The following is a 144,179-nucleotide window of genomic DNA, read 5'->3' on the forward strand; positions in this document are numbered from 1 at the left end:
CACTTTCAGCCACAGGGTTAGATTAGTGCAGCCCTTAAAGGCAGGAATAGCAAAGGCAGAAACCAGGGCCAAGCCAGGGCCAGCACAACCATTACCCACAGGGTCGGCAGGAGAGAGGGGCATACCTGAACGCGAAGGTAAAGGAAAGTCAAGAGCCTACCCGCCACCGCATTCACAAACCACTCAAAGCCGCACAGGAGAAATGACCTTTAATGTCCGACTTTTGTTTCCAACCCCGCCAAAGTGACACCCTTCAGGGAAGTACAGGAGGGGCCTGAGAGGTAAGAAATCAGGAGACAGACAGCGCCCCGGCGCCTCCTGGGCGCACGCACACTCGCTCTGCCCCCCTCGCGGGCGGCCCCACACACGCACACACGCAATATACGCACATCGCACAGACACACGCACGTGACCCCACAGTTAAATACATGTACAGAGGGACTCGTTTAGATATATACAGAGAGAGAGAGAGACGGAAATCCCGGCCGGCGTCGGGTCCCCCAGGCTCTCAGCATGCTCGGCCCAGCTCTCCGCGCTGTACCTGGCACCCATGCCCCTGCCAGAAAAGCAGCTGCCCCTCTTCCCGCCCCCCTCCCCCCGTTTCCCGGTGGGGCCCCGAGTCTACCGGGCACCGACACTCCCGTCCCCCCTCCGCCTGCCCTCCCCCCACGATGATGGGCTCCCCAGGGAAAGGAAGCGGTGCGCGGGGACCCTAAAACTGCCCGGGCGCCAGGGGCATGTTGCTTTTGAAGCCGGGCTGCCCGTTGGCCACGTCGGCTGCGGCCTCGTGGCCGGCGTCCCCGTCAGTCCCGGGGCTCTCGGGCTCGGCAAGGAGCTTGAAGGTGAAGAGCGGACCCGAGTCGCGGCGGCCGCGGCGGCCCGGGGGCTCGGGCGCGGGCAGGCTCAGGAGGGCGCCGGGCGCCTTCCACTCCGGGAAGGCGCACAGCTCGACGGGCGGCGGCGCGCCGCGGCCCAGGTAGCCGGGGCTCGGCGAGGCCGAGGGCAGGGTCCGCTGGCTGCCGCTGAGGCAGCTGCCGCTGTCGTCCAGCGAGTCCTTGCGCGACTGAGAGCGCTCCAGCGAGCTGCCGCGCGTCCACGGCCGGTAGGTGTAGCCGCAGCCGCCCAGGCGCCGCCTACGGCGGCGGCGGCGGCGGCCGCGGCACTGGCACCCGAGGATGCGCACGAAGGCGCGCTTGAACTCCTTGCTGGAGCACGGGTAGATGATGGGGTTGAGGCAGCTGTTGAAGTAGCCCAGCCAGAAGACCACCTTGAACACGGCGTCGGGGGCCTTCAGGGTGGAGAACAGGGAGCCTGCAGGGGGAAGGGGTGGGGTGGGCACGGGCAGAAAGACAAACAATCGGTGAGCAGTCAGACCCTCTCTTCCATGTGATTTGCCCACAAACTGTCAACCGGTGGATTCCTGTCTCCTGCCTCCTTTGCCCAGGCCAGTTCCTCTGCCTGGAATACTGCCGTTCCATCTCAAAATACATGACTCCTACATGCTTTTTTTAAGTCCAAACTCCATCTCTTCACCTTCGCCCACAAAATCTTTCCTGATTTAGCTAAACAGGATTCAAACAACTGTATCTATAACGTTCTTAGGATAGCGCTTACCACTTTCTTCGTGAATGATAATAATAACAATTATACATAGCTCTTGTACAGCTGTTGGAACGGCACTGTGTTGGTTCTTCACCTACTATTTTATCCTTCACAGAATGCTATGAAGTACTTCCATGGGAAATATGAGATGTATTAAAGACCTAAAGGTGAAAGGTAAATCTTTATAAGGTAAAAGAAGACAAGGTAAACGACAGTCTTACCGATGGAGAGGTGAAGAAAAACGACTTAACACTTCAAAAAGATAAACTATGGGGCAAGAGTCGGAGAAGATATTTACAATGTCTTAAGACTGTCAAGGGATTGGTATTTAGAGTACATTAGGACTCCTGCAAGTCAACAAGAAAAAGCATTCATTCCTAGTAGAAACGTGGGCAAAGAAAAGGAACAGGCAATTTCAACAAAATAGAAAACTGGAGGGCTAATGAGCATATGCCAAGGTGCTCAAAATATTAGGCAGTCAAATTAAGTGAGAGCCACAAAGTGAGAGAACATGTCTGTTACACTGGCAAAAATTAGAAAGCTTGATAGTGCCAAGTGCAGGCAGGGGTGTGGAAACATGAGGAGTCTCCTGCTGCCGGCGGACACAGGCTGTGAAGACCTGATCCCATTAAGTATACAGATACCTCCTGACCCAGCAATTTTGTTCCAGGGCAGGGATCTGAAAGAATTTTCACACAGGTCACCAGGGGCCATGTGTGACTATGCTCAGGGTGATGGTGGTTATGGTGTTTATGGTGACAGAGTTGGAAAACACTTGGGTGCCCCTCACTGTGAATTATGGAAAAGTAGAGTTTGGACATGCATAGCAGAGCAATTACACAGTACCTAAAAGTCCAAATAGCAATATGGAAAGATCTCAAATACCTTGTTCTTTGTAAAAAAAAAAAAAAAAAAAAAAGGAAACAGAATGAGCTTTATAACATAACATCTTTTAAGTAACACACCAAACAATCAAACTCATTTGCAAAAACACTTTCAAGTTAAAAAATACATATCAAATGCAAAATGGGTGTCTATGGGTGAAGCAGAGGGAAAGGGGAATAGGAGATAGGAATAAAAGGAAACGAATCAATAAAATAAGAGAGATGCCAGACTTAGACCTATGATGATGGGATGCTGATAACTGAGAAACATGACTAACTCATGTGTCTGAATCGAGGTCCAAAAGCATTTAATGCCTTCCATTTTAAATGCAAGGCAACTGAGACTTGGAGAGGTTAAATGACTTGCCCCAGGCCACATAGCATGTTTGTAATATAGCTGGGATTTAAACTCAATTCTGTTTGAATATGAAACATTTTTGTTTGTTTGTTTTGAATGCTATTAATTTCCCTTTGTGGAAAAATGAGAAGCTATTAAAAAGCAAAAAGAAAAGAAAAAATATTTTAAAAGCACAAATAAACCCACAATGTAGAGATACCACATTCTGGTACATAAACTTCCAGATTTTTTTCCTGTTGTATATACTACACATGTAAATACATTATGTAAATGTTTGCATATGTACATGTAAATGTTGTAGATATGCATACATATGTAAATGAACATATATTTGTTGTATATACATATGTAAATGTTTTAAAAATGCAATTATACTTCACAGAACATTCTGTAACTTCAAACCATGTCCCTAAACCAGCCACTCTACCTGTAGCACAGTGACTTTCATATTCCTGTCTAACCTCCTCTGTTACACTGTGAGCTTCCTAAGAGCCTGGTCTTTGGGATCACCTTTGAATCCATTTGAAGGAAGAGCGTATGAGTGGGAGAAATCTTAGCAAATCTTGAAATCCAACTTCCTCACTTGATCCATGGAGACACGGAGACTTAGAAAGTAGCTGAAGATCCCACAGTTGTTGCATAGATGCCATAAGAATCCCTATTTTGGATTGCACTTGAGTTTTCCCCCTGCAGTACTTGACCTTCTTGATTATTGAGCTCTGGCTTGTTGTTACAGGGAGCCTCCTGATTCTCTGCTTGGCGATAGAGGGATGGTGGCTGGCCAGGGTTCCTGCTGCAGGGTTAAGTCAGAGAGGGATTAAACTTGGAAAGAGGGTTATCCATACTTGGTGCATGCACGCCAAGCTGCTTCAGTCGTGACTGACTGTGAGCCTATGGACTGTAGCTCACCAGGCTCCTCTGTCCATACGAGTCTCCAGCAAGAACACTAGAGTGGGTTGCCATGCCATCCTCCAGGGGATCTTCCCCGACTCAGGGATCAAACCCGCGTCTGCTACGTCTCCTACATTGGCAGGCGGGTTCTTTGCCACTAGTGCCATCTAGTGTTAACTATAAGTATGTTGACGTCTCAACTCTGGGTTAGGGCTAGGTGAGGCCAATGAGGGCGCCACATCGTGGTCTGATTCGTGAAAAGGTCTGCACCGTTGGGTTTTGGTCCCACTGTTGGCATCACCGACTCAATGGATGTGAGACTGAACAAGCTCTGAGAGTTGGTGATGGACAGGGAAGCCTGGCATGGTGCAGTCCATGGGGTCGCAAAGAGTTGAACACGACTGAGTGACTGAACTGACTGTCCAAGATTATCCTTTGGATAGAAGGCTCCAGTGGAAATGCAAATATGATGTGTGGACACCCAGTATCCATGATGGGGCGAGTTCTTTCTGCCCATGTGGATGGTCTTGTTTCTGTCACAGAGTCTAAAGGGAATAGTTAAAATGGTCTTGAAAAAAATGGGAACCTGGAGAATAAATCTGGGAAGTGGAGAGAGGGAGCTAACAGTTGGAAACCTTGTGCATTACTCTGGAGGGTAAATGTTGGTGAGCATGTGCACAGGTAGGCACACCATCCATGAGGACATGTTAAGGCCTGGGATTGAGTTGCGGGGGAACAAACAATTGTGGCAAAGGTGGGGAGGGTCCAGAGCAGGAGAGCATCCTTGCTGAAGACAGACTTGTAATTCTGCTTGCCAACCCTGTTGAAGATGGTAGTAAAATGGCCTAAAGGGGCTGTATCTTGAAGAACCAGCTTTTAAAGGATACACAAATTACAATAATACTAATAGCTAATATTCATCAGAACCATCAGTCACATTGTGTGTGCTTTATGCACATCCTACACTAAACCCTTTACGCCATTCACCTGTTTAATGATCACAGTAATTTCTAGATGAAGGGACTATAGTTGGTCCCATATTATGAATCAGGACACCAGCATATGAGTGGTAGCTTTTTACATTTTTATACATTCATTCTTTCATTTGTTCATTCATTCATTCCACAAATATGGAGCTCTGCTAAGTGTCAGGCATGAGGCCAACCTGTGGGGATACATTAGGGGTGCTTCTGTCCTGTGGCAGTCCACAGGCTTGTGAGGGGGCAGCTCACTGCACCGGAACACACATAGCATTATGATAGGGGCATAAATGCCATTCTCTCCTTCTGTGCCATATGGCATTTCTCCCCAGGTTCTTCTTCACCTGCATCACACTGAAAGCACCTTGTTAGGGATAAAGATGGGCTGGAAGTTTGTCTTTATTTTTTTACCAAGCACTCTCCAAGGACGAGTGGGCTGAGATGTGCTCAGCCAAAGGGAAGGGGGATGATGTTGATTTTCTCATGGCATTCACTTACAGCCATAATTTGAGCTTGGGCTCCCTGAGATGCTTGTTCCTCTGAGAAGAAGGTCATGCTTTGCCTTTAGCCAATTTAGGCAATGTGGTCTGGTGACTTGAGCTCAGAGTTTGCGATCACAGAGGCCTGGTTTTACATCCCTTTTTTTGGAGTATTGGCTGTTTGACTTTTGAAAAGTTAACTGGCTCTCTCAGGCTAAATTTTCTTATCCATAAATTGGGGATAACATCTGCTTCATAGGATTATTCTGAATACATGAAAATATCCATGTTAAAATACTTGATATGGGATCCGGCACCTTGAAAATTGATAAATGGTGGCCATTTTCCAAATATACTTTATATTCTGGCCCATTCATTGCCATCCTCCAGGAACTCTGCTGATTAACCCTACCTGACTCAGAGTGACTCCTTTATTCTGTACTCCTCAGAACATATACAATCAGATCTTATTCTGTTATTTTATTGTTTGTCTGCTAATGTTGCTGAGCCATCCCAGGGCTGGCTAAGTCCTTGTTTACCACCCAGACTGTAAACTCCTTCTGGGCAGAAACCATGTCTTTATTTCTTTTCCATTCCAGGGAAAGAATATTTTTATTACATTTTATTAATATTTTATATTTTTATTATAAAGGTGACACAGTGGAGAATGAATAGGGTGAGCACAGAGAATTTTTAGGGCAGTGAAATTTTTGGTATGATACTATATTGGTGGATATATGTCATTATACATTTGTCCAAACCCATAAGCTGTACAACACTAAGATTGATCCCTAATGTAAACTGAGGACTTCAGGCAATTATGTGTCAATATAGGTTCACCACAGTACCCTCCTGTCAATTTGGACGTGAACCTAGAACTGCTCTAAAAAATTAAGACTATTAAAAAAACCTCACATCCTTAAAAAGTGGGTTTCCCTGGTGGCTCAAATGGTAAAGAATCTGCCTGCAATGCAGGAGACTCAGGTTCAATTCCTGGGTCAGGAAGATCCCCTGGAGAAGGGAATGGTAACCCACTCCAGTATTCTTGCCTGGGAAATCCCATGGACAGAGGAGACTGGTGGGCTATAGTCCAGGGGCCACAAAGAGTTGGACACGACTGAGCGACTAACACACAATACACATATCTTCACAAAGCTAAAAATAGAGTTTCCATATGATTCAGTAATCCTATTTCTAGGCATATATCTGGAAAAGATGAAAACTCTAATTCAAAAAGATGCCAGCACCCCAATGTTCACAGCAGCACTGTTTACAATAGTCAAGACATGGAAGCAACTCAAGTGTCCATCACCAGATGAATGGATGGAGAAAATGTGGTGGGCGCACATGCACGTGCACACACACACACACACACACACACACACACACAGAGGAATATTACTCAGTCATTAAAGAAAATGAAATGATGCCATTTGCAGCAACATGGATGGACCTGGAGATGGTCGTATTAAGTGAAATAAGTCAAAAAGAGAAAGACAAACACCGTATGGTATCACTTATATGTGGAATCTAAAATATGATGCAAATGGGACTTTGTTGGTGATTCAGTGGCTAAGACTCTGCACTGTCAGTGCAGGGGGCTCGGGTCTGATCCCAGGTCAGGGAGTTGGGTCCCACGCGCTGCAAGTAAAGCACCTGCATGCCGCAACTCAGACCCAGAGCAGCCAGGTAAACAACAACCAAATGAGCTTATTCACAAACCAGAAACAGACTCACTGACACAGAAAACAAACGTGGTTACTAAAGGGAAGCAGGGGAGGGCTACATTGGGAGAAGGGGACTTACAGACCCACACTACCACATATAAAATAAACAAACAACAAAGATTTACTGTATAGCACAGGAAACTATATTCAATCAGTTCAGTCAGTTCAGTCGCTCAGTCGTGTCCGATTCTTTGGGACCCCATGAATCACAGCACCCCAGGCCTCCCTGTCCATCATCAACTGCCGGAGTTCACTCAGACTCACATCCATTGAGTCAGTGATGCCATCCAGCCATCTCATCCTCTGTCGTCCCCTTCTCCTCCTGCCCCCAATCCCTCCCAGCATCAGTCTTTTCCAATGAGTCAACTCTTCGCATGAGGTGGCCAAAGTACTGGAGTTTCAGCTTTAGCATCATTCCTTCCAAAGAAATCCCAGGGCTGATCTCCTTCAGAATGGACTGGTTGGATCTCCTTGCAGTCCAAGGGACTCTCAAGAGTCTTCTCCAACACCACAGTTCAAAATAGATTATAATAAACTATAATGTAACAGAATTGAAAAAGAATATATATATATAAACAAATCACCTTGTTGTATACCTGAAAGTAACAAATATTATAAATTAGCTAAACTTCTACTAAAAAAACCTGTCACATTAAAAAAGTGACACCTGTTAAATTACACACTACAAAAAAAATCTATATAATATAGAGTGAAAAATTCTTTCTCAAGTAGATAGGACCAGAGTTACCAATTCTGTTTTTATCCTTTCAGATGGATTTTTTAAATGGGGTCATACACATACCTTTCCCCAAATTTATTTCTTCACTTAGAATATATAAAAGACATTTCTTCATGTCACAGCATTACATCCTGCTGTCTGGACATATAGTATTTCACTTAACTCTTTCCTGATAGTAGTCAAATAGGTGATTTTCAATTTTGGGCTATTACAAACTGCAGTAATGAAAAAGCCTCGTGCATCTTGTGTTTTTGCATACTTGAGTGTTTCTGAAGGGTAACATTCTTCATGAGGAATCACTGGGTAGGTTCCACAGTCAAGTCCTGACAGCTAGCCAAACCGCCTTCTGACTGGCTGTATCAATTTACTATCCCATTGACTGTGTAATGAGTGATATTTTCCCCACATCTCCACAACTTTGTGGTGTGGTCAGTTTTGAATCCTCGTGTATCTGGGAGCTGAATAATGACCTTGCCCGCCCTCTTGTTCCATTTGCATTCTCCTTTATTTCATCCTCCAGCAGACCAGAATGGCTCTCCCATCTTGAGCAAGCCCTCGGTGACTTCTGCCAGGGACTGCCCTTTTCTCATTAGATTCTGACTCTTGGGATGGAATCCTGGCTCTCTCACCAGACCCATGACCTTGGGCAAGCTTCATACTATCCCTAAGCTTCTTCAGTTTCCTCATCAGTAAAATGGGTCTAATAAGAGTATCACCTTCCCTGGGTTATTTTGAGGATTAAACAAGATAAAACATGTAAAGCTCTTATTAGCATGCTGGGTACCAGGTTCCTGCCACCTAAATCAACTCTGCATTAATGCTAATTAACCAAATGATAATTATTCCTATAAACCACTCATTAGGCTAGAAATCTAATTACAGGAAATCGATGTTTGTTAACTTGATGTATCATTTTGGGTCAGTTGCTTTCCCTTTCTGGGCCTCAGTTTCCCTCCTTTAAAAATGTATTTATTTATTTTACTGAAATAAAGTTGATGGACAATATTATGTTAGTTTCAGGTTCAGTACCTAATAATTTGACATAGTTTCCCTCCTTTAGTTGAGTGGTTTGATCCAAGTCCTGTCCAGCCCTATCATTCACAGTCTCTATAAGCCCAGCGCTAGAAACCCTGCCCATCCCTGCTTCTCCAGACCCACCACAGAGGGGCAGTGCGGGTCAGGGACTGGACTGCCACGCGCCTCAGATTCCACACATATTTCGGCCCCTTCCTTCCTCTCTCTCCTGCCAGCAGCACAGTAGCCATGGGGATTAGGGGCTCTGTTTGCAACACCAGCATGCCCTGGTGGGAGCCAAGAGCCCTCATTAATTAGGGAAGGTGCCAAGCCTCCTCGGGCATGAAAGCATGTTGGTGACAGGAATCCTTTTTTCTCTGGGCACAAAAACGGACCTTTGGGCACCAGTGAAGATGCCAAGGGGCTTCCCTGATGGCTCAGTGGATAAAGAGTCTGCCTGCAATGCAGGAGACACAGGAGACGTAGGTTCCAGCCCTGAGTCATTTGGAAAATCCCCTGGAGAAGCAAAGGGCAACCCACTCCAGTATTCTTTTTTGGAAAAGCCCTTGGGCAGAGGAACTGGCAGGGGATAGTCCATGGGGTCGCAAAGAGTCGGCCACAACTGAGCAACAAGCACGAAGATGCTAAAAAAAGGGAGCAAATATCAATGGGAAATGTAGGTTCCTGGAAGCCTGCTCTCTCTGCTGGAAGTAAGGCCGGTGTCTGCTCTTTGCCAGGGTTACCAACTCTCAGTGCATGTCCTTGAGCCTGGCTCCACATCTCCTGCCCATGAAATGTTCCCACGCGCCTTAGCCCTGCGTCTTAGCATCATGACTTGGCAGAACTGGGAAACCTTCTTCCTTAAGGGAAGGTCAGTCAGGGTGAGTGACTTTTACAAGGTCACTTGGCTGGTGAATGGCAGTACAAGAGCCAGAACCTGTTCAAGTGTCCTTCACTTGATCCAAAAAAACATTTATTGAGACAGTGGAGCTCAGTGATTAAGGACCTGTTCAGCGAACACAGGCAGGTACACCTGGGTTCAAGTGCTGACCCTGACTTCTTAGCTGAGTGAACTTGGAGAAGCTGCTTGAGGTCTGTTTCTCAGAACACAGGAATGGTGATCATTCTTTTCTGAATGGATGAGTTGAGCTTAGGCTTCGTAAGTGCTTGGCGTGTTAAAAGTACTCAATAAGTACAGCTATTCGACTACTGCAAACACAACTACTGTTACTACTGCCAATGCTAGTGCTATCAAGGTGAAGGAAAGGGAGAAGCAGATGAGATCTCCTGTGCAGAGCCAGTGTCAGGACTCTCACCCTGCTGCTGTTCCCAGTACAGGCCCGGGGATAGGGCTTCAGGTGGTTCTGGAACTTGATGAAACTGTGTGTGATACTCATGCAGTTTTCTGGGGGAGAATCCATAGCTATCATGGGCTTGATGGGGTCAGCACCCCTCAAAGGTTTAAGCCTCACCCGTCTCAAGTCTAGAGCTTCCTAAGCATCAGTCACTCTACTCCTTGGACCACCCATTACTTAATGCTTTTCTCTAAATCAACTCACTTTTGGTATCTACATTTTTTTTTTAAAGAAAACTTTTTATTACTGTTTAAAAACCTGCATTACTTGCTATAAACAGGATGCAATGGCAGAGAAAAAGAAGATGAAGACAAAACGTTATTAGTAGCTCTGGATGGCTCCCTAGTGTAGTGTGTCTGAGCCTCCTCTCTTTTTCAAAGAGGGAGATTAGCTCCGGTTGAGGGGTGTTGAAGACTTGCTGGCCTTAAATTGAGGGGCATTCATTCCTCTTTGAGGACCTGAAGGATTGAAAGAGAAGTGAACAGGGAATATTTCCTCACTAGAGAACCCAGCCCCTGGCACATAATAGTGCTAAATAAATATTTGTTCACTGATTGACTGACTGAATATGTGATTCAGTTGGTGCCATCTCTGGCTGGCGTTTCAAGCCATCTTGCACTGCCCTCAGATCCATAGTCATTTTGAGCAGCACTGTGGGCACAGCGCTGGGAAAGCACTTGTAGGAGGCCCCATGGCTCCATTAGGATGCCTCTTGTTGGTTTCTTACTGAGGTTTTTTTAAACAGATCAAATGAGACAACACCTCTGAAAGGGCTTGGAGGGGTTGAAAGCTTCACATCTGGGTGGGGCAAGTAAGAGGGAGAACTTGAGAGGAAAGGGATAAAGCAGCAAGCAGATGGTGCAGTGAGCCCACTCATATCACATGGGCTTTGCTTGCTGAAGGGTGACTTAGAGGGATGGTGAAGTACAAGGATCCAAAAGCTAAAATGAAGCAGGATCAGCACAAGGAGAAGTACTTCTTGGCTGGACCATGGTCCGGGTGGGTCATCCTTAAGGTGCTATTCAACGAATCTGAACAGTGAATCCCCACTCTTCAAAACCACAAGGTTTGTTTGTGGAATAGTAGCTACCATGAAGATCCCCTGGGGAATGAAATGGCAACCCACTCCAGTGTTCTTGCCTGGAGAATCCCAGGGACGGGGGAGCCTGGTGGACTGCAGTCTATGGGGTCTCACAGAGTCGGACACTACTGAAGTGAGTTAGCAGCAGCAGCAGCTACTATGAAGATCCCCTGGGGAAGGAAATGGCAACCCCCTCCAGCATTCTGCCTGGGAAATCCCAGGGACTGAGGAGCCTGACGGGCTACAGTCCATGGGGTCACAAAGGAGTTGGACATGACAGAGTGACTAAACAACAACAACAACAAATTCTGTGTCAGTCACTGGCCAAATGCCTAACCATCTCTACACCCTTTTTTACTTCTTCAACCAGCTCTGTTGCTAAGACAGCTGAGCATGACTGCACCCTGCATGGCTCTAGGGGGCACCATTCTGCCCACTTGGACTCGTGATGTCTGGGGGTCCAACCTAAGGGCACTCGCTGGAGGCCACGACTATTACACTTGAGGGAACAGAACTAGCTCCAAGTCATAGAGTGACTGGGGGCAGAGTTTGAATATGAATCCAGGAAGCCCTTACAGAGGCTGTTAATCACTTCCAATACAATTCATGGGGAAACAAAATACACATGCTGCTGTGTATAAAGGACTGGAAAAATAGACATGAAAGGAGACATCAACTGTGTGTATCCTTCGGTGTTGAAATTATGGGTGAAATTTTATTTTCTGGGCTTTTTGGTGTTTTCCAACATTTTCTCCATAAACATGAATTACTTTTGTGATTGGGAAAAATCCAATGAATATTATTTAAAAAACAAAAAAATGAACCAAAAGACACTTTTTTAATGTTCTATTTAAATATAATCCACATGACAGTTCTATGAGCAAAGTGGGATTATCTGTACTTTTCAGATGAAGAAACAGAGCTGTAACTAGGAGGCAGTGCTTGTTCAAGGCTCTCTGCAGGTAAGGGGGGAGGGGGGTTGAGATGAGACCTTTCGTTGTTAAGCCCAGCAGCCTCCTCTGTTAGTTCCTGATGTGTCTGTGGTCCCCTGATGTACCTTATTCTCTTACTATGGACCCTGTAATATTCCTTCATTAAATATTGGTTGAAGGAATGACCAGTGGGTGGGGATTGCACCAAGGCATAGAAAGATGCAGAGCATCATTTGTCTGGTCCCCCCAGGGCTGGGTGGTTTGTAACATCCTTCTGAGTTCTGACAATCTGGGTCTCTAGGATTAGAAATTTGATTTGACTTATTTCACAGTCAGCATCACACAAGCAGATGACCTCAAGGGAGCCAGTGGGTGGTAAAACCATTTTGATCAGCTTGTAAATAGAGTGGAACTCCCTTTCAATGGGGCTGTTATTAGGAGCATTTGGCTACACCTTCAGCCAAGCCAAGTCTTCCCAGTGCAAACCGTTTGCCCAATAAAAACAAAACAAAACAAAAAATGTCAAATACTAGTTACTAATTCTTTCAGCGTTGAGAAGGAGGTTTCCTTGGATTTGGAAATTCCCTTCGAGGTTTTTCCATTTTCAGTTGCCACTTAACCTTGGAAAGAGATCACAAAATTGTCCAACAAATACAATATCCTCAGGGCCAAACAGACCCATGTTAAGTTTTAAAGTAAATGTTGAAAACAATAATAATCACCAGAGCCACCATTTATAATGAACTAAGAACCAGTTATTAGGTACTATGTTTACAAACATTCTCTCATCCAATCCTTCCAGAAGCATTGCTATTATTGTATTTAATTCTATGGATGAGGAGACTGAGGTTTAAGAGATTAATGAAGTCACATATCTAGTAAGAGGTAGAGTTAAGATTAAAATCTAACTCTAAAGTCTGGGTTCTTACTCATTGCTTAATAATAAGAAAAAGAAGCTTCTATTCATTTCTTTAAGCACTAGGCAATTTCCCCCTCAACTGGAACAATCTTTCTCTTCACTAAACTGTCACAGTATTTTATCTGAAGCTAAAATATGGCATTTATCACTCTCTATCTTGAATTACAGTTGCTTAGGGCTATGCCTCATGTAAGATTAGACTGTGAGCTTCTAGAAAAGAGAGTTCATGTCTGATTCTTCTCTTTTTACTCAGGGCCTTGCACAGTGCCTGACACAGAATAGCTACTCAGTCAACATGTGTTGCAAGAATAATAATTAGTAATAAAGACAGCAAGCCAAAATATGTTAGCCCTTGGCTACTCAAGGTGAGGTTAATGGATAAACAACATCAACATCACCTGAGTGCTTGTTAGAAATGCAGAATCTCCATGATCCTGTGAATCAGAATCTGCTATTTAACAAGATCCTAAGGTGAGAAGCATTGCCTTAGTCCACATTACAATTTTATTTTAAAAATTGTTTTCCTGGGTATCTTGGAATTCATGGATGAGCAAAGGCTGGGCCGAAAGCCACCTCAACAAGGGACTGACTTCCTTGTCCCAAACCCTCCAGTGGCTCCTGTAGTTTATAGGATAAATTTCAAACTGTTTAGGTTGGAATTTAAGACCTGTTCAACCCAGCTGCAATGGACTGATTGTTCGCAACATAAGAGTTGACTTTTCTTGCTCTTTTCCTTTCATCTACTCTGTCCACTGCTCTGAAATGTTGGTTCCTTTCCCCTCCTCCTCTCCATCCCTTCTAGGCCTGGCTCAAATTCCTCCTTCTCATAACCTCAGCCCACAATGCCCAGCTTCCTCTTTAGTGTGAAAATAGAAGGAAGGGGCAGGCTGTGAAGACCTGCTCAGATCAAGGTAACTGACACAGCTTAGCTAATCTTGCTCTCACAGTGAGGCAGGAGGGAGCAGTGGGTTCTGTAATTCTCAATTTAGAGATGAGGAAATCAAGTCTTCATGTGTATAGAACTCACTCAATGTTACACCAGCTATTAAACTGTAGAGCTGGGATTCAAACCCAAGTCTGCATGAGTTTCTCTGGTGGTTCAGACAGTAAAGAATCCGCCTGCAATGCAGGAGTCTCGGGTTTGATCCCTGGGTTGGGAAGATCCCCTGGAGAAGGGAATGGCAACCCACTCCAGTATTTTTGCCTGGAGAATCCCATGGACAGAGGAGCCTGGAGGGCTACAGTCCACGGGGTCATAAAGAGTCAGACACAACTGAATGACTAACACTTCACTTCATTGCCTGTCCCAAAGCTGGGCATTTTTCATAACAGACAATACAGCCTCTGAACTCTTAAAATACTTCTAAGTTGGGGAAAGACCAGAATTATTGACTTTATTTGTAATGGTGTCTTTACATATATTTTATCTGGCCATTAAAACACAGAAACCAAGAATTTTGTGGCACTGTACCTCAGTGGTTCTTAACCTAAGTATTCTGGTTATGCAAGTAATTTAGCACTGCATAATTTCAGGAGTTCACAGACTCACTGAATCCCATCCATGGGTGCCCAGGAGATGCAGTCACCAGATTAAGAGTCTCTGCTATTCTCTCCACAGAATTCTATCACAACAGCTGCTGAACTTATTTAACAGTCTGTCTCCCTTGTTCACAAGCTCCTCAAGGCCAGGGTCAGTCTTACTTGTCTTGTTTTTCTAGCACCAAACACAGAGCTTGGGTTATAGTGAATGCATAAAACTATTTGTTGAGCACATAACCTCCTCTTTACGTGCCTAACCCAGTATCTATGTGATTCATGGTAGGTGTGGGGTGATTTTCTTACTTATTATGTGCTTCCTTCCTCTTCTTTATTTGTTTAAATGGTAACCACAGGGACTTCCCTGGTAGTCCAGTGGTTATGAATTCACCTTCCAATGCTGAGGACGTGGGTTTGATCCCTGGTCAGGGACCTAAGATCCCACATGTCATTAGGCAACTGAGCCCATGCACTGTAGAGTCTGTGCACCATGACTATTGAGCCTGCACACTCTGGAGCCTACAAGTGTGGCTGAGACTATGAGACACAACGAGAGAAGCCAGTGTGCTGCAACAAAGACCTGACACACCCAAATAGATAAATATTTTTCAAAAGGTAACCACAGGCCAATGCCCAGTTCAGTTTTTGTCCCCTTCCTGAAATCTTTCCTGACTGCTCCAGGCCTCTTCCCCTGTATTTTCCATCAAAACACAGGCCATATCACATAGATCAATATGGAATGTCATTCTTAAGAGCCATTCATCTCTTTAGACAGCATCAAAGCTGTTTGAAAATGGAGTCTGTCCTATATTTCTAGCACAGGACTGGGGATCAGATCAGGGACATCAATTGCCCACTGGTTAATTGATGGACCCATTCCCACTTCAAAGAGGGAAGCGACCTCTTGGCTTAGGCCCAGAGTTGGGAGCAGATGGGATGGAGTGATTTCTGTAGCACTTAAGGGTCTATCTTTGATGCCAAACTGAGTGTGTTCCAAACTTTGGCCTTAATGGAAATTTCCCAATAGAACCCTTTTAAAATTGAGCATTGATGGGATCTATGTGAAGGAAGCCATACGACTTTATCAATGGACATAAAAGGAAGACATGTAAAGGGAGAGACATAGCTTGCTTTAGTATGTTGCTGTTGTTCTGTTGTTAAGTCATGCCCAACTGAGACCCCATGGACTGCAACACGCCAGGCTTCCCGGTCCTTCACTATCTCCTGGAGTTTGCTCAGACCTGTGTCCACTGAACTGATGCTGCCATCCAACCATCTTGCCCTCTGTTGCACCTTCTCCTACCCTCAATCTTTCCCGGAATCATGATCTTTTCTAATGAGTATAGAAAGTCTCTATCCAAGACAACTTCAGTTCTCCTTGAATTCATCTGTAAATTCAAGACAATCTCATTAAAATACCATTATGGTATTTTTTAGGGACTGGGGTGGGTAGAGAGAAGAACCTAAATGATCCCAAACTAAATATATGGAAGAATATAGATGATAAAAGAATAACCAAGAAAAAAATATCCAGGTTAATTAAAACAAGAGGAATGACAGGAGTGGTGTAGGGAAAATGTGGAAACTTACCTGTATAGATAGTAAAACTTACCAAAAAGTCATCTCACATTATAAAAGTATTTAAAAGACTCTAGGGCACCTGACCTGCCTCTTGAGAAACCTATATGCAGGTCAGGAAGCAACAGTTAGAACTGGACATGGAACAACAGACTGGTTCCAAATAGGAAAAGGAGTATGTCAAGGCTGTATATTGTCACCCTACTTATTTAACTTATATGCAGAGTACATCATGAGAAATGCTGGGCTGGAAAAAGCACAGCTGGAATCAAGATTGCTGGGAGAAATATCAATAACCTCAGATATGCAGATGACACCACCCTTATGGCAGAAAGTGAAGAGGAACTAAAAAGCCTCTTGATCAAAGTGAAAGAGGAGAGTGAAAAAGTTGTCTTAAAGCTCAACATTCAGAAAACGAAGATCATGGCACCTGGTCCCATCACTTAATGGGAAATAGATGGGGAAATAGTGGAAACAGTGTCAGACTTTATTTATATAAATATAAATAATTATATATATATATATTTATATATTTATTTATATAATCACTGCAGATGGTGACTGCAGCCATAAAATTAAAAGACACTTACTCCTTGGAAGGAAAGTTATGACCAACCTAGATAGCATATTCAAAAGCAGAGACACTACTTTGCCAACAAAGGTCCGTCTAGTCAAGGCTATTTTTTCAGTGGTCATGTATGGGTGTGAGAGTTGGACTGTGAAGAAAGCTGAGTGCTGAAGAATTGATGCTTTTAAACTGTGGTGTTGGAGAAGACTCTAGAGAGTCCCATGGGCTGCAAGGAGATCCAACCAGTCCATTCTAAAGGAGATAAGCCCTGGGATTTCTTTGGAAGGAATGATGCTAAAGCTGAAACTCCAATACTTTGGCCACCTCATGTGAAGAGTTGACTCATTGGAAAAGACTCTGATGCTGGGAGGGATTGGGGGCAGGAAGAAGAGGGGATGACAGAGGATGAGATGGCTGGATGCCATCACTGACTCGATGGACATGAGTTTGAGTGAACTCGGGGAGATGGTGATGGACAGAGAGGCCTGGTGTGCTGCGGTTCATGGTGTCGCAAAGAGTCGGACACGACTGAGCGACTGAACTGAACTGAGGGCAGGAAGTGCAAGAAAAGGCAGATAGATCAATGCAATTATATAGTTTATAAAGAGAACCAAGTACCCAAGAGAATTTGATATGTCATTTCAATGCTTGTGGGAAAAAAGATTATTCTATAAGTGGTGTTGGGACAACAGTCTAGCTATTTAGAAACAAATAAAGCTGGATCCTTACTTTATTTCTTACATTAAAATAAACCCAGATGGATCTAATATATTAAATATTAAAAATTATTTAAAATATTAGAAGATACAGTAAACATTTTTATATGGTTTTGAAATAGGAAAGACCTTTTTAAGTATGACAGGAGTTCAGGATCTGTAAAGTATTGCTGTATTTGCCTGGACATATTTGCCTGGACATTTCTATAAGGTCACAAACTTTGAAAACAAAGCTATAAGAACTGAGAGAAACATTTGTAACTCAAACAACAGTAAAAGCAGTGCTCACTTCGGCAGCACATATACTAAAATTGGAATGATACAGAGAAGATTAGCATGGCCCCTGAACAAAGATGACACGCAAATTCGTGAAGCGTTCCATATTTTTAATATACAAGCAACTCCTGCAGCTCAATTCCAGAAAAATAAACGACCCAATCAAAAAATGGGCCAAAGAACTAAATAGACATTTCTCCAAAGAAGACATACAGATGGCTAGCAAACACATGAAAAGATGCTCAACATCACTCATTATCAGAGAAATGCAAATCAAAACCACAATAAGGTACCATTTCACACCAGTCAGAATGGCTGCGATCCAAAAGTCTACAAGCAATAAGTGCTGGAGAGGATGTAGAGAAAAGGGAACCGTCTTACACTGTTGGTGGGAATGCAAACTAGTATAGCCACTATGGAGAACAGTGTGGAGATTCCTTAAAAAACTGGAAATAGAACTGCCATACGACCCAGCAATCCCACTGCTGGGCATACACACCTAGGAAACCAGAATTGAAAGAGACACGTGTACCCCAATGTTCATCGCAGCACTGTTTATAATAGCCAGGACATGGAAACAACCTAGATGTCCATCAGCAGATGAATGGAAAAGAAAGCTGTGGTACATATACACAATGGAGTATTACTCAGCCATTAAAAAGAATACATTTGAATCAGTTCTAATGAGGTGGATGAAACTGGAGCCTATTATACAGAGTGAAGTAAGCCAGAAAGAAAAACACCAATACAGTATACTAACACATATATATGGAATTTAGGAAGATGGTAATGATAACCCTGTATGCGAGACAGCAAAAGAGACACTGATGTATAGAACAGTCTTTTGGACTCTGTGGGAGAGGGAGGAGGGGATGATTTGGGAGAATGGCATTGAAACATGTATAATATCATATAAGAAACGAATCACCAGTCCAGGTTCGATGCAGGATACAGGAAGCTTGGGGCTGGTGCACTGGGATGACCCAGAGAGATGGTATGGGGAGGGACGTGGTAGGGGGCCGTTCAGGATTGGGAACACGTGTACACCCATGGCGGATGCATGTTGATGTATGGAAAAACCAATACAATATTGTAAAGGAAAGAAAAAGAAAGCAATGGCAAAAAAAAAAAAAAAAAAAAAAAAACAGTAAAAGCAGTAATATTTCTAATACACAAAACTCTCTTTCAAATCAAGAAGAGAAAACAATTCAATAAAAACAAAGGAAACCATATGGATAAGCAAATAACAAGAGTAAGTACAACGGGTAGCCAGTGAATTCATGAAAACACCATAAAATTCCTTTACCAAGCAAATAATGCAAATTAAGAAGCAGAAAACTATTTCAGGTCTATTAGTTTGGCAAATATATGAAAGATTTTCATACATTCTATGTGGGAGTGCAAATTTTGGGTAAAAAAACCTGGTGTTATTTAATACAATTAAAATGATCTTAGCTTTTACTTTTGATGTAAATACTCCACATCTAGGAATATATCCTACAAAAGTACTTGTAAACAGAACAAAGGTAAAAGTACAGAGGACTTCCCTGGTGTTCCAATGGCTAAGACTCTGCACTCCCAATGTAGGGGGCCCAGGTTTGATCCCTGGTCAGGGAACTAGATCCACCTGCCATGACTGAGAGTTAGCATGCTGCAATGAAGATCAAAGATCCTGTGTGTTGCAACTAAAATCCAACACAGCCAAATAAACAAATAAATCTTTTTAAAAAGTACAGGATACTCCAGTAATGTCCCCCCAAGATGGGAAATTACATACATTCCAGCAATAGGGGATTGTGAAATAAACCATGAAGCATTCATGCATTGAAAAACCATACATCTATTAAAATGGTAAGCTAGGTCTACCTGGAATGAGGCTCATGACCCAGTTAAGTAGAAAAAAGCAAATTTCAGGAAAGAAAGTCTAGTATGATCTGATTCTTGTAGAAAAACATGTGTATGTGTGCACACATGTGTGCATGTATGTGTGTATGTGTCTGTGTGTATGTTCATAGGGCTTCCCAGGTGGCTCAGTGGTAAAGAACTCACCTGCCAATGTAGGAGGCGCAGGTTTGATTCCTGGGTCAGGAAGATCCCCTGGAGGAAGGCATGGAAATCCACTCCAGGATTCTTGCCTGGAGAATTCCATGGACAGAGGAGCCTGGCAGGCTACAGCCCAATACAGTTGCGGAGTTGGACAGACATGACTGAGCGACTGAGCACATATACACACATGTTCATAGAAAAAAATCTGGGTGGAAAAAACTTCGTAACGGTTATCTTTGGAGGAAGGCTTTAGGGGAAGATTTTCACTTTTTATTTAAAATTATTTTTGCAGAGAATAATCATTACTTTTGTAATTAGATATTGGGAGAGAGGGGAGATGGGAAAAGGAGAGACAGAAATAGAAGTTGAAAATATTAGCAAAAAGAGCTAACCTAGGGCTAAATAGCTGACTGACATTTATGCACGGTCATCACATTTCTGGGCCCCACTTCCTCATGTGTGAAACAGGGGGTTGCATTAGCACCCGTGCTCCCTGTTTCTTGGATTCTCAGCTGTGTTCACCCCACTGTCAAGGTGAAAGGGAGACTAGAGGAGAAGGCAGGAATATACCTGTGGCCAGAGCGCCTTCGAGCCTGTAACAAACAGGCGGTGAAGTACTGGAGCCTGCCCTCTGAGGAGCAGATAGCTTGCTGCCTGGCCGAGATGCTCAGAGCAGTGGGATGAAAGGCTCCAGAGAGAACAGGGACCATTATTGGCCTTGGGGAATCAGGTGGTAAAACGCTGAGATGGGACCACTTAGGCCATTAGGCACTGTGCGATGCCTTTCATCCCTTCTCTGAGCAGCTGTCTGCTGACCCCCACTGCCTTCCTCTTTCTGACTCATCCCTCTGTTCTGTCCTTTGGCTGGTGGGAGTCCAATCTTATCTGCTGGTTTGCCGGGTCCAGGCTGGGCAGGTCTGCATCTCCTCTCCACTGGTCTGGCCTGGTTTAGGACGCACTCCTCCAGAGGGGACCACACCCGGGCGTCTTGCCTCCCTTGTCACCTGCGGCCCTCAGGGTGCATGGCGCCAGCCCGCTCTATCTAGGACGTCTTGCCTTCTCACCAGAGCCCTCGCCTATCTTTCTGTATCCCGAGGGCCAGGGACATCTCTGGTGTCATGAATATTGTATGATGAAATGATTAGTCTTTGCTGCTGAATATGTGCTGCTGTCCAGATTTCAGCAAATCCTCGTCCTGCTCCTCAGTCCAGGTTCACAGACCTGCCATAAAATGACCCCCAAACTGCTGCCCTTTCTCACAGCTCAAAGGCTTTTCGCTGCTAGGAAACTTTGCAGATGCAAGTGCCTAGGAGACCATTCAGAGCTCAACTCAGAGATGGCCTGTAGGCCAGAGAGCTGGCTGGGCTTGCTGAGACCCTGGAAGAATGTTTTCTGAGAATTTCTGTGAAGGGACAGGATGTAGTTGTTCAGTATTTACTGCCTATGCTGTTTATATATATATGTGTAGCCTTGACATAAATTGGAGCCTTTCCTCCCTTGAAAGCTAGGCAAGGTGATCTTGAATGTCCCTTTTCCATAACCCCAGGATATCTGAAACTCTCCCTCAATGTTCCTGGCTCCTGGGTGGGGCAGGGGGGATAACTTCATCCCCGTCTCTCCTGTTTCTTGGCTCTATTTCCCTAGATGCCTGCTGTGCTTATAGCACCCGGAAGCAGTGCTTATAGCACCCGGAAGCAGTGCTTATAGCACCCGGAAGCAGTGCTTATAGCACCCGGAAGCAGTGCTTATAGCACCCGGAAGCAGTGAAGAGGAAAGTCATCTGCACCAGGTATTTAAAGCAGTGCTTAGGGCTTGGCTCCCTGCCCCTCTCCTTGCCCTCTCTCACCTCAACTCCTTTCCTGGCACATTGCTTCAGGGGTTCCAAATTCTTATTGTTTTTAAGGCAATAATTTCTTTTCTCTCTTCTGGTAGCTTTGGCATCAGCATTATTGAGGGCAATGAGGAAGACAGGATGTGGGTAGTGATGTGAGGAGATGGGTTTCATTTTCCACCTTCAGCTCTAATTAAGATATTTTCTTAAAGACAGTTCCTTTCCTCAAAGAACCGTATTTTCAGAAAATACAATTTCTTCACCTCTTTCATGTAAATAAATGCTTCTTTCTCAGTTTGATGTAGGTTTTTAGGTTACTGCTTGCAGTGCGAGGGCCCCAAACTTTGCTCCACTTCAAAAAGTCTTTATTGAACAACATCTCCTAGGTGTCTGGAACTCGTTGAGATTTTAATCCAGGAGATTAACACTGACTGGGAAAGCAAGGAGATTTAAGCCGGTGAGTTTAATACAACCATCATGCCCATTTTATGGATGAAGAAAACTATGGTTTAGAGCAATTAAAGATTACATAGTGGTGGAGATAGGATTCAATCCCAGGCATAATCCCAGAGCATCTGATCTTTCTGCATCTTAGTGCTGATTCCCACAGACCAGAGACTTGCTATTTCCCTGGAACATTCTTTGTGAAGGGGCCTAGAAGAAAACCAGGAGATGCTGGTTACTTACTAAAATGGAGAGGTGTTTGTGGGTGATAGTCTGGGAAAGGGTCATTAGATTTTGTGCTTCCCTGGTGGCTCAGCTGGTAAAGAATCTGTCTCTAATGCAGGAGACCTGGGTTCGATCCCTGGGTTGGGAAGATCCCTTGGAGAAGGAAATGGCTACCCACTCCAGTATTCACACTGGAGAATTATACAGTCCATGGGGACTGTATAGTTAATGGGGTCTCAAAGAGTTGGACATGACTGAGCGACTTTCACTTCACTTCATTAGATTTTGCTACTTTCAGAGAAATGCCCTGTAAAACCAATTCCATCTTTGCACATTTTGAGGAGACAAGAGCTGAAAAGACAGGGAATTGCTTCCCCTTTGTGAGTGAGGGTGTAATAGGAGTGGGGCAGGTGTGTTTCAGCGGGCAGGTGTGTTTCAGAGGGCTGGTGACCTTAGACTATTTAGTGCTTGAGTAGGGAGGTCTGATGTCCTATGCAGTGTCCTGATCACAAGGAAGGTGGAGAAGTTGGGGTGACTCTCATGATAGCTAGAAATGGACTCAATCCTTATGATGTTGCCCAAGAAGATACAGAAGATGGTGGTGATCTGAATTTAACAACAACAACAACAACAATAATAGCCGTTACCATCTACTGGGAGCATATAAGAGACAAGGGCTGTACCAAACCCCTACTACTACTACTACTAAGTCACTTCAGTCGTGCCCGACTCTGTGCGACCCCATAGACGGCAGCCCACCAGGCTCCCCCGTCCCTGGGATTCTCCAGGCAAGAACACTGGAGTGGGTTGCCATTTCCTTCTCCAATGCATGGAAGTAAAAAGTGAAAGTGAAGTTGCTCAGTCATGTCCAACCCTCAGCGATCCCATGGACTGCAGCCTTCCAGGTTCCTCCATCCATGGGATTTTCCAGGCAAGAGTACTGGAGTGGGGTGCCATTGTCTTCTCTGACTGAACCCCTAACATGCATTATCTCAGTACCCAAAACAACTCAGCGTGGGAGGTACATTTACTGTCCCCATTTTACAAATACTGAAATTGGGGCTTAGAAAAGAAGTTACTTCTTCAGAGTCACAGAGATATTAAGCAGTAGAGCCTCTGCTCTCCTATATTTTGCCATTTGGACCTGGTGAGAAAGGCCACCAAAACACCAAGGACTAAAAGGACATTTTAAAAAGCAGAGCAGATTCCACAAGAGGATACAAGAGGGTGCAGGGGAAACAGAAGAGCTATGTTGGGGTGTGAATATATTAGTTTTCAGATGACTCATATTCCCGGCCAAATCCAGGAGGAACTGTAATTATTTAGAATTGAAAAGTCATTGCCTGTCAGCTCCTGGCCTTGTGAAAGTAAGCCCCAGGGACCCAAAAAGGTGGGAGGTAAAGGGACATTTAACCCACAAACCCTTCTATCACCTGCAGTGCTGAGAACAAATGTGAGAGGATCGGGCCCAGGATGAACAAAAATTAATAAACAGAGATAAAAAGAAAGAGCTAAGCCAGACAATAAAAGGACAGAGAAGCTCCCTTTTCATTACCACTCCTCCTCATGTTTCTGACAAGAATATGGTTGTCCTGTGCAGAATAAGACCTCCAAGGTGGCCACGGACAGGCAGCAAGGGCAGGGAGCCCAGGGTTCAGCTGAGGAGCTGCCTGCAGCCTCTGTGTGTGCCTCCTGGTGGTCTGGTGGCCCCAGCCTGTCTATCCAGATGGAGCTAAACCTTCCACTGGGTCATCCCAAAGGGCAGTGCACTCAAGAGTGCTGATTCCTCTGTCCCCCTCCTTCCTTGAAGGCTGGGACCAGATGTTCCACCCATAATTCTGAAAGTGCCACTGAGCCTCAATGGATCATTATTAAAAACGGCCCCAAAAGCATGTGCTCTGGCCAAGGGAAGTTCCCAGAAAAAACCTTCCTGGCAGAGCGGCATCACAGCAGATGGGTGGGCGAGATCCTGGCCCTCATGCTCCCCTCCCCTCTTGTCTTCCTCCACTGCTGGTGATAGGAGAGGCTTGATGAATCTGGGATGAGGTTTTCCCAACCATAAAGGAGCAGGATGCAAGGGGAGATCGTGAAAGACACTGGTGTGTGAAGAAGTGCATTTGGCAGAAGGAGCCCAGCCTTGTTCTTCGGAGGCTGCTGAAGCACAGGGATGGGGGCAGGCCAGGGCTGGCCTGTCCATCTGCTCTGAGGTCTTGCTGGTTTGGTGGAGGACAGCATGACCTCAGAAGAGAGTTTTGACCTGGGTACCACCCCTCCACAGGGCAAATGGACCATTATTATGCCTGGGCATTTTATTCCAGCTTCTTCTGATCTGGTTCCTTACACTGCAGGACTCTTAAAAAGAATCATCTGGTCAAACCAGCATTTGACAAGGTTCATTAGCCCTGTTTTTAGTTTTAGTTTCACTGAAAGCATAGGAGTCCTTAATGGTGTCCGTGAATTCCCAAAAAGCACAAGGTCATCTGATGTGCATGTATGCGTTTTCTGTGTAGCTGCTTTAGAGCTTCCATTCGATTCTCAAAGGGGCCCACATACCAAGAAAAGGATAAGAATAATTGGTGTAAAGAAAATCAGTGTTTTGATTGGGAACCAGGTTGCATGCATGCTCTAAAGAGCATGAATAAGCTATCAGAAGCCTGGACTTTATTTCTCTAAGGACAACACAAATTAATAATGCCCAGTGTTGGTGAGGATGCAAGTGAGTGGGCATTCATATCCTGATGGTGGAAATATGAATTGGGACATGCTTTCTAGAGGGCAATTGGGCAATATGACTCAGAGACCTTACAATCTGATGTATTTAGTTATCCTGAAATTACAATCCTAAGTATTTATCTTAGTGATTAAGGGCGCTGCCTCTGGCAAATTACTCAATCTCTCTAGGCCTCAGTTTCCTCACCTATGAAATAAAGGTAATATTATTTATTCATAGGACTCTTGGGAGGGTTAAATTTGATAATACAAATGAGGTACCACCTCACACTGGTCAGAATGGCAGTCATTAAAGAGTCTACAAGTTACAAATGCTGGAGAGAGCACAGAGAAAAGGGAAGCCTCCTACACTGTTGGTGGGCATGTAAGTTCATGAAACCACTGTGGAAAACAGTATGGAGGCTCCTTAGCAAACCAAAAATAGAATTTCCATGGACATATACCCAGACAAAACTATAATGTAATTCAAAAAGACACATGCACCTCCATGTTCATAGCAGCACTATTTACAATAGCCAAAACATGTAAACAAACTGATTGTCCATCGACAGATCAATGGATAAAGAAAATGTGGTACTATACAATGGAATATACTTCCCTGGTGGCTCAGATGGTAAAGTGTCTGCCTACAATGTGGGAGACCCGTGTTCCCAACCTGAGATTCCTGGGTTGGGAAGATCTGGAGAAGGAAATGGCAACCCACTCCAGTATTCTTGTCTGGAAAATCCCATGGACGGAGGAGCCTGTAGGCTACAGTCCACGGGGTCTCAAAGAGTTGGATACAACTGAGCGACTTCACTTTCACTTTCATACAATGGAATACTACTCAGAGGTTTGACAGAAAACAACAAAATTCTGTAATGCAATTCTCCTTCAATTAAAAAAATAAATTTAAAGAATGAAATAATGCCATTTCCAGCAACATGGATGCAACCATAAATTATCATACTAAGTGAAGTAAATCAGAATGAGAAAGACAAATACTATATGATATTGCTGGTATGTGGAATCTAAAACATGGCACAGATGAACCCATCTACAGGACAGAAACAGACTCACAGACACAGAGACCAGACTTACGGTTGCCAAGAGGGAGGAGGGGGGAAGAGGGATGGCCTGGGAATTTGGCATTAGCAGATGCAAACTAGCATATATAGAATGGATAAACAACAAGGTCCTACTGTGTTGCACAGGGAACTATATCTAGTCTCCTGGGATAAACCATCATGGAAAAGAATTTTTAAAAATGTATACATATATATGTGTATAACGGAGTCACTTTGCTGTATAGCAGAGAGTGGCACAATAGCACGACATTGTAAATCAAGTATACTTCAATAAAAATCAATCAATAAATAAAGATAATACATGTAAAATGCTTAGTACAGAATCTAAGCAATAAATGCTCAATAAATGTTAGTTATTATTATTTAGATATAAGAATTTTATTGCCACATTATTTATCATAACTAAAATTTTGAACCAATCTCAAATATTCAATATAAGTGTTTGGTTTAATGATCTATATATCTCAACCATTAAAGATTAAATTACTGAATATGGTTGGAAAAATGTTCGTAATAGTAGGTTACAGAATAGCACGTACGGTATCATCCCATAGAAAAATGGCTGAGTAAATAAATATACATCAAACATTTCAGTGGTTATGTGTGAACAATGGCATTTTATTACCTTTTTGTTTTTATATATCTTCTAAAAATGAGCAATAAGATAAAACTACTTTGCCAACAAAGGTCCGTCTAGTCAAGGCTATGGTTTTTTCAGTGGTCATATAGGGATGTGAGAGTTGGGCTGTGAAGAAAACTGAGCACCGAAGAATTGATGCTTTTGAACTGTGGTGTTGGAGAAGACTCTTGAGAGTCCCTTGGACTGCAAGGAGATCCAATCAGTCCATTCTGAAGGAGATCAGCCCTGGGATTTCTTTGGAAGGAATGATGCTAAGGCTGAGACTCCAGTACTTTGGCCACCTCATGCGAAGAGTTGACTCATTGGAACAGACTCTGATGCTGGGAGGGATTGGGGGCAGGAGGAGAAGGGGACGACGGAGGATGAGATGGCTGGATGGCATCACTGACTCGATGGATGTGAGTCTGAGTGAACTCCGGGAGTTGGTGATGGCAGGGAGGCCTGGCGTGCTGCGATTCATGGGGTCGCAGAGAGTCGGACACGACTGAGCGACTGAAGTGAACTGAACTGAACTGATCTCAGTAAAAGTTACTTATATAAAAAATAAAAACCGATGACTAATCTTAGTTGAGAAATACTGTATGGCCTTGAGTAATTATTTCTGTGAAGGTTCCTTTCTTTGTGTCTAAAATGAGAGCTGTACCTCTTTCTTCCTGAGAAACCAGGAAACCCAAATGAATGGGTGGGGTGAATGTGCTTTGTGAAGGGTGATACCTGACATGCACAGAAAGGCAGGGGTTCTTAACCAGAATAGCTTTCCCAAAATAATCTGCGTTGTCATGCAGGAGGGCCCCGGAGACCCAGTTGTCTGGACTCTGAAAACCTGCCTCCAGCTCTAAAGTCCTGTTATGATTAACTCTGGGGAACTTGGTATGGATTGAGGATGAAAGGCACAGCGACTTTTAGCTACGAAAATTGGTCTGCAGTCAGGATCCCAAGTTTAATCTCTGTGAAACGGATGGGCAAGTGTGGCCATGCTTACTAATTAGGCAGCAGCAATGTAATTGATCAAATCAATTCCCTTCATGACGCAAAGCCAAAGAACCTAGGGACAGCTTGAGCTTGGAGTTTCCAGAAAGCCAGAGAACATGAATTGCTCTGCCAGAGATGTTAACGTGGTTAATTTAGATTGTTTGTAAATTGCTGGCTCCCTTCTCAATAACGGACACACTATGGCCCCTATGTTCCTCAAGTGGCCAGGCTCTGAGTTGGGGGATTTAAATTGTGCTCATTCATTCTTTTCCTGGATTTACAGCAAGCATTAAACTTCATCAGGCTTAAAGAGCCCTTGTTTTCTGGAAGAAAGCAAAGTTATAGCCAGGTTTCCCATTTCATTTACAAATTGTTGTTTTTGCCTCACCGTTAATTTCAAACTCAATGCATTAAAAAATGTAAATGGGAAACCATTAGAAGAAATGTGGTTTATTTCAGGAACAACATTTTCAATTTATTAAGTACAGATTGGAGGAAAAAAAAAATGAGAGAGGCTGCTTTGGTTGAGTGAAATGAGCATGGGATGTGGAGGCAGACAGTGCTGGTTCCAAGTCTGGTCAGTATGAGTCCTGAGAACTTGGCCCAATTATTTCGCCTTTAGCCTCAGTTTTAGGCTTCCCTGGTGGTTCAGAGGATAAAGAATCTGCCTGCAATGTGGGCAACCTGGGTTCAGTCCCCGGGTTGGGAAGATCCCTTGGAGAAGGGCATGGCAACCCACTCCAGTATTCTTGCCTGGAGAATTCGATGGACAGAGGAGCCTGGTGGGCTACAGTCCATGGGGTCGCTAAGAGTTGACATGACTGAGCGCCTAAGCATAGCACAGCACAGACTCAGTTTTCTTAGTTATTCAATGGAGAGAATGACTCCATCCTCAAAGGGTGGTGAAGGTTAAATAAGAAAACATACTCCAACACCTAGTTCAGTGCCAGAGACATAATAAGTGTTCAGTAAATATTGGTTCTCTGCCAGTGTCTTGTCCCCTGAACAAACCCCGGATATCATGGCTTTGTTCTATTACAGGCTCATGTATCCCAGTCCTATTGTCTGTGCTGTTAGATTTCCAGACTGTTCTAGACAATGGCAACTTGCAGTCTTAACAGAATTTGGACATGTGATTCTCAAGAGGGGGGCCTAACAGAATCTGGGAGTGGGAGTTTATGTCAGGTTTGAAAAAAGCACATTCAACATTATATTAGAATTTTTATTTATATGAAAATACTGTTGTTTTCATACTACCCCTCACAGAATGCAAGGCTCAAATCTCTTGGTTGGCTGTGTAAGAGAATCTCTGATGGCAGAGGGCATGCAACTTTCAGTTTGGAGAAAGGGGTCATGGGTTAGGCAAGACTGAGAAAATTGATTTACAGAATGTCATTCTGGAAAAACATACTTGGAATGCCAGAGACTGACAGGACAGGGAGCTTTGGGGTGTGGAAAATTTTTTCTTTCTTGGTCTGGGTGCTGCTTACAGTGATGTGTTCACTTTATGAAAACCAACAGGGCCCTGTCCTTATGATTGGTGTGCTCTTCTGTACATATGTCACACTTCAATAAAAAGTGTAAAGAAAAACAAGTGGTATATACTTCACACACATTTAGTATGAGATGGGACAAGGCCTAAAGATGTCTCAAGTCAATTTAGTATGGAAGGAAGGGTCCTCTGTAAATCCTACATCACGTTTATTTTTCCTGGATGGTTTCGCTTTTTATATATAAAAACAGAGCACAGTCCCAAGCTACCATCACTTCTCTCCTGGACCACTTTTTAAACTGCCTCCCAAAAGTGTCCTTCCTGCTTCCACTCTTGAGTCTCTAAAATCAATTCTCCATTTATGCACAGAGGTATTTAAAAAACATAAATCAGATGATATTATTTTCTGTGAAACCTTCCAATGATTTTTTACTACACTCAGAGAAAACTAAACTCTTTATCATGACCAGGAAGACCATACAAAATGTCCATGCTGTCTTTCAACCTGACATCCTTTGTCACCTCTCTCCTCTTTCTCTTCACTCTAGGACTCTGGCTGCCACTTTCTTGTACCCTTCTAGTCCACCACTTCGTTTTATTTCCTCTCTAGGAGTTACAGTGACTGGACATATTGTTCACTTACACACGGAGTATTTGTCCAGACCCACTCCCCAAGAATGATGGCTTCAGGAAAGCGGAGGCTTTGCCTGTCTCATTAGAGCTGCAGTGCCTGGAAGAGACTTTGACACAAAGTAGGTACTTAACATGTGAGCTGACTGTGTGATTTTTATAAGCCTCTCAATCTCTGAACTTCAATATGTCCTTCCTTCCTGCCTTTACAGACATCTGTAAAATTAGGTTACTAATAAGCCTCTCTTCTCCTCTCTAGGGTTGTTGTGGAGACTGTAGGAGATAATGTATGTAAGGCACTTAGCACAGGGCCCGGCACATCGTACAAACGGTGGCTGTGCTGGCTGGTGCTAACAGCAGGGTCTTGTCAAGCTGACACCTACTAGAGGGCTCTGATTCATTTATCATGAGCAAGCAGTCATCTTTTATTAGGGACACTTTGACAAAATTGTAACACGGTATGTTGAGGGACCAGGTTTCCCAACATCATCCTGATGTTTCTTTGGCTGTTTGCCATTCTCTGCATGTTAATCAATTATTGACTGATTAACAGAGACCTTGTGCTGCGATCATCCTTCAAAAGGCAGGGCAGATGAAATTTGTATCTAGAAGAATGAGCAGCCTGCGGGACACTGTGCCACGGTCAGATGTAAGAAATGAAAACACAGGAGCAGGAGACTCCAGCCAGGAGATGTTGGCCGGTGAGAAAGCAGATTGCCAAGGCTCTCCGCTAACAAATGGGATCATTTGTTCTTGGGACATTCTGAGTAAACTGGTATCTTTAGAAATGTTTTGTCAAAAAAAGGAAAGGCTGCTTGAAAGGTTCAGAGGAAACAGAACTTGTCTATTTTAAGAAGTTCCCAAAGGTAAACATGCTTTCTGTAAGATGATGATGTAAATAAATGGGCACATCTTGAGTAAAGATCCTCATTGAATGATAAAGAGCTACTGATCTGAAAGGAAGAGAACACACAGAAAAATAAAACTGGAGAATGAGAGTCAGAGAAAGTGAGAGAGAATGAAGGAAAATGGGAGCCAACTGTGGTCGTAAGTTAGTCACTCAGTAATAACATACTGATTGGAAGAGAATCACCATGGCATTTTAGCTACATAATGAGAAAGTATTCCTTTGTATTCTTTCTCATTTTACCTTTTTTCCTTGTGATTTGGGGAAGAAAAGATTGGGAAAAAAATTCAGAAAAATCGAATGAAAAGGATCTCTCTTCCCTAACTGTGGGGAAAAAAAAAAAATCCCCTAAATAGGGTCACAGGCAGTGTTCTCAACCATCTCAGCAGAGGCACAGGCTACAGGAAGCATGAAAGAATCTCAGGGTTTCACTGAGATAGACCTCTTAGTGAGAGGTGGTGACAGCGACACAGAGAGGGACTCACCCGGCTAACAAATCTAATCAGGTTGGAGTGCAGGCCCTTCAGGTCTGGGGCTCCCTCAGCAAGGAAACCAGAGGAAGGAGCCCCACAGGAGAATTTCCAGCCCTAGAGAGTTCAAGGATAGGCAAAGTTGAAGTGTTGTACACAGCAGCTTCCCATGAGTTATTTCGCACGTGGTAGTGTATATATGGTCAATGCTAATCTCCCAATTCACTCCACCGTCCCCTTCCCCCAGTGGGCCCTCATGTCCGCTCTCTACTTCTGTGTCTCTCATCCTGCCCTGCAAATATGTTTATCAGAGGGCTCAGCTCAGTGCTCTGTGATTACCTAGATAGGTGGGATGGGGGGAGCGTGGAAGGGGGACCCAGGAGGGAGGGGATATATGTATACAGATAACTGATTCACTTCATTGTATAGCAGAAACAACATTGTAAAGCAATTATACTCCAATTTAAAGAAAAAAAAAAGAAGTTTGCTTTACCTGGCAGAATATAAGAGGTTAATTAACAAACTATCTGATTACACTTAGGTAGTTTATTTCTTTGAAGCATGCTCTTTGTTATATTTCTCTTTATTCCTATAGGGATGATCTAATTTATGCTTTTATTTTAATAAAGAGAGCTTTAAAAATCATTAATTACACGCACAAATGAGCACTTTTTCTTTGTAAAAAATTAAGAACCTATCTTTGACAACTGCCCTCAATTTCAGAGTCCTTCCTTTATGTAGCTATTGATATCTTTTTGGTGAATAACCTTACAGTATTATTCCCCTTTGTACAGGTATTTGGAGATATTGCAGGTTTAGGTTCAGTCCATTGTGACAAAGTGAATATGCAGTAAAGCAAATCACCTGATTTTTTCCTATTGCATATAAAAGTTATGCTTATATTATATACTACACTCTTATTTATTTTATTTTTTTAATTTTATTTTATTTTTAAACTTTACATAATTGTATTAGTTTTGCCAAATATCAAAGTGAATCCGCCACAGGTATACATGTGTTCCCCATCCTGAACCCTCCTCCCTCCTCCCTCCCCATTCCATCCCTCTGGGTCGTCCCAGTGCACCAGCCCCAAGCATCCAGTATCGTGCATCGAACCTGGACTGGCAACTCGTTTCATACATGATATTTTACATGTTTCAATGCCATTCTCCCAAATCTTCCCACCCTCTCCCTCTCTCACATAGTCCATAAGACTGTTCTATACATCAGTGTCTCTTTTGCTGTCTCGTACACAGGGTTATTGTTACCATCTTTCTAAATTCCATATATATGCGTTAGTATACTGTATTGGTGTTTTTCTTTCTGGCTTACTTCACTCTGTATAATAGGCTCCAGTTTCATCCACCTCATTAGAACTGATTCAAATGTATTCTTTTTAATGGCTGAGGAATACTCCATTGTGTATATGTACCATAGCTTTCTTTTTTTTTTTTTTACGTTTTTTTTTTAAATTTTATTTTATTTTTAAACTTTACATAATTGTATTAATTTTGCCAAATATCAAAATGAATCCACCACAGGTATACATGTGTTCCCCATCCCGAACCCTCCTCCCTCCTCCCTCCCCATTCCATCCCTCTGGGTCGTCCCAGTGCACCAGCCCCAAGCATCCAGTATCGTGCATCGAACCTGGACTGGCAACTCGTTTCATACATGATATTTTACATGTTTCAATGCCATTCTCCCAAATCTTCCCACCCTCTCCCTCTCCCACAGAGTCCATAAGACTGTTCTATACATCAGTGTCTCTTTTGCTGTCTCGTACACAGGGTTATTGTTACCATCTTTCTAAATTCCATATATATGCGTTAGTATACTGTATTGGTGTTTTTCTTTCTGGCTTACTTCACTCTGTATAATAGGCTCCAGTTTCATCCACCTCATTAGAACTGATTCAAATGTATTCTTTTTAATGGCTGAGTAATACTCCATTGTGTATATGTACCACAGCTTTCTTATCCATTCATCTGCTGATGGACATCTAGGTTGCTTCCATGTCCTGGCTATTATAAACAGTGCTGCGATGAACATTGGGGTACATGTGTCTCTTTCTCTTCTGGTTTCCTCAGTGTGTATGCCCAGCAGTGGGATTGCTGGATCATAAGGCAGTTCTATTTCCAGTTTTTTAAGGAATCTCCACACTGTTCTCCATAGTGGCTGTACTAGTTTGCATTCCCACCAACAGTGTAAGAGGGTTCCCTTTTCTCCACACCCTCTCCAGCATTTATTACTTGTAGACTTTTGGATCGCAGCCATTCTGACTGGTGTGAAATGGTACCTCATAGTGGTTTTGATTTGCATTTCTCTGATAATGAGTGATGTTGAGCATCTTTTCATGTGTTTGTGAGCCATCTGTATGTCTTCTTTGGAGAAATGTCTATTTAGTTCTTTGGCCCATTTTTTTATTGGGTCATTTATTTTTCTGGAGTTGAGCTGTAGGAGTTGCTTGTATATTCTCGAGATTAGTTGTTTGTCAGTTGCTTCATTTGCTATTATCTTCTCCCATTCTGAAGGCTGTCTTTTCACCTTGCTAATAGTTTCCTTTGATGTGCAGAAGCTTTAAGGTTAATTAGGTCCCATTTGTTTATTTTTGCTTTTATTTCCAATATTCTGGGAGGTGGGTCATAGAGGATCCTGCTGTGATGTATGTCAGAGAGTGTTTTGCCTATGTTCTCCTCTAGGAGTTTTATAGTTTCTGGTCTTACGTTGAGATTTTTAATCCATTTTGAGTTTATTTTTGTGTATGGTGTTAGAAAGTGTTCTAGTTTCATTCTTTTACAAGTGGTTGACCAGATTTCCCAGCACCACTTGTTAAAGAGATTGTCTTTAATTCATTGTATATTTTTGCCTCCTTTGTCAAAGATAAGGTGTCCATATGTGCGTGGATTATCTCTGGGCTTTCTATTTTGTTCCATTGATCTATATTTCTGTCTTTGTGCCAGTACCATACTGTCTTGATAACTGTGGCTTTGTAGTAGAGCCTGAAGTCAGGTAGGTTGATTCCTCCAGTTCCATTCTTCTTTCTCAAGATCGCTTTGGCTATTCGAGGTTTTTTGTATTTCCATACAAATTGTGAAATTATTTGTTCTAGCTCTGTGAAGAATGCTGTTGGTAGCTTGATAGGGATTGCATTGAATCTATAGATTGCTTTGGGTAGTATGCTCATTTTCACTATATTGATTCTTCCAATCCATGAACATGGTATATTTCTCCATCTGTTAGTGTCCTCTTTGATTTCTTTCACCAGTGTTTTATAGTTTTCTATATATAGGTCTTTAGTTTCTTTAGGTAGATATATTCCTAAGTATTTTATTCTTTCCATTGCAATGGTGAATGGAATTGTTTCCTTAATTTCTCTTTCTGTTTTCTCATTATTAGTGTATAGGAATGCAAGTGATTTCTGTGTGTTGATTTTATATCCTGCAACTTTACTATAGTCATTGATTAGTTCTAGTAATTTTCTGGTGGAGTCTTTAGGGTTTTCTATGTAGAGGATCATGTCATCTGCAAACAGTGAGAGCTTTACTTCTTCTTTTCCAATTTGGATTCCTTTTATTTCTTTTTCTGCTCTGATTGCTGTGGCCAAAACTTCCAAAACCATGTTGAATAGTAATGGTGAAAGTGGGCACCCTTGTCTTGTTCCTGACTTTAGAGGAAATGCTTTCAATTTTTCCCCATTGAGGATAATGTTTGCTGTGGGTTTGTCATATATAGCTTTTATTATGTTGTGGTATGTTCCTTCTATTCCTGCTTTCTGGAGAGTTTTTATCATAAATGGATGTTGAATTTTGTCAAAGGCTTTCTCTGCATCTATTGAGATAATCATATGGTTTTTATTTTCAATTTGTTAATGTGGTGTATTACATTGATTGATTTGCGGATATTGAAGAATCCTTGCATCCCTGGGATAAAGCCCACTTGGTCATGGTGTATGATCTTTTTAATGTGTTGTTGGATTCTGATTGCTAGAATTTTGTTAAGGATTTTTGCATCTATGTTCATCAGTGATATTGGCCTGTAGTTTTCTTTTTTTGTGGCATCTTTGTCAGGTTTCGGTATTAGGGTGATGGTGGCCTCATAGAATGAGTTTGGAAGTTTACCATCCTCTGCAATTTTCTGGAAGAGTTTGAGCAGGATAGGTGTTAGCTCTTCTCTAAAATTTTGGTAGAATTCAGCTGTGAAGCCGTCTGGACCTGGGCTTTTGTTTGCTGGAAGAGTTTTGATTACAGTTTCAATTTCCGTGCTTGTGATGGGTCTATTAAGATTTTCTATTTCTTCCTGGTCGAGTTTTGGAAAGTTGTACTTTTCTAAGAATTTGTCCATTTCTTCCACGTTGTCCATTTTATTGGCATATAATTGTTGATAGTACTCTCTTATGATCCACCTCTTCTTTATCCAGAGAGGGCAATGGCACCCCACTCCAGTACTCTTGCCTGGAGAATCCCATGGACGGAGGAGCCTGGTGGGCTGCAGTCCATGGGGTCGCTGAGAGTCGGGCACCACTGAGCGATTTCACTTTCACTTTTCACTTTCATGCATTGGAGAAGGAAATGGCAACCCACTCCAGTATTCTTGCCTGGAGAATCCCAGGAACGGGGGAGCCTGGTGGGCTGCCATCTATGGGGTCGCACAGAGTCGGACACGACTGAAGTGACTTAGCAGCAGCAGCAGCAGCATTCCATTATGTATATGTACCACGTCTTCTTTATCCATTCATCTGTTGATGGACATTTGGGTTGCTTCCATGTCTTAGCTATTACAAACAGTGGTGCTGTGAACACTGAGGTGCATGTATCTTTTCAAATTACAGTTTGATCTGGATATATCCAGGAATAGGACTGCTGGATCACATAGCAACTCAATTTTTATTTTTTAAAAGGAATCTTCACATTGTTTTCCATAGTGGCTGCAACAATTTATAATCCTACCAACATTGGTAGCATTTCTCCAAACCCTTTCCAGCATTTGTTATTCATAGATTTTCTGATGATGGCCATTCTGACTGGTGTGAGGTGATACCTCATCGTAGTTCTGACTTGCATTTTTCTAATAATTAGCAACATTGAATATCTTTTCACGTGCCTAGTGGCCATTTGTATGTCTTCTCTGGAGAAATGTTTGTTTGGATTTTCTGTCCATTTTTCAGTTGGGTTGTTTTGTTGTTTTTGTTGTTATTGAGTTATACGAGCTGTTTGTATATTTTAGAAGTTAAGCCCTATTGGTCACATTATTTGCAAATATTTTCTCCCAGTCTATAGGTTGGTCTTTCACTTGTTTATGGTTTCCTTTGTTGTAAAAAAAAGCTTATAAATTTGATTAGATCCCATTTGTTTATTTTTGCTTTTATTTTTATTGCCTTATGAGATTGACCTAAGAAAACACTGGTATGATTTATGTCAGAGAATGTTTTGCCTATGTTCTCTTCTAGGAGTTTTATGGTGCCATGCCTTATATTTGAGTCTTTAAGCTATTTTGAATTTATTTTTATGTAGGGTTTGAGGGTGTGTTCTAACCTCATTGGTTTACATTTGGCTGTCCGGCTTTACCAACACTGCTTGTTTTAGAGACCGTCTTTTCTTCACTGTATGTTCTTGTCTTCTTTGTAAAAGACTGACTGTAGGAGTTTGGGTATATTGAGTATATGGGTTTATTTCTGTCCTCTCTATTCTGTGCCATTGATCCATATGTCTGTTTGTGTGTCAATACCGTGCTGTTCCAAACTTCTGTTAATATTGATATTTTGACCTCTTCCCATGAATCACGAATCTTCTCAATGGCATCTAGAATAGTGAATTTTTTCCCAAAGTTTTCAATTGACTTTGTCCAGATCCATCAGAGGAATTACTGTCCATGCTGGTTACAGCCTTATGAAATGCATTTCCTAAATTATAAGACTTCAAACTGAAAATCCTCCTTGATCCATGGGCTGCAGAAAGGATGTTGTATTAGCAGGCATGAAAACAGACATTAGTCTCATTATAGATCTCCATCAGAACTCTTGAGTGACCATGTGCATTGTCAATGAGCAGTAATATTTTGAAAGGAATCTTTTTCTGAGCAGTAGGTCTCAACAGTGGGCTTAAAAAATTCAGTAAACCATGTTGTAAACAGATGTGCTATTATCCAGGCTTTGTTGCTACCTTGATAAAGCAGCAGGCAGAGTAGATTTTAGCATATTTCTTAAGGGCCCTAGGATTTGCAGAATGAGAAATGAACACGGATTTTTAACTTAAAGTCACCAGCTGCTTTCACCCCTAAGAAGAGAGTCAGTTGGTCCTTTGAAACTTTCAAGCCAGGCATTGACTTCTCCTCTCTAGCTATGAAAGTTCTAGATGGAATCTTCTTCCAATATAAGATTGTTCTTTCTACATTGAAAATTTGTTATTTAGTGTAGCCACCTCCACTACAATCTTAGCTAGATCTTCTGGATAACTTGCTGCAGCTTCTACATCAGCACTCGCTGCTTCACCTTGTACTTTTATGTTGTAGAGTTGGCTTCTTTCCTTAAACCTCATCAATCAACCTCTGTTAGCTTCAGGCTTTTCTTCTGCAGCTTCCTCACCTCTCTCAGGTTTTGTGGAACTGGTGAGAAGGCCTTTCTCTGGATTAGGCTTTTGCTTAAGGCAATGTTGTGACTGGTTTGATCATCTCTCCTAGACTGTTTCACTTATCATTCTTGTGTTCACTGGAGTAGCACTTTTAATTTTGTTCAAAAACTTTTCCTTTACATTACAACTTGGCTAACAAAAGGCCAAGCTTTTGGCCTATCTTGGCTTTCTGCATGCCTTTTTCAATTAAGCTTAATCATTTCTAACTTTTAACTGAGACATGTGTGACTCTTCTTTTCACTTGAACATTTAAGAGGCTACTGTAGGGTTTTAATTGGCCTAATTTCAAGATTATTGTGTCTCAGGGAATAGGGAGGCCTGAGAAGAGGGAGAGAAATAGGGAAACAGCCAGTGGGTGGGGCAGTCAGAGCACATATAATATTTATCAATTAAGCAAGTCATGTATGGATGTGAGAGTTAGACTATGAAGAAGGTTGAGTGTCAAAGAATTGATGCTTTTGAATTGTGGTGCTGGAGAAGACTCTTGACAGTTCCTTGGACTGCAAGGAGATCAAACCAGTCAATCCTAAAGGGAATCAACCATGAATATTCATTAGATCAACTGATGTTGGAACTGAAGCTCCAATACTTAGGCCACCTGATGTGAAGAGCCAACTCATTGGAAAAGACCCAGGTGCTGGGAAAGATTGAGGGCAGAAGGAGAAGGGGGTGACAGAGGATGAGATGGCTAGATGCCACCACTGACTCCATGGAAATGAGTTTGAGCAAACTCCGGGAGCTAGTGAAGGACAGGGAAGCCTGGTATGCTGAAGTCCATGAGGTCGCAAAGAGTCGGACCTGACTTAGTGACTAAACAACAGCAATGAAGTCTTACACAGGCATGGTTTGTGCTTTGCCCCGCTCCTCACTACAGTAAACCTCAAAGGTCACTGATCATAGATCACCACCACAGATATGACAATAATGAAAAGGTTTGAAGTATTGTGGGAATTACCAAAGTGTGACACAGAGACACGAAGTAAGCAAGTGTTGTTGGAAAAATGGTGCCCATAGACTCAATGCAGTTTTGCCACAAACCTTCAATTTGTAAAAAGCACAGTATCTGCTAAGTGCAATAAAGAGAAATGCACCAAAATGTCTGCATTTTTAGATATACACTCATAGAAAATAAAATATTTGGGATTTAAAAAAAATGTTACATTTTACACTGTACGCAACTCTCTGAAATGTGTTTTTGCCCCACAGCAATTTGTCTTGCAGATCTTTCTTCACTAGATTGAGTCCAGTCTTTATAAGTGCTGCACTGAAGTTCACTGTATGGATGTGTCAGGGGTTTTTCCTCACTTGCCTACAGGTGGACATTTAGGTTGCTTCCCAATTAGAAGAGTATTTTTTTTTTCTAATTACAGCTTCACTGAGACATCACACCATAAAATTCATCCTTTTAAAGTGTACAATTAGTGGTTTTGTGTGTATGCACAGAGTTGTACAACTATCACCACTATTTAATTCCAGAACATTTTCATCACCCTCAAAAAACACCTAGTACCCATAGGCAGTCACTTCCATCCCCCCTCTCCTCAGCCTCTGGCAACCACTAATTTACTTTCTCTCTCTGTGGATTTGCCCATTCTGGAGATTTTGTATAATGGAATCACAGAATATGTGACCTATTTGGTTTCTTTCCCTTAGCCTTTTCAAGGTTCATCCACGTTATGGCATGTATCAGTACTTCATTCTTTTCTTTGGCTAAATAATACTCTATTGTATGTATTTATCAAATTTGTTTATCCATTTTTCAACTGATGGATATTTGAGTTATTTCCAATTTTCACCTATTATGAATAATGCTGCCTTGAGAGTTGACGTACAGATTTTTTCTGTGAGCATATAGTTTCAATACTTTTGCATATATGTCAGAAGTGGGATTACTGGGCCACAAGGCATCTCTATGGTTAACTTTTTGAGGAACTGCCAAACTGTTTCCCAAAGTCACTGCATCATTTTACATTGCAATGAATATAAAATATAAAAAATATGTATATATATATTATTTTTTAAGGGCTTCCCTGGTGCTCAGATGGTAAAGAATCTGCCTGCATTGTGGGAAACATGGGTTTGATCCCTGGATCAGGAAGATCCCCTGGAGGAGGACGTGGCAACTCACTCTAGTATTTTGCCTGGAGAATTCCATGGACAGAGGAGCCAAGCGGGTTACAGTCCTTGGGGTTCCAGAGAGTTGGATATGACTGAGCAACTAACATTCATGCATATTTTTTAAAGTAAAACGTAACATATTCATGGGGTAAATGGATGTGTTTATTCCCTGGAGATATCACCAACCACGTTGACAGCAAGCTGAGAAACACACTAACTCAGCGCTGCCTGGTAGAGCCTTTTGCAAAGATGTGCTGTCCAATATGTCAGCCACCAGCCATGTGTGGCTGCTGAACACTTGAAATGTGACACCTGTGACTTAGGAACTTTTAATTTTGTGAACTTTTAATTGTATTTACTTTCAGTGAATAAATAAAGTATGATTCATGTTTTATCACCAATGGCTACCATATTGGACAGCAGAGTACTTATTCTCTCCTTCCTGTAAAAACTCTAAGTTCCCCCCAAAATCACCTTGAAGATACTGAAAAAGTGACCTTCTGCCTGATCTGTACCTCTGAGCTCCAAACTAGCTCCTGTCACAGACATGATAGAAAAGAAATTCAGAGACTTCAAGGTCTTAAATCAGAATTGCACCACATTGAAATTCAGCAATCTCCCAACTTTTTCAGAGATATATTTGGAAAACCGGCCCTTTGCGTATCTCCTTTATGCTTTCAGCTCACTCAATTTGAAGAACTGTCTTTATTATTCAGTTCTTATTACAAGAGTAACACATATTTGGCATAGAGAAACATGAGAAGAAAACACAAACTACAGGTAATTGCTGCTAATATCTTGTGTGTTTAAGTGTGTGTGTCTGTGTGTGTGTGTGTCTGTGTGTGTGATCATGAGTGGAATTTATTTATATTTCAGTTTAGGGGACAGGAACAAAAGTGATAGTGGAACTAACCAATCTTGTTTTCTTGTTCACAGCTCCTTTTTATAGTTCCTGTGATAAGGTGCTATTCACTTACTGTGTCCTCATGTGTGCTGGGCTTGTGCTGGGCAAGACCCAGTCTCCTGGGGGAGAGGGACATCAAGAATCCATTCAGCCCAGGGTGACAAGGTTCTGATGGGGTGAAGCAAGGGTAGGGGAGCACAGGACAGGAGTGTCCACTACACTGTGGGGAGCTGTAGAAGATGGCAAATGCACATTTGAGTACATTTGAGTTGGAAGAGTTCACAACACAGAGAAGAGGGGGAGGGGTACTATAGGCAGAGAGAAGAGCGTGTGCAAAGGCTTTGGACACGAGGGAGCAGGCGTGTTCAGGGAAGGGAGAGTGCTCTCGTGTGGTGAAAGAGTTAATACCAGGGTCCCCTGTGGCTCATCTGCTTTACTGTCATTTAATTCTCCTATTTCCCTGATAAGTCAAATGTCATCCCCATGTTATAGGCAGAAGGTGGGAGCTGAGAGAGGAAGTAATTTTCTCAAGGCTACTTACTAGTGAGGGCAAAGCTGGGACTCCTGTTTGTTGAGCATAAAGCTTAGCCTTTTTTTTTTTTTTCTATTTAACTTTTATATTTAATATTTTTTAGTGAGGCATCTTTGTGACAGCAATCCTGGTGCATTTACTGGCAGTTCAGAAAATTCAGTCTTGAGTTCAGTTCAGTTCAGTCGCACAGTCATGTCCGACTCTTTGAGACCCCATGAATTGCAGCCTGCCAGGCCTCCCTGTCCATCACCAACTCCTGGAGTTCACTCAAACTCATGTCCATCAAGTCGGTGATGCCATCCAGCCATCTCATCCTCTTTCGTCCCCTTCTCCTCCTGCCCCCAATGCCTCAGAGCATCAGAGACTTTTCCAATGAGTCAACTCTTCACATGAGGTGGCCAAAGTATTGGAGTTTCAGCTTTAGCACCAGTCCTTCCAAAGAACACCCAGGACTGATCTCCTTTAGAATGGACTGGTTGGATCTCCTTGCAGTCCAAGGGACTCTCAAGAGTCTTATCCAACACCACAGTTCAAAAGCATCAATTCTTCGGCGCTCAGCCTTCTTCACAGTCCAACTCTCACATCCATACACGACCACTGGAAAAACCATGGCCTTGACTAGACGGACCTTTGTTGGCAAAGTGATGTCTCTGCTTTTGAATATGCTATCTAGGTTGGTCATAACTTTTCTACCAAGGAGTAAGCGTCTTTTAATTTCATGGCTGCAATCACCATCTGCAGTGATTTTGGAGCCCCCAAAAATAAAGTCTGTCACTGTTTCCACTGTTTCCCCATCTATTTCCCATGAAGTGATGGGACCAGATGCCATGATCTTAGTTTTCTGAATGTTGAGCTTTAAGCCAACTTTTTCACTCTCCTTTTTCACTTTGATCAAGAGGCTGTTTAGTTCCTCTTCACTTTCTGCCATAAAGGTGGTGTCATCTGCATATCTGAGGTGATTGATATTTCTCCCAGCAATCTTGATTCCAGCTTGTGCTTCTTCCATCCAAGCATTTTTCATGATGTACTCTGCATATAAGTTAAATAAGCAGGGTGACAACATACAGCCTTGACGTACTCCTTTTCCAGTCTTGAGTGGTGGAGCCCAATTGTGGAAAAATATTTCTGCTCAGAAGCTCAGAAGTTACCCCCTGGTAGTTCAGCAGGATGCTAGTGTGACTGGATCTGTGTTTTAGGAAGATCGTTGTGGCAGCAATGCACTGGTGGTTTTGGAGAGAGCTCAACCCACACTGTAAGTAGGTCTTCAATTACCTGAGTAGTTCAATTACTGAACTACTTTCAACACATCAAACACACACACATACAGCTTCAAAGGCAGGAGCCTCTGAGAAGCCAGTGCCTTTTGTTTCTCTCTCCCTTCCCAAATGAAAATCCATACTAGCAGCTTGAGTTCTCTGTCTTTTCCAGACCACAGCAGGAGGAGGTTGTGGAGAGGGGACATTGCTCCTGGCTGGAAGACCTTGGATAAATAATTTCTCAGGGCCTCTTTTGTAATATGAAGTTCTTAGAATTTCCATCTTTAAATGCCCTTTCCATCTTTTAAACTGTCTGGCTCCTAAGAGCACTGGGACCTATTAAGGGATTTCACTCTGGCCACACATCATGGTTTTTGGAGAGCTAAGATAGTCTGAGACCAGCTGCCCTCAGATTCAGAGTCTCTCAGCATTTTCTGCATGAGACTAGAGATCTGGCTTTCTAGGGATCATGGAGGATATAATAGAATCTTCTTTTGTTCCCAGGCTAGGCCAATGGCAGCAAATAACCCAATTAAGATCTCACAAGCAGCTTACCCAGTGAAAGGTAATTTAATTAGAGACTTATTAGTTGTTATAACTACTTTTTAATAAAGCTTTATTACATTCAACCACGCAGATACCAAGCAATTGTATTAAATGTTGGCAAACGGCTCATTAGTCTTTGATTTCACTTTTTTTTTTTTTGCATCATTCCCACCTACCCTGATATTCAGATGCCAGTAGCTCATTGTTTCTCTTCAAAGCCAGATGCAACCTTCAAGGCATACTTCCCTCTCTTGTCCCATTTCTCATTTCTCCAGGATTCCCTGTCTATTAGAGTTGCACTGGAGCAATATGAAGGATAGGGAAAGGCTCCCCTCTGGCCTTCCATATTCCCTAATATTTCTGTCCTTAATCACTCCCAAGCTGCACATTTTCAAGGACTAAGGGCCTCTGGTTGAAGTGTAAATGGTATGGTGGAGGCAAACACAGAAAACCATTATTATGAATTAATACCTTAGTGAAGATTAGCTCCTCATAGTAGCTAATTGGCCAATAAATGAGACTGCAATAGAATCAACCCTGGACTGAGTAGTTTTGATAGCTGTTGGTGTATAAAGCATGGGAAAAAAAAAAAAAAACAAGAGTTAATTAGTTTTTACTATGCAACAGGCACTGGGCTAGATGTTTTCATATTTATTATCTCATTTAATCCTCTTAATAACCTTGATATGAATGTATTACAATAACTGATCTACATATGAGAAACAGGAGCACAGAGAGGTTAAGTCAGCTTCAAAGACACACAGCTAGTAAGAGGAAGAGTGAGGATTTGAAGTCCCAAGATATGAGGCAAGGGCTAGAAGAACATGATAGTGTGGGCAGCCTTGGCTTCTAGGGGGAAGAATCAGGTCACTGGGGGTTAAGCTTCCCAGGGGATTACCTATGGTCAGGTGAAACCCAGGTGACAGAGGGTCACTAAAGACTAACTGGGCAAGGCTTACAGTTTGGCCCCAGCAGGGCTGAGGAGTTCGTGTTCTGTCTCTCTTCATCATCAGTGGGTAGTGTGATGTCATTGTTAAGAGGATAGGATTTGGTGGCAGGCTGACCTAGATTTAGATCCTGATTCCAGTCCTTTTCTGTAGCTATGACCTTGGGCAAGCTGTTTAGCTTTCTCAGCTGAAATTTTCTCATCTGAAAAAAGGGATAACAGTATCTCCCTCATATTCTTATGTAAGTTAAATATATGCGAAGCTTCCAGCCCAAGAGAAACTCCAATAAAGAGTAGCTCCTCCACTTCTGAACAAGTATTGGTGAGCTCTGTGAGCTTTGTTACAGCAGTGAGGGCCATGGGCGACAGGAAATGGACCCACAGGGAATGTGAGATGTGGCCTTAGTAGGTTGTGTGTATGCTCAGCTGTGTCTGACTCTTTGCGACCCCTTGGACTGTAGCCTGCCAGGCTCCTCTATCCATGGGATTCTCCAGCCATGAATACTGGAGTGGGTTGCCGTTTCCTCTTCCAAGGGATCTTCCCAATCTGGGGAATCCAACTTCGGTCTCCTGCATCTCCTGTATTGGCAGGCAGATTATTTACTGCAAGCCATCTTATTAGATTAGTGGTTCTTAAACTTGAGAGTGCATCTGAATCCCTTGGAGTACTTGAGAACCCAGACTGCCTGGCTGAACCCCCAGTTTCTGACTCAGTAGACTGGGGCATCATCTCTACTAGCTCCTGGGTGATGTGGATGCTGCTGGGCTGGGGACCACACTTAGAGACTCGGAGCAAAAGCCTTTCCTAGTGGGTGCTCTCTGCGTATAGCCCAGACCTGAGTGTGCGGTGAATCAAAGAAGCAGCCTTATGGCCTCTCTCCTTTTCCCCATATTCTACCCCGCTTCTGTAGTTTCTTGGGGTTTTGGGAGCCAGTCCTTGTGAACAGGAGCCAAAAAGACTAGCTTAATTATGATGCTTTAATTTTTTGCTATGCTAGTCCCTGGGCTTGCTTAGGTTGAAGGAATATTTGTGGTTTAAATGAACCCATTTTGTGGCTGAAAGTGCTGATACAATTTGTTCTTTACAGACAGCAAGGAAGGGTTAGAATCTGAGTAACAGCTTCCAGTTAATCTATTGGCCTGAAATTTTATATTTTAAGTAAGTTTACCACTTTAACAAGTAGAATAAGATATCCTCAGATAAGCAGAAGCAACAGTGTTTGCCTTCTATCATTCCTTTTGCTAAGAAGAAGCAACTCACTGACTACCAGTGAGATAATGCATGTGGAAATGTCTAATACAATATCATAACAAATAAAATTATAATTTATTATGTTTATTGAATAAATATTTTAAAGCCCTTACAAAATGATAGAATGCTTTCTACTAGGATTTCTCTACTTTGGCATAACCGAGATCTTGGGATAGGTTCTCCTCTGTTGTGGGGGCTGTTCTGTGCTCTGAAGGACTCTTAGTTGTATCCTTGGTCTCGCCCACTAGATGCCAATAGCACACCCCAGTCGTGACCATCAAATATGTTTCCTGACACTGCCAAATGTCCCCTGTGGGGCAAACTGATCCTTGATTGTGAACCACTGCTTTACATGAATAGTCTTATCTCATCCTCACAAAACCCAGTGAAGTGTTATTTGTCCCATTTTTAGAGAAGACAGGGGGAGAGGAGGAACAGAGAGGTTGAGCAATTTGCTATAGACTACCCAGCTAGTTAAAGGAGCAGGAGCAGAATTTGAACTCAGAACTGATCTAATCCAAGGCCTCATTTTGGACCACTCTCCTCCTTCCTTCTGAGAGGACCCATTTAGGAAAATGTAGAGAAGAGAATTTACTCAATCAGAGGCAGCCTGGTGATGGCCTCTGAGAAGGAGAGAGATGAATGGGACAAGGAGTGGGGCCTTTCAGATGTACTTGCAACATTTCATTTCTTAAGAGAAGAAAGAAGATAGGTAGCAAATTCAGTAACATGTTAACATTGGTTAAATCTGGGTATAGGAGTCATGTGTGTGTGTGTGTGTTAGTTGCTCAGTCGCATCAGACTCTGCGATCCCATGGCCCGTCCATGGAATTCTCCAGGCAAGAATACTGGAGTGGGTTGCCATTCCCTTCTCCAGGGAATCTTTCCAACCTAGGAATCAAATCAGGGTCTCCTTCATTGCAGGTGGATTCTTTACCATCTGAGCTGCCAGGGAAGCCCCAAGGAGGGCTGTCATAGGTATCAGTTTAGTTCAGTTCAGTCGCTCAGTCGTATCAGACTCCTTGTGACCCCATGAACTGCAGCACCCCAGGCCTCCCTGTCCATCACCAACTCCCGTAGTCCACCCAAACCCATGTCCATGGACTTGGTGATGCCATCCAACCATCTCATCCTCTGTCACCCCCTTCTCCTCTGGCCCTCAATCTTTCCCAGCATCAGGGTCTTTTCAAATGAGTCAACACTTTGCATCAGGTGCCCAAAGTACTGGAGTTTCAGCTTCAGCATCAGTCCTTCCAATGAACACCCAGGACTGATCTCCTTTAGGATGGACTGGTTGGATCTCCTTGCAGTCCAAGGGACCCTCAAGAGTCTTCTTCAACACCACAGTTCAAAAGCATCAATTCTTTGGTGCTCAGTTTTCTTTATAGGTATCATGGTGTCTGAAATTATTTTTGATCTCCTAATCTTTAAATGTGGAGAAGGCAATGGCACCCCACTCCAGTACTCTTGCCTGGAAAATCCCATGGACAAAGGAGCCTGGTAGGCTGCAGTCCATGGGGTCGCTGAGGGTTGGACATGACTAAGCGACTTCACTTTCACTTTTCACTTTCATGCATTGGAGAAGGAAATGGCAACCCACTCCAGTGTTCTTGCCTGGAGAATCCCAGGGACGGGGGAGCCTGGTGGGCTGCCGTCTATGGGGTCTTACAGAGTTGGACACGACTGAAGTGACTTAGCAGCAGCAGCAGCAATCTTTAAATGAGAAGAAACTGATCCCATTTTTATTTCCCCCAAAGACATAGCCCATCTTGTCAACAGATACTTATTAAATGTATTCTGCAAAGTTGATATTATATTAGAGGTTTCAAAACGTTAATAGCTGAAATATTAATAGTTAATATTTTTGAAATATTTACAAGTGTCTGGGACTCAGCTGAGTCCTTTTCATCTATTTTCCTATTTATTCCTCATTCCACTCCTATGAGATGGTCTCAGTCTCGTTTTACAGATATATTAACTGAGGCTTAGAGAGATGAGCTGCAGAGTCTGTTTCAGACCTGGATTCATCTGATTTCAATGTCCCTGTTCTTTCTAGTACTCTAAGCTGCCAGTCAAACAGAACTTGTGAAGGGCTAACAAGGATCTTGCAGAGAAGGAAAGGTGCCCGCCCTCTTTACTGGATGAGAGGGGTGCAATGGCCATGACAGAGACAGGTGACTGGAAAGGCTTTCCTGAGGTTCTGAGAATCCCTGGTTTAGGATCTTCTTGATCTCCTAACTTGGTGGCAGTGGGTCAAAGTTCACCTCCTCCCTTCCCTGTCTAGGATGCTGGTTCCAACACCTCTAGATTTAGTACAGTCTGAAAATAACCCTGCCTCTCCATCCCAGACCAGCAGTTCAAGGTCAAGAGTACATCACCACCCTGATGACCAGGGCCCCTGGACTGCCCCTCAAAAAGCCTTCTTCCCCAGCAGGATCTCCTTGACAGGCCTTCTCCTTGCTTCTTAAGTAATGCTCAATTCAATTTTCACTTCGTGAGGCTGGCATCTTCCAGAGTCAATTTGAATTTTGCAACTAAAATGTGGTGCACTTGCAATGCCCTCCTCTAAATATAGACTGGCCCTCATGGTCGGGTGTGGCAAGCTTAGATGCCCGAAGGAATCCTTCCGTATTAACTCATCCTTGAGTGCCTCAAAGCTGACTGTTTTCCTGGGGTGTGTGGGCAGGGAGGTGGGGGAGTATCTTGTTTAGTTATTGTTTTTAATGGGTACATAAGCCCCAGGGCCTCGAACCATTGATGTGGATCATGGTGGGTCTACCAGCCCTGTGAAAAATCAAATCTGTTTAAACACTGTGGGTGACTGCTTTTTGTTCTCGGATCCTGTATGAAATATACACATTCCAAGGTTGCTGCTTGCTCGGCCCCCCTGATGGATGGGATGTTGCATTCCAAGAGGGCAGCTTGCTAGCCTGAACTCTGGAAGGCTGACACCAAATTATTTGGAAGGATTTGAAACTTTCAAGCCATCTTATCACCTCTGAGGGGAAGCTGACTTGTCACACAGATGTCTGAAGCTTCCCCAGGCAGTGAGGAGCTATCAGCATAAAAAGTGGTTTCTTTAGCTATGCTGAAACACACTTAGTGGGAGTGCAAATTGCTACATCTTTCCCAGAGGGTAATCTGATAATGTGTCTGAGGCGTTTCACAGGAGTCTACCTTTGGATGCTAACCATTCAAAGTGGATTTATCCTAAGGCAATCCTGAAGAGCAAGTGTACAAAAAATATTAAAGGAAAAATACATGTATAAGAAAATCTGTCACAGCTAAAAACTCAAAGCAATCGTACATCAAGAGGGGATGGATTATCAAACATACAAAAAGACGTGTAACTTCATTCACAGAAATTTCACCTATCAAGTTGGCAAGATCAAAAAGTTTGATAGCAAACTATTAGGGAATGAGTGGTCACTCTCAAATGTCAGTCAAGGAAATACAAATTGGTACAATCACTATGAAGAACAATTTGAAAATATTTATAAAAAATTAAAAATTTCCTCAGAATAGTCCACTTTCAGGATTTTAATCATACAATGTGGGAAATAGTGAAATATGTATAGGAATATTCACTACAGTGTTGTTTGTAATAATAAAAGAGTTGAAACAACCTAAATGTTCTTCTATTGAAGTCTATTTGGGAAAAAAGGAATACTATGAAATTAACAAAAAGAATGAAGTTGCTCTGTTTATCTTGAAGTGGAAACATCTCCAAGATGCACTATTCAGCGAAAAAGCAAAGTGCAGAACAGCATGTTATTTATATTAAAGAGAGCATATAAATATATTTTTTTATGCATGGAATATTTCTGAAAGGATGTGCAAGAAACTGGTAATAATAGTTGCCTCCAGGGAGGAAAATTAGATAGGTGGGAGGGAAATTAGATAGGAACCAAGGAAGGGAGAGGGACATGTTTGCATTCTACACTCAGGCCTTGTGAATGTGATACCTTGTGTGTGTCTTACCTAGTAAGATAAATCTGACCACTACTGTCTTAAGTGGATTGGTTGATCACATTATGGTACTTCCTAGATGGTGCTAGTGGGAAAGTATCTGCCTACCAATGCAGGAGATACAAGAGACATGAGTTCCATCCCTGCGTTGGGAAGATCCCCTGGAGAAAATGGCAACCTACTCCAGTATTCTTGCCTGGAAAATCCCATGGACAGAGAAGCCTGGCAGGTTACAGTCCGTGGAGCCAAGAAGAATTAGACATGACTGAGCAACAAAACACACAGACTTTTCATTATGGGTTGCAAAACATCATTAAAAAGATGTGAAATATAAATTAAAAACTGACATGATTCAGATTTATTGAAATGGTAAGAAGTCCACATTTTTTTTTTTTTTAGTGATGCAAGCACTATGTGGTCTTATTTGTGTATATACACACAGGCACACAAGTGAAATAATGTGAAATATGAAGTGACACAGAGGCGTATAAAAAGTTAAAATCTACTCCTCCTCACTTCATGATACTCCTGAGGGTGACTAAGTTAATAGTTTTTAAAAATAAGATTATATATAATCCTGTGAATTACCGTTTTCACTTCAGGATCATGAACAACCCTCTTGCATGATAAATCTAACCTATTCATATTAACAACTTTACATTTTAATATATTTTAAATTCCTTAGATAGTAAATTTTTGAACATAATCAGGTTAAACCTAAAATACCAAATATTTCTTGCTCCAGTGATTCCATTTCTAGGAATTTATCCTGAGTACGTGGGCACAGACACAGAGACAAGAGTGCTCATTGCAGCACTGTTCATAGCATGAAAAAACCAAAATTAACCTAATGTCAATGAACGGAGAGAATGTTAAATAAAGTAGGATACTCCATAAATGGATTACACACCCATGAAAAGGAAAACAGTAACATAGAGTTCTGACAGAGAACTATGTCCAAGATATGCTATTGAGTGTAAAATGTAACCTCCACTATTGTGTTTATAAAATGATACCGTTTGTAAAAATACACAGGATGCACACACACATTCCACACACATACAACTCAAATATTTACACATACACACGTATGTATGTGGATGCTTACAAATAAATAGACTATTTGTGGAACTATATGCAATCTGGTAACAATGTTTGCTCCTGGAGAGAAAGACTGAGGGTGCTGGATACAGGGGGACCTGGAGTCTGGTGTGCTTAGAATAATTTTTCTATTTTTTTCTTCTTTCTGTTTTAAATAAAAGTTTATGTGCTATTATAGACTTTTTTTATTATGGTGCTTAAATAAAGAAACGAGATTTAAGAATTGCTATGAGTAAACATGCCAGATAGTTATAAAGCACGAAGGTGTACAAGTTCCCTGTGGTCCCAAGACTGTATAATCTGAAAGAACACAGCAATGGAAAACCTTATGTCCTGAAGTACATCTTTATCATGTCATAAGACAGTTCTTGTACTGGGGTTAGGGAGTCTCTGAATTAGGATAGGAAAAATTACCTCTCTCTTTCTTTTTTTTAAAATTAACCTTTGGTTGAAAGTTAGCATTTTCTTCAGCAGGAAGGCAGGCAACCAGCCACAGAAGAATTAGCAGGGTTTGTCACCCACAGAAATCAGATTTATGATGGTATATTACATTTGTTGCAGATATCTTGAAATATTCGCACTTGTCACTGCCTCAAATTATAGTAGTTATTTATTTGACTTGCTTCTAGGTCTTGTTTATTTAATATGTTAATAAAGGAGAACATTGTTTTACTCCACAATAAATTTGTTTTATCAACATTATAATAGCTATTTCAACATAATTGATTTTCTTTGAAATCCTGTGTATCTTATTTTATGTATCTATTGTGAGAGGGGGCTTCACCAGATTACCAAAGGGGTCCATGGAACAAAAAAGCCCAAGAGCCCCTGTTTAAGATAAATTCTGAAGAGTTGGGGACAAGGAGCCATAAATGACTCTCTGAGGGTGTACCTGGAAGCAGGTACCACTTTCTCATGATGCCAGGGGGTGATTGATGGCCTGAATATAGAAATCAGAGATGCAATTTTTTTTTGTTTGTTCCAGTTGGTGGCACCCCGTCCTCCCCCGCCAGCTGCCTCTCTGGATCTCTGCCCGGCCCTGTGCTGGTGGTGTAAGCCCTGGGGCCCACGCTTGCGAATGACAGTGAGCCCGGCTTGCCCTTGGTCCTATTTTAACCTCCTTCTGGGGCATGGCCAGGGTGCTGAGCTCAGCCCCTAAGCGATGCATGTTAGCTTGGCAGGAAACTGTCTTAAAGAGGAATTCTAAAAAGTGTGCTAAGCCAAGCCCCAAATGCATCCCAGCTTCAGGGGAACAAGACACTGTGGGCAGATACCCCTGGAAAAAATTAAATGGGGCTCTGAAAGGAATGGTCCGCTTGCATGTGTTAGGACATTCTGTTTCTGAACGTTTCAGTGTGAACTGTTCATTGGCGTAACTTTTATAGTGCACTTCCTGTGCTCACACCACAGAGGGGCACTTGAGTGCTCCAAGGGGGCTCACGTGTCCTGCCCCTGGGTGTGGTCACGAATGTGTTGTTGACAGAATTCTGAGAACACAAGCCTGCCAGTGAGGACGGCACTCTGAGCCGACCATGCTCCGTTGTCCCAGGATGGGCGTGAAGGATGGTTGGAGATGCCCCACCCCTACTGTTATTCCAGCCTGCTAAGTCCCTAAGACATAGCTCGCTTTTCTTCTCCTCCCTCAAATATTATTTTGGCCCACCTTATTTCTGTCTCCTCTATTCTGGAGACACTCATCATTCAGATAACAGCATTTGCCTTGTGCTGAAATGGATGCACTCGTGAAGTATTTAGGTCAGACAGCCATGGATTCAGATTCCAGCTCACTGACTCACTTGTGCACGCATGGTAAACTCACTGATAAAGACAAACATTTACAACCAACTTTTACATTAATCCGTTTCCCACAAAAACACACACATGAAGTTATGTCTTTCCTCCTTAAATTCATGCCCAGTTCATTCTCTCATTATTAATCTTTCTCTCTACTGCTGAGGCCTGGGTGCCATACTCCTCCCACCCCCATCTCAGGTTTCTCAGGGAAATCAAGGCAGCCTTGGCTCTTCTACTGTAAACACTGTTACTCCCAGAGTTAAAATATCAAGGCACTTTTATCATTCAAACTGAGACACTTTTGAGAATAAGAGGGTTGGTGATGGATAGGGAGGCCTGGCATGCTGAAATTCATGGGGTCGAAAAGAGTCGGATACGACTGAGCAACTGAACTGACTGAACTGATAGTAATCATCAGAGCCCTTGGTAACAGACGTAAGTGGAGACTGGCCCAGGCAAAGTGGGATGTCTGGTCACCCCATTATGGAGCAATGCTATGTCACCCACAAACAGACTCAGTGTATCTTTAGAGTGTTAGCAGAGCTGCTGGGCACCTTCACTTTTTTAGGAGATGCTTTGGTTTGATCCCTGGGTTGGGAGGATCCTCTGGAGAAGGGAAAGGCTACCCACTCCAGTATTCTGGCCTGGAGAATTCCAAGGACTGTATAGTCCATGGGGTCGCAAAGAGTTGGACATGACTAAGAGACTTTCACTTTCACTTTGATGTTAAAGAAATCAAAGTAGACTTCTTGGGATAAATTAGAATCTTGGCCTTCTTCCCATTTATTTTAGGGCCATGTGTGTGTGTGTGTGTGACAGAATTTAGACTTTACATTTGGAAGTGAGGGCAGCATTCACTTCTCAGTATCTCGGACCTTTCTAAAGGTCTTAATTGGGCCCTGATATAGAGTCACCAGAATCGTGCCCTCCTCCCCCACTTCTGTGGTGATCAGCTCTGACCACAGCCCTCCCAGAGGTCAGAGGGAGGTGACAAGGGCTGAGAAGGTCAGGGAAAATGGGGACTGACTGGCAACAGACAGGTCTCCCAGAGGCAGTGGAATGGCAACCTTTCATAAAGAATTAAGATGTTGTCTAATTTTCAAGCTCATACCTTGTGTCCACTCTGGTCTTCACCTATCTTACCTTTCTTCATTGGCCCCATAAGCAGACCCATACTGACATTTTGGTTTCACAAAAGCAGTCAAGGCAGTTTCCTTTCAACGTGCTTGTGGTGGTCTCAAGGAATGGGACAAGTCACCTAACCTCTAAATCTGTTTCCTCAGTTGTAAAGTGAGCAGAACATTAATACCGATCTGATAGGTCATTGGCAGGTTCAAATAGTAGGTGAAGTCTGGCGCATACTGTACGAATCATAGCTGAAATTGCTGTTCTTACTGGGAGTCTAGCAAATACATGTCTCTGGGCCTGAAGGACAGGAAGATGAGTAAAACCTGGACCCTTTCCTCCAGAGGTTTGCAGTCTGGTAACACTGCTGAATATGTACCTGTCAGTCCTGATTCTCATGAACAAACGTGACAAGCACTATATACAAGGTATAAAGGCAACCATCACTGCCTGGGAAAGAGGTGGGGGCCAGGAAAGATTCCTAAGAGAGGTGTCCACAAAATCAGGGGTCTACAGATGGGCAGGATATGGATATTCAAGGGTACAGGAAAAGCATTCCTGCCAGAGGGGACAGTATGAAGAAACACATAGCGGGAGGGAAATGCAAGGTGTACTCGGGGAAACGACAAACGATTTGAGTCACAGCACTCACCTAGCACTCGTATTAGGCAAGATGGAAAGATGTGGTCCCTGCCTACAAGAAGTTCTCATGCAAGTCACGAGGTTGCTAGAGAGAGCATTGCTGCAGTGTTTGGGGTGGACCACGGGCACTTCCTTAACCTCAGGGCTCCTCTCTTCATGGGGCCCTCCAAAGCCCCAGGAAGGATCCCAGTGTGTCTCCTCCGGGTTGAACTATTTTGTAAAGTTCTCATGAATAAGATCTATTACCTGCAATGTGTTTGGACCACTGTCTATTTCCACTCCAACTTCCCTCTGCTGTATTTCCCTTCATGTGCATGTTAGTATAGGGGTCATGGACATTTTGGGGAACCAGCTAAGAGTTAAAGATATGTTTCACTTGGGTTCTTTTGAAAATACATATGTGGTGTGCAGTATTTTCTTTTTGTATGGCTAGGTTATCACTAGTCAGGATTACTGAAAAGTGGAAAACTAGCTTTTAGAAATACTCTCTTGTCCATGATGCCAGCCTTTGTGACATTAAGAGGTAGGACCAGAGGCTGATTCAAGGTAGGAGAGAGTCCTATGGTGCATGTGGTCTCAACCACACCTATGTGGTGCAGAGGTGAATCCAGGTCTGAAATGTATACAGCCAGAAATTAGGCTGTGAAAAGTGTTCTAAATTTTATGTGTTTAACCCCAGAGCCCAAATTTGATAAAAGCCTTAAAAGGTATATGGCATCAGTCATGTGTTGAGAAGCTGAAAAAACTCTAAAGCACCCATAATAAAAGAGAAATTGTGACTTAGCTTGCTAGGGGAAAGACCCAATTATTTTTATATTCTTTATGTTTTCACCAGGATATGATGCCTCTTGGTGGCTGAATAATAGGCAGCCACTCGCCCTTCCTTTCCACCTTCTCAGAATAGACTCTGCTTTTCCTAGGGCCTCTTTAAGCTTCCAAAAATCAGGGCTTAGAGTCCCACACCTAGGATACCCTTGGTAATGAACCCTTTTAGTCTAATCTTATTGCCTAGCTGTGAATTCAGGTTCTGGCACTCATCAGCTGGGTGAAAAAAGTGAAAAAGTAAAAATGTTATCCGCTCAGTCATGTTCGACTCTTGCGGCCACATGGGCTACAGCCCACCAGGCTCCTCTGTCCATGGGATTCTCCTGGCAAGAATACTGGAGTGGGTTGCCATCTCCTTCTCCAGGGGATCTTCGCAGCCCAGGGTTCGAACCCAAGTCTCCTGCATTGCAGACAGATTCTTTACTGTCTGAGCCACCAGGGAAACCTCAATCAGCTGGGTAGCTTGAGGCAAATCATTCAATCTTTGAACTCCAGTTTCCTCATCTGTAAAATTAGGACAACAATAGTATCCACTTGGTAAGTCTCTGGAGAGGAGTGAATGAGAGAATGCATGGAAAGCACCCTTATTGCGGTGTAAGCCAGGCACACGGCAAGACCTAATAAATGAAGCTATTAGTATTATTATTAGCAGACATGGTTAGGGAGCACAGTGACTGCGGAAACATCCTGCAGATGTGGGAGAAAGCAATTTCCCAGTGTGGCCTGACGGCCATCCGTTATTTTTATGAGCCACACACACTCAGGTAAAGGCATCGCCTGCATTACAGATCTTACGAGGGCCATCTGTGATGGCACTGCAGCTACACACACACACCCGCTGGCATTTCTGTGCTCTGTTTCATCCCAGCAGTACTGGGTGCTTCCACAGACGGCCCCCAGACTATCATATCTGACAATCATGACCCTACACACATCATCCTTCCCCGTCCCCAACCCCTGCCGCAGGCCTCTGACTCTTACAGCAAAGCTGAGGCTAATTTGTTTATCCATCACTGAGAGGATAAATCATCCTCCTCCTTTCTTCCACAAATACTTTTCATGTCTAATCATCACGGTGTCTTCCACGATTCTAAGACTTTAGGAAACTCACAGAGAAATTTCAAAAAGATTTTGGTGGGGACAAACATAGGGTTACCAACTTTTTATCTTGTCAAGTAGAACATTGCGCACACGCATACACACACACACACACACACACACACACACACACACAGAGTGACTATCATCACCACTTATTACCATCATTCCATTAAAGAAATGTTATTTCAGTTTCCCAAAATAGGACATAGTCTTTAGAATAAAAGAACAATCATTTATATTGAGTACATTTGGAAAAACACAGAATTTTCCTAACTTTTTTCTCATTTTTGTCATGAGCCAGTAAAAATTTTATCACTCATGGGCACTAGACCTCAGACAAAGGTCTGGAAGTACTGTAGTAATAGCAAGAATAATATAACAAACATTTACTGAGTGCCAAATATGGAGTCAGATAGACTCCATTTCCTAGCTGTGCAACCTTGGGAAATTTAATGAACCTCTCTGAACTCTAGATGCAGGGTGATGATACTGGCTCTGCAGAGGGGCTGAGAGAATTATAAGCTGTACAGAATATTCAGTGTTGAGCAGTGTACCCGCTACACTGGAGACCTTCTTCCACAGTGCTCATTCAACTCGCCTTCTCCAGGGAGACTCTAGTTTGAAGAGCCTCCAATCTTGTGCCATATGGACTGGCCTGAAGGACTGGGCAGGACTGAGGATACTTCTGGCTACACTGGGAGAAGTTTAACCAAACTTTCTTGGCTCCCCATGGAGTGTTCATTCCAGGTACCAGGCATGGGGAGGACTGGTGCTATGCTGGTGACATAATTGCCTATGGGAACTGGTTAAAAGTTGAGACTCATGGTCCCATATGAGAGAGTCTGATACAAAGGGTCTGTAAGGGGAATTCCAACAATCTATGTGTTTGAAAGCAGTTCCCTGCCAGATGTTTCTACTGAGCATCTGGGTTTGCTGATGGGTTCTGACTTTTGCGTTGGGACATTTTGTCTACTCAACTCATAAGTGCTAGTTGCTCAGTTGTGTCTGACTCTTTGGAACCTGATGGACTGTGGCCTGCCAGGCTCCTCTGTGCGTTGAATTCTCCAGGCAAGAATACCGGAGTGGGTAGCCATTTCCTTCTCCAGGGGATCTTCCCAACCCAGGGACTGAACCCTAGTCTCCTGCATTACAGACAGATTCTTTACTGTCTGAGCCACCAGGGAAGCCCCTACTCAACTCAGCAGAGTATCTGGCATATCACTCCTAGCATGGTGTCTTGTGAGCCCTGATAAATGGGGTCTGAGGAGAGCCTGGGAGGAATCTTCTCGGTTGTGTTTCACCTAGTAACCTCAAGGATATTCCAGATATATCTCTTGCTCTCCTGTATCATAACCAATCCATCCCCAAGTCTCTGAACCATCTTCCTTCCACCTTCACTGCCACCAGCCTAGTCTAAATTGCCATTAGCTCTCACTGGGATTATGTTCTAACTGCCCCATCTCTGCTCTGTGCCCCATATGGCTGCTTGACTCCTCTTTTAAACACATAATTCATACTGTACACCTTGTTGGCTTCAAATCCTTCAGTAGTGGCTGGTGCAATTTATCATAAAACCTAAAATCCTTAATGTGGCTTAAAAGCCCTGGCGTGGCCTGGCCTCTGCCCACACCTCCAGCCTTGACTTGTACCTGTGGGCCCTCTATTCTCCAGGCTCTATTAGTTCCTTACCAGCTCCTGCCTCAGGACGTTCAGGTGTGCCCTTCCTTCTGACTGGAGCTCTCTTCTTCTACCTGCTCTGTCACTGAATTAACTCTTGCAAACTGTTCAGGCTTCTGCTTAAATGCCACTCAGGAACCCCTGTGATATACTGATCCCTGGTGTATACTTCTAATAGCAGCACACTCCTTTTCTTCAAACCATTTATGTTTATTTGCATGTGTGTATTTTTCAGATTACCTGTGTTCCCCACTAGAACTAAATTCTATGAGAACATGGATTAGCTGCTTTGCTCACCACTGGATCTGCAGCACAATGCCTGGACCTAGTAGGCTTCCAATAAATATATAATTATTCACTGAATGAAGGAATGCATGATAAAGATGTGGAACCAGGTTTCCAGATGAAGGTCAAGATCCCACTTTTTCTTCCTCGTTGGGATGACTAGATGCCCAGCGTAGAGAGACCCATATCCTACACAGTACAGGAGGTAAGAGAAGGCCTAGCCTTGAACTAAAATGTGGATGATCTTCTCTAATATTTTATGAGCCAATCTTTTTAAAGGGTGAAAAGGGAATAGAAGGTTTTGTAACAGGGTTTTGTAACAGAACTAGAATAATCAGCTTTTGACAAGGTGGCTCTGGGGTTCCTGGAGAACATTTGCTATGAGAGCATGTTGGGACCAGAAAGCAAAAAGATCAGACGTCTCCTTTGTGCCCTGGGCCAGGTAAGTACCTGTTCTGACATATATGGATTCAAGTTTTGTCTCTATCATTTACTTGCTGTGTGAATTTGGGCGAGAAGTCTAACCACTCCGAGCTTCAGTATCTTCTGTCAAGAAGGAGCTCCCCTGTCAGGGCAGCTGAGAGGATTAGTGGGATAACATCTGTAGAGGGTCTAGCAGAATGCCTGGTACATAGTATGTGCTCTATGATAATATGACCTCACTGGGCTATGAGCCTCCTGCAGGCAGGGATCATGTTTGCTTTGGCACAAGAACCCAGGGATTAGTACAGTGTCTAGTACATACTAGGTGCTTTAGGAAGTCTTCATTAATGACTTCAGAGGTGGCTGAATATATTTTCCTTCAGTAAGATTTCCCTTTTCTAGGAAGGATTGAATGCATATAAGTTGCTTCTCTGGTGTCTGACTCTCTGCAACCCCATGGACTGTAGCCTACCAGGCTCCTCCATCCATGGGATTCTCCAGGCAAGAAGTGGAATGGGTTGCCATGCCCTTTTCCAGGGGATCTTCCTGACCCAGGGATCAAACCCATGTCTCTTATGTTTCTTGCACTGGCAGTTGGTTTCTTCACCACTAATTTCTTTGCCACCTGGGAAGCCCCTAGGAAGGATTCCCTGTGTATAAAATTTCCCCTCACTCAAACCCAGTTACTTTCCTTGTGAGCAACTCAAATCCCTGTGTTTTGAAACCTCAGAACCAGAAATTTCTTGTGTTTGTGGGGGTGGCTCCGTTCTGAGTCATCCCTGAGACCCCCCCCCCCCTTATGCTCCTGTGGGAGGTGGAAATTCATCAGGCCTGATCTGAATGAGAGGACTAGAGAAACAAATCAATGGACAGAAGGATTCCGATTTGGTTCCAGTACTACAGAGAGCACAACTGTTTCTTTGAAATTGACCTTCATTTATTTGGAGGGGAAAGCAGTTAGTTCAATAATGGCTTCCTGGTGCCTTTCAGCATTTTAAAAGACGGAAGAAAGATTTGGAGCGAGGCAAGGTTCCAGTGTTTTCTAAACAACACACCAAGCTCAGCTACCAGTTGGCTGCCCAGTGCTTCCTGCTACCCACCCCCACTCCCATCTTAAACCCCTCCCCCACCCTCCCCAGTGCAATGCATATCCCTCAATAGCCCAGGCACTTCTTGACCCTGACCACCCCAGGCGGTGGGAGTTGGCCTTCATTATAATGCCAGGCAGCTGAAGACTGCTTGGACATCTTGCACATGGCCCATCAAGTAGAAGTGCTGCTATATTATATTCCAATTATTTCCTGTCCCTCCATGGCCTGATTCCAGGGGCTGAATAAAGGCGTTCTTGTTTGGTGGATCCATCCCTGCTCCTGAGTAAGTGAGAGCTGGTCCCTGGCCCAACTCTGTTGAAGCCACAGGGAAAGGGTGGGGAGGAGATACAGAGGGTGTTACAGGTGGGGAGGGCTGCACAGGAGATAGGAGGCCTGTCTCTGCAGGCAGCCCAACCATGCTCTCCAAAATAAAAACAAGGGAGGAAAGAAAACAAATGGAACCCCTAACCAGGACCCTGTAGGGGGCAAAGCTATTTCCTTCCCAGGAGGAATCCCAACCCTACTCTCCCATGGAGAAGAAAAACAGAGACAGATATCTGGTGCCGCCCAGGCACCTGGCTGTCGATCACCACTGGAAGTTTACTCCTACCTGAACTTTGCCAGCCGCTGTCTCCCCCCAGATCTGCTTTCTCCTCTTCAGAGTGAAAAGCCTTTCATGGAAAATTTAGAATTTGGAATCTGCTTCAGATTCCAAAGGAATTTTTGTTCTACATCATGTTACTTTTATTTGGGTGTTATCTGAACTCAGAGGAAGTAGAAGTCCACATCTCCATTTTGCTCAGATGCTCTTTCTAAATTAGTAAGAGCATGTTAATCAGTACCTTCTCTGTTTGAAACTCTTGAGTAACTTTTGAAGTCCATCCCAAACTCAATGCCTGGAGTCCGCATTCCTTACCCTCCAGGGGTCCTCGGGAGAAGTGTGTGGATGGAGTCTGCTCAGGGACAGCACATTGGGAGATAATGGCTGGCCAGAAAGTGTTCAAGTCAAGCAGAAGAGAAACAAGCTCTGATAAATCTCTGGGTGGCAAGAACGCCTCACTTTCTGTGGCATGGAAGCCAAGGACCTGAGCTGTTAGGAAGATAAGATCTCAGAAAGAGATGGACAGAAAGAGGGCAGAAGTTGAAAGCGTATAAAGGGAGAGAAAACTGATGGTGAGCATGAAGAGCAGAATGCAGACAGCAGCCACATTGTCCTGCACCACCGTGTGGGTGGGGAAGTGCTAACCTGTGCAGTGTTTAAAAACCTTGGTGTCCAGGAGGCTGGAGGCTAAAGGGAACTCAGAGATCCTCTGGCTGGTGGTTCCCAAAGCCTGGTGGTGGGCTGGTTAAACATGTGATTTCTGGCATTTACTGAATTAGCTTCTCTATGTGTTAGGCCTTAGAAGCTAAATTTTTATTAAGATCCACAAATGATTCTGATCTTTATTCAAGTTTGAGAGCCCTTGATTTAGTTCAGCCCTCAGTGTTCCCTGGAAGTGAGACCTGAAGCCCAGAAGGTAAAGCAACACACCTAGGGTCACAGAGCTAATTGATGGCAAAGCTCACATACATACTCTATTGCTCCTGACCCTCAGAGCAGTGCTCTTTCCATTGGAACATGTTGGCAGCCTTTTCACTTGTTTCCCTTGCCCCTAAAGTGAAAGTCTGCAACTGTGATCCATTCCCGCATCTTGCTGGGACCTTGTCTTTCCTGAGGATGCACAGCCTCTGTCAGTTGAGGATCAGGGGAAGAAGGAAGAAAGGATAAGATCTAGTCAATAGTTCCCTTCTGAGCCTTTAATAACAGGCATAGGATTATACCTATAATCAAGCATTTGCTGTGTACCAAACACTGTATTAAGCCCTTTCCATGCACTAGTGCAAACCCCATGGAGCAATAGTAATTAGCCCTACTTTACAGATGAAGAAACTGAGGCTCACAGAGCAGTAATCATTTGCCCAAGGTCACATGGCTAATTAGTAGCCAAATCACCCCATGTGTGACTGTGATCTTTGTATGGTCCAGTGCAGTGTGAACTGTCATCCACTTGAACTGGACAGGCCTGCAAAAGGGCCCTGAGACCTCAGGAAAGAAAAGAAAGCTGGGCAGTGGGATGTGACCGCTACTGTGTATAGAGCTACAAAGCCTCTCTGCTCAGCACAATGAAAATATTTCCGAAAGGCACTAGCTCAAAAGCTAGCCTTAGAAATTACAATATGAGAGTAGGTTAAACAGCTTTTTTTCCTTGTCATTCTTAAACGGAAACTCCTGACATCTGCTTGCCCTCTTTCTATTTGGCTCTTTCTTTTGGAAGCAGTGTGTCTTCAGGATTTTCGTGACTTGAGGGATTGGTTATGTTCAGTTCCAGCCGAGTCGCTGGTGTGAGTGCAGCATTAGTGGTCATGGCACGTAGCAGCCGTGGCCTCTTCTGATATCACAGCACATGACTGCCATGATCACCTCCCTCCATTCATTTTCTGGAGCGTCCCCCAGGGACAGGAAAAGAAACTAAAGCAGATCACTGCCTCAGAGCAGGAACAAGTGTTTCTTGAGCTATGTGGACAGGATGGCACAGTATCCTTTTCCAGGTTTACCTCCTAACCATACCTCGGCTTCATCCTTAGAGGAAGTCAGGTAGCATTTCGAACAGCTCACTTAGTAGGACTCCCCAGTCAGATGAAGATGGGCACATGTTTATAGGACAGGAAGGGCTCAGTTTCATACTAGCAGGATTTGGTGTCTAGCAGCTGAAGGTGAGGGGCAACTATAATTTAATTCTGGGCATTCCATCAATCACCAGAGTTTGGGACATTTTGGGGTATTTTTGGATGACCCTCTGACCATCATTCTTCTCTGTCAAATCTCAAAGCTTTAGATTAAGTTTGGTTGGGGGTGTGAGGCATAAAATGCTCTTACTAACTCATAATGAAGAGAGTACGTGGAGGTGAGAGGAAGTGGTAAGGGATGGGGGCAGAATGCAGCCTCTGCAAAGCTTTAGAGGACCGTGGGTCTCTGCAAAAGCCCTGGAAATGCTGAATGAAAACTGCCTTCCCGTGTCCGAGCTGCCTCCCTGCTTCCCAAATGCCGTGTCTGCGGTAACTACAAACTATTTTGTATGCTGCATTAGTGACAGACACTGCCTTAGCCGACACATCATTACAACTGAAATAATGCTGGTATGATGTTCAAGTCCAGTGTCCTTTTTAATTATTAAACCAAGGCTGTTGAATGAGTCATTCCACATAACAGATTTTCCTCCCATGGTTCTATTTCGAGTAACTTGTACCTCCCCTTAGCATGTTCTGCTAACACCTGAGTTGGTTCTTAGCCAGCTACCCAATCTGCAAAGCCTTTGCAGAACAAACAATATTCCCCAGCCTCCAAACACACACAAACTGCATAAAAAACCAAAACCCATGAACTTACTTTATAGTAAGCTCATCAGTAATCCCCAAAGCTGAGGATGCCCAGTTCCCCTTGGCCAGTCCCCAACTTACCAAGTGGTAGAGCGATGAAGAAGGGTAGCCAACACAAGATGAACATGCCGACCACAATGCCCAAGGTCTTGGCTGCTTTCTTTTCCCGGGAGAACTTAAAAAGTTTGACAGCTATGGAACTCCTGGGGTTATGGCCCTTGGCCTTGGTACTGCTGAGGGTATCCTCGTGAAAGTTCTTGGAGTGGATCCTCAAGGTCAGCTCCTTGGAGTTGGACATCTCCTTCATGACTCCAGCCTCCAGGTTCTTGGTGGTCCTCTTGGCAACGATGTATACACGGCAGTACATGACCAGAATGACCGCCAGAGGGATGTAGAAGGAGCCCAGGGAGGAGAAGAGGGCGTAGAAGGGTTCTTCAGTGACCCCACATTCCCTGTCATCGTTGGGCGCCGGCTCCTTCCACCCAAGAAGAGGCCCAATGGAGATGACTGTGGACAAGACCCAGACACCAAGGAGCGCCAAGATGGCCTTCCTCCTGGTGACCAGTGATGGGTACTGCAAAGAGTAGCGCACCCCAATGTAGCGGTCGATGGAGATGGCGCACAGGCTCAGAATGGAGGCTGTGCAGCACAGGACATCCACGGCGGCCCAGATGTCACAGAAGATCCGGCCCAGCACCCAGTAGCCAAGCACCTCCAGGGCAGCAGAGAAGGGCAGAACGGTGAAGCTTAGCAGCAGGTCGGCAATGGCCAGGTTGACGATGAAGTAGTTGGTGGGCGTCCGCAGGTGACGGTTGCAGGCCACAGACAAGATGACTAGGATGTTGCCCACGATGGCAAAGAGGATGAAGGCGCCCAGCACCAGGCCCACGGAGATGGCCCTGGTGATGTCCAGCTGAGGCAGTGTGGAGTTGGTCGAGGTCTGGTTGGGGCCAGTGAAGTTGGCATTTTTCAACTCTCCCCAGTGGGCAGGTGCTGATGTGTTGTGGCCGGTGTCCAGATCGGGATTCATTTTAGAGTCCGCCCTCCATAGCCAGGGGGGTGACAGGGCTCAGAAGGCTGCGGGGAAGGCTCTTCAGCTGCCCTGAAACTTTGCTTCCCCCGTGGTCTTCTTCCCAGAGGTGCCCTCCTGGCGAGAAGTCATCTCCCCCGGGCAGCCCAGCCCGGCAGCACGTCTCCTGCCTGCACCGAGCCGCTCGCTCGCCTGTCAGAGGGAGGAGGAGGAGAGAAGGGACGAGGCGGCAGCTCCAAGTTTAATGGTCCACGTCAGGCGCGCCAGGCCGGGCTCGCGGGGAGCGGCGGGGAGGAGAGGGTGGCGGGGCAGGGGGCGCCCGGCTCTGCCCGGTCCGCGGCGGGTCTGCGGACAGCGGCGCCTCCGCCCAGCCAGCGCCGAGGAGGGTCTGCTTTCAATGAGCCGCCTCTGGGCTGACTGCACGGCGGTGACATCAGGCGGGGGAGCCCGGCGCCCTGACTCCGCGCGGCACTAGGGGGCAATGCGGGTCCAGCGAAGGCGCCCGCAGCCCCGACGCCGCCACCCAGTAGAGCCCCGAGGCCGGCTGCGCCCCCGCCGCCCCCGAGGGGCAAGCCGGTAGGGTGTGCAGTGAGTGGGGCGGGGTAGGGCGACCTCAGCGTGGGGATTCCCCCTGCCCTCCATCTACCCGCGGCCCCCCCCACCCCCCACCACGAGTGGCCCTCTGGGGTTCTTTCCCCTCCTGTTCACCGCGCAGTTTCAAAATGGGGGTGGGGGTGCTTGTTTTTAATGAGGGGGGTCTGAAGTGAGCACCCAGATTTAAGGGGCTATGCAACTTGCGTGGAACCTAAAAGGGGCAGAATTCGATGGTTAAGCAGGTTAGAGGGCCTTGAGTCAGGTCTGAGACCAACCCCCATGCTTACCTCCCTGTGCAGCCTTTCTGGTGGGAAGCTTTTTGTCATTCATTCATTCGCTCATTCACTGATTCATTAAACAGATTGTTCATCGGGCATCCACTGTCTGCCCTGGGTTCTCTTCTAGGTGCTGTGGGTATAGCAACTGAACCAAGTAGATAAAGACCCCCTCTGTCCTCGGGGAGCTTATATTCTAGTGGGAGGAGACAGACAAATAAGTCGGCAAATTCTGAGATGTGCCCTAGGTGGACAGGTGTAACAGAAAATAAAGCAAGGTTGGGGAAATGGAATGGTTTGGAGGCACATTTGAAATTTTATCTGGGTGCTCAGGATTTTACTGAAGTGATGTTTGAGTCATGACCTGAAAGAAATGCAACAAACTGTAGGCTATCTGGGGGTGGCAGTGGGGGTGGGGGTAGGGAGGGGACTTGGAGAATCCATATTATTTGTTGATTTTTTTACCCCTTTCTGCCTGATATCCATGTTGGACATTCAGCTATAGGGACACACTCCCCAAGGTGGATGAATAGTATGTAGGAGAGAAGGTGTGGCTAAGGATGCTGAGGGAGAGCCTCATGTTAGCTAACATTTATCCATATGTCCCAGTCCCAGACGGCGTGCTAAGTACTTTTCCTATTTTCTCACAACACTAGGAAAGATAGACTGTTCTCATAACCATTTCATTCTGCAGATGGGACACTAAGGTGCAGCAAAGTTGAACTCTTTGCCTATGTTCACATGGCCATCAAGCAGAGAATTTGGGAGCTGAACTCAAACGCATGTCTACCCAAAGTTGAGCCCTTTTAGCTGCTATGTCATGCTTTTCCTCCAGAAGCAAGAAGGGGGTGAATCCCACCCCCAGCTTTATGGAGATATACCTGACATAAAACATTATGTAAGTTGATTTGAGACACTTATAAATTGAAAAATGATTACTATCATAGTGTTAGCTAATACCTCCAACATGTCACATAATTACCATTTCTTTTTTTGTGGTGAGACATTTAAAATCTGCTCTGTTAGCAACTTTCAAGTCTATAATATAGTATTACTAACTACAATCACCATACTGTACATTAGATCCTCAGAACTTATTCATATTATAACTGGAAGTTTGTATCCTTTCACCAACATCTCCCCACCTGGTCCTTCTCTGCCAACCCATGGTAACCACCACTTAACTCTGTTTCTATGAGTTTTTTTTTTTTTTTAGGATTCATATATAAGTGATATCATGTAGTATCTGCCTTTCTCTGTGTGACTTATTTCACTTAGCACAATGCCTTCAATTTTATCCATGTTGTTGCAAATGGTGGGATTTCTTTCTTTATCTTGGCTGAATAATACTCCATTGTGATATCAATCTTCTTCATCCATCAGTTGATGGACACTTATTTCCAAGTCTTGGCTCTTGTGAATAATGCTGCATTGAGCATGGGGGTACAGATATCTCTTTGAGATCCTGTCTTCATTTGCTTTGGATATATACCCAGAAGCAGGATTGCTGGGTGATATAGTACCTCTATTTTTAATTTTTTCAGGAACCTCCTTATTGTTGTCTATAGTAACTATACCAATTTACATTTGAGATAAAGGTTAATTGATTGTTATAGATGGAGCTATCTTCAAAATAGTCAGTTTTGGGATCCGAGCCACTAGTGGTGGGAAGAAACTTAGATTTATTGAGTTTCCACTGATAGTCAAGCATTTACTCAATTTCTTTTATTCTTCACAACAACCTTTAAGAGAAACATACCATACTCCACTGAAAGTTGAGAAAACCATGATTCAGAGAGAGTTAGTGCATTCCTGAGGTTGTATGGCTAGCAGACATGCAGCAGAGCAATGGGTAGTGGTAGCTGGAGATTGAAAAGTAAAGCCCGATGCTTTCCTTTATTCTCATCCAGAATCCTGCATCTTCCTACTTCCTGCCCTTGATTACCACTATAGCCTGGTGTTCAGGGATGGGGAACCGGGAAACCACTCAAGATGATTTACACTTCAATTCTTCATCCTAGAGGTGGGTCCCTAATCTCTTTTGGGGTGTACACCTATCTAAGGATTTACTCTTCTCCCACCAAAATTTACAGACTCTCAAATGCATAAAATATAGAATTTCAAGGAGTTCCCTAAGATTAAGGAATCTGTGGTTGAGAGAACCCTGAAAACACTTTTTCTATTTCAATTAAACTGGCTTAAGTTGTATTTGAAGATTTTAAAATAAGAGATTCACAGGTTTATAGTAATTCAGGTCTTCCAGAGCTGGCAGAACCCTCAATTGCCCATTTTCTCATTTTGGAGGTAGTCCAGGAGGTAGAGGAAGTTGGTGAACTCCCATAACTACTCAGGTGTAGAGCTGGTTCTCAAACTCCATTTCCCTGGCCCACAGAGCAGAAGGAAGCCACACATGGCAGCCACTCATGACTTATACAGTGAGATGTGAGATGGGGACAACTTAGGCAGGCCTCTGCCAGGGGTCCTTGTGAAGAGAAGAGACTGTCCTTTGTCTTGGGTGGCTCGTGTACTAATGACTAATGGCTCATGTCTGGAGATAGGGCCTGAGCCCGATGGTCTTTTGAGGTTTTCTAGTTTCCAGTGGTCAGCTTCCTTTGCTGGATAAAGTGGCCTCTGACAGCAACCTTGCTGCCCTCTTCTCCCATGCATCATCCATAGTGGGGGTGGGAGCGGGGTCTCATACGCTCAGCTCCCATCATCTTCATGTATCTTCAAGTCTAGGATGATGGCACTTCTCTTGAACTGGTTTACTCCCAAGGCAGCGTGGGAGGAGGAAGAGAACACCAGTAAGTTGGCGGAAAGCTGGCGATTAGCACAAAGTCAGGGATGTGGGAGGGAAAGAGGGGGGCAAATGACGAGCAAATTTGAAGTCCACATTTTGATTGTGGCAGCCCATTTCCCACTTTCCTGGGCATTAATTTTACCAGCTATTGAACAGCCAGCAACACACACTGAATTTACAGAGACTGTGTCTACATAATCACAGTAACCAGCTGCAGTGTGAAAACTTAGCCTATCTGACATTTTTCTACAGTGGCAAAAGACCGGGTGGGTGGGGGAAGAGCAAGTATGAGATAAAGATTTGGTTTATACTTGTTACAAAAGAAGATAGTTTGTTACCTAATTGAGAACTTATGTCTTGATTTAGGTGTCCGGATGTGGATTTCAGACATGTTGTCATTTATCAGCATCTTTCACGAAAGCAAAACACACATCCCATCATAAGGCAAACAGGTATCAGCCTTAACAGGAACCATGTACCAGGACTCCACTAAGCACCGTGTTCATGATCTGCTGCTCCTTTCCTCCCTTCACTGGAGACGCCTCTTAACTGCTCTGGCTGATATTTGACCCACAGAATTGACCATTTGTTTAGGTGTCATGAGGATATTTCATTTTCTTGGTACTCCCCGGGGCAATGCCAGGCACAGAGCTCTGACTCACTCAAGGCTCAGGGAAGAAGAACCTTTTCATTATCTATCTGATTACATTAGAAACCTCTGATGTTGCAAACTCCCATTTCTGTGAGCCCTCTAGGAGAAGATGCCACTGTGTTTGACCTGTGGGGAGACCAAGGCTGTGGGAAATTCAGAGATCTGCTTAGAGGACCTGTGGGAAGAGACCTCTCAACTGTGGTTGTGCACTTTTGCATGGTACTCCCTCTCTACCTCTCTCCAGTTTTTGGTTCAGCCAGCCATACATAGGAGCATCTACTCTGTGTAAGGCACCATGCTAGGCACTGTGGGCAAATCAAGTTGAATCAAATCAAGCAAGTAATAAACTAGACTGAGCTAAGTGCCTTAGGAGATGATGATGATGGTAAAGCACCCTTCAGAGAGGACCTACTCTGTGGCAGGCACTGTTTTAGGTACTCTGTGTGCACTTACTCAAATCTTTACAACGATGCAAGGTAGGAAATATCCCCATTTTACATATGAGGAAACTGAGGTTCAGAGAGGTCCTGTGACATGGCCAAACCCATTCAATGAATAAGCAGCATGAGTATTCAAAGCATTATTATCCTGCTCCAAAGCTTGCATCCTTCTCTCTGCGTCAGATTGAGATTAAAAAAAAAAAAAAAAAAAAAAGGGAGCAGAAGGTTCAGTGTTAGCCCTGAAGGAACTTACAGTAGAAGATACAATGTAATCAGGTTCCTGAACGAGGCAGAGGTCAGGCAAGGGACGGCATGGCAGAGTTGTCTGGGTGAAAAGGTTCTGTAGAGGAGCTCCTTGGGTCAGGCTTTCTTGCCTCCCAGGCCAGCACTGAATCTGCTGAAGATCTAAGAGCCAACTTGGTGACTAATCCTGCTTCCTTTATTTAGTAGCTGCTAATGTGACCTTGGGCAGGCTAGTAAAGTAACTAAGAGTCAGAACACTGGCACCAAACAGACCAGGGTTTATGTCCCAGGCCCGTTAATTTATTAGTTGTGTGTCCTTGGGCAAGTCACTTAACCAGTCTGAGCTGTGGTTTCCTCATTTGTGACATGAAGATCATAATAGTGCCTATCTCAGAGGACTGAGGTGGGGATTAAATGTGATACTGTGTGAAGTGCCCAGCACAGTGTAATAGTCTATCAGCCAGGAGTTTAGTGCTTACCATGTGCTAGAGTAGACATTGTGCCCCAAATGCCTTATGTACATTTTCTGGCTTAATTCTGATAATAATATTATAGATGCTGTTATTATTGACATTGTAGAGATGAGCAAACCCAGTCTCAGAGTGGTTGCCCAAGGCGACAGCTGGCAGGTGGTACAGCTGGTATACAGAGTACCCAGTAAATGAAACTTAAAATGAAAAAAGAATTGGGAGGTGTGAGGCCTCTGCTTCATGAGGTACGCTAGGGTCTCTGGGGACCTAAAGGAGGATTTCTGTCCCTGCTGTGGTCCAGGAGGGAGAGGAGAAGCACCGTTTCTTCTGAGCAGGAGACACTGGCTGCAGTTGAGGCATCCTCTGCCTCCAAAGACAGCAGGTCAGAGGCTCCCAGGAGTGAGGGATTTCAGCTCCCTCGGGGCAAACTTGCTTTTCTCTCTGGTGATTATAGTTTGTCAGTCTTTGGTGAGCAACGATTTCCCCAGCCCAAATATTGTAGTTGCACCGGGTCTCCTGGTAAGCGAGTGAGTGAGTGAGAGAGAGAGAGAGCTCAGAGCAGCCCTTGCAGTAAGCTGGTGAAGATTAATTGCCAAGTCACCAGGAGCTAAAAATCACATCACATGGTCCAGGAGAGCCCAGGAGCCCTGAACTGGGAGAGGTGGTGGGGTTTAAGGGGGTGAAAGCACAGGGTGTGAAAGGCCTATTGAGTCTGGAACCAAGAACGTGTCCTTTCTTCCTTATGCCCTATGCCCTAGCAGCTTCTCCTGTTGGGACAAGGTAAAAGGATCACCAACACGCTCACGGTGCTGCAGAGGCGAAGGGGAGTGCATGCCATTTTCTTGAGAGATTCTGGTTGTGCCATTATCATCCATGGGCTTTGCCCATCACTTTGTTCAGAAATCTGTGGTGGCCCCCACATTTCTCAAGAAATGGTCTTTGGGTTGCAGTCTGGTTTTAAAGCGGGCACACAGCCGTGTTTGCACCGTGCTCTTCACAAGACAGATGTATTAATAGTTGTCCACATCAGGTGTCAATGGAGATTTTGGGGAGCTAAAGCTTGTCTGAGCTGCTTTGTATTGCCACTGCCAGGATTTACTTTTTTTTTCCCCCTGAACAATGGGTTTGCTTTCTTTCTTTTTAATGTGGGTGTGTGTCTACATAATTTCATTTATTTATTTTTGGCTGTGCTGGGTCTTCGTTGCTGTGAGGGCTTTTCTCTAGTTGCGGCAAGCACAAGCTACTCTCTAGTTGCAGTGTGCAGGCTTCTCATTGTGGTGGCTTCTCTTGTTGCAGAGCACAGGCTTTAGGAGGTGTGGGCTCAGTAGTTGCGGTTCCTGGGCTCTAGAGAACAGGCTCAATAGCTGGAGCACACACTTAGCTGTTCCATGGCATGTGGGATCTTCCCAGACTAGGGATCGAACTCGTGTTTCCTGCATTGGCAGGCGGATTCTTCAGCACTGAACCACGAGGAATCCCCAGGATTTACTTTCTAACCACACTTGTTGACATTGTCAAACATGACAAAACAAAAGTTATGGCAACAAGCTCTGTACAGCTGACTTTTCAAGGCATTGGTCCCTTTGGGCTCCACTGCTACAATCAGGACCCAGACTTCTGAAATGTCAGACTCAGAAGGACCCTACGGATCATCTGGTCCAGGGTCAGCAAAGTATAATCCCATGGACCAAATCTAGCCTTGTACCTATTTTTGTACATAAAGTTTTATGGAACACAGCCATGCCTGTTCACTTGGGTATGTCTCTGGGTGCTTTCACGGTACCATGACAGAGTTATGGAGCTGTAACAGAGACAGGCTGTCTTGCAAAACCTAAAATATCTTCTCTCTGACCCATTACAGAAAATATCTGTTGCATACTTTGTAAACACTGTTGCATACTTTGTAAACACTGTTGCATCAAATGTTTGTTTATTTAATCTCACTCTCTTATTTTACATGCAGGGATACAAAGGTCCAGAAAGGGGGAGGGATTTACCTAGGGCAGAACCAGGGTCCATAGCCTGATGGTTTGATCCTCCCCCAGGGCTTTTTATGCCACTGAGGTCATCAATTCCTGCAGCTTGGCATGGACTCAGAGTTTGAAGCCTAGCTTTGGTTGACCAGATGTGTGACCTTGGGCAAGCTACATAAACTCTTTCAGCCTTCGTTTTTTCATCTGAGACTTGGGAATAATGCTTTCTATTTCTTGAGATAATGCACAGCAACATAGGTGGTTGCAAGAAGTAAAGCAACTATAGTCTGTAATGATTCGGCCTGGGACTTGGCTCATAAAAAACACTCATCCAAAAACAGCACTACTATTATATTGATGTCCTCTGTAATATCGAGCTTCCCAGTGGTGCTAGTAATAAAGAATTCTCCTGCCAGTGCAGGAGACGTAAGAAACACAGGTTCGATCCTTGGGTCAGAAGATCTGCTGGAAGAGGGCACAGCAACTCACTCCAGTATTCTTGCCTGGAGAATCACATGGGCAGAAGAGCCTGGCAGGCTGCAGTCCATAGGGTCCTACAGAGTTGGACATGACTGCAGCCACTTAGCACGCCCACAATTTTATATGTATTAATCTTATTCCTTGCCCTCTCTCCAAATTTCAAAAGAAAAAGTGATTTATCTTCCCAGTTGTTCTTTATCTTTTTGGGTTCTAGACCTTATTGAGAATCTACTGAAAGCAGTGGACACTTTGCTTTACTCCACACTTTTTCTGAATCCCTAGTAGGGGCTCCTTCAGTGACAAATTCTTGGCAGGGCCCCTTGATCAGTTGATCGCCACCCTGTTGCTTCTTATTTTTGTTTGCTCCTTCTAACTTTATCTTGGTGTAACCTCTACTACTCTTGAGCAACAGAACGAATTCAGTGTTTTACCATTGATCGTGGAGGAGAACTTGCATAGAATAAAGTAAATGGACGCTGGCCTTCTTTGTCCTCCTGGAGTTCACAGTGTAAGATGGATAATGGGAATGTGCATCTGAGGATGTAGAGAGAATTGTGCCTGACATTGAACAGTAATGTGAGTTAAATAAGGAAACACATAAATATTTGACATAGGTCTCGTGTTTCTCTGACTTCCTCTTCTTCCTCATTTGGGTTCTTTGAACCAAACCATCAAACCTCTTTTGGGGGATTTTCACTTGTGGTGGCCACCAAGTTCAGAAAGGTCTAAAAGAACTGGTGGGAACCTTTTTCCTTGGGGGCATCTAAAAATTGTATCTGGACAAAGTGTTAGAGCCAAGCTTTGGAGTAGACAGACCGGGCCCCTAGGGAGCAAGGCAAGGAAGTGATGTCATAGAGTGATCTCTGGCTCCTCTGGCAGAGGTGACTGGGCAGGACCCAGGGATCGGGGTGGACATGTTTGGGAAATGTGTGTGAGATCACGTCAGGCCCCGTGGACATGGTGGAGGAGGGAGGCCTGTGAGAAAGAGGCAGTTGGCTTTGCCCATCTCGATCGTGTCCTGAGGAACGCTGGGTCAGGAAATGCCCAGCGTTTCTTTACTGTTTACTGGACGCCAGACCCACAGATTTGGAAGGTTGCCTTGGGAGTCATGAAAAGATGAAGGGAGAAGGAGGAGGAGCATTGGTTTTCTGCCTCTTGTGGGACTGCCCTGGTAAGTGCTCGGGGATAGGGTATGTGGAAGATTTTGTAGAAACTTCTAGATAGGGGGTTCCCTGGTGGCTCAGACAGTAGTAAAGAATCCACCTGCAATGCGGGAGACCTGGGTTTGATCCCTGGGTTGGGAAGATCCCCTGGAGGAGGGCATGGCAACCCACTCCAGTATTCTTGCCTGGAGAATCCCCATGGACAGAGGAGCCTGGCAGGCTACAGTCCATAGGGTCGCAAAGAGCTGGACATGACTAAGCAACTGAGCACATAGCACAGAGCAGTTAGGGCATGGTGTGAATTACAAGTTCTTGGAAAAGCTTCCAAATATCTCCCTAATTCTTTAGAGTACTATCCGTTTAGACATAAGCATTGCCCTCTTCCAATAGCCCTATGTTAATTAACTATGAGTATAGTTACGCATCAAGCCTGTGTCACGCTAATTCACAGGCATCATCTTATTTAACCCTGTAAACAACACTTTTGTAGAAGATTCTGTTGGCTCTAATTCACAGGTAAGGAAACTGAGGATAAGAGTGATTTATTAATTTGCTCAAGATTATTCAGAGATGGGATTAGAACAGATATGGTTTGACTCAAAGGTGGCACTTTTCACCTCTCAGATAACCTGAGTTTGACTGTAGGCTGACCTCACAGATAAAGTGACAGGAATGTCTGGGTATCTCAGCAGGTCAGAGACCTTGGTCAGAGAGACAGAATTTGTTCTGGTCTGTGTGCTACCACGCAATGTGGTCCCTTCTCTGGGTGAGATCTGAGGACTGCATCTTTCCTGCTAACCCCTCCCTGGGAACATCAAGTGAGGGCAAGAGCTTGTATCAGGCTTGAGCCTTACTTCTTCCAAGAAGAAGCGTAGGGGACCTGATTTAAAAATTGCCTTTAAGGACTGCAAAAGTTATTAATCTTATGATGGAAATCAACTGTTGTCTATTTGTCTATCTCAGAGAGAGAGAGAGACAGAGAAAGCAGATATAGCCTCCTAAGACAGCATGAGAGATAGCATTTAGACCTAAGGAAGTAGCTTATTAAACATTGGATTAAATTCAAGTTGCTGCCATTTCCTAGCTTTGTCACTTTGGGACTTTGTTTAGTTAAGCTTCTGTTTATTTGTAAAATGTGGATTTTAATACTTCTTATGAGGATTAAATGAAACTTTGCCTGGTCCTAGAAAGCTCTCAGCTAGTTATTGTTGATGTTCTGTATATCTTAAAAACATACAACAGGATTCTCAGTATCTGGACCATGTAGGTACAGATCTTCCTAGTTGATCTCTCACTGATACTTTCAACCTCTTACTTGCCAGTTGATATAGCTGATTTCTTTTTTCTTCCCTTATAAATACCCCTAAACAAACAGTGGCTGGAAAAATAACATAAATATAAAGGACACTAACATTTGTTGAGAGTTTTCTGTGTGCTAGGCTGGAGTTAAGTGCTTTATATGCACTATTTCATTTTAATACAAGCATTTTGGCCAGTAGGTGGAAATAATATACCTGGCCTTTGAAAGGCAACTTGTGAGACTGGCTCTACTACACCTAGAGAGCTCAGGACCTGCTGGAAATATTTCTTCACACAGAGACTCAAAATGTGGTTGGAGACCACCAGTATGGGTGTTGGTGCCTTGGAGGTGGGGTGGGCTTTGTGGGTGGTGGGTTCTGTGAGCTTGCTGTGCAGAGGGAAAGGGAAACAGCTTGGCCCAGCAGGCAGGGCAGCTCACATCAGAGGTGACCAATCATGTCCTAGAAAGGCAGGAAAGGAAGGGGAGACCTATGTGAAACTCCACTGGCTCCCAAAACTGCAGAGAACCAGAGTCATGAGAAGGGAAAGAAGAAGGGAGGGAAAAGGGCAGGGAACAGACTTCAGTAAATATATATTTTCAAGTAAATCCCAGGAGTGGAGTGGAAGGTAAAAAAAAAAAAATCAGGGACTTCCCTGGTGGTCCTGTGGCTAAAATTTTGCACTCCCATTGCAGGGGGCCCTGGTTCCATCCATGGTCAGGGAACTAGATCCCACATGCCTCATCTAAAGATACCACACACTGCAACAAAGATCAAAGGTCTCATGTGCTGCAAATAAGATCCAGCACAGCCAAATAAATAAACAAAAATACATATTAACAAAACACTCATAAACCTTAAAAAAAAATCAGTCTAGAGCTATTTTCTCTCAAGTCAGTCTGGGGAACTTGTCCCTAAAACAACTGGACCAACTCCAGGTGTAAAAGCTCAGACCTTTTGTTGCCACCTGAAAACTTTAGTAGGTTCCTTCTCTCAGTCTGGAGGACTGCCCACTTTACCTCTTCTTGGTGCTGCTCCATTGGGAACCTGGGAATTTAGAAAGAAACAAAGAGCCACTTAGCAGGTAAAAGTTTGCCTACCCAGATGCTCAAACTTTATTGAGCATAAGAGCCACCTAGAGTAGCCTTAAAATGCAGATCTTGGGACCTAGCACCATATATATATATATACACATATGTAATTTTTTTTTGAGTTGTGAGTTAAATTTTATTTAGGAAGACAGCATTTCAGACAGCTCTGAGAAATAGCTCCAAAGAGGTACAAGGGAAGGTCAGTACATATATGATTTTGGTGAAGGGGGAGTACATGCAATCAAGCACATATTTTTTTGCAAAAGGTTTCTGTTAGTCACAAGGAGCAGACATCACCATGAAGAATTTTAGTTCTTTTCTAGATATGAGGAGGTACAAGAATTGTAGCCCAAGATACTTTGATCCAGTAGGTATGAAGTGAGGTCCAGGAATTTATATTTTTCACAAGTAACCCATTTTCCATGTGTCTTCTGTTGCAGAAGATCAGCAGACCACATTTTGAGAAATGTCATTTTAGTCCATCATTCCCATTTTACAGATCATCAAATGGAGGCCCAGAAAGTGCAAATGACTTTGCTGAATGTCTCATAGGTGGGTTCTTGGAAGGTGTAGGTCTTAACCTTAGATTGTCTGAATACCAGTACTACTAGTTTTGCTTTGGCTAGACCCATTAAAAATGACTCGTCTCCACTTGCTGTGATTTATTCCTTGCCAGGGGCCCATGGTTCTTCACATCTCAAATCAGGGGTCAATTCCTCAGGGAAGATTGTCTTTCCCCTCCCCACCCCAGTCTAGATGAGGTTCCTTTTTTCTCTGCTCTCAGAAAACCACATCTCTCTGCTTCATGGCATTCCCCCTGGTTTGTGTTTTATACTCACACCTTCATGTGATTATTGGATCAATATCTGCCTCTCTCTCTAGATTTCAGACTCAATGAGCGCAGACACATTGTTTTTTTTTGCTCATCTGAGGAGCCAGTACACTGTCTGATGGATTCTATGTGCTCAATAAATATTTATTAGATGAGTAATAGAATGAATGAGTGAATGAAAAGGGCAGGTTGATTTGAGCCCTAACTGAAACACAAAATAAGGGAAAATTTGTGAAACTTTTGTCCTTCAATGGACTTTCTCTAGACATTTTTTTTTTGTTCTTGTTTTTGACCCACTTTTTTGATCCCAACATCTAATCCCATCCCTAAAACCAGAGCTTCTTATAGGCAAAATTGTGTAGAAGGAAGTTTGATTTGTTTGTCTGTCTTTCTTTACTCTTCGTATTTTTCCAGTGAATTTTGTGTTGGAAATCCACTCTCCTCCTGCAATCTTCCTTTCCTTTCAACTCTAACCCTTGTCCAAGATCCTAATGCTCTCTGACAGGTGTGAGGTGATATCTCATTGTGGTTTTGATTTGCATTTCTCTGATGATTAGTGATCCTGAACATCTTTTCATGTGTCTGTTGGCCATTTGTATGTCTTCTTTGGAAGAATATCTATTTAGGTCCTCTGCCCATTTTTAAACTGGGTTGTTTATTTTCTTGATATTGAGTTGTGTTAGTTCTTTGTATATTTTGGATATTAATCTCTTACTGGATAGACTGTTTGCCAACATATTTTCCTATTCAGTAGGCTGCCTTTTTATTTTACTGATAGTCTTCTTTGCTGTGTGAAAAACTTTTAGTTTGATATAGTCCCATGTGTTTATTTTTGCTTTTGTTTTCCATCAAAAAGACAACAAATAAGTGTTGGCAAGGACGTAGAGAAAAGGGAACCCTCTTGCGCTATTGGTAGAAATGTAAATTGGTGCAGCCACCATGGAAAACAGTATGGATCTTCATAAAAAATTAAGAATAGAATTGCCATATAATCCAGCAATTGCACTTCTGGGTATTTACCCAAAGAAAACAAAAGTGCTAATTAGAAAAGATATATGCACTCCAATGTTCACTGCAGCATTATTTACAATAGCCAAGACACAGAAGCAACTTAAGTGCCCATAGATAGAATGGATAAAGATGTGATATATGTATACACACAAACACACACCCAATGGAAAATTACTCATCTGATAAGAAAAGGAAATCTTGTCATTTGTAACAACATGGATGGATCTAGAGTATATTATGCTCAGTGAAATAAATCAGATAGAAAAAGACACTGCATGATCTCATTTATATGTGGAATCTAAAAAACAAACAAAACAAAAGGAAAACAGACTAATAGGTATAGAGAAGAAACAGAATGAAGAGAGATGACAGGGTAGACAAAATAGGAGAAACGGATTAAGAGGTACAAATCTCCAGTGATAAAATAAACAAGTCACAGGGATATAATATCGAACATAAGGAATATGGTCAGTACCGTAGTGATGGCTCTGTATGCGGACAGATGGTTGCGAGCCTTATTGTGGTGATCATTTCATAATGTATGTAAATAACAAATCATTATGGAGCATACCTGAAACTAACATAATATTGTACAGCCACTGTATTTCAATAAAGATAAAATTCCCAGTGCTCTCAGATTGCTTCCAGACACCCCTAATCCTGATCTTTCTAATCTGCTCCTGATCAAAGTCTACCTATCCAATGTCCTATTTCCTGAATGCCCTGTGCATAGCAGGACAACTCTTTAAAGTGACAGCTTCCTGTCAACAGTGGATAATCACCTAATCTGTTGTTCCTTATCCTCCTCCTTTAATCTGACCATCATTCTCTTAACCTAGGGGCTGGTCAAACCTTTGATATTAGGAATAATCCTCTATGGAGCCCAAAAAGCAGTGATAGGAGGTTTCTAATGATTAGCAAGTGTTTATCGAGCCCTGTGTTAGGGTCTGAGGGACATATGAAGATGAACAAAGAGCATTTCTTCCTCCCAAGGATCTTTATGGGAAGGCAAGCATTCAATAATGGTGCAGGAGACTTTAGTTGCTTGTCGAATAAATGATGGTAACAACATCATGAGTTTATATCAGATGATGTATATAACATACTTTGTATTAGGCTGGACACATAGTAGGCCCAGCCAGTAATGTTAATTCTTCTCCCTTAGGGAGGGAGAGATTTCTCAGGGCTGGAGTCAGCTAACTGGTCTCCACTGAGGAGGGCACTCTTTTAGGAGCTCTGGGAGCATGTTCAACTTCTGAAGAAACTCTCTCAACTACATAAATGTGCCCATTTTTATTCAGAACTGATTTCTATTAAGCAATAATTACAGAAAAAGAATATATATATACATATACAGTTGAATAACTCAATGACTTTGCTGTATACATGAAACTAACACAATGCAGTAAGTCTACTTCAGTTAAAAAAAAATTACAAACAAACAAAAAAACTGAATTTCCCTGGTGATCCAGTGATTATGAATCTGCCAATGCAGGGGACATTGGGTAGATGTCCACAGGCCTGGGAGCAACAAAGCCCGTGTGCCACAACTTCTGAAGCCCACTTACCCTCGAGCTCATTCTCTGCAGCAAGAGAAGCCGCTGCAGTAAGAAGCCCACGAACCACAAGGAAGAGTAGCCCCTGCTTGCGGCAACTAGAGAAAGTAGCAGTTGACTCTAGAACAATGCGGGTGGGGAGAGGGGCTGAGAAGGAGTTTAGGGGTCAAGACAGAGGGGTTTGCAGTCAGCCTTGGTCTCCTGTATCCACAGATCAATTGGGGATTGTGTATTTATGTTACATAGTACATATTCACTGAAAACAAATCTGTGTAAGAGTATCCACCGAGTTCAAAGCTGTGTTGTTCAAGGGTCTCTTCACATTCAGGCGGATCTCCTAGGACCCAGCTGATCTGCACCTTTTCACTTGCTGTATGTACACAGAAGGGGAGAGAATCATAACTGGAAGAGACTGCAGAGGTTGTGTGACCCTTCTCTCATTTACAGATAGTGGAATTGAGGCCAGACAAGTGACATGACCATGGTCATTCAGAGCCAGAACTGGGACTGAGGCTTCAAATATCCAGCCCCAAACTCTTAAAATTCAACATATCTAATATAACTATATATTATTTGCATTATTTAACCACTAAATAAAAACAGCTTTTAAAAGATTATCAAACTATATGCTTATGGTAAACCTCTGGAAGAGATAGAAAACGAAAGAGAAATCAACTTCTTATTCCACTATCCAGAGAGAGCATCTCTGTAAACATTTTGGCAAATGTTTTAAGACCACACATATACACACACATCCTGCTTGGGCCCTTAGCCTCCATTCCACATCCCTTTGTGCCCACTACTGTCTGCTGGGCTTAGGCTGACCCTCTGTTCCAGCTCTAGAAGTGGACACTCTGACCCAATCAGAGCCAATGAGAGTCCAGGGACTCCTTGTTCATGGGATTTGAGAATTAGACTACAAAGCATTTAGAATAAGTTCTGGAAGTATTCCAGCCATCATGCAGCGACAGTAAGGGCACCTGTCTGGCTCTGGAGCTGAATGGAGCTGAATGATAGTGTCTGTCCTTCCCCTAGGACTTAGTAGAATAATCCCTGTGCATTATAGTAACTAGCTGACTATTAACCAGTGACTTTGATTCTCAGTAGAAGCACTTTGAGCAAGTCACTTTATCTCTCTGGGCCCAGTTTCCTCATCTTTAAAGTGGGATAAATACTTTGGAGATTATAGTGAGAACAAGTTACTATTGCTGCTCTCAGTACAAATAATAATAATGACATTTACAACTGCCTCTGTTAATTGTTTGCTGTGATCAGGACTTAAGCCAAGCAGTTTAATATAATGTTTCATTTACTTCTCATACCCGCAGAGAGTAGAAGGGGGATCTGCCTATGCTTGCCTGTGTAATGGTGAAGGAATGAAGTACAAAACCAGATTCCAGCTGCCCTGGTTCCTGTCACAGTCATTTTGCTAACTGATCCCTTCTGTCTCTCTGAACGTCTGGTAGGAGGATCTTGGTGCATTTCAGAACCTCTTGGCTGGAGGCCACCTTTGCCCTCTACAGGGGACAGGACCTTGGTTCCAAACTAGAGAGAGGGAAGTGCTGGCTGGGCTGTCGCCGGGAGGCTGGGACGCTGGCCAGAGCCTTCTTTGTCTGCAGTGCCCCTCTTTCTGGCTGGGCCCCAGGGTTCCCTAAGTAACCACAGGGACGCAGCATAGATTTATGGCCCCACTGCTCCTGAGCAAGTACCTGACATGTTCTGTCTGAGAGCGATGGTGTCTGGCGCCAGATGACTCATCAGGAGGAGAACAGATACATGCAGGCAGCACAGAAGGAAGGAAAACCCACTTCTCACCTCCCCAAAGCTAGGAGACCAAGAGGAATTACTCTATCACACAGGCTGTTCAAAGGGCAGATGTTCAAGACTCCCACTTTATAGATGAGGACATCTGCTCCTTCATGGAGTACATGAGCATTGTTTGAGCTTTGTGCCAGGCTGGGTTAGATCATGTGGGGAACAGAAACATGGAAAAAACATAGACTCTGCCATCAACAATGCTGAACTAAGCAAAGGGAGAAGACATGGAACAGGGAACCATCACTAGGGAGGGATGTCAAAGTGTGGCAAGGCTCCAGAGAATCAGCATGTCAATCATTTGTATTTAAGTAGGTTCAACTTGACTTCACCTCACTTCACTTCATTCTTTTACATTCCAGTAGGTGCTGAGGACAGGCCAAGATGAACAAGAAACCCCTCAAGAAACTTTTAGAAAAGTGTTGGGATGAAACAGAAAAGTCAGAACATTTCTCTCTCATCCTCTTTCTCAGGAGTTCTTCCATAGCTCCTGCTGCACCAGACAGGTTCAACAATGTCTATCTCAGTCTCTACCTGTTACCTCCACCTCCATCTTTACATACATATTTCTCAATGGCTTGCTATATACCAGCATGAACTTTCTATAAAGTATTATGCCAAAGAGATTTAACTCACAATAACAAATAAATATGTAACACCCAGGAATAACTTTAACAAGAAATGTACAGGACCTAAATGGAAAAAATGACAAAATTTTAGTAAGGAGCATGAAAGAGGACTTGAACAAACAGAAAGATGTATTATGCTTCTGGAAGTCTTGTAAAGATGTCAATGTCCCACAGTTTAATCTATTAATTTAAGGCAATTCCATCCAAAATATCAATGGGATTTGGAAGGAACTTAACAAAATGATTCCAAAGTACTTCTGGAAGAATAAATGCTTAAGAATAGCCTTTTTTTTTTTTTTTCAAAAAAGGAAGGCTACATGGAGGGAATTGCCCTGCTGCTGCTGCTGCTGCTGCTGCTGCTAAGTCACTATAGTCATGTCCGACTCTGTGCGACCCCAGAGATGGCAGCCCACCAGGCTCCCCCGTCCCTGGGATTCTCCAGGCAAGAACACTGGAGTGGGTTGCCATTTCCTTCTCCAATGCAGGAAAGTGAAAAGTGCAAGTGAAGTTGCTCAGTCATGTCCGATTCCCAGCGACCCCATGGACTGCAGCCTACCAGGCTCCTCCGTCCATGGGATTTTCCAGGCAAGAGTACTGGAGTGGGGTGCCATTGCCTTCTCCAGGGAATTGCTCTACTAGATTCAAATGCTAGATAATGAGACTGGCAGAGGGTAGGCTCGCAGATCACTGGAAGAGCATAGATCATCTGAAACAAGATCAACTATGCATGAAAATTAATATATGATAAAGGTGACATTAATACGTGATAAAATTGACACAAATGGTGTCAGTTTTGGATATTTGAAAAAAAATAAAGTTAGAGCCTTACTTCTCACCTTACAATATAAATATATATATTTATAAATATAAATTCCACACAAATAGAGATTGAATGCAAGCATCTAAATCATGAAAATACTAAAAGAAAGCATAGGTGCATAGTTTTAGCTTCTTAGGGTTAGGGAAATTCTTTTTAGCAATGGCATTAATATCAGAAACCATAAAAGAAAGAGTATGACTATAAATAAAAATGTAAAACTTATGTGGCAAAACCTCCCACATTATCAAGCTAAATCACAAAGGATATATTTAAAACATACATTCAACTTGTTTAAATAATAGGTAATTAACATTAGATATTTAAAAAATTCTTTTGATCAATCACAAAAAGGTGAGTAACATTCATTATAAAAATGTGAAAATGATATGAATGGATAAATCATAAATAAAATACATGAGTGATCAATAATCATATAAAATTTGTATATTAATAAAGGACATGTAAATTGTATACAGTGGAAGTGAGAAATAGATTTAAGGGACTAGATCTTATAGACAGAGTGCCTGATGAACTATGGATGGAGGTTCGTGACACTGTACAGGAGACAGGGAGCAAGACCATCCCCAAGAAAAATAAATGCAAAAAAGTTAAATGGCTGTCTAAGGAGGCCTTACAAATAGCTGTGAAAAGTAGAGAAGCAAAAAGCAAAGGAGAAAAGGAAAGATATGCCCATATGAATGCAGAGTTCCAAAGAATAGCAAGGAGAGATAAGAAAGCCTTCCTCAGTGATCAATGCAAAGAAATAGAGGAAAACAATAGAATGGCAAAGACTAGAGATCTCTTCAAGAAAATTAGAGATTCCAAGGGAACATTTCATGCAAAGATGGGCTCAATAAAGGACAGAAATTATGGACCTAACAGAAGCAGAAGATATTAAGAAGAGGTGGCAAGAATACACAGAAGAACTATACAAAAAAGATCTTCACAACCCAGATAATCACAATGGTGTGATCACTCACCTAGAGCCAGATATCCTAGAATGTGAAGTCAAGTGGGCCTTAGGAAGCATCACTACGAACTAAGCTAGTGGAGGTGATGGAATTTCAGTTGAGCTAATTTCAAGTCCTAAAAGATGATGCTGTGAAAGTGCTGCACTCAGTATGCCAGCAAACCTGGAAAACTCAGCAGTGGCCACAGGACTGGAAAAGGTCAGTTTTCATTCCAATCTCAAAGAAAGGCAATGCCAAAGAATGCTCAAACTACCACACAACTGTACTCATCTCACACTTTAGTAAAGTAATGCTCAAAATTCTCCAAGCCAGGCTTCAGCAGTATGTGAACCATGAACTTCCAGATGTTCAAGCTGGTTTTAGAAAAGGTAGAGGAACCAGAGATCACATTGCCAACATCCGCTGGATCATCGAAAAAGCAAGATACTTCCAGAAAAGCATCTGTTTCTGCTTTATTGACTATGCCAAAGCCTTTGACTGTGTGGATCAAACAGACTGTTGAAAATTCTGAAAGAGATGGGAATACCAGACTACTTGACCTGCCTCTTGAGAAACCTATATGCAGGTTAGGAAGCAAAAATTAGAACTGGACATGGAACAACAGACTGGTTCCAAATAGGAAAAGGAGCATGTCAAGGCAGTATATTGTCACCCTGCTTATTTAACTTATATGCAGAGGACATCATGAGAAACACTGGGCTGGAAGAAGCATAGGCTGGAATCAAGATTGCCAGGAGAAATATCAATAACCTCAGATATGCAGATGACACCACCCTTACGGCAGAAAGTGAAGAAGAACTAAAAAGCCTCTTGATGAAAGTGAAAGAGAAGAGTGAAAAAGTTGGCTTAAAGCTCAACATTCAGAAAACGAAGATCATGGCATCCCATCACTTCATGGGAAATAGATGGGGAAACAGTGGAAATAGTGGCTGACTATTTTTCTGGGCTCCAAAATCACTGCAGATGGTGATTGCAGCCATGAAATTAAAAGATGCTTACTCTTTCGAAGGAAAGTTATGACCAACCTAGACAGTATATTAAAAAGCAGAGATGTTACTTTGTCAACAAAGGTCCGTCTAGTCAAGGCTATGGTTTTTTCAGTAGTCATGTATGGATGTGAGAATTGGACTATAAAGAAAGCTGAGCACTGAAGAATTGATGCTTTTGAACTGTGGTGTTGGAGAAGACTCCTAAGAGTCCCTTGGACTGCACGGAAATCCAACCAGTCCATCCTAAAGGAGATCAGTCCTGGGTGTTCATTGGAAGGACTGTTGTTGAAGCTGAACTCCAATACTTTGGCCACCTGATGTGAAGAACTGACTCATTTGAAAAGATCCTGATGCTGGGAAAGGTTGAGGACAGGAGGAGAAGGGGTCAACAGAGGATGAGATGGTTGGATGGCATCACTGACTCAATGGACATGAGTTTGGGTAAACTCCGGGAGTTGGTGATAGACAGGGAGGCCTGGCATGCTGCAGTTCATAGAGTCTCAAAGAGTCAGACACAACTGAGCAACTGAACTGAACTGAACTGAAATTGTATAACCATGATATCTGGATTTTACCTACTGGACAGGTAGTAAGGAATAAAACTGAGTCTAAAAAGTCTGTAAAGGGTGAGGAAAATTTTTTCATACAGTGATGGTGTAAACTGGCACATTGCTAAGGGGCATTTGACAATATATATCAAAGGACTTGAAAATATGAAAGTCCTTTAACACAGCAATCCCACTTGTTGAAATTTATCTTACTAAAACAAGCAAACAAATGTGTAAAGATCTGTCATCATGGTTTTTTATATAAAAGCAAAGACACACACACGCATACTCGCAACCTGATTGGAAGCAGCTTAAATGTCTGCCAAGGGGGAACTGGTTAAGACATTACTATAAACCCACACAGAGAATGCCATGAGGCCTTTTAATGACAATGATGTAGAATCATGTTGTGTATATTTAATGACATTTTGCTCATAAAATATTGAAAGTGAAAAAAACTGGGATGCCACACTGTATAAATGGCTCAAATCTATTTTCATATAAATGTTTAGATGCTTTAAAAAGAGGTAATAAGCAGATAGACAAATATTAGTTGAGATTGTATCTGAGTAGGTAGAAAGATTATAGGTGATTTCATAATTTTCCATATTTTCTGAAGGTATTCTTTTTTTTTTTTTTTTCAAACAGCAGGCCTGTAATCAACTGTCTCCCTCCCCCTGCAAAAATTTTTTGAAAGGATGAAGTCAATTGGAGTCAAATCTACTGAATAATATAGGAATCAGGATGGAAGGCTTTTTTACTTAGCGATCCCCTAAAGCTGGACTTACCCATTTCCTCACAAACAGTTTGGCTTATTTTGTTCCTTCTGCTTGAAGTACTCATTTCAAGTTTCCTTCCACTTAATCCCAGTCCTCTCCACTGATTAGAGTCCCACCAGCCTTGGAGGGTTAGCTAAATCCCTGTGGACCTCCCTGGCCCTTGTAGCTGGATCCGCTTGCTCCTTCCTCAAATTCTCCCACAGAAGCTCTGGCACCGTCCAACACAGCTTTGGCACTGTCCACACCTGCCCCTGGGTGTCACAGTTTCTTTGGAACCTGTCCAAAGAATAATTCCCCTGTCTTCACAGGAGATTCAAGATGGAGTTCTGCAGAATGGGATGAGGGTAGGGAAGCCCCAACTGAGAGAACAAAGACATCAAGTTGAAAGGTAGGTCAATGCTCACATCCAGAAAGGTCTAAATGCAGGAATCAGGCAGTGACCAAATCTGGCTGGGTGGACTTAAACTGGAACCAGAGATGTAAGACCTACCAGGACCATGTGCTTTTAAGGACCCTTGGTTCTAGAAAACTAGTTCCAAGAGGATTAAGTGAAAACAGCAATTTACTGTGTTAGTTGAGTATCATAAGCAATTTAAAACCTGGCATGTATCTGCGCTTCAGGAGCAATTGGACTCAGGGTTCAAGACCCTTTGAATAACTCGTCACATACCTTATTTCATCTTTGTTTCTTTCCACAGGATGAAACCCTCTTCCTGTGATTAACAAGATGACAAACAAGGCCACAAAAAGTCCTAGTTTTTATACCTTAGCATGTGGGCAGCCAGCCTGGGTCCTTTACATCAGTCTTGTCCCAAAACTTTCATGGAAGGGTTCAGGTAAATCTGAGGGTCGGGGTTTATATCTGAACCAATCAGCTGTCACTAGGCAATGGCTTCTGTCATTGGATAGGCTTTGGTAGGCGACCAGCCCTGAACCCTCAACACTGGCCAGGGAAAGGGCATCACATTTTTATGGGATGGCACCCATGGTGACCATATGGATAAGAGAGGGACAGTTCTTAGTAAGGAGCCTTGTAGGTATTTCCTTCAGAGCACATAAGGATCCAGAATGGAATGAAGGAAAGAAGAGCCTGACAGTTTGCCTAGAAAACCACTTAACATTTGAAAATTATTTTTATGATCCATCCAGCATATACTGTTTGATTTGATTGGACATCTGCCTTATTTTTTCCATATAAATTATAAATGCTTTGAGGTTCTGAACTTTTTTGTTGTCATTGCTGTTGCCCATCTCTCAGTGAGAGATTCTCTCCCAAGTCTCTAGCTTAGCTTCTACTCATTGATACTAACATCAGATAGTGAGAAAACTCCCAAACAAAAGGAGCAGTCAATACTGCCAGGATAATGTCATAGAATGTTTTAAAGATTAAATGAGGTAACATATAAAATCCTTAGTGACTGGCATCTTGCAAATGGTCAATAATTAGTAATAAAAATTATAATAAAATATTTAAAAATCACCTTGTTGGAATATATAAACATATGTTTAATGTGCTAACAGCCTCTAATGTCCATATTCTTGATTTAACCCCTAGGTTACGAATGTAAGTCAGAGGCATAATTTGCTGAGTATAATTGATAATTAGATGCTTATCAGATGGTGGGAATGTAAACTGATACAGACATTATGGAGAACAGTATGGATATTCCTTTAAAAGCTAGGAATAAATCTACCGTATGACCCAGTAATTCTACTATTGGGCACATACCCTGAGAAAGCCACAATTCTAATAGACACACATACCCCAAAGTTCATTGCAGCACTATTTACAATAGCCAGGACATGGAAGCAACCTAGATGTCCATCTATAGGTAAATGGATAAAGAAGATGTAGTACATATATACAATGGAATATTACTCAGGCATAGAAAGACTGAATTTGAGTCAGTTCTAGTGAGGTGGATGAACCTAGAGCCTGTTATACAGAGTGAAGTAAATCAGAAAGAGAAAAACAAATATTGTATATTAACTCATATATATGGAATCTAGAAAAATGGTATCGATGAACCTATTTGCAGGGAAGGGATGAAGATGCAGAAGTAGAGAATGGACTTGTAGACACAGTTGGGAAAGGAGAGAGTGGAATGAATGGAGAAAGTAGCATCAGTATATATCTACACCATCAGATGAAAACTAGATAGCTGGTGAGAAGCTGCTATATAACACAGGGAAGCCAGCCTGGTGCTCTGTGATGACTTAGAAGGTGCAATGTGGGAGGGTAGGGGGCCCAAGAGGGAGAGTATATACGTATAATTATGGCTGATTTGCACTGTTGTATGGCAGAAACCAACATAACATTGTAAAGCAATTTTCCTCCAATTAAAAAAATTTTTTTTAAGTATATAAAAAATCTGTTAAGCATATGGATCCCCCACCAAAAAAGATACTTATCATAGTTTCAATTGTCACACACACACACACACACACACACATACACACACACTCTTTCTGGGGATCAGATTCTGTGATCTAGTGACTTTTAAAATCTAAGGGCATAATTCTCTGTTATTATGCTTTATGACTATATCAGGAGTCTCTCTCTCTCTTTCTCTCTCTCTCTTTTCCCTTGTTTTCTGTGTTGGCAGGAAACCACTGAACTTGTTGGATTGTGGTGGTGACAGGGGTCAACAGGGACAATTCTTCAGTAGTTCTTACGGGTGATGCAGAAGCAGCCAAATACATTCGATAGAATCACAGACCAGCATAATTTGTTTCTTTCTTTAGAAATGTTTAAAAATATTATAGTTGATTTAAAATACTATATTAGTTTCAGTATTTTAATAAATTATAATCCATTTAAAATTATTATGAAATTATGACTACATTCTCTGTGCTGTATAATATACCCTTGTTGCTTATTTATTTTGTACATAGCAGTTTATGTCTCTTAATCCCATACCATTATCTGGCTCCTTCCCCTCCTTCTCCCCACTGGAACTACTAACTTGTTCTCTGTATCTGTGAGTCTGTTTCTATTTTGTTATATTCGTTCATTTATTTTCTATTTTAGATTTTACATATAAGTGATAACATATCAAATATAGTATTTGTCTTATTTTACTAAGCATAATATACTTTAGGTCTGTCCACATTTTTGCAAATGCAGAATTTCATTATTTTTTATGTCTAGTAATATTTCATTGCATATATATGTATATATATATATGCAGTATATATATGGTATATAAGATGTAGTATATATATATATCCATTCATATGTTGATGGACACTTAGGTTGCTTTCATATCTGGGTTATTGTAAATAATCCTGCATGTATCAATAAACATTGAGATGCATATATCTTTTCAAATTACTGTTTTCATTTTCTTTGGATATATACTCAGAAGTGAAATTGCTGAATCATACGGTAGCTCTATTTTTAGTTCTTTAAGGAAATGCTGTACTACATACATTAGTGGCTGCACTAATTTACAATTTACATTCCCACCAACAGTGTATGAGAATTCCTCTTTTTCCACATTCTTGCCAATAGTTGTTATTTGTAGACTTTTTGATAATAGACATTTTGACTGGTATGAGGTGCTATCTCATTCTGGTTTTCATTTACATTTCTCTGATGATTAATGATGTTGAGCATTTTTTCATGTGTCTGTTGGCCATTTGTATATCTTCTTTGAAAAAAATGTCTATTCAAGCCTTCTGCCCATTTAAAAAATTAGGTGGTTTGATTTTTTGATATTGAGCTATTTATAGGTTTTGAATATAAGCCCTTTATTGGTCATATAATTTGCAAATATTTTCTCCCATTCAATAGGTTGTCTTTTCATTTTGTTGATGGTTTCCTTTGCTGTACAAAAGCTTTTAAGTTTAATTAGATCTTATTTGTTTATTATTGCTTTTGTTTCTTTTGCCTTAGGCTGCTGCTGCTGCTAAGTTGTTTCAGTCGTCTCTGATTCTGTGCGACCCCATAGACGGCAGCCCACCAGGCTCCCCCGTCCCTGGGATTCTCCAGGCAAGAACACTGGAGTGGGTTGCTATTTCCTTCTCCAAAGCATGAAAGTGAAAAGTGAAAGTAAAGTCACCCAGTAGTGTCCGACTCTTAGTGACCCCATGGACTGCAGCCTACTAGGCTCCTCCGCCCATGGGGTTTTCCAGGCAAGAGTACTGGAGTGGGTTGCCATTGCCTTCTGGGTTTGCCTTCAGTTCAGTTCAGTTCAGTCGCTCAGTTGTGTCCGACTCTGCGACCCCATGAATCGCAGCACACCAGGCCTCCCTGTCCATCACCAACTCCTGGAGTTCACTCAAACTCACGTCCATCGAGTCGGTGATGCCATCCAGCCATCTCATCCTCTGTTGTCCCCTTCTCCTCCTGTCCCCAATCCCTCCCAGCATCAGAGTCTTTTCCAATGAGTCAACTCTTCGCATGAGGTGGCCAAAGTACTGGAGTTTCAGCTTCAGCATCATTCCCTCCAAAGAAATCCCAGGGCTGATCTCCTTCAGAATGGACTGGTTGGATCTCCTTGCAGTCCAAGGGACTCTCAAGAGTCTTCTCCAACACCACAGTTCAAAAGCATCAATTCTTCAGCACTCAGCTTTCTTCACAGTCCAACTCTCACATCCATACATGACTACTGGAAAAACCATAGCCTTGACTAGACAGACCTTTGTTGGCAAAGTAATGTCTCTGCTTTTGAATATGCTATCTAGGTTGGTCATAACTTTCCTTCCAAGGAGTAAGCGTCTTTTAATTTCATGGCTGCAATCACCATCTGCAGTGATTTTGGAGCCCCCCAAAAATAAAGTCTGACACTGTTTCCACTGTTTCCCCATCTATTTCCCATGAAGTGATGGGACCGGATCCCATGATCTTCGTTTTCTGAATGTTGAGCTTTAAGACAACTTTTTCACTCTCCTCTTTCACTTTCATCAAGAGGCTTTTGAGTTCCTCTTCACTTTCTGCCATAAGGGTGGTGTCATCTGCATATCTGAGGTTATTGATATTTCTCCCGGAAATCTTGATTCCAGCTTGTGCTTCTTCCATCCCAGTGTTTCTCATGTACTCTGCTTATAAGTTAAATAAGCAGGGTGACAATATACAGCCTTGATGTTTGCCTTAGGAGACTAATTAAAAAAAATGTTGCTATGATTTATGTCAAAAAGTGTTCTGCCTCTGTTCTCTTCTAGGAGTTTTATGGTTTGAGGACTTACATTTAGGACTTACATTTACATACTGAGAGTTTGTTTTTATTTTTTTGGTATATGGTGTGAGAAAATGTTCTGATTTTCTTTCTTTTTTTTTTAATTTAATTTTATTTTTAAACCTGAAACACTGTATTAGTTTGCCTTCTTCTTTTACATGTAGCTCTCCCATTTTCCCAGAACCACTTATTGAAGAGACTGTCTTTTCTCCACTGTATATTATTGCCTCCCTTGTTGTTGGTTATTTCTGAGTTCTCTATTTTGTTCTATTGATCTATATGTCTGTTTTTGTGTCAGTATCATAATATTTTGATTGCTGTAGCTTTGTAGTATAGTTTGAAGTCAGGTAGCATGATGCCTCCAGCTTTGTTCTTTTTTTCTCAAGATTTCTTTGGCAATTCAAAGTCTTTCATGGCTCTATATAAATATTAGTATTATTTGTTCTAGTTCTGTGAAAAGTGTCATGGGTATTTTGATAGGCATTGCATTAAATCTGTAGATTGCTTTGGGTTATATGGACATTTTGACAATACTAATTCTTCCAACCCAAGAGCATGGGATATCTGTTCATTTCTTTGTATCATTTTTAATTTCCTTCACCAATGTTTTATATTTTTAAGAGTATTTTATTCTTTTAGATGCAAATGTAAAGGAGTTATTTTCTTAATTTCTCTTTCAGACAGTTTGTTATTAGTGTATAGAAAGGCAACAGATTGTTATATATTAATTTTGTATGCTAAAACTTTACTGAATTTATTTATTAGTTCTAACAGTTTTTTGATGGAGACTTTAGGGTTTTCTACACATAGTACAATGTCATCTGCAAATAGTGACAGTTTTACTTCTCGCCTTCTAATTCAAACCAGCACAGCTGGTGGAATCATTGGCAGAACCAGTTGAGATGCCACAGACCAGCCTTGCCCAGGGCTTCTCTGACTGTGGTTTGCCATCCTGGCCAGGCAGGAAGAAGAGCAAGGGAGGGAGAGGGGAAGGGAGAGAGAGAGGGAACAGGGAGGGGTGGTGAGTGTTATTAGCTTGATGGCATTGGAATTGGAGCTATGCCAGCCCCTGGGCTCTCAGGCATACTTGTTTTTTCAGGTGCCAGTGTCCTCTGTTCTTATCCTGCTACTGAGCATTTTATAACTGGATAAGGAAGAGGTGGCCAAACTACTTACATATCCATGTAGATCAGAGTGACAGAGAAGGTCCCAGCAGGAGGGGACTTTGAAGATCATGGACCCAAACTATTCGTTTTAAAGATGAAAGCACTGGGAGTCTGGAAGGAAAATCTTGACTCAAATGTTTACCAACATGGACAGGTCTGGGTCCTTTTGAGGACCCAGATGGGACAACTCTGTGAAGAGTTACCTGCTGGCATTCAACCTTGAAGAGAGGTGGACAAAGATTTCAGGAAACTTGGAAGATCATTGGAGGAGACATTTCTGGAGACAGAGAAAGTTTTAAAAATCTGTTTAAATGACTACCTGTTTCATCCACATGTGGGGCTGGTCAAGACAGCCATAGGAGCCAGTGGGAGAGGCCAAGGAGTGCAGGGAAATAGCCCCTGGAGTCCAAAACTTCAGTTCCAGCTCTGCCACCTCCTTGCTGTGTGACTTTCGGTCAGTTGCTTGATTTTCTGAGCCTTGATTGCCTGCTCAGCTACATGGAGATAATAAAGCTGTTGTCAAAAGGTTTCAAAGGGTTTCTGGGGGAAAAAGTGAAAGGAAAGAAATGCAGGCAATTTCTAAATTGCCCGTATTATATAAATAATTATTTGGGACTTGGACAGAGTTTGGTTACATGGAGCTTTTTTTTTTTTAATCTATTTTTATTTATTTGGTTGTACTGGGTTTTAGCTGAGGCATGTGGGATCTAGCTCTCTGATGAGGGATCAAATGCTCCCTGCACTGGGAGCACAGTCTTAGCCACTGGACCACCAGGGAAGTCCCACATGAATTTTTTTTTAATCACTTCAGAAGGGAATTCTTGGATTCTTATATGCTGGGCACTGAGTTAGACACTTCCCCCAATCACTGAATATGTTTAATGATCCTGCATCTGTCTTAGCAACCTGGAGGAATAAGATGCTTGATCTGCCCTGTCCTAGGCAGTACCCTCTGCCCTTGAGAATTTTGTCCAGGAGGATGTTACATCTGAGATTCCAGTGGAGCATGGCTGATGAATATGTTTCCTGAGATGATCACATCGGAAAACAAGAATAGATTTGACAGATAACTTAATGTGCTCTTCAACATGTGGTTGGTTTTGCATTACATTAAATTTTCAAGCCCTGTGAAATAAGGGATTCATGGGTCCCTCTCCTTCCTCCCCACCCTTCCACACCCACATTCACTGAACAACAGAGATCATCAGATATTCCCTCCCTTCCCTGAGCACACACCTTCCATCTGAGTCAGGAGTACACTGGAGAATTCCAGGAACACATTTAATCACTTAAAATTGGTCGGTGCCATCAATCTCTGGGGAACTGATACAAAAGCTGGGAATTACAGCAAATGTTCTTCCGGTAGCACACTGCTGAAAAGATACCTCTTTTCAGGCTCAGGTTTGGTTTCAGATCCAAGGCTTTTAACATTTTAAATTTATCTGATCTTGAATAACTGAATTGAAAGTGTTTTTTCTCTTCTTTCTTTGCCTATTGATAGCTTGTTTATTGAAACAGAAGAATGTTCCATTTAAAATTCATTTTCTTTTGAATTCTAGATAATAGAATCAGAAATTCTTAGTTCTGCTTAATCTGTAAGTAACAGGAGTGTTCTCTTATGATTCCACAAATCTTTACTGAGATCTTCCTATATGCCAAGCACTATGCTGGGAACTGGGATACAAGATTCCTGGGTAGATGCTCAGCCATTCTTTCATTAATCTATTCATTAATTCAACAGGTATTTACTGAGTACCTCCTGCAGGTGTCAGGCACTGTGCTATGTGAAGGGGACACAGAGCTGAACAAGACAGAGATGATCCTTGCTTTCTTAGATCTTACAGTCTTTAGGAAGCACTAAAACATGGGCTGTGCCTTCTAGGAGCTCTCAGCTTGGTGGATGAAAATGACAGCCACAACACCTGCAAACTCCTCTGTAGGAACTTCAGTGGAGCTGTGTAGCAGAGCACTCTGGAATGCCAAAGGGAGGATGGGAATGATACTGGGGAAGGCTGCAGTTACAAATATTGGATGCAAGCTTTGGATGTCTGAGAGGTGAGTATGAATTCCAGTTCTACCTCTGGTTGCTCTGTGACCTTGGCTGCCCCTTGTTTTAGTGTCCTTTTCTTTATTTGTGAAATGAAGGTAGTTGCGTCATCTACCCCAGGGTTGTCAAGCTTGAGCAAGGCCCTATTTGTAAAGCGCTTAACACAGTGCCTAGAGGCTACTTCTCTTCTTCAACCGTCAGAGTTTATTCCAGACACATTCCTAGGAAGATGAAGACTCCTTTGGGTCTAAGATGTGGGGTGAGCTGGGAAATAGGTCCATTTGGTCTTTGCTACCATCCTTGTCTAGAAAGGTAATGCCTGGCAAGAGGAAGAATACTGGGCTCAGGCTGAGTTCCACTTGTTGGCCTAGGTCAGCATTTCTCCAAGTATGGTCTACATAGATAACTTTAGGTGGTGTGGAGGCCAACATTTTTTTTTTAATTTTATATTTTATTCTTTTTTTTTAAATTTAAATTTATTTATTTTAATTGGAGGTTAATTACTTTACAATATTGTATTGGTTTTGCCATACATCAACATGAATCCGCCACGGATATACACATGTTCCCTATCCTGAACTCCCCTCCCACCTCCCTCCCCATACCATCCCTCTGGGTCATCCCAGTGCACCAGCCCCAAGCTTCCTGTATCCTGCATTGAACCTGGACTGGTGATTCATTTCTTATATGATATTATACATGTTTCAATGCCATTCTCCCAAATCATCCCACCCTCTCCCTCTCCCACAAATTCCAAAAGACTGTTCTGTACATCAGGGTCTCTTTTGCTGTCTCGTATACAGGGTTATTGTTACCATCTTTCTAAATTCCATATATATGTGTTAGTATACTGTATTGGTGTTTTTCTTTCTGGCTTACTTCACTCTGTATAATAGGCTCCAGTTTCATCCACCTCATTAGAACTGATTCAAATGTATTCTTTTTAATGGCTGAGTAATACTCCATTGTGTATATGTACCACAGCTTTCTTATCCATTCATCTGCTGATGGACATCTAGGTTGTTTCCATGTCCTGGCTATTATAAACAGTGCTGCGATGAACATTGGGGTACACGTGTGTCTTTCCCTTCTGGTTTCCTCAGTGTGTATGCCCAGCAGTGGGATTGCTGGGTCATAAGGCAGTTCTATTTCCAGTTTTTTAAGGAGTCTCCACACTGTTCTCCATAGTGGAGGCCAACATTTTTATGTGTACTGCAAAGACACCATCTTTCCATTTACGGTGGTTCTATAATGCTTCCTTTAAAAATAAATTTATGTAAGTTAAAAAAACTGATTTGATTTAAAGGAGAACCCTAAGGACAAACCCTAAGGTATGTGAACATGGTAAAACCACAAATGGTACTTTTCTGTGGGGATCTGGGAAATACTGGCCTAGAGCGAGGTTCTGAGTACCAGTTCTCCAGTCCCAGTCAAATGGAAGTTACAGCATTACATCCCAGGGAGTAGAGGCTTGACCTGAGACAGTGTGTATGAGGGCCTTGCACTGTGCTTCAGGTAAGAACCCATCTCTGTGAGGCTGCTCTGTCGCTGCTTCACTCAGGATTATATGATCCTCTTTTGATTATCTGCATTGTCTGTATCACTATCTAAAATTATCTTGTTTACTGTCCTCCTCCGTGATTCTAAAATTCCAAATGCCCTGAAAATGGAACATTAAAAAAAATGGGTTTGGCACTCATCAGTTTGTTCTTGATATAAATTTTCAGTTTTTGTAGCAAAATCTGACCTTAACTGATGTGAAACTGTCTGTCTCTTTAATTTATCTGTCTTAGTATAAATGTGGATATGTGCAGCTACAGAGCTGCTAAAGTGTTTGGTTATGAAGAGCTGGCCCAGACTCTATGGGGTATAAAGTATCTTATGAAATTTGAACAGCAAGACCTCTCTAAAATGTGAAAAATTTTCTATCCCCCCAGAAAACATCTGGTGGTGACTGTTTCAGATAAGGGATTGTGGCTCTCTAGTTGTTTGTTTCCCCAACCTGAACATATACCCCAAGGGGCAGAGACCTCATTTGTTTTATTTAATACCATATCTCCAGGCCTAAACCAGAGACTGGCAAATAGTAAGCTCTTGGTATATGTGCATGGACCGAGACACTGAATAGATGTCTCCCTATGAGCCTGTCTCTGGTGAGGGAGTATCTGGCAGTTCAACAAGGACGGCTTTGGGCTGGCTGGCCCCTTGTGGAAATAGGTAGCTGCCTCTTTTGGCCATGTGAGGGGCTAGCCGAGACCACTGAAACCAGATCTGCCTCAGATCTTGGCCCTAAGAGATACTTGGTTTACTTGGGATCGTCCAAATGGGACAAGCCTTTCCAATCTAGACTCCCATAGCATTTTCAATTCCCAGAACCTGGTGGCAGATTCAATGCCTGTGAGGCTATCTGAACTACAGCAGAAGGCTGCAAGTCTCCACTCTGTTTCCTGACCCACCAGCATAGCCCCACATCACTGGACTGGTATTTCCAAAAGACTTTTGATGATATATTGCTCTTGACTGCCTCTCTGCTCAGCTTTCTCAGACAGTACCAGTTCCTTGGCAGTACAGAGCACCTTACACGTAGCAAGGGCTGGGGAAATATTTACTGAATGACTACTGAATGGATGAATGGATGAAAGAAATAGTGAATTGTATCTTTCTTGACATTTGACCTTTTCCCTTCTTCCTAGCTTGGTGCAACCCCCAAATCTTTACCTTTGAGGTGCTGACATGCATATCTTGTTCCCCATTTTGTTTTACAATATGTTCAACTCTCATTCTTGGTTTCCAGGCTGTGACTGTCACTTGGAGACCCTTCTTCTATGCTGCATCTTCATCCTCATCTTCATCTTTGTTAAGCATTGCATGAACACTTCTTATGGACCAGGGACTATATTTAAGCTCATTGTCTTATTTAATTATTTTATCTTATCTCACAGGGAGTCAAACCTAGCCTAAAGCAAAGGACTGAGGGAGCAAGGTTGCGGGAGAGTGTTGTGAAAATTCTCAGCAATGAATCACTGATGCTTTGCCTGAGAGCTAAAAGCAGTCAATTTATTTGGTGTCTTTTCACTTCCAAATCATCCACCTCCTGCAGGATCCTTTGCTTGGGGACGTTAATTCAAGTTTAGGGCCTCATTTTTCTGTTGTGGAAGCCACCATCCTACCTGGTTTCCTTTCCCACCTCAACAAGTTTGCTGATGTGGAATGTATTTTATGCTGAGGTGTCAGCCCTCAAGGTGCTAGGTCTTCATGAATATAATTCAAGGTGGCAGAAGTTGAGTGGTGAAAGTGTAGGGTGAGCAATTTTCAAGCCACGTTCGTCCTTAATACTGTGTGGTTTTATTTATTTATTATAAAAATCATCTTGGAGTTTATTGATTAAATAAGCTGTGCAAGTAAAAGTGCAGTGAGCCATAAAGCAGGGCACAGCTCCAACGCGTTACTGAAATCAGTATCTTCAGGTTCGTGTGTGTAACAGAGAGCTCTATTGAGATGACATTTGCATTTACTGCTTCTCAGAAGAAGGATCCACAAGAACACCTGGGACTCACTGAGTGTAGTCCCCTTCCTAGAAGGTGGATGGACTCACTGAGGATGGGATACTTAGAAGGTCAGGTGCAGAGTGAGCTGCTACATGACCAAAGGAGAATGAATCCAAAGGGGCCCTTTTAACCTGAGAATTACTTAAGGTGACTGGGCAGAAAGTATTTTCAAGGAAACCATGTAAATGTATTTCCCATTCCACAGGCTTGTCTTACAATGTGACATTTCTCCATTGAGAAGTCGAGGTCTTTGTTTTTTTCCCTTGAAATAAGGTGGATCTTTGTAACTGCCTTGACTGATAGAATGTGATAGAAGTGATGCCACATGACTTCTGAGGTTAGAATGTAATACTGTTTCCATCTGGCTCTTGGAATGCAGTGCTATATTGTAAGGAAGCCCAAGTTGTGGAGAGGGCATGCATGGGTAGGAGGTGTTTCAGCTGGTCACCCCAGCTAGGTGCTCAGCCAGCAGACAGCATCACCTCTAGATATATGAGTGCATGAGCCCTTAGATGTATGGACCCTCCAACATTTGAGTTTTCCAGCTGAGACCCTCAAACATTGTGCAGCAGAGATAAGCCATACCTATTGTGCCCTGACTGAATTCCTGACCCTCAAAATCCATGAAAGGTAATAAACCACTCTTGTTTTAAGCCACTAAGTTTTGAAGTGACTTATCGTGCAACATTAGATGACTAATTTAATAGATGACAATTTAGAATAAGAGTGGGGTGAGTGTCCTACTCCTTAGAGATCCTTTGCTAACATTACAAGGAGGCTGGAGGTTCTGACATTGCAAGGGGGTAGAGTTTAGTAATATACGATAGTGCTTGGTCTGGGAGAGGGGGAGATGTGATAAAGCCAAGAGCTTCCTGGATGGGGTGAATCTTGTGGGTTTCGAACTTAACCTTCAAGGAGAGTGACTTTTCTTCAAAGTCATGGCTGGAGATGGCTTGCTTCTACACCTCTGGATGTTGGAAGCTGGTAGCACACTTCAGCCTCTGAGGACTTCTAGAGGATTCTAGGCCAGTCTGCTTATTTGCCATTACCTATTTCTCTTGGATATTATAGGAGATGAAACTCCCTAAAACTCATGGGCAATCTTACGTGCTAGACTGAAGACATAAGATCTCTGGTTACAAAACAAAGAAGGAGTTTATGCTAGTAGAGGTTCGTGGTTGCAAGCAACAGACAATTATTCTAGAGGATTTAAGCAGAAAATGAAATTATTAGAAAGATTTAAATAGTTTTCAAAATCCCTGGGCCTCTAGATCATGCCTAACCAGTTTGGTCAGGACATAGTTGCCACAGCACTGGAAAATCTGGATATGGCTACTTCTCCATCAGGATGGAAGCTCCCTGTCTCTAATTCTTTGTGTCACTAGCTCCTGGTTCCAAGTCTAAGAATAGATGTATCTGATTGGTGGAGCCTTGGTCATATGTCGCCTCCTAGTTACAGGGGAAGCTGGGAATTTCAAGATCTAAAGTTTCATCTTGTACAGTGGGGGATTCCCCCTCCTAAAAAAGGAAGATACTTCAGGTACTGGACAGATTAAAAAAGCTGCAGTGTTTACTACTGGGTTGCTATTGTGGGTATATTACTCTGTCATTATGTGTTTATAGGGAGAGCACAGACCCTGGCAAAATTCCTGGGAAGAAGGTAACATTCAGAAAATGTGGTGTGCTGATTATTTCCTGCTTATTCTCAGCACCATTCTTACCTTTCCACACCTTAATCTTCATCACAGGGCCTGGACTTCTGCAAACCACAGTTTCCATATCCCCTGTGTAGCTTCAGCCAAGGGGAAGCAGTGGTTGGATGTTGGAAGGTGGGAGGAAGTGAGAAGATATGTTCTTTGTGCAATTTTTGGGAGTGACTGCATTTCTGAAGATTCTAACCTCAGCCACAACAGTTCAGTACCAGCTTGGAAGAACCCTCCCTGGTGGTCCTACAACAGACCCAGAGGTCCCTTCTTCATGATTCTATCGCCCTTTCTGGCACCCCTAGAAATGCAGTCATAAGTACATTCCTGCCCTTGGATAATAACATGCTGTTGTCTCTGTCTGAACCCTTGGAGTAGTAGCTGCTTTCTGCTTTTTCCTAGTCTTCAGCTTACCTCAACTTTTCCTATTTATTCTTCTAGCATTTCCAACACTTTGTAAGTAGTTCATTGGATTAAATCCTCTGATTTGAAATATTAATATGCTTGGTGTTTCCTAACTGGTCTCGGATTGATACACTTGGTAATTTGGTCAGAACAATAGGCCTTATATTTATAACATAGTTCTCTATTTCAAAGAGGTTTAATGTTTGTAATTACTCCCATTTCTTCCCCTTTACAACTGGTTAACTCGTACGTACTGTTCAAAACTTTGTTCAGACATTAGTTCTCCAGAAGCCTTCCTGATATTACCCCTGCATTCTGCCCCTCTAAGCCCTACAGTACCACACACTTATAGGGAGGTATATGACAATAGTATTTGTTGATATTCTTAGTGACAGTTATGTTGATTAGAAGTGTATATTTGTAAGAGAATGCTTCAGTAGCCTTACTTAGGCAAGTGTGCTGATCTCTGAGTCTGGAATTCTAGTCCCGATTCCATTAGTAGCTACTGTGCAAACTTGGAAGTCAGATGACTTCTCTAGGCTGTATTTTCCTCTCCTGAAAAATGAGTAGGTTCAATCAGGAGAGTGATTTCCAAACTGTAAAAAAATTTTTTTGAGTAATGTTACATGATAGCCTGACATGGAAACCAGAAATAGATGATCTAGTGGAAGTCAGGGGTGGGCATTCTGGAGTTCTATGAACTCTGTTCTTCCTCTAGCCCCAAACCCTTGATAGCACTTTCACCATTCCTCTAGGGCTCCATGGAGCAAAGTTATAACTCTGCACTAGATCATCTCTTCTATGTATTTCAGCTTTACCCATGTAGGCACAAGTAGGTGATCCAATTAAATATGATGCGCACACACTGCTCACATTAGTCTACACATGCCCTTGCTTCATCGTTATTGCCATCAGCATTGTAGCCAGTTTCATTATCTTCAAAGGCATTGAGCCTTTACTATGTGCCAGGCATAACGCTCATCATGTCTAATCCCCACAATCATCCTACCCTTATTTTCCCAGAAGAGGAAACTGAGTTTCAGGGAAGTTCCATTACTCACTTTTTTGCATTCACTAGTTAACAAGTAACTGTATTGGCAGTCAAATCCATATGGACTTAATTATGAAACTATGCTCAAAATCATGACATCCTACTGCTTATTTACTTCTAGAACCCCACGGTGTAAGGAGGGGCTCCTTGTTTCTGTTTGTCCTATTAGCATGGTGATATCAGTCTGTCAAGCCATTGTCAGTCTGTCTTCTTACTCATGGACAATGGGGGAGCCCTGGTGACCCATTCTCAGCTTGAAGCAGTTTCCAGTGTCTGCCTTTTTTCCATGTCTGGGACTTCTGGCCACTACAGAGCTGTCACCTGACTTGGGAGACCCACTGAATCAAAACTGAAATCAATTAGCAGGGGAAACCTGCCAACTCACCCTCCAAGTCCCCAGCTGACAGCCTAATTTCCTTGGTGGTGAGAACTTCCCACTGGCAATGATGTTACCCCTGCCATGGGGAGTGTTCCAGGATTATCATGTCTCTCTTCAGTGGCTGCAAAATAGTCACTTAATGAGCTGAAAAGGCAGAAATGAAAAAGGAAGTAGAAGGGCATTGAGAACCAGGTAATGTGGCCAATGATTAAAGAGAAGGGCCAGACATTTAAGCCAGAGTATGGGTCCCATGGAAAGGGATATCTTGGGTAAAGGAGAGACCACACTGTCTCCTGATCTCTGAAATCCTCACCATCCACAGGGGCACTGAAAGAGCACTGGACCTCTGTTTCAATCCCAGGATGATATTGACTTCTGGTGCGTTTGGAGCAAATCTTTTCCTTCTCTGTTATAAAGGCTATAAGTGTAGGCCCTGGAATCAAGTGCTTAATTCTGAATCTAGCCTCTACCACTTACCAGCTGATTCTGACCAATTATTTAATCTCCCCAAGATTTAGTTTCCTCAACTGTAGAATCACATAACAATGATATTCATCTCAGGATTGCTACAAGGTAAATAAGAGAAAATTATTTCCCGTTGGCTTATAGGGCACCACAAGGTAAACAAGGGAAAATTATTTCCCTTTTGCTTATAGGGTACCAGGCCCAGTGACTGGAACATAGTAAACATTCTCTAACTTGGGATGTGTTTGGATGCAAGTAATTGAAACTCCATCCAAGAGCGGTTTAAAGAAGGAAGTGTAATAGCTCATATAACTGAAAGTTTAGGGAGAGGATATCTGCCGGGTTAGTTAAACTAGTTCCTCAGGGACATCATCAAGAACCTGGCTCTTTGCATATTTCTATTTGTGATCCTGAGTGTTGGTTCCACTCTTAGGCTGGTTATCAGGATGGCTGCCTTACTTTCAGGCACCATATCTAAATACATCAAACGTCCTGAGGAAGAAGGATGTCTGTCCTATGACTCTATCTGAAGCAAAGAAATTTTATTTTTTTAAAATCTCACCAGCAAGCTTTTGCATATATCTTATTGTTAAGAATTGGGTCACATGCCCATTTTGACCAATTACTTGTAAGAAGCATTTAACCAGTGGAACTCACCTGGTGGGGTCTGAGGGGTACAGTCAGCTTCGCCTGAGGCTACATGGAGGGAGGTTGGGTGTCCGAAGAAAACTGAAGTTCTGTTGGGAAAGAAGAAGGGACATATGGATGCTGGCTAGGCATTTGACTAAAATCTCTACCATCCATAATTTTCACTATTATTGTTTTTATTATTACTTTTTTAAATCATCAGCTTTTGCTTTGGACTGCTTGTTCTCTGTTTCTTTTCTGTTCTGAGAGTCATGATTCTGGTCTTACTCAGCATTCTCAGCGTGTGCTGGGCTGTTTGATCCCTGCCTCTTCTAACGAGAGGGCGACCGAAATGTACCATTTCTATTTCCAACTTTTATTCCCTTCTCAGAAATACTTCAAGCCAAACACTCCAGGTGTGCAGAGTTACTCAGAACCAGCCAATGGAAATTGATTTCAAGATCCCAGCAACTGTCACTTACAACAGTGAGTTGTGTAACTGAGCTGATGATACAGTTGACTAAGTGCCAAAGTATCTGCCTTTTTCTACTTCGGAAACATACCTGGGAATCCTTCCTCTACCCAAGATGGCAAGCCCACCTCAAATAGTGTTTTGGGTTGAAGGGTGGTACATTTGAACATTTCTAGTGCCTCTGTGTGTTGTGGACACATATTGTATGGCTAACACTTTTTTTAAAAAGAAGAATCAGTGTGGATGGTTGATGAAAAAACCATTCCCATTTTGGAGAAACAACTCAAAATATACTGGCATGCCATTTGGGGATTGGGAAAATATTCTTCAGTATGTGGCACAACAAATTTCTTTTTAGTTCTCTCATCATGAAACACAGCTTAGTCACATGCATAATTAAATTGATTTTTCTTCTTTTTAATTTACCCTTGGCTTTTGGCCACAATGAAGGCTGCTTGCTGAGCAGATGGCATAGACCATTTTTCCTGTCTGTTCAATCAGCTATCAGCAACTGCTCAGCTGCTGGTCAATTGGCTTGAGTCAACCAGAAAGTGATGTTTTTGGTTCCAAGGGTAGACAGGATCTATCACCTCATGGTTTAGATAACATTTTTCCTCCAAGGGTCAGGTCAGACTCTGCTGTCTGATGTCATAAACTCCCAAGCAAATGGCAGAAATTCAGCATTATGGTAGTGTTCTCAATGATCAGCCAGGAAGTCTCCAGCATCTGGCAGAGTGAATTATGGCTCATTGAGTAAGACATTCATCACCCTCTTCTTAGAAATAAATTCCCTTTGTTTCCTCAGAGAATCACAAACACTTAGAGCTAGAAGTGACTTTGGAGGTTATGTGTTTAAATGTTTCTGCAGCAAAATCCACGGGGTGAACCTAATTGTGTCTGCTGCAGGGACTCTGATGTAGGGATTCAGTCTATATGAAATTCCCATGGATCTTCTTAGAGAACTAGTGAGGAAATATGTTGGAGCTGACTGTTTGCTCTAGGCTAAAATTCATGAACAGAGATGGGGAACAAGAGTTGCCCCTTAACTCTTGAATTGAACCAACTCTAAATTTGAGTCCAGTTTTTAGATGATCTGTCAAAGAAGGGGGATAATTCTGAATGCTATGCTTTTTTGCATCATGCCCTCTATTCTGGCCCCAAAGTAACCATCCCCAGATTCCCAGAAGAAAGGGCACAGTAAGAAATTGTATGTGTGAGTCGAAGGAATCATAACACTAGGTTCCAAGATACTGAGACAGCAAGAAAACTTTACTTGGGGGGGAGTCTGACAATAGTTTGGTGTTATGATTCTTAGTGATTAAAGCCTGACAAAAGGCAGGTCAAGGTGGGAGAGGTGAGAAGGAGCAAGGGGCACTTGTGAAACAGGTAGCCTGTAACCTCTTGAGCCATGCGACCCAAGACTTGGCTCAAGGGAAGCAGTAAATATGGTGACCTGGAGAGCCTGGAACAAGCAATTGTACAAAAGAATGCCAGTGGATACTAAGGAGGTGGTCATGTGACCTATGTTCATCCATCTGTCTCCTCCCATGACCTTGCAATCTTGGGAAAATTGATTGACCTTCATTCATTCCATCCATGGTGACTTGACATTGTCAGTTTGGAAGGCTCTTCAATATTCTCTCTCAATCTCTCTTTCATGCTAGTTAGAGTTAGGCTCTGTTGATTACAATTAAATTACCCTAACTGCTACAAGGTCCTTTTATGAATTAGGTAATTGCAAAATAGACACCTAAGGAGTAATTTTGGCCCTTTAGGGGGCTTGAGCCCTGAAGCTACCAGTTCATCACTGTCCTACTGCTTGAACATTGCCAAGAACAGCTGTATGTCTGGGCTACTGGGTGATGGAAAAGTGTCAGGAGTGAACGCCTGACACTTTGCTGTAGGAAGAAAACACAGATGGTTAGCTGTCATGATATTTATCCCTGTCAAAAATCATTGTTCCCTTTCTTGTCTCAATATGACCTGTTCCAACAGAGAGAGAGGGCTCCGGGAGTCAGCATAGCTGGAACCAGCTCTGCTTGGACTCTGGCTATCTGTGTGACCCTGAGCAAGTCATTCCCCTCTCGGCAGTCAGTTTACTCACCTATAAAAGAGTGAAACAGCACACAGAAATGCAACATATAATATTTATTTTATTTTTTAACTTTACAATATTGTATTGGTTTTGCCATATATCAAAATGAATCCACCACAGGTATACATGTGTTCCCCATCCTGAACCCTCCTCCCTCCTCCCTCCCCATACCATCCCTCTGGGTCGTCCCAGTACACCAGCCCCGAGCATCCAGTATCGTGCATCGAACCTGGACTGGCGACTTGTTTCATATATGATATTATATATGTTTCAATGCCATTCTCCCAAATCATCCCACCCTCTTCCTCTCCCACAGAGTCCAAAAGACTGTTCTGTACATCAATGTCTCTTTTGCTGTCTCGTATACAGGGTTATTGTTACCATCTTCTAAATTCCATATATATGCATTAGTATACTGTATTGGTGTTTTTCTTTCTGGCTTACTTCACTCTGTATAATAGGCTCCAGTTTCATCCACCTCATTAGAACTGATTCAAATGTATTCTTTTTAATGGCTGAGTAATACTCCCTTGTGTATATGTACCACAGCTTTCTTTTCCATTCATCTGCTGATGGACATCTAGGTTGCTTCCATGTCCTGGCTATTATAAACAGTGCTGCGATGAACATTGGGGTACACGTGTCTCTTTCCCTTCTGGTTTCCTCAGTGTGTATGCCCAGCAGTGGGATTGCTGGATCATAAGGCAGGTCTATTTCCAGTTTTTTAAGGAATCTCCACACTGTTCTCCATAGTGGCTGTACTAGTTTGCATTCCCACCAACAGTGGAAGAGGGTTCCTTTTTCTCCACACCCTCTCCAGCATTTATTGCTTGTGGACTTTTGGATTGCAGCCATTCTGACTGGCGTGAAATGGTACCTCATAGTAGTTTTGATTTGCATTTCTCTGATAATGAGTGATGTTGAGCATCTTTTCATGTGTTTGTTAGCCATCTGGATGTCTTCTTTGGAGAATTGTCTATGTAGTTCTTTGGCCCATTTTTGACTGGGTCATTTATATTTCTGGAATTGAGCTGTAGGAGTTGCTTGTATATTTTTGAGATTAATTGTTTGTCAGTTGCTTCATTTGCTATTATTTTCTCCCATTCTGAAGGCTGTCTTTTCACCTTGCTTATAGTTTCCTTTGTTGTGCAGAAGCTTTTAAGTTTAATTAGGTCTCATTTGTTTATTTTTGCTTTTATTTCCAATATTCTGGGAGGTGGGTCATAGAGGATCCTGCCGTGATATATGTCAGAGGGTGTTTTGTCTATGTTCTCCTCTAGGAGTTTTATAGTTTCTGGTCTTACGTTGAGATCTTTAATCCATTTTGAGTTTATTTTTGTGTATGGTGTTAGAAAGTGTTCTAGTTTCATTCTTTTGCAAGTGGTTGACCAGTTTTCCCAGCACCACTTGTTAAAGACATTGTCTTTAATCCATTGTATATGCTTGCCTCCTTTGTCAAAGATAAGGTGTCCATATGTGCGTGGATTTATCTCTGGGCTTTCTATTTTGTTCCATTGATCTATACTTCTGTCTTTGTGCCAGTACCATACTGTCTTGATGACTGTGGCTTTGTAGTAGAGCCTTAAGTCAGGCAGGTTGATTCCTCCAGTTCCATTTTTCTTTCTCAAGATTGCTTTGGCTATTCGAGGTTTTTGTATTTCCATACAAATTGTGAAATTATTTGTTCTAGCTCTGTGAAGAATACCGTTGGTAGCTTGATAGGGTTTGCATTGAATCTATAAATTGCTTTGGGTAGTATACTCATTTTCACTATATTGATTCTTCCAATCCATGAACATGGTATATTTCTCCATCTGTTAGTGTCCTCTTTGATTTCTTTCACCAGTGTTTTATAGTTTTCTATATATAGGTCTTTAGTTTCTTTAGGTAGATATATTCCTAAGGATTTTATTCTTTCCGTTGCAATGGTGAATGGAATTGTTTCCTTAATTTCTCTTTCTGTTTTCTCATTATTAGTGTATAGGAATGCAAGTGATTTCTGTGTGTTGATTTTATATCCTGCAACTTTACTATAGTCATTGATTAGTTCTAGTAATTTTCTGGTGGAGTCTTTAGGGTTTTCTATGTAGAGGATCATGTCATCTGCAAACAGTGAGAGCTTTACTTCTTCTTTTCCAATTTGGATTCCTTTTATTTCTTTTTCTGCTCTGATTGCTGTGGCCAAAACTTCCAAAACCATGTTGAATAGTAATGGTGAAAGTGGGCACCCTTGTCTTGTTCCTGACTTTAGAGGAAATGCTTTCAATTTTTCCCCATTGAGGATAATGTTTGCTGTGGGTTTGTCATATATAGCTTTTATTATGTTGAGGTATGTTCCTTCTATTCCTGCTTTCTGGAGAGTTTTGATCATAAATGGATGTTGAATTTTGTCAAAGGCTTTCTCTGCATCTATGGAGATAATCATATGGCTTTTATTTTTCAATTTGTTAATGTGGTGTATTACATTGATTTGTGGATATTGAAGAATCCTTGCATCCCTGGGATAAAGCCCACTTGGTCATGGTGTATGATCTTTTTAATGTGTTGTTGGATTCTGATTGCTAGAATTTTTTTAAGGATTTTTGCATCTATGTTCATCAGTGATATTGGCCTGTAGTTTTCTTTTTTTTGGTGGCATCTTTGTCAGGTTTCGGTATTAGGGTGATGGTGGCCTCATAGAATGAGTTTGGAAGTTTACCTTCCTCTGCAATTTTCTGGAAGAGTTTGAGCAGGATAGGTGTTAGCTTGTCTCTAAATTTTTGGTAGAATTCAGCTGTGAAGCCGTCTGGACCTGGGCTTTTGTTTGCTGGAAGATTTCTGATTACAGTTTCAATTTCCGTGCTTGTGATGGGTCTGTTAAGATTTACTATTTCTTCCTGGTCGAGTTTTGGAAAGTTGTACTTTTCTAAGAATTTGTCCATTTCTTCCACATTGTCCATTTTTTTGGCATATAATTGCTAATAGTAGTCTCTTATGATCCTTTGTATTTCTGTGTTGTCTGTTGTGATCTCTCCATTTTCATTTCTAATTTTATTGATTTGATTTTTCTCCCTTTGTTTCTTGATGAGTCTGGCTAATGGTTTGTCAATTTTATTTATCCTTTCACAGAACCAGCTTTTGGCTTTGTTGATTTTTGCTATGGTCTCTTTTGTTTCTTTTGCATTTATTTCTGCCCTAATTTTTAAGATTTCTTTCCTTCTACTAACCCTGGGGTTCTTCCTTTCTTCCTTTTCTAGTTGCCTTAGGTGTAGAGTTAGATTATTTATTTGACTTTTTTCTTGTTTCTTGAGGTATGCCTGTATTGCTATGAACTTTCCCCTTAGGACTGCTTTTACAGTGTCCCACAGGTTTTGGGTTGTTGTGTTTTCATTTTCATTCATTTCTATGCAAATTTTGATTTCTTTTTTTTTTTTTTTTAAATTTTATTTTATTTTTAAACTTTACATAACTGTATTATGATTTCTTCTGTGATTTGTTGGTTATTCAGCAGCGTGTTGTTCAGCCTCCATATGTTGGAATTTTTAATAGTATTTCTCCTGCAATTGAGATCTAATCTTACTGTATTGTGGTCAGAAAAGATGCTTGGAATGATTTCAATTTTTTTGAATTTACCAAGGCTAGATTTATGGCCCAGGATGTGATCTATCCTGGAGAAGGTTCCGTGTGCGCTTGAGAAAAAGGTGAAATTCATTGTTTTGGGATGAAATGTCCTATAGATATCAATTAGGTCTAACTGGTCTATTGTATCATTTAAAGTTTGTGTTTCCTTGTTAATTTTCTGTTTAGTTGATCTATCCATAGGTGTGAGTGGGGTATTAAAGTCTCCCACTATTATTGTGTTATTGTTAATTTCCCCTTTCATACTTGTTAGCATTTGTCTTACATATTGCGGAGCTCCTATGTTGGGTGCATATATATTTATAATTGTTATATCTTCTTCTTAGATTGATCCTTTGGTCATTATGTAGTGACCTTCTTTGTCTCAACATATAGTATTAAGAACAGCAGAATTGCTGCGCTGCTGGGAAAATGCAGGTGAGCCGGGTGGTGGTGGTGGGTGGAAATCTGCCTACTCAGCTGCTCCTGTTACCTCTTCCTTTGGTTTTTAAGGAACCCTAGAGGTCTGATAACTACAGGGCTAGGTGATCTCTAAGGGACTTTCCAGTCTAGAATTCAATCAATTTTAATTTCTTTTTACAAAACAGCCACATTCTCCTTTTCTCTAGCCCTTCCCTAACCATAACCCTCATCACTCCATGTGCACATACTTTCTGTCTGCATACAGGGAAGAAGAAAATGGGCTGTTTATGTTTATTTGCTGAATGAATCTTCTGTATTAGGGGGCCGAGATTACTGATAAGATCTAAAGAGCCACAGTAACTAGTAGAACCTCCTCCTGCAGGTGCAAAGCTTGAGCCCTCTCCAGGCCACCTATGGCCACTGGTCAGGCTTTTCAGGGCCTCATGGCCCTGAAGTGGAATTACAGAAACACTAGAAGTTCTGAAAGTCCCTAGCCCCTAGAGCCCATGTTTAGACATCCTAAGGATAAACTGCTTCTCTGAGAGCATCATGTGCCATACAGATAGATGTATAATCTGATACTTAAAGGTGTACAAGAGGTACCATAATTTCTATTCACCCATATTCCTTTTTCAAAGAATCTCCCCTTCCTTTTAAACATACTCTTGGAAGTTTTGCTAAAGAGGTACTAAAGGATGCATGTTTGTACTTGATGATCTCTCCCTGTTGCCTACTAGCCTTTGCTGACTGGCTTAGAATTAGTCACCTGACTCAAGTATGACCAATCAGTTCCTCTCTACTGAGACACAGACTCCCTGTTACTTATGCTGATGGACATGGAGCTATATGGGGATATGGCTATGGGACAGTCATCATGTTGGACCATGAGCAATAGTGGAAACCAGCATGCCAAGAAGAGAACATAGTAGATACAAAAAGTGAAAGTACAGATCAGAGAACATGAGGAAGCAGAGAGAGGGGGTGGTAGGTGCTCTCTGATATTATTCTCATTCCACAGGTCCCTTTAATACTTTCATATTTAGCTTACTTTAGAGTCCCTTGGATGCTTCCTTTAAACCTGCATTTTCAGTTGAACTAATCAGAATAGGCACACTGGCAATGGAAAATCCTTAATTAAGATAAAAATCTTAATGAAAAAAGTCGTGGTACCATCTACCCTGAAAGGGCTTGTTTTATTCACTCAACTGATATTTACTTAACCAAATTGTGTCAGTACTGTGCATACCAGCATGATGGATACAGTGATGAGCAAATATTTAGAGATTCAAAATTATCTCAAGTGTGGAATGGTTGAAGGAAACACTGGTAAGGAAACAGTTTGACAGTGGTAATCCTTTATTTGAAGGGAAGTGATAGGAAGAAGAATTAGACTTTGTTGGCCTAGAGGGCAAAAGAGTTGATAGGCAGAAATGAGATGAAGGTTGATGGGGATTCAACACAGGAGAGAACTTTCCAGCAGTTTGGCACTATCTATAGATACAACAGTTTGTCTAGAAAGTTGAGTTCTCTACCAAGGGGCCAAATGGCGCCAGTTTTAAGGAATTTTATAGAGTTGATGCAAATATTAGATGAAAGTTTAGATGCTGCTGCTGCTAAGTCACTTCAGTCGTGTCCGACTCTGTGCGACCCCATAGACGGCAGCCCACCAGGCTTCCCCGTCCCTGGGATTCTCCAGGCAAGAACACTGGAGTGGATTGCCATTTCCTTCTTCAATGCATGAAAGTGAAAAGTGAAAGTGAAGTCGTTCAGTTGTGTCCGACTCTTAGCAACCCCATGGACTGCAGCCTACCAGGCTCCTCTGTCCATGGGATTTTCCAGGCAAGAGTACTGGAGTGGGGTGCCATTGCCTTCTCCAGAAAGTTTAGATGAGAGGACCTCTAAGATTCTGCCCCAAAGTTCCAGGTTCTTATTTTACCTTGGACCTTTATGGTTTGCATGATTTCAGGTAAGTTATCTAACTTCTCTGAGGCTGTTTTCTCATTTTTGGGATGTTGTTGTTGTGAGAAATAAATGATGTGGCACTTGGTAAAGATCTAGTACAGAGAAGGAACTCAGTAATTGTTTTCTTGATTCTCCTCTGCCACAGGTGAGGTTTTTTCTTGAAATACTTTCTCAACTGCCACTGCCAATTCAGGGATCTTATTTGTTTTAAGCAGCTGTAGTTAAGATGATATAGCTATGTCTTATTCTCCTTGCTTAGCATAGGGCTGTGCACAAAGAAGGGCCTTAATAAATACTAGTAGATGTGACTTAATACGGAGGCTTAGCTAACAGTCCTTATGGCAAAATTTATGTGAGAATTCATGTTCTTTTTATCCTTTAAAATTAAATACCAAGTCACAAATAGATATAGTATACACACAGAATTCCATGCACAGATATGCATGCATGCACCCAGACTTCACCTAAACAAGTGCACACAGCATGCAGACAAGCATGGCCATGCACACTCACTCACACAGACAGGCACAGACTTTCACTTCCCCCTCCCTATAATCAAGAAGATGGAAGAAGAATCTGCCTGTAGGATGAGTCACAGAGGCGATTGGGATAAAGGGCAGGATTCAGCATCCCTGGGGAATCTTTATTTATAGCCCTGGCTTCTGGAGAGGGGGCTGAAATCATTCCTAAGGAGCTTCAGTGATGGTGAGCGATAAGATAACCAAGAGATGTCATTCCCACCACTGTGCTGTCTTAGAGGCAGGCGCCTGTTGCTGCCGGAGCCCACAGAAGTGCTGTGTCACTCCAAGGCTTGTTGTCCACCGGGAGGAGTTGAGCTGACTGTGTTCTAGCTGGGCCATAGGCAGTCACTGGGCCCTTTTTGCTGGTGTGCAGACAATCTCTATGCTAATCTGAGCAAATCCTCCCAGCTCCAAACAAACAGAAGCCTCTCTGAGCCTGTAGAAGCCTCTGATCACAGAGGATGCAGTTTAGATTCAAAATGATACAGCCTAATCCACACACCCAATGGTCCTGCACCTGTCAACACTGTGGTTTCATAATGGGCAGAGCAAGTTCATGGGGGCAAATGCAACACCAGACTCAACCTGCCCTCCCAAGGGCCAAGGAAGGATAAGGAGAGGCAGCTGGCTTTTTGCTGGGCTTTGAGGGACACTGGCAAAGTCCAATGGGAGGGGTGGGCAGGGAGTTCTTCGAGTGCAAACTGTGTCTCATCTCCTGTTGCACTTGAAGCACCCAGAACACTCCTGACAGAGGCAGTATCTAGAAGATTTTATCTAGAAGATCTTAGCTGACAACTGGATACATGCAGGATCTCTTCAGTTTCCTGGTGTATGAGGATGCCAGTTATGGTTCTTGGGTAAGAAATATGCTAGAAAGGAAAGAATATTTTCTAGGGAGTCAGGAAGACCAGGGCTCCAATCCTGTCTCTCCTCCTAGAGGACCTGGGGCAGGTCACCTAAGCTCTTCAACCTTCAGTTTTCTTGTCTGTAAAATGGTAACTCACTGATATCAACTATGTTTGGGGGCTATGCTAAGGATTAGAGATGGTACAAGTATGTTACTTATATGCCCCCTGAGAGAGATGAATTTGAATATGAAGCAGTCAATAGTACTTTAGTTGAACTAATTGGTCAGATTGTACCTGGCAGAACAGGGACTGCCAAAGTTGTCTGGGACTGTTTGTTCTATGGGCCCCTTACTTCTGAGCCCTCTGTATGGCCCAGAGTCCTGCTTTGAGCATGGGTTCCCCTCTTAGCTCCCGTGGCTCTCAGTTGGCTTATGTGTGAGCCTAAGCCTTTGCTCCTAGCTGAGGTGGGCAATCCCTTGGACTAGATACCTGCTGTCCAAGTGCAGACCCTATGTTCTTCCCTCATATGCTCTTCTTCTTTGTCCCTGACCCTCGCATTGGCTCCTGGCCCTGAATGTGGCATAAGTAAGAGCTGTTGCTCACCTATGAACTCTTGATTCAAGTGGGTCCTTCTGGGCCTGCTGGTCCTGACTTCCCCAACATGTCAGGATTGCCTGAGACTAGCCTGGTGTTTGGTCCTGCCAGTTTCCATCTCTGATTCTCAGGCCTAGTTCAGTCTTGTAGTCTTGATGAGACAAAGTTGAAGAGCCCTGGACCTGTTCTTCCAGAATATAGAGAACCCAACCCAGAATTTGAGCCTTGAAGATTTTCCCAGGGAAAGTCAGAGGGCAACAGAGAGAAGGAAGTGAGTCCAGGGAGAGAAGGAAGAAGCAGGAAGTGGAAGGGAGTCACATTAATGGTATAGTGCCCAAGCTTATCCATGAGATGAAGAGTAGTCACTCCAGCCACCATTAAAAAACCACTGAAAGAATAACATAGTGATTACTAAAAGCCCAGGCTTTGGAACCAGACAGACCTGAGCTTGAAACCTGGCTCTGTCGTTTGCTACCTTGGGCAAGTTGCACCATCTTTCTGAGTTTGGGATCTCTCACTTGTAAAATGGGGTCAGTAATGATACCTGCCTCTTAGGGCTGTTGAGAGCATTAAATGAGACAATGGATGTAAAGTGCTTAGCACAGTGCCTGGCATGCAGCAGGGAGTCAATAAGATGGTGGCTATGATGAGAGACTTGTTCTTTGACCCCATCACTGGTGGCTCTCAGGGTCATCAGCAGTATCTGATGAGGCAGTGGGTTTGAAGGTATTCAGAAGCCTGGAGAGCATGATGTCAATATAAAGTATAGAAATGATTTTTTATTTCTCAGTTTTTGAAATTTGCTAACTGATGTGCTATTGGACATGGATTGGGCATCTGGCAAATAGTGCATGAAGGACTCCCACGACTAGGCTCCTAGTCTGATATTTTAATATGCAGTGGGATAGAAAGCGCTTTGACAGGGTCTTCCTATTGTCCTGGGGCCTTCTAGGACCATCAACATTGCTCAGTCCTTCCAGTTTAGCAGAGTAGGTTATAAGAGGAGAGGGTACATAGGACCAGAAGCTGAAGTTTTACTTGCTAACCATTTCCCAGAGCCTGGGACTCTGAGGATGCCTGGAACTGAGTGAGCCAAGGAAGAGGTGACAAGGGACCAGGCAACAAGCCCTGATTTATGACCTGAGGCTCTAATTCCAGAAGCCACATCATCAGTTCCTTTGGGAAAGAGCTTTAGCCAGATGAACTGTCCTTCCAGCTGCAGGACTGAGTCCCAGGCCTGCTCCCAAGGGCAATGGTGTTTTACCCACCCTTCAGTTCAGTTCAGTTCAGTCGCTCAGTCATGTCCGACTCTTTGTGACCCCATGAATTGCAGAACAACAGGCCTCCCTGTCCATCACCAACTCCCAGAGTTTACTCAAACTCATGTCCATCGAATCGGTGATGCCATCCAGCCATTTCATCCTCTGTCGTCCCCTCTTCCTCCTGCCCCCAATCCCTCCCAGCATCAGAGTCTTTTCCAATGACTCAACTCTTCGCATCAGGTGGCCAAAGTACTGGAGTTTCAGCTTTAGCATCATTCCTTCCAAAGAACACCCAGGGCTGATCTTCCGAATGGACTGGTTGGATCTCCTTGCAGTCCAAGGGACTCTCAAGAGTCTTCTTCAACACCACAGTTCAAAAGCATCAATTCTTTGGCACTCAGCTTTCTTTACAGTCCAACTCTCACATCCATACACGACCATTGGAAAACCCATAGCCTTGACTAGACGGACCTTTGTTGGCAAAGTAATGTCTCTGCTTTTCAATATGCTATCTAGGTTGGTCATAACTTTCCTTCCAAGGAGTAAGCGTCTTTTAATTTCATGGCGGCAATCACCATCTGCAGTGATTTTGAAGCCCCCTAAAATAAAGTCTGACACTGTTTCCACTGTTTCCCCATCTATTTCCCATGAAATGATGGGACCAGATGCCATGATCTTAGTTTTCTGAATGTTGAGCTTTAAGACAACTTTTTCACTCTCTTTCACTTTCATCAAGAGGTTTTTTAGTTCCTCTTCACTTTCTTCCATAAGGGTGGTATCATCTGCATATCTGAGGTTATTGATATTTCTCCCAGCAATCTTGATTCCAGCTTGTGATTCTTCCAGCCCAGCATTTCTCATGGTGTACTCTGCATAGAAGTTAAATAAGCAGGGTGATAATATACAGCCTTGACGTACTCCTTTTCCTATTTGGAACCAGTCTGTTGTTCCATGTCCAGTTCTAACTGTTGCTTCCTGACATGCATATCAGTTTCTGAAGAGGCAGGTCAGGTGGTCTGTTATTCCCATCTCTTTCAGAATTTTCCACAGTTTATTGTGATCCACACAGTCAAAGGCTTTGGCATAGTCAATAAAGCAGAAATAGGGAAAAGAAAACCTGAAGAGCAAATTCTGGATGAGGTCAGGATGGGAATCAACCCTCCCAATCACCAGATGAATATCTGAAACAAAAATTCCAGGCCCCTAACTGTGGAAAGGGGTGATAGAATTCATAACAAGATGATCTTACTGTCGGCTAGGCATATAAGAAGGGGCAATGGTCCTTCACTTTGTATTCCATCCTTATCTTACAACTCCTACAGATGCCACAGGGGCTGATTCTGCTCAGCCATATTTTAGGTCTTTCCCAGCATCCCAGCTGACATGGAGCCATCTTAGTAGAATCTTGGGATCCTGTATGGCCACATCTTCCACAGGTGGTAGGTTTTACAAACACCTACATTCTTCCCTTCTTTTTTGCAGAACTGGGTGGGTAGCGATATACAAAGTGGACCCCTCTACTAGATCTAGGGATGAACCAAGTTTGGGCTCATTCAAACATGATAATCCCATTCTCATTTGCTAACTGTTAGCTTAGCAGTGGTCATGTGGTCTTTCTCCCACCAATGAGACCTGTGGCAAAGTCTTCTGCAATCTTCTGGAAAGAGTTTTGTCTTTGATGAGAGACATGAGAAACTCTAGTCTCTCTTTTCTTTCTGTCCTATGTCATTCAGTGAGGATGTGGTATTTGGAGCTGTGGCAACCATCTTGTCACCATGAGGAGAGAGCAACAAACACTTCAGAGAACCTGACCCAGAGCCTTGAAATTGTTGAGCAACTGATCTAACCCTGCATCTGCCAACTTGCCAATTTCTGTTAAAGCATTAAAAGTCTTTACTGTTTAAGCAACCTTTAGTCAGTATGTTGTTATATATGTATATGTATGCCAAAGCATTTTAACATACATACATCATGGATATATATATATATAGTATAAATAGTACCTCTTCTCATTTGACCTTCTCTCTTTCCTCTCTGTTCCCTGCCTTAACCCAAGAGACTCAGACTTGGTTGCCTGTAGGAGCCATATAGGAAGGTGAAACAGGCCCTGTGTAAGAGAAGCAAATTAGAGAGTGAGGATTTCTTGTAAAGTGGCTGGGGTCGGTTAACCAGGTCTAGCTGGTAGTGGCCATCAGCAATTCTAGCATGATGTGGTAAGATGATTTTATTTTTCAAGAGAAATCAGAAAACTATATTTTTATGTGTAACTTCACCATTTTATATGTACATTTAAATTTTAAAGAAAGATACTGCATGGACTAAACCAACACATCTGAGAACTAGTTTAGAGGTCACACATTGTGTCTTGGCTTTAGCCCCCAAATTATATCTCTTCCTTCGTTTGATCTCAAGCGTGGGTTGTGAGTGACTTATTTCTGATTTTTCTGTTGGATGGGGTTGTGTTTGTGGCTTGGAAGATACAGAGATGGGAGATAGAGGATGGGGGAAGTGACAGCAAATGCCATAACTGTTGTCTGCCATCAACACACTACAGTTACAAGACCGCAAACCTTCGCCCTGCAGGATGAACTTCCTCTTTTTATACCGCTTGTGATTTTACTAAAAGGGTCACTGTCATTCTCTCTACTAAGTCCCATTACCAGAGACCCCTTCTCTTATCCACACACCACTATGGTTCAGGCTGTAAGGATGGGAGTGAAGAGAATCTACCCTACGAAACAGTCAAGAGGCTAATAAGGTTAGGGAGTTGGATGCAACCTCCTAGGAAGTTGCCACCCTATATGATGTCATTAGTGCTGTGGAGACACAAATTTTATCTAGGAGTAAGCCTCCTCAGTCCCACTTAGCCCAGTAAGTTCTCAGATCTTTTTAGGAAAAACATATCCCATGGAAAATCCAAAGACATTGTCTGCAGAAAGAGGCTTGCATTGAAGTATCATTCCTCTTCCATGCTAAGAGCATTTTGGGGGTGGGTGGATGTGTTCAAACACATCCTCCAAGCAAAAGTTATGGACATTTTAGACCCTTGCTAAACTAACCTGGGGACTCTCCTCCCCCAAGGCAAGTCCAGAGTCCTTGGGTCTGGTCATGCAAGTCCTGCATGACCCAGGAAGGTGGCTTAATTTAAGTCTACAGGCTATAAAATTGGAAATCTTTGTGTTTTTCTTTAGGTCATCAAATTAAAAAGTTTCCAGGGTGCCTCTGTTGAAAGGCATCAGAAAAGAGCTAGCATGGATTTCATGTGGTGCATTGTACACAGCCCAATGATGCCCTTCAGTAACGAGAGGATGAGTCACCACCAGCTTTGGGGATTGAGAAGAAATGTCAATGAAGCCATGAATAATAGGTGCTGTACTGACACCTAAGAAGGTTAAGGGCAGGAATTAGTTGGCAGGGAAGAAAACAGTGTGTGTGGGAGGTTAGCTAGAGTCCTACAGAGCTTCTGCAGCTCACTACCATCTGATTGGAGAGCCAATAAAAAAGGAAATTTCTTTCATTTTAAAGGAAAAATATGGGTGTTTTGGAGAGAGGGTTCCTTCTTAAAGGTCAGAGAGGCGGACTTGATGTCTTCTAGAATTCCCTTCGTCATGGCTGAGAGGGCTGGCAGTCAGAAACCAATGAATTTAAGCACACCTTCAAGCATTTTGCAGAAAGGCAAAGTCCAATCTTGGCCACTTCCAGGCAGACTCTAACATGCAGAAGTGCTAAGGGACGCTAGAGTGGGTTTCAGTCCCTGCCATCAAGACAGTAAGGGGTTCTGAAGGCACTTCCTACCCTCTGCATAAGAAACAAGCCATGAGGTTAAAGAGCTGGGGGTTGTACTTCTACAGAAGTTCTGATCAAATGCTTTCCTGGTAATTCATTCTGGGAGGACCAGCAAAGGATGAACATGAAGGAAATACCCAACTGCCTCCCCATCTGAGAGTTGTTTCAATTGCTTGTCAGTCTCAATCAGAACAATCTCAATGAAGGCAGATTTAGAAGCCTGTAGACAGTCTAAGAGGAAAGTAGGTGACATTACCCCTATTGCTTCCACTATAATGGATGTTTCTGCACCATCAACTAGTATGTGTAGATTGAGGGGTTATGGGCCAAGGTGAGAACAATAACAACAGAAATCATCACAGGTTGAGTTCTGTAAAAGCTGGTACAGAGACAGGGTTGGTGTTAGGGACCAACACCTGTGGAAAGGAGATGGACCAACACCTTGGGATTGGGCAGTGGGAGAGGTAGAACTCTGATGTTCATTTGTGTTGTTCTGCTGCAGTGTGTCCAAAAAACCCCAGCCTTTATCAGTTATTGGATATGGGCTGCCAGGGAAGGGCACAACTTTGGGCAAGGTGGCTCTCTGTAGCTGAGACAGTCCTGCTTGAGCTGATAGCATTCACAACAGCAGGCATGGCAAGTCCTTCCATGAAGTGAGAAATGAAGCAGTATATTTCTGTGTCCTTCAAAAAATCCAAATCTCAAATCCAGAGAAGGTCGTCTTAAAACAGCCTCTCAGAACCCTAAGCTGCCTCTGTGCTTAGTTGCTCAGTCGTATACAACTCTTTGTAACCCCATGGGCTGTAGCCCACCAGGCTCCTCTGTCCATGGGGATTCTCCAGACAAGAACCCACTGGAGTGGGTTGCCATGCCTACCTTCAGGGGATCTTTCCAACCCAGGGATCAAACCCAGGTCTTCCACATTGCAGGCAGATTCTTTACCATCTGAACCACCAGGGGAGCCCAAGAATACTGGAGGGGGTAGCCTATCCCTTCTCCAGGGGATTTTCCCAACCCAGGAATTGAACTAGGGTCTCCCGCATTGCTGGCAGATTCTTTACCAGCTGAGCTACGAGGGAAGCCCCCAACCTGCCTCTGGAGCAAGGAAATTGGACAAAACAACTGAAATGTCCATGATGGTGGAGAGATCAGACCATGGCAAGAACTCAGGATTTGGATTTAGATAGACTTGGACTCAAAATCCACACTAATACTTACTAGCTATGTGACTCTGGGCAACTAATAACTTTTGCTGAGTTCCATGACCTGCTCTATAAAATGGGGATAATAATACATGTTGGTCCCGGGCCTGTGTGTCCTCAGATCCATGCCTTTTCCTCCCTCCCCTGTTCTATGTCTCAGGAACTGATTTCTGCAAGCTGTTGTTTCCATGCTTCTGTGGCAGCTAGCTTCTAGCTGGGTTTGGCCAATGGTGAGGGCATCTGGTCCCATCATTTCATGGGAATAGATGGGGAAACAGTGGAAACAATGGCTGACTTTATTTTTCTGGGCTCCAAAATCACTGCAGATGGTGACTGCAGCCATGAAATTAAAAGACGCTTACTCCTTGGAAGGGAAGTTATGACCAACCTAGATAGCATATTCAAAAGCAGAGACATTACTTTGCCAACAAAGGTCTGTCTAGTCAAGGCTATGGTTTTTCTAGTGGTCATGTATGGATGTGAGAGTTGGACTGTGAAGAAAGCTGAGTGCCAAAGAATTGATGCTTTTGAACTGTGGTGTTGGAGAAGACTCTTGAGAGTCCCTTGGACTGCAAGGAGATCCAACCAGTCCATTCTGAAGGAGATCAGCCCTGGGTGTTCTTTGGAAGGAATGATGCTAAAGCTGAAACTCCAGTAGTTTGGCCACCTCATGCGAAGAGTTGAGTCATTGGAAAATACTCTGATGCTGGGAGGGATTGGGAGCAGGAGGAGAAGGGGACGACAGAGGATGAGATGGCTGGATGGCATCACTGACTCGATGGATGTGAGTTTGAGTGAACTCCAGGAGTTGGTGATGGACAGGGAGGCCTGGTGTGGGTCAGGGCCACATTCATGGGGTTGCAAAGAGTCGGACACGACTGAGCGACTGAACTGAACTGAATATACATGTTTCATTTGCTATTCTCTGAAATCATCCCACCCTCACCTTCTCCCACAGAGTCCAAAAGTCTGTTCTTTACTGTTCTTTTGCTGTCTTGTATATAGGGTTCTCATTACCATGTTTCTAAATTCCATATATATATGTTAATATACTGTATTGGTATTTTTCTTTCTGACTTACTTCACTCTGTATAATAGGCTCCAGTTTCATCCACCTCATTAGATCTGATTCAAATATATTATTTTTAATAGTTGAGTAATATTCCACTGTGTATATGTACCACAGCTTTCTTATCCATTCATCTGCTGATGGACATCTAGGTTGCTTCCATGTCCTGGCTATTGTAACAGTGCTGCAATGAACATTGGGGTACATGTGTCTCTTTCAATTCTGGTTTCCTCTGTGTGTATGCTCAGCAGTGGGATTGCTGGGTCATATGGCAGTTCTATTTCCAGTTTTTAAAGGAATCTCCACACTGTTCTCCATAGTGGCTGTATTAGTTTGCATTCCCACCAACAGTGTAAGAGGGTTCCCTTTTCTCCACACCCTCTCCAGCATTTATTGTTTGTAGACTTTTTGATAGCAGCCACTCTGACTGGTATAAGGTGGTACCTCACTGTGGTTTTGATTTGCATTTCTCTGATAATGAGTGATGTTGAGCATCTTTTCATGTGTTTGTTAGCCATCTGTATGTCTTCTTTGGAGAAATGTCTGTTTAGTTCTTTGGCCCATTTTTTGATTGGGTTGTTTATTATTCTGGAATTGAGCTTCAGGAGCTGCTTGTATATTTTTGAGATTAATTCTTTGTCAATTGCTTCATTTGCTATTATTTTCTCCCGGTTCTGAAGGCTGTCTTTTCACCTTGCTTATAGTATCCTTCGTTGTGCAAAAGCTTTTAAGTTTAATTAGGTCCCATTTGTTTATTTTTGCTTTTCTTTCCATTGCTCTAGGAGGTGGGTCAGAGAGGATCCTGCTGTGATTTATGTCAGAGAGTGTTTTGCCTATGTTTTCCTCTAGGAGTTTTATAGTTTCTGGTCTTACTTTTAGATCATTAATCCGTTTTGAGTTTATTTTTGTGTATGGTGTTAGAAAGTGTTCTAGTTTCATTCTTTTACAAGTGGTTGACCAGTTTCCCCAGCACCACTTGTTAAGGAGATAGTCTTTTCTCCATTGTATATTCTTGCCTCCTTTGTCAAAGATAAGGTGTCCATATGTGCGTGGATTTATCTGGGCTTTCTATTTTGTTTCATTGATCTATATTTCTGTCCTTGTTCCATTACCATACTGTCTTGATGACTGTAGCTTTGTAGTATAGTCTGAAGTCAGGCAGGTTGATTCCTCCAGTTCCATTCTTCTTTCTCAAGATTGCTTTGGCTTTTCAAGGTTTTTTGTATTTCCATATAAATTGTGAAATTATTTGCTCTAGTTCTCTGAAAAATACCATTGGTAGCTTGATAGGGATTGCATTGAATCTATAGATTGCTTCAGGTAGTATACTCATTTTCACTATATTGAGTCTTCCAATCCATGAACATGGTATATTTCTCCATCTATGTGTGTCATCTTTGATTTCTTTCATCAGTGTTTTATAAAGCAGAGACATTACTTTGCCAACAAAGGTTCGTCTAGTCAAGGCTATGGTTTTTCCTGTGGTCATGTATGGATGTGAGAGTTGGACTGTGAAGAAGGCTGAGCACCGAAGAATTGATTCTTTTGAACTGTGGTGTTGGAGAAGACTCTTGAGAGTCCCTTGGACTGCAAGGAGATCCAACCAGTCCATTCTGAAGGAGATCAGCCCTGGGTGTTCTTTGGAAGGAATGATGCTAAAGCTGAAACTCCAGTAGTTTGGCCACCTCATGCGAAGAGTTGAGTCATTGGAAAATACTCTGATGCTGGGAGGGATTGGGGGCAGGAGGAGAAGGGGACGACAGAGGATGAGATGGCTGGATGGCATCACTGAATCGATGGGCATGAGTCTGAGTGAACTCCGGGAGTTGGTGATGGACAGGGAGGCCTGGCGTGCTGTGATTCATGTGGTCGCAAAGAGTCGGACACGACTGAGTGACTGATCTGATCTGATATATAGGTCTTTTGTTTCCTTCAGATCAGAGTTCAGATCAGATCCAGAGTTCACTCAGACTCACGTCCATCGAGTCAGTGATGCCATCCAGCCATCTCATCCTCTGTCGTCCCCTTCTCCTCTTGCCCCCAGTCTTCCCAGCATCAGAGTCTTTTCCAATGACTCAACTCTTCGCATGAGGTGGCCAAAGTACTGGAGTTTCAGCTTCAGCATCATTCCTTCCAAAGAAATCCCAGGGCTGATCTCCTTCAGAATGGACTGGTTGGATCTCCTTGCAGTCCAAGGGACTCTCAAGAGTCTTCTCTAACACCACAGTTCAAAAGCATCAATTCTTCGGTGCTCAACCTTCTTCACAGTCCAACTCTCACATCTATACATGACCACAGGAAAAACCATAGCCTTGACTAGACGGACTTTGTTGGCAAAGTAATGCCTCTGCTTTTGAATATGCTATCTAGGTTGGTCATAACTTTCCTTCCAAGGAGTGAGCGTCTTTTAATTTCATGGCTGCAGTCACCATCTGTAGTGATTTTGGAGCCCAGAAAAATGAAGTCTGACACTGTTTCCACCGTTTCCCCATCTATCCCATGAAGTGATGGGACCGGATGCCATGATCTTCGTTTTCTGAATGTTGAGCTTTAAGCCAACTTTTCACTCTCCACTTTCACTTTCATCAAGAGGCTTTTGAGTTCCTCTTCACTTTCTGCCATAAGAGTGGTGTTATCTGCATATCTGAGGTTATTGATATATCTCCCGGAAATCTTGATTCCAGCTTGTGCTTCTTCCAGGCCAGCGTTTCTCATGATGTACTCTGCATATAAGTTAAATAAACAGGGTGACAATATACAGCCTTGACATATTCCTTTTCCTATTTGGAACCAGTCTGTTGTTCCATGTCCAGTTCTAACTATTGCTTCCTGACCTGCATACAAATTTCTCAAGAGGCAGATCAGGTGGTCTGGTATTCCATTCTCTTTCAGAATGTTCCACAGTTTATTGTGATCCACACAGTCAAAGGCTTTGGCATAGTCAATAAAGCAGAAACAGATGTTTTTCTGGAACTCTCTTGCTTTTTTGATGATCCAGCGGATGTTGGCAATTTGATCTCTGGTTCCTCTCCCTTTTCTAAAACCAGCTCGAACATCATGAAGTTCACAGTTCACATATTGCTGAAGCCTAGCTTGGAGAATTTTGAGCATTACTTTACTAGCGTGTGAGATGAGTGTTTCCTTAGGTAGATTTATTCCTAAGTATTTTATTCTTTTCATTGCTATGGTGAATGGAATTGTTTCCTTAATTTCTCTTTCTGTTTTTTTCATTGTTAGTGTATAGGAATGCAAGGGGTTTCTGTGTGTTAATTTTATATCCTGCAACTTTTCTATATTCATTGATTAGATCTAGTAATTTTCTGGTGGAGTCTTTGGGGTTTTCTTTGTAGAGGATCATGTCATCTGCAAACAGTGAGTTTTACTTCTTCTTTTCCAATCTAGATTCCTTTTATTTCTTTTTCTTCTCTGATTGCTGTGGCTAAAACTTCCAAAACTATGTTGAATAGTAGTGGTGAGAGTGGGCACCCTTGTCTTGTTCCTGACTTTAGGGGAAATGCTCCCAACTTTTCACCATTGAGGATAATGTTTGCTGTGAGTTTATCATATATGGCTTTTATGATGTTGAGGTATGTTCCTTCTACGCCTGCTTTCTGCAGGGTTTTTTTTTTTTTTATCATAAATGGATGTTAAATTTTGTCAAAGGCTTTCTCTGTATCTATTGAGATAATCATATGGTTTTTATATTTCAATTTGTTAATGTCATGTATCACATTGATTGATTTGCAAATACTGAAGAATCCTTGCATCCCTGGGATAAAGCCCACTTGGTCATGGTGTATGATCTTTTTAATATGTTGTTAGATTCTGTCTGCTAGGATTTTGTTAAGGATTTTTGCATTTATGTTCATCAGTGATATTGGCCTGTAGTTTTCTTTTTTGTGGCATCTTTTTCAGGTTTTGGTATTAGGGTGATGGTGGCCTCATAGAATGAGTTTGGAAGTTTACCTTCCTCTGCAATTTTCTGGAAGACTTTGAATAGGATACATGTTAGCCTTCTCTAAATTTTTGGTAGAATTCAGCTGTGAAGCCATCTGGACCTGGGCTTTTGTTTGCTGTAAGATTTCTGATTACAGTTTTGATTTCCATGCTTGTGATGGGTCTGTTAAGATTTTCTATTTCTTCCTGGTCCAGTTTTGGAAAGTTGTAGTTTTCTAAGAATTTGTCCATTTCTTCAAAGTTGTCCATTTTATTGGCATGTAGTTGCCGATAGTAGTCTCTTATGATCCTTTGTATTTCTGTGTTGTCTGGTGTGATTTCTCCATTTTCATTTCTAATTTTGTTGATTTGATTCTTCTCCCTTTTTTTTTTCTTGATGAGTCTGGCTAATGGTTTGTCTATTTTATTTATCTTCTCAAAGAACCAGCTTTTAGCTTTGTTGATTTTTGCTATGGTCTCCTTTGTTTCTTTTTAATTTACTTCTGCCCTAATTTTTATGATTTCTTTCCTTCTACTAACCCTGGTGTTCTTCATTTCTTTTTTCTAGTTGCTTTAGGTGTAGAGTTAGGTTATTTATTTGATTTTTCTCTTGTTTCTTGAGGTAAGCTTGTATTGCTATGAACTTTTCCCTTGCTGCTGCTGCTGCTGCTAAGTCGCTTCAGTCGTGTATGACTCTGTGAGACCCCATAGACGGCAGCCCCCCAGGCTCCACCATCCCTGGGATTCTCCAGGCAAGAACACTGGAGTGGGTTGCCGTTTCCTTCTCCAATGCATGAAAGTGAAAAGTGAAAAGGAAGTCGCTCAGTCGTGTCCGAGTCTTTGCGACCCCATGGATTGCAACCTACCAGGCTACTCTGTCTATGGGATTTTCCAGGCAAGAGTACTGGAGTGGGGTGCCATCGCCTTCTCCGGAACCTTGCCCTTAGCACTGCTTTTACTGAATCTCATAGGTTTTGGGTTGTTGTGTTTTCATTTTCATTCTTTTCTATGCATATTTTGATTTCTCTTTTGATTTATTCTGTGATTTGTTGATTGTTCAGAAGTGTGTTGTTTAGCCTCCATATGTTTGTATTTTTAATAGTTTTTTTTCCCCTGTAGTTGACATCTAATTTTACTGCATTGTGAATAGAAAAGAGGCTTGAAACGATTTCAAATTTTTGGAATTTACCAAGGCTAGATTTATGGCCCAGTATGTGATCTATCCTGGAGAAGGTTCCATGAGCTGTTGAGAAAAAGGTGAAATTCACTGTTTTGGGGTGAAATGTCATATAGATATCAATTACGTCTAACTGGTCCATTGTATTATTTAAAGTTTGTGTTTCCTTGCTAATTTTCCAACATAGCACTTTAAAGGAAGCTCACAGATTCATCGGATGTTCAACTGAAGCCAACAGTAAATGACTTCAAGACTAGAGGAAACACTGGCTCCACTGGATTTCTTGAGAGATGGTATGTCATTCTCCAGAAGGGTTCCTGCTGAAGGGATTTTCAAGGAATGTTGACTATCATCTAGTTATGATTTTTTCATCTAATCATGCTTTATGCACTGATTTTAGAACCCAAATGTTGAGTAAGATTTGATTCCTTTAAATTCACTTTGCTTAGAATTTTCTGGCATGCTTCAACAGTGGCTCGGCTGGTAAAGAATCCGCCTGCAATTTGGGAGACTTGGGTTCGATTCTTGGGTTGGGAAGATCCCCTGGAGAAGGAAAAGGCTACCCTCTCCTGTATTCTGGTCTAGAGAATTCCCTGGACTGTATAGTCCATGGGGTTGCAAAGAGTTAGACACAACTGAGTGACTTTCGCTTTTGCTTTCAACATACCACTTTTTCCAAACAATTCTCCCTTTATCCCGCATCTGTGCTGAATTTCTAGTTTCTTAAAATTTGCATAACATTTCCCTCCATCTCCCTGATGTATCTTCACTTATAGGAATTTGTGCTCATATCAGACTCCCTTGTGGCTCAGCCGGTAAAGAATCTGCCCGCAATGCAGGAGACCTGGGTTTTTTCCTTGGGTTGGGAAGATCCCTTGGAGAAGGGAAAGGCTACCCACTCCGGTATTCAGGCCTGGAGAATTCCATGGACTGTATAGTCCATGGGGTAGCAAAGAGTCAGACTGTGTGACTCACATGACTGTTTGAGTTTCACTTTCACTTTTCAGGCTCCCTTACAGGAGCTCCTTAGGATTGGAATCTACATATCTTTGAATCCTTCGATAGAGATGGATGAATAGATGTATGTATGATGGATGGATAGACTGATTAATTTATAGATTCAGAGAAAAATCAAATGGGAGCTAGTAGCCAAAGCAAAGAGAACCTGTTTACACTAAGGTGAAGCTTGATACACAAATTATACTCAGATGGACAAGTGACTTCATACCCTAGCATATAGCTGGTTTTCTTAGCTGACTTAAAATAAGGCCAGGCATTTGGCACCCCTTTAAATTACTGGTCCTTGGATATGTCTTTATTATAACAGGTTCTCAAAGAACTCTTCCCTGCACCTCCCAGTCTAAGTGAGTCCCCATCTCCCCTCTTGTATGCTATCATAGCGTACTCTTTTTTTTTTCTTCTTCATAGCAATTGTCATAGTTCGAAACTGTATTTGTATTTTTTGACTTTTTGTCTAATATCTTTTATACCATACCGGATGACATTACACTCAAGAAAGGTAGGATTCATGTCTGATTTCCTAACCCTAGTGATTTAGTGTCTAGCTCAATGCGTAACATATACTACTATGGTTAACAATGTTTGCTATTGATTGACTGTGTATTATGTGTCAGACACTGTTCAAAAGTGCTTTACACAAATCATCTCCTTTCATCTTCATAGCAACTCTATGAGCAGAAACTACTACCATTCCCATTTATATATGAGGAAACTAAGATACAGCAAAGCTAACCTCCCCAAAGTCTCATAGCTAGGAAGTGGCAGAGTTGAGATTTAAACCCAGCCATGCTGGTCCCAAAGTCAGAACCAGTCACTAAATATTTATTGGGTAAATGAATGAACCATGATAAATATTACTATATATGGTGGGACTTTGGGATTCAGAACTGGGAGAACATTTATACATTTTATAGGCTGACCCTGTGGAAATGTCTCCTACAGCAACTCTGAGAATTAGTTCTCCAGATCCTTCTGAAATGCTTATGGTACTGGGGACTCACTAACTTTTCCAGTGGGGCAACTCTAACTATTGGGATGTTCTTCCTTACACAAAGCTGAGATTCACTTCTGTGGAACTTCTACCTGTGGATATTTGTTCTTCCCTAAGTAATTTAGAAGAATTTTAGTCCCTCCCACATAGCTCTGATAGGAATTTTGAATTAGATGACAGCTTCTGACCCAGCAATAGCTCTAGCTTCTCCCCAAACCATAGGGTATTCAGTACTGGTATCTCTATTACCTGTGGTGTCCATGTATGGACACAAGGCTTCCAGTGAATGCCAAGTGCAGGGTGGGATTATTCATCTTTTGTATTCCTGGGGATTGGTGTGCTGTTTGTTGAACTGAAATTGGGTGATTTCATAGCAGTAATAAAAATCTCTTTATTTTATAGTTGAAAAATTACCAAACGGTTTTACATGTTCAATTTCAGTTGATTTTCTCTGCAATGTGATACTTTATTTCTGTTATATTTTGGATCAAAGGTTTAAGGATATTAGTGCTACAAAGAGTGTGAGAGGTACTCTGAGGTCGAAAGAGAATGAGTGGCTTACTTAGTGTCAAGCTAGTAATAAAATTAAGATTCCTTTTAAAATTATACTTTTTGGAAGCTTTGTCCTTCTTACCACGATCTTTCGTAAACCTGGTGTATTTCCCCTCTTTTGGTTCTTTTCAACATGTTAATTATGGTCAAAATTGTATTGGTGATGAACCTCCTTTAACTGGAGCTGTGGGAACTGATAATTAGAGGAATTTGGCACAGGGATGTTGTGCCCACACAGTTGTGACATCTACTGAATATTAGTCTAAATGTTTCCTCAGGCAACATAATGTCTAGGCTTATACTTCTGTGTCACCCACAGACTGCATAGGCATCAGGTACAATTTCAGCCATAAAACTTTGAAGAGTTCTACCAACCAAATCATTTCTGATATAGCAATACTGCTTCAGTAGGATCCAAGATCATTGCTTTCAAGACTAAAACACTGCTGGAAATATACAACTTTCAACACTGATTACCAACTCCTTGTGGGAACTTCCCAAGACCATTTGTCCAAATCCTACTCATTTTTCATGCCTCCCTCAACTTCTATCTGCTCTGACTAGTCTTTCTCAATCCTCTGAACTAGAGTGACTTTCTCTCCCATGTACCACCCTAGTCTTTGTATCACTCCAATGAAAGGTATCCAAGTCTGCCTTATATTGTGTATGTTTTCCTGTTTCATTCAGCAATCAGTATTGAGTTTTATTTTTGCCCTCCATTTATTATTATTGTTAGCCACGTGCCAAGCCAAGAACATTACTTGTCCTGCCTTTTTTCCCTTTATTCCATTTACTCCTTGCAGTGATCCTATGAGATAAATGTTTAGGACACCATGATATTATAAATGAGGAAACTGAAGTTTGGACACTGTCATTTTCCTAAGATTTCATAGTAAGTTTATGCTAGAGATTAGTTTTTGAGTTCTTAAAGGACAGGAACAGAGTTATGATTCTTTATTCCTCCCAGTCCCCAGCATAGTGTTTTGTATACAGTAGGTGTTTAATGATTTTTCTTTCTGTTGCTTATTGCACAGACCCAGAAATCATCACAGCATGTGGTACCAGAGAATCAAAGCCAGGTGGATATGTAAGGCACTGGATGAGGTGAAATCAATCCTTACATTTGCACTGAGATATTATGATAGGAACTCTCTGCTACTTTTCAACACGTGACCACAGGAGACACTGAAAATAAAGGGCAGTGGTCTACAGTTTTGATTTCAGTCTTGGGTGGAATCAGATCAGATCAGTCACTCAGTCGTGTCCGACTCTTTGCGACCCCATGAATCGCAGCACACCAGGCCTCCCTGTCCATCACCAACTCCCGGAGTTCACTCAAACTCACGTCCATCGAGTCAGTGATGCCATCCAGCCATCTCATCCTCTGTCGTCCCCTTCTCCTCCTGCCCCCAATCTCTCCCAGCATCAGAGTCTTTTCCAATGACTCAACTCCTCGCATGAGGTGGCCAAAGTACTGGAGTTTCAGCTTCAGCATCATTCCTTCCAAAGAAATCCCAGGGCTGATCTCCTTCAGAATGGACTGGTTGGATCTCCTTGCAGTCCAAGGGACTCTCAAGAGTCTTCTCCAACACCACAGTTCAAAAGCATCAATTCTTCGGTGCTCAGCTTTCTTCACAGTCCAACTCTCACATCCATACATGACCATAGGAAAAACCATAGCCTTGACTAGACGGACCTTTGTTGGCAAAGTAATGTTTCTGCTTTTGAATATGCTATCTAGGTTGGTCATAACTTTCCTTCCAAGGAGTAAGCGTCTTTTAACTTCATGGCTGCAGTCACCATCTGTAGTGATTTTGGAGCCCAGAAAAATAAAGTCTGACACTGTTTCCACTGTTTCCCCATCTATTTCCCATGAAGTGGTGGGACCGGATGCCATGATCTTCATTTTCTGAATGTTGAGCTTTAAGCCAACTTTTTCACTTTCCACTTTCACTTTCATCAAGAGGCTTTTGAGTTCTTCTTCACTTTCTGCCATAAGGGTGGTATCATCTGCATATCTGAGATTATTGATATTTCTCCTGGCAATCTTGATTCCAGTTTGTGTTTCTTCCAGGCCAGCGTTTCTCATGATGTACTCTGCATATAAGTTAAATAAACAGGGTGACAATATACAGCCTTGATGAACTCCTTTTCCTATTTGGAACCAGTCTGTTGTTCCATGTCCAGTTCTAACTGTTGCTATCTGACCTGCTTTGCTGGAGCAGCTGTGAAGAGATACCCCACGGCCAAGGTAAGAGAAACCCAAGTAAGATGGTAGGTGTTGCAAGAGGGCATCAGAGGGCAGACACACTGAAACCATACTCACAGAAAACTAGTCAATCTAATCACACTAGGACCACAGCCTTGTCTAACTCAATGAAACTAAGCCATGCCCATGGGGCAACCCAAGACGGGCAGGTCATAGTGGAGAGATTTGACAGAATGTGGTCCACTGGAGAAGGGAATGGCAAACCACTTCAGTATTCTTGCCTTGAGAACCCCATGAACAGTATGAAAAGGCAAAAGGATAGGATACTGAAAGAGAAACTCCCCAGGTCAGTAGGTGCCCAATATGCTACTGGAGATCAGTGGAGAAATAACTCCAGAAAGAATGAAGGGATGGAGCCAAAGCAAAAACAATACCCAGCTGTGGATGTGACTGGTGATAGAAGCAAGGTCTGATGCTGTAAAGAGCAATATTTCATAGGAACCTGGAATGTCAGGTCCATGAATCAAGGCAAATTGGAAGTGGTCGAACAAGAGATGGCAAGAGTGAATGTCGACATTCTAGGAATCAGCGAACCGAAATGGACTGGAATGGGTGAATTTAACTCAGATGACCATTATATCTACTACTGCGGGCAGGAATCCCTCAGAAGAAATGGAGTGGCCATCATGGTCAACAAAAGAGTTCGAAATGCAGTACTTGGATGCAATCTCAAAAACGACAGAATGATCTCTGTTCATTTCCAAAGCAAACCATTCAATATCACAGTAATCCAAGTCTATGCCCCATCCAGTTGGGTGGAATAAAAGGCAGAAAATTCTTACTATCTTAGTTAGTCTGAGAATCCTTTCTAAGAAGAGATTAACCTTGGTAAGGAAAAACAAAACAAAACAAAAAAAAAAAACCTTGACAAGTCCTCTTACAATAGAAGCTGGATATATAGTATAACTGTGCCTAAACAAAGAGGAAGGGCATATTTGTTGCTCTGGGAAGGGAGTAGGACATATGAGACAGAGACAGAGAAGAGGTAGTAGAACCCAGCAAGATAGTGAATCAGCTGTGCTGGGTTGGGCATGATATAACTACGCTCCATAACTGTGTAATGTCTAGTCAATTCTTGGAAGCTAGCAAATGATTTGTACAGTTTTCTCTTGGAAAATTGGGGAAAGACTGTGCCCTGGGACATGGGAGTAGAATGGTAGCAGTGAATCAAACAATAAGATTCTCAGCAACAGGAAACAGCCAAGATCTCGAGGATGGTTTAAGGCTGAGGAACTGGGAGTTCAAGGCAATGTCACTGAGATCTCAAAAGTTTTTGGGTCAAGCGTCTGTCATTTGGTAATGTAGCCACATGACTAATTTGAATTCAATTGGGCAAAGAGTAAACAGACAGTTTTTAAGGACTAACCCAACGCCAGGCACGGTGCCAGACTGGACATCTTCTGTGGACTAACAGGAAGAAATTCTAAAACTGACCTCTGGGAGTGCTTCCCTCAGTTGTTCTGCTGAGAATTCTCTTCTCAGTTCTGCTGGTTGCTCATTGGTTCCTAAGATAATTAACCCAGATTATTCTTCTAAGAGAAAGGACCTCAGTCTGGGAGCTTTCTGTCCCTCACTTTTCCCCATCAAAATGTGTCCATTGACAAGAAGCTAAAGGATTTCTTTGAGAGTGTTCTGAGCTTAGACTTGGGGGACCTATGACAAAATCTCTGCCCCAGAGCTTTCTAGCTGTTTGACTCAGGGCAAAGCATTTCACTCTGGGGAGTTGTATTCACTTTAACTTGTCTCTCTATAATGATTTTTACCTATCTGTCACCCCATACACTGTGAGTGTATGCGAGCAGCGTTATCTTGTCTGTATCTTTAGCCCCCCTTATATATAGTGCTTGATGGTCAGTAATGTTTGTGGTAGAAATGAATTAATGAATGAGCACATAAGTCCTTGCTACTTCAGTGAAGCTTGAGTGAGCTAATGAATATGAAAGAAGTTTTAAAGAACCCCACTATTTGCTTGTTTATTAGAAATCTCATAACAGATAGCTGCCACATTTGAAATAATAAAGTTAAACCAATTTATTTAAGGCAATAATATTTGAAAGTTAGCTTTATGGGTTACCTCTGCTGGGGGCTTACTTGTGTCTATGCATGTGGATTTAGGGGAAAAGTATATTTTAGGAAAGGAATTTAATTAACTCAGTAATTAGGGACAGCAGTGATGGGCATATGGAAAAAGAGATTTTTGGACAAGGAGCAGACTTTCTTGGTTTCTTCAAACAGGAAATAAAATCTGCCAGCTTCAATTGTCTCCACAAATGCCATTACTATAGCATCTTTTCTAAGACTCCTGGAAAAATGCAGTACAGTTGTGACAGGCTATGTCTTTAACTCACTCTCCATTTAAAATGAAGCAAAATAAGCCCCAAACAAATGACCAAGCCACATAGGGACTGTGGGAATTAACGATCATCATGGGCTGTGAACCATACAAATTACGTTTTTTCTTTGGGTTTCATGCAAAAAACTTCTCACATTTCAAATTGTGACTGTTTAGCACAAGTGATTTTTTTTTTTTTTTCCTGGAGCACCATGAATGATTTATGACGTTCTGACGCCGCATCCCACAAGATTACATAAAGAAGAGAGAAAAACAAGAGATTGAGCCAAACTTTAAAAAAAGAATTTTTTTTTAAAGTAGATTTCATCTTGGCTTCACTCAGATAACATTTTTTACTCACTGAAAGTGCTTGCTCATTCCAAAGTGCACCCTTTTTATGCAAGGATGCCCCACCGATTTCCTCTCACTGTGACCAGCACACTACCATCAACTTTATGTTTAGTTCCCAGTACTGTCCTGTAATGTCCATTTGCCCCATTCCTCCCTTTCTTCCCCAAAATGAACTTGGAAGTTGGACTGTATAAAAAGCCTCATTAGGTTGGTTGATGATTCGACAAAAACACTGATGGGAATAATATCTACCCGGCTTGTCACTTCCTTAATTTTGCGCTAATAGAATTTCAGAGTTTGCAGGGGACTGGGACCATCTATTTCTACCTGTTATGTGACAGATAAAGAAACTGATGACAAGAGAGCTGAAGTGACTTACCTGAGGCCACACAGTGAGAGGAGCTTAAGCAGAGCGATGGTGTAATTCAACCTCAGGGTAGTGTGGTCTGTGCATATTGACCAAAAACTCTTATCTCCTTATTCAAGTTGTAACATTGGATATTACTTTTAAACTACAGGGAATTTGGAATCCCTGTTGCTGACTAGCTTATGAAGCCAGAGTCAGACTAGGGAAGGTGAAAAGGCTTGTGTTGAGGGTTGGGTAGCAGGCTGGGTGGGGTGGGATGGCTCACCAGAGTGGACAGAAGTGGCCAGATCATGGGGATGAGAGCTTGTTTGAAACCTGAGATCTGGTCAGTGGGTCTCTATACAGTATCCGATTTGAGGGGTAGGTGTAAGATGATCACCTGCAGTTGAGACCAATGTGAGGAGCTAAGGTATGAGAGAGGGCAAGACAGTTGAAATGAGTGGTCAGGGTGTGGGCTATGATGGAGTATTAGGCCACCAGGTGGGACAAAGGCCAACCATTGACTTACGGGAGTAGGATTGAATCATAACAAGTTTAAAGTCAAGGACAGAACAGTGTGTGGACTATGACTCCACATATACATAAATCTGTCTAGAACAGTGGAATGGAGGGTACCATATATATATTTTCCTGGTTAAGAGCATGGATTTACGAGTCAAAAATCCTGAATCTGCTTTTTGACTCTGCCTATTATCAGCTGTATGGTTCTGGGCAAGTCACTTGGCCCCCCTATGCCTTAGTTTTCCCAACAATAGAATAAAACCTACTTTATCAATTTGCTGTTCTAAGATAATGTATGTAAGACACTTAGCACAGTGTCTGGCACATAGTAAAAGTATAAAAAATGGTTGCTATGTATTTTTTAGACTTGTTCTTTGAAATAAAGTAAACCTGGAGTTGAAACCTAGCTCTGTCACTTGTTAACTGTGTGCTCTTGGGCAAGGCACAAATTCTCTGAGCCTCAGTTTCCAATCTATAAAATGGGGATAATAATTTGCCACATTGTGGGGATGTTGTAAAAATCAGGTGAGGTAAGATAAGTGGCTCAGCCCAGTGGATTCAAAGAAAGGTAGTTATAGGGAATTGGAAGCAGCAGGATGAAGTTAAAATGTCAGGTGACAGAGGCAGAGAAGTGAAAGGAAGCATGCTCATAAAAATGTTGACAGTGATTTTTATTTTCTTCTTTGTGAGCATCTGTGCTACTTGAAAAAAATTGTGTTTAGGGTTAGCCTGTTTTATTGAAAAGAAAAGAATGGCTAGTAAATAGAAAACTTCAAATCAACAAAAATAAAAGCTACTGCTTGCTTTACAATGTTCTAGTGCTAATGTTAAGTAGATAAAGCCAATGAAAGACAAGTTTAGGATGTAACAGATATGGGCTTACATCTAGAGAGTCCTCTTTTAGGTGGAAACCACTGTTGCTGTTTTGGATCAAAATAACCTCTTTTTTTCCCCCCCAAATCACCTTATCAGGTTAAGTATTTAGAGGTTGTAGACATGATCATAGACCGTAGCAGAGAGATCCTGACTTTTAGTCAATTTGTGTACTAAATTGCAGAATTTTAGAACTGGAAATAATTTCAACCTTGCCAAGAGGCAAGTTTTTGATGACTTTCTCCCTGTCTTAGGCCTTGAAGAGGGGTCTAAGAACCCTCTGAGGAGGCTGCTGCAGTGGTATTGCTGCCAAAGGATGCTTACTCTCCAGCACTCCTTTTAATTTTGAACTCTGAACTGCATCACCCTCATTCCAGTAACATCACCTTCTCTCAAAGATGCAGTTTGTTTAGAACAAAGAAATGAACTCAATTTTGCAGGATGGAAAAATATTGTACAGAAATTATTAGAGAATAGTGTATTGCATTTCTGTACACTAATCATGAATTATCTGGAAGAGAAATTTTTTAAAATTCCATTTACAATTGCACCAAAAAGAACAAAGCACCTAGGAATAAACCTGACCAAAAATGTAAAAGACTTATATTCTAAACACTCTAAGACACTGATGAAAGAAACTGAAGATTATACAAACAAATGGAAAGATACATCATGCTCATGGATTGGAGGAATTAATATTGTTACAATGGCCATACCATCCAGGGAAATCTACAAATTCAGTGCAATCCTTATCAAAATACCAAAAATATTTTGCACAGAACTATGCCAAGTAATTAAAAAATCTGTATAGAAACACAAAAGACCCTGCATGCCAAAGCAATCTTGAGAAAGAACATAGCTAGAGGTATCATGCTCCCTGATTTCAAACTATGCAACAAAGCTACAATAATCAAAATATAATGGTACTGGCACAAAAACAGACGCAGTGATCAATGGAACAGAATAGAGAGCCCAGAAATAAACCCATGCTTATATGGGCAGTTAATTCACAACAAAGGTGATAAAAATAAACAGTGGGGAAAATACAACCTCTTTAATAAGTGGTGCTGAGAAAACTGGACCGCTACATGCAAAAGAAGCAAACTGAGCTACTTTCTCACACCACAAACAAAAATAACCTCAAAATGAATTAAAGACTTAAACATAAGACCCCAAACCATAAAATTTCTAAAAGAAAACATAAGCAGGCTGTTCTTTGATATCAGTCATAGCAATATTGTTTTGGATCTGTCTCCTCAGGCAAGGGAAATGAAAACAAAAATAAGCAAATGGGACTACATCAAACTAAAAAGCTTTTGCACAGTGAAGGAAATGGTCAACAAAATAAAAAGGCAGCTTACTGAGTGGGAAAGGATATTTGCAAAAGATATCTCTGATAAGGGGTTAATATCCAAAATATATAAACAGCTTATGCAACTGAATTGGAGAAGGCAGTGGCACCCCACTCCAGTACTCTTGCCTGGAAAATCCCATGGACGGAGGAGCCTGGTAGGCTGCAGTCCATGGGGTCAGGGTCAGACGTGACTGAGCGACTTCACTTTCACTTTTCACTTTCACGCATTGGAGAAGGAAATGGCAACCCACTCCAGTGTTCTTGCCTGGAGAATCCCAGGGACGGGGGAGCCTGGTGGGCTGCCATCCCTGGGGTCGCACAGAGTCGGACACGATTGAAGCGACTTAGCAGCAGCAGCAGCAGCATGCAACTCAATACCAAAACAAACAACCTGATTTAAAAACGGGCAGAGCAACAGAACATACATTATTTCAAAGAAGAGATACAGATGGCCAACAGATTCATGAAAAGATGCTTAGCATCACTAATCATAAGGGAAATGCAAATCAAAACCACAATGATTTTATATCCTGCAACTTTACTATAGTCATTGATTCACCTCCCAGAATATTGGAAATAAAAGCAAAAATAAACAAATGGGACCTAATTAACCTTAAAAGCTTCTGCACATCAAAGGAAACTATTAGCAAGGTGAAAAGACAGCCTTCAGAATGGGAGAAGATAATAGCAAATGAAGCAACTGACAACTAATCTCGAGAATATACAAGCAACTCCTACAGCTCAACTCCAGAAAAATAAATGACCCAATCAAAAAATGGGCCAAAGAACTAAATAGACATTTCTCCAAAGAAGACATACAGATGGCTAACAAACACATGAAAAGATGCTCAATATCACTCATTATCAGAGAAATGCAAATCAAAACCACTATGAGGTACCATTTCACACCAGTCAGAATGGCTGCGATCCAAAAGTCTACAAGTAAATGCTGGAGAGGGTGTGGAGAAAAGGGAACCCTCTTACACTGTTGGTGGGAATGCAAACTAGTACAGCCACTATGGAGAACAGTGTGGAGATTCCTTAAAAAACTGGAAATAGAACTGCCTTATGATCCAGCAATCCCACTGCTGGGCATACACACTGAGGAAACCAGAAGGGAAAGAGACACGTGTACCCCAATGTTCATCGCAGCACTGTTTATAATAGCCAGGACATGGAAGCAACCAAGATGTCCATCAGCAGATGAATGGATAAGAAAGCTGTGGTATTACTCAGCCATTAAAAAGAATACATTTGAATCAGTTCTAATGAGGTGGATGAAACTGGAGCCTATTATACAGAGTGTAGTAAGCCAGAAAGAAAAACACCAATACAGTATACTAACGCATATATATGGAATTTAGAAAGATGGTAACAATAACCCTGTGTACGAGACAGCAAAAGAGACACTGATGTATAGAACAGTCTTATGGGCTCTGTGAGAGAGGGAGAGGGTGGGAAGATTTGGGAGAATGGCATTGAAACATGTAAAATATCATGTATGAAATGAGTTGCCAGTCCAGGTTCGATGCACGATACTGGATGCTTGGGGCTGGTGCACTGGGACGACCTAGAGGGATGGAATGGGGAGGGAGGAGGGAGGAGGGTTCAGGATGGGGAACACATGTATACCTGTGGCGGATTCATTTTGATATTTGGCAAAACTAATACAATTATGTAAAGTTTAAAAATAAAATTAAATTAAAAAAAAAACCACAATGAGATATAATTTTACATCTGTTAGAATGGTTATCATTGAAAAGATCATAAATAACAAGAGTGGGTGAGGAAGTGGAGAAAAGAGAAACTTTGTGTGGGATTGTTGATTGGTGCAATCACTATGGAAAACAGTATGAAGGTTCCTCAAAAAATTAAAAATACTGAACTATCATATGATCCAGCAGTTTCACTTCTGGGTATTTACCTGAAGAAAACACAAACACTAATTTAAAAAGATATATGCATGTCAATGTTCATAGCAGAATTATTTACAATAGCCAAGATATGCAAGTAACATTTGTGTTCATCATAGATGAATGGATATATACCCACATATATATATGTATGCACACAATGGAATGTTATTTGACCATCAAAAAGAAATCTCGCTATTCACTACTACATGGATAAATCTAGAGGGTATTATGCTAAATGAAAAAAAGTTAGAGAAAGACAAATGCTAAGTGATCTCACTTATATGTGGACTATAAAAAACAAAACAGACAATACAAAATGAAAACAGACTCAGAAACAGAGAAAAAATGGGTGGTGTTGCAGAGGAGAGGGATGTGGGAGGGGAGAAATAGGTGAAGGGGACTAAGAGGTACAAACCTCTAGTTTTAAAATAAAAAAGCCACAGGGATGTAATATGCATAAGGAATAAAGCATATGGTCAAAAATATGGTAATAAATTTGAATGGGGACAGATAGTTAGACTTGTGATCATTTCATAATGTATGCAAATGTCAAATTAACATGTAGCATACTTGAAACTAACAAAATCATATGTCAACAATATTTCAATTAAAAAAAAGAAAAATGTAGTTTGTCCAGCATGCTTACGTTTGTACCATTTGGAAGATCTCTGAAGGTCAAAAAATCATCTTTTAAAAAAAAGTCCCAGTTTTTCCCTTAGAGGGGAGATTCATTCATATATTCATATAATCTTTCATTCAACAAATATTTGATGAGAGTTTATATGCCAGAGACAGAACTAAACAAACAAACAGATATAAAGAAAGAATGAAAAGAAAAAGCACAGCTAAAGGAAAAAAAGATTTTATCTAAAATTAGTATAGAAAAAAGGCACTAGACAACAAATTAGGAAATACTGCTATTTTGGTCACAGATATTCTATAAATAACTGTGAGATTTTAGGCAAGTCACTTCTCCTTCTTTGGGACTCAAATTTTCATCAGTGAAAATGAGGAGTTTGGCAAGTTGCCCCAGTTGGAATGATCCATTGAGCTCTCCTCTTAGGAGAATAGACAGAGATGAAGAGCTAATTTCCTCTGGGGTTCACACTAAACCATTCCTTATTATTTCTTTTCTCTTTCTTGTCAGCAGAGGGAAGTTCCAGTTAGGGTGCTCCAGCGAGACTAAGGTGGAGGGATTTCTCTCTTGCACTGATAAAACTGGTAGGTAGCCTTGGCTGCCTCACCTGGTTATCAGAGTGATGTCGAGACTGGAAGGAAAGCAGTCGAGCTGGGAGTTTTCAGTGCTGGCAGCAAGAGACCTAGCTGAGTGGCTGCCAGAGGAGTGGGTGCCACGCACAGATCCAAATGTTGCCACAAGAAATCCAAGAACTCCTGGAAGTCAAGGCTGAAATCTTCCCTTGCACATCTCAATCTCTTTCTCTCTGTCCAAACTGTGAGTTCATTCCAGTTTAGTGGCCTCAGACTTGGCCTTCTAGCAGGAACTTGTATTTGAAAGGTCTTCAGGATTTTTTGCTCAATACACCTTCCTAGGAATGGGAAGATCCAATTCTGCATGGGGTGTTAGAGTCTGGACGTCCAAGATGACGTCTTTCTGGCAGATGTGGAAAGCAGATTCAGGTGATGGCAACAACCAAAGGTGCTGACATCCCCCTTGGCTGCTAACATCCCCCTTGGCTGCTAACATTTGGTTCTGAAGCGATGGGACGAGAATGACAACAGATTTAATCACTTGTGTTCTTGGAGACTGATGAGGTGTCATAACTTAGTGACAGACGGTTTTCTCTTCCTCTGCCAGTCTTGGGAGAAAAGCATCCCAGCTCTCCGCAAGGGCTTCCCAGGTGCTTCCAGGGAGGGTCCCGCTGACACTGAGCCAATGCTCAGGGTTGTGCCCACCCGTATCGACCCAAAGACTCTGGGACTGTCTTTGGCTCCTAGCACTAAGGTCAGCAGAGACAGGGCACCTCAACTGTCTCATGAGTAAAATGGAAGGAATTAAATTAGGGCTTCTCACCGTGGACTCTGAGGCACACTGCATGTTCCTCACAGCTGTCTGTGTGTTGTGAGAGGAGGTGATGGAGCTTCAGTCCTTAAATCAGACAACTCCTTTTTAATCTCATTTACACTCTGAACTTTGCTTATAAAATTTCCTTTGAAGAAAGTGTCCTCCTTAAAATTTTCTTCATAAAACCAACAGAATAAATGCATTTGTGTAACTTTGTTTTGAGCACCAGCTATATGCCAGGCACTGCTGTAGGCACTGGGGAATCCAGCTAATCGGCCACTATCAGTATCAGTAAGTGCCCTGCTCCTACCCTCAGATTCCTCTTGCTCACCAGCTTCTTACTGCTTGCACCTGTGATTCTGCCTGGATGCTTTCTTGGGCTGCATGCTCAGTCTACAAGCAAGGTAGTCTGGGTTCTGATATCTGCAGGAGTAGCCTTTAATTCACAGATGGGAATTGGTAGAAGATACCCTTTGGTGGGGAGCAAACTGAGGCATGCTCTCCATGTTGTCCCAGAGGTCTCCATGGGGAATATGACTCAGCTGCTCACTTACACACCTTGCCTTGGCTGCCTTACTTTCCATCTTCACTGATTAGGGAAGTAAGCACCCTATGGGTGCTGCTTCAAATCACCTCCCAAATGAAGCACTTGCCCTTGTGTCCTTGACCCAGAGGCTGCCCTGGGAAAAGGGGATCCCAACCTGTCCTTGTGAAGCTTACAACTGTATGTGTGCATCATGTTTATTAGATGGTGGCAGAGGACCCTGTAGTTCAAGTCTAGTCAAGGATACAGAGCCAAGACCTGAATCTGCCTTTGACTGGGGTGAGCCCCAGTCAGACTTTTAACTAACCTTCTGATTGCGGGTTTCCCTGGAGGCTCAGATGGTAAAAGAGTCTGCCTGCAATGCAGGAGACCTGAGTTAAATTCCTGGATCAAGAAGATTCCCTGGAGAAGGGAATGGCTATCCACTCCAGTATTCTTGCTGGAGAATCCCACGGAAAGAGGAGTCTGGTGGGCTACAGTCCCTGGATTGCATAAAATTGAACACGACTGAGCGACTAATACTTTCACTTCTGATTGAACTGCTAACTATTGACTGAGTGTCAAGTATGAGATGGCCTTGAACTGGGCTCTGGGACAGGGAGACAGGGAGCCAAGTGCTGGATGTGGAATTGCACCTTTAATATCTTCCCTTCCACTGTAATTCTCTTGATTTAGAAAAATGAGAGATATTCATAGTCTGGTAAGAAAGGGAAAGACTTACTCATGGCCAAGTTTGAGAATAATAGAGTGGCAACAGAGATAAAGTTTTTTTGGGTTGTATTACACTTCACAGGTACAAGAAAGATATAACATATTAATCAATATTAATTACACACATATCTGTGTATATACACACACACTACCTCCTAAAACTCGAGAATAAGTGCACTGGTAGCAAATGAGTACCTCTCTTAGACTTTGGAGACAGAGAGAGGCTTGGTTCCTTAAGTAGGCTGGTCTGCAGAGCACATCTGATTAGGGGCAGAGTGACCCTCTCAAAAGGGCAGACCTAGAAGTCTTTGCAGCCAAAGATGGAGAAGCTCTATACAGTCAGCAAAAACAAGACCAGGAGCTGACTGTGACTCAGATCATGAACTCCTTATTGCCAAATTCAGACTGAAATTGAAGAAAGTAGGGAAAACCAGTAGACAATTCAGGTATGACCTAAATCAAATCCCTTATGATTATACAGTGGAAGTGAGAAATAGATTTAAGGGACTAGATCTGATAGATAGAGTGCCTGATGAACTATGGACGGAGGTTCGTGACATTGTACAGGAGACAGGGATCAAGACCATCCCCATGGAAAAGAAATGCAAAAAAGCAAAATGGCTGTCTGAGGAGACCCTACAAATATCTGTGAAAAGAAGAGAAGTGAAAAGCAAAGGAGAAAAGGAAAGATATAAGCACCTGAATGCCGAGTTCCAAAGAATAGCAAGAAGAGATAAGAAAGCCTTCAGTGATCAATGAAAAGAAATAGAGGAACACAACAGAATGGGAAAGACTAGAGATCTCTTCAAGAAAATTAGAGATATCAAAGGAACATTTCATGCAAAGATGGGCTCGATAAAGGAAGGAAGTGGTATGGACCTAACAGAAGCAGAAGATATTAAGAAGAGGTGGCAAGAATACACAGAAGAACTGTACAAAAAAGAACTTCATGACCCAGATAATCATGATGGTGTAATCACTCACCTAGAGCCAGACATCCTGGAATGTGAAGTCAAGTGGGCCTTAGAAAGCATCACTATGAACAAAGCTAGTGGAGGTGATGGAATTCCAGTCGAGCTCTTTCAAATCCTAAAAGATGATGCTGTGAAAGTGCTGCACTCAATATGCCAGCAAATTTGGAAAACTCAGCAGTGGCCACAGGACTGGAAAAGGTCAGTTTTCATTCCAATCTCAAAGAAAGGCAATGCCAAAGAATGCTCAAACTACCGCACAATTGCACTAATCTCACACACTAGTAAAGTAATGCTCAAAATTCTCCAAGCCAGGCTTCAGCAATATGTGAACCATGAACTTCCAGATGTTCAAGCTGGTTTTAGGAAAGGCAAAGGAACCAGAGATCAAATTGCCAACATCCGCTGGATCATGGAAAAAGCAAGAGAGTTCCAGAAAAACATCTATTTCTGCTTTATTGACTATGCCAAAGCCTTTGACTGTGTGGATCACAATAAACTGTGGAAAATTCTGAAAGAGATGGGAATACCAGACCACCTGAACTGCCTCTTGAGAAATTTGTATTCAGGTCAGGAAGCAACAGTTCAAACTGGACATGGAACAACAGATCAGATCAGATCAGTCGCTCAGTTGTGTCTGACTCTTTGCAACCCCATGAATCGCAGCACGCCAGACCTCCCTGTCCATCACCAACTCCCGGAGTTCACTCAGACTCACGTCCATCGAGTCAGTGATGACATCCAGCCATCTCATCCTCTGTCATCCCCTTCTCCTCCTGCCCCCAATCTCTCCCAGCATCAGAGTCTTTTCCAATGACTCAACTCTTCGCATGAGGTGGCCAAAGTACTGGAGTTTCAGCTTTAGCATCATTCCTTCCAAAGAACACCCAGGGCTGATCTCCTTCCGAATGGACTGGTTGGATCTCCTTTCAGTCCAAGGGACTCTCAAGAGTCTTCTCCAACACCACAATTCAAAAGCATCAATTCTTCGGCGCTCAGCTTTCTTCACAGTCCAACTCTCACATCCATACATGACTACTGGAAAAACCATAGCCTTGACTAGATGGACCTTTGTTGGCAAAGTAATGTTTCTGCTTTTGAATATGCTATCTAGGTTGGTCATAACTTTCCTTCCAAGGAGTAAGCGTCTTTTAATTTCATGGCTGCAATCACCATCTGCTGTGATTTTGGAGCCCAGAAAAATAAAGTCTGACACTATTTCCACTGTTTCCCCATCTAGTTCCCATGAAGTGGCGGGACCGGATGCCATGATCTTCATTTTCTGAATGTTGAGCTTTAAGCCAACTTTTTCACTCTCCACTTTCACTTTCATCAAGAGGCTTTTGAGTTCCTCTTCACTTTCTGCCATAAGGGTGGTGTCATCTGCATATCTCAGGTTATTGATATTTCTCCCGGCAATCTTGATTCCAACTTGTGTTTCTCCCAGTCCAGCGAAATAGGAAAAGGAGTACGTCAAGGCCGTATATTGTCACCCTGCTTATTTAACTTCTATGCAGAGTATATCATGAGAAACACTGGGCTGGAAGAAGCACAAGCTGGAATCAAGATTGACAGGAGAAATATCAATAACCTCAGATATGCAGATGCTACCACCCTTATGGCAGAAAGTGAAGAGGAACTAAAAAGCCTCTTGATGAAAGTGAAAGAGGAGAGTGGAAAAGTTGGCTTAAAGCTCAACATTCAGAAAACTGAGATCATGGCATCTGGTCCCATCACTTCATGGGAAATAGATGGGGAAACAGTGGAAACAGTGTCAGACTTTATTTTTTGGGGCTCCAAAATCACTGCAGATCATGATTGCAGCCATGAAATTAAAAGACACTTACTCCTTGGAAGGAAAGTTATGACCAACCTAGATAGCATATTCAAAAGCAGAGACATTAGTTTGCCAACAAAGGTCTGTCTAGTCAAGGCTACAGTTTTTCCAGTGGTCATGTATGGATGTGAGAGTTGGACTGTAAAGAAAGCTGAGCGCTGAAGAATTGATGCTTTTGAACTGTGGTGTTGGAGAAGACTCTTGAGAGTCCCATGGACTTCAAGGAGATCCAACTAGTCCATTCTAAAGGAGATCAGCCCTGGGTGTTCATTGGAAGGACTGATGTTGAAGTTGAAACTCTAATACTTTGGCCACCTCATGCGAAGAGTTGACTCATTGGAAAAGACCCTGATGCTGGGAGGGATTGGGGGCAGGAGGAGAAGGGGATGACAGAGGATGAGATGGCTTGATGGCATCACCGACTCAATGGACGTGAGTCTGAGTGAACTCTGGGAGTTGGTGATGGACAGGGAGGCCTGGCGTGCTGCGATTCATGGGGTCGCAAAGAGTCGGACACGACTGAGCAACTAAACTGAACTGAGAAGTCAGGGGGTATTGCACTACAAAGTTCAGTGTCAGCAGCAGAATGGTTCAGTCTAGAACTATTTGCTTCTTGGTTCTTTCAGTATTTACAAGTTAAATTCCACTGGGAGAAGACCTATTGACTTAATAGGGTGAGGCTCCAAAGAGCATTGTTTTCCACTGAGTTCCAAAGAGCCTTGGACCTTCAGTACACACAGGCTGCTGTATTTGAGTGTCTTCTCCGTAATCACCTTGGCTCATGGCCTTAGGTGATTAAGTTGTATGTTTAATCAGCTCAGAAAGGCAGGCAAGCTGTTTTGTGAGAAGCTTTGCTAAGCTGCAGGAGAGT

General features: G+C 42.5%; 1 protein-coding gene, 1 long non-coding RNA gene and 1 other non-coding gene across 3 annotated transcripts; 2 read left to right on the top strand and 1 right to left on the bottom strand.

Moving 5' to 3' along the window:
• Positions 1 to 712: 712 nt before the first annotated feature.
• ADRA1B (adrenoceptor alpha 1B) lies at positions 713 to 64,168 on the bottom strand. Its single transcript, XM_025292309.3, has 2 exons — positions 62,804 to 64,168; positions 713 to 1,311 (listed from the first exon to the last, which is right to left on the bottom strand). Exons 1-2 carry the CDS (start codon positions 63,750 to 63,752, stop codon positions 713 to 715), a joined length of 1,548 nt encoding a protein of 515 aa, XP_025148094.2. The 5' UTR covers positions 63,753 to 64,168.
• On the top strand, positions 17,641 to 17,747 carry LOC112587210. Its single transcript, XR_003111726.3, has one exon. It is a non-coding gene; the product is annotated as a U6 spliceosomal RNA (small nuclear RNA).
• Positions 64,169 to 72,241: 8,073 nt separating the features above from the next.
• Positions 72,242 to 99,324, top strand: LOC123335018. The gene is made up of 4 exons (XR_006553234.1): positions 72,242 to 72,850; positions 85,490 to 85,569; positions 93,410 to 93,582; positions 98,871 to 99,324. It is a non-coding gene; the product is annotated as an uncharacterized LOC123335018 (long non-coding RNA).
• The last annotated feature ends 44,855 nt before the right edge of the window (positions 99,325 to 144,179 follow it).

Source organism: Bubalus bubalis, chromosome 9, assembly GCF_019923935.1.
Source record: "Bubalus bubalis isolate 160015118507 breed Murrah chromosome 9, NDDB_SH_1, whole genome shotgun sequence".
NCBI lineage: Eukaryota > Metazoa > Chordata > Mammalia > Artiodactyla > Bovidae > Bubalus > Bubalus bubalis.

What these genes read in the sequence shown, in the direction of transcription:
- ADRA1B (XM_025292309.3), bottom strand. Translation starts at nt 63,752, where the DNA reads ATGAATCCCGATCTGGACACCGGCCACAACACATCAGCACCTGCCCAC. An exon ending in CTTCATCGCTCTACCACTTG is followed by an intron (nt 1,312 to 62,803) that starts GTAAGTTGGGGA and finishes TTCCCCCTGCAG; the next exon opens with GCTCCCTGTTCTCCACCCTG.